The sequence below is a fragment of the Lytechinus variegatus genome, chromosome 5 (genome assembly GCF_018143015.1).
Source record: "Lytechinus variegatus isolate NC3 chromosome 5, Lvar_3.0, whole genome shotgun sequence".
NCBI classification, from domain to species: domain Eukaryota; kingdom Metazoa; phylum Echinodermata; class Echinoidea; order Temnopleuroida; family Toxopneustidae; genus Lytechinus; species Lytechinus variegatus.
In genome coordinates this window covers 429,350-560,147 of record NC_054744.1, presented here as the reverse complement: position 1 = coordinate 560,147, position 130,798 = coordinate 429,350, and the positions used below count along the sequence as shown (strand labels likewise).

The 130,798-nt window shown below is 37.5% G+C and overlaps 2 protein-coding genes across 3 annotated transcripts; both read right to left on the bottom strand.

The window, feature by feature from the left end:
• Positions 1–9,788: 9,788 nt before the first annotated feature.
• Positions 9,789–31,902, bottom strand: LOC121415016 (protein KRI1 homolog). Of its 2 annotated transcripts, none has more exons than XM_041608057.1 (4): positions 31,829–31,902; positions 22,414–22,609; positions 18,856–18,954; positions 9,789–10,430 (listed from the first exon to the last, which is right to left on the bottom strand). In XM_041608057.1, the coding sequence occupies exons 1-4, from the start codon at positions 31,878–31,880 to the stop codon at positions 9,899–9,901; spliced, it is 879 nt and encodes a 292-aa protein (XP_041463991.1). In that variant the 5' UTR covers positions 31,881–31,902; the 3' UTR covers positions 9,789–9,898. The 2 variants fall into 2 exon arrangements, with proteins under 2 accessions (XP_041463991.1, XP_041463992.1); XM_041608058.1 differs by having other exon boundaries at positions 22,414–22,606.
• LOC121414781 (protein KRI1 homolog) lies at positions 31,900–128,939 on the bottom strand. Its single transcript, XM_041607838.1, has 13 exons — positions 128,906–128,939; positions 118,289–118,362; positions 115,982–116,087; positions 108,193–108,412; positions 100,257–100,335; positions 85,455–85,538; positions 83,056–83,162; positions 80,017–80,167; positions 78,127–78,222; positions 70,338–70,508; positions 60,999–61,077; positions 32,507–32,631; positions 31,900–31,974 (listed from the first exon to the last, which is right to left on the bottom strand). The coding sequence occupies exons 1-13, from the start codon at positions 128,931–128,933 to the stop codon at positions 31,900–31,902; spliced, it is 1,395 nt and encodes a 464-aa protein (XP_041463772.1). The 5' UTR covers positions 128,934–128,939.
• Positions 128,940–130,798: the final 1,859 nt, after the last annotated feature.

Genomic DNA, 130,798 nt, shown 5'->3' with positions numbered 1-130,798 from the left:
TTTCAGTTGTGTTAAACAGTCCGTTTCCCAACTTTTACCCAAAATGCTTCTTAAAGTTTATATAGGCCTCTTTTTTCCAATGTTTCTAGTCTATTATTAAACGTGGAGCGTAGTGGCCCAGTGGGTTCGATTCCCAGCCATGGCGTATTTTTCCTCCAGCAAGAAACTGATCTACAGTGTGCTGCACTCAACCCAGGTGAGGCAAAATGGGTACCGATAGGAATTAATTCCTTCAAAAGCTGTGTGCGCTATGAACGCCTAACTTAGCGGGTAATATAGGAGCGCTTGAGCACCTAACAAGGTGGATTATGTGTGCTATATAATACCATAAATTATTATTATTATATCATCCTTGCTAAATATATAATGCATTCAAAATATGCATTTATTTGATAAAAACACTTTAGTAGATGAAGCACGCATCACGAAATGTAAAAAACAATGGATATGAAAACACTAAGTAAGTAGCTACAACATGAACAAAAATCTTTATTGAATGTTAGGATGGTGGAAGCAACGGGATTTTACCCTATTTGGGAAAATCCAGTTAATTAAATCCTTTGGAATATCAAAATTGGGTAATTTTGTTACAACAGGTCTAGATATAACCAACCACTTTATCAGTGGAACCATCAGTGGCGGCACCAAGGGGGCCAACGGGGAAGGGGCATTTGCCTCCTAGTCAAGACCCCCCCCAGAAATTTTAAAAACTGAAGAAAGAAAAATTAAGTAAGTGCTATCATAAACACCCTACTCAAGTTATAAAGAGCTCTAAAGCAACATGTTTCACTCTTCAAATTTTGAAACTTTGTTATCATGTCACTGTTATAGCTCCTAGCAATTTTACTTTCTAACAAACATCTTTCAGGTCATAAACAATTCAAAATTCTGTTCGCGCTTCAGTGGCTGTAATAATCATTATTATTATTACTATTATCAACAGAAGTAGAGAGGTATTGATATTGGAAGTAGGAGTGGTCATTATCATCATAATTATTATCATTGTTATTACTATCATTATTGTCATCATTTCATTGTTGTTAGTGTTATCACCATCTTCAATATATCAGTGATATCATCAAACATTTTTCTGTTATTCATCTTCTGCATATTTGTCGAAGAAGGTAGGAGACAGTTCACAAATCATTGAAGTGACATTTTTGACACTTTTTGTAAAATATACTCATGTTTGATTATGAAATGAAAATTTATCTGGAATCATAAATTTCAGAGATTTGATTACTCTCTTCGCTACGTTGCAGACAATACTGCGGTCACAGTAGGAACATGAAGTTTGCAGCTATGACATATAAATACAAAAAAGTTGCAGCTATGAGCCTTATGATGGGGACAATTTCACGTGCCAAGTCAGGTTGAAAATGAACAGGAAGAAGTACAGAAATGGTTGCAAGATTTTGATCAATATACTGTGACATGGAAGGTGCCTAGGACTTATTCAGATGCTGGTAAATTCAGCCAATAGGGTGAGGCCTGTATTACTTTATGAATATTGGCATGTATAGCAACATTATTTTTTTGTTAATCAATATAAATAAATTTCGAAGATTTTTTTTTTCTATTAGATTAGATTAATTATACGATTTACCTCACGATTGGATTCCTGCTCCTATTATCTTTTGAAATCAAAGATAAATAAAAAGGGGTTCAATCCTTGAAGATTACACGACTTAAACTGCATGTAAGTAGCGTATGATATTATCTAAATTGTTTAGGTTTAGATTAGGACAAGAATCTTTTTATTATGAAATAAATCGAACGACGTGATTGTGTAAATCAATATAGCGATGGAAAATAATATTCAGAGTGTAGCGGCAGGAATATAATTTGGTATTTGCCATTATTATGTACTGTTTACATGCATGTATATTGTATACAGAGTTAGTGGAAAGAGAAAGTAAAAATGTCAATGCAAGATTGTACACAGCGCATTGCATATTGTGCTCCTTGATTCCAAGAAGTCCAGGAGAAGATGAGTCATTGGGTGAAAAATCATCCAAAGAATAGAACAAAGAAAATAAGATTCAGAAGTTGCAAAGATTCAGAAGAAGATAGTCAAGAAATCATATTTATTCCTGTAAATTGTGAAAGTTCTCCAGGATTGCAAACAGTTGGTAATATTAAATTGCATTATTATCAAAGTTTATATATGTGCTGTCAATTATACCATAATACTGGGTTTCTTTCAAAAATTTTCGCGCGGCGAAAATATTGCGCGATTCGTTCAGGGGGGGGGGGGGGGCTCCGAGGCCCCCCCGGCCTAGATAGGTTTAAGAAGGACTCTTTTAAGGTATAATTTCTATTCTTATTGCTTGCCCTTTTTCTCTTCTTCTTTTTTCTATTTCTTAGACTTTATTGCGCCACCTTGGGAGGGGGACAAAATCTTTGCCCCCTGGATTATGTATGTTGACTGGAAAAACACTAACACTTATGTACGTGGGATCGATGCAAGAGGATCGCAATATTTGATATTAACCCAGGCCTTTTTTTATGACCCTTAACAGGATACCTATCTCATTAAACAGACTTAAACTCGAGAACACTGTTTTTGTCTATTATCGTAAAAATAGAATATTTTAATTTAGCCGCATTATTTTAAGCTTTTTGGGCAGGACATATTTCACTATAAACAGGCAATACGAGCAATGTTGAGCACCCGGTCGAAAATGAATTTGCATGAAGCCCTTAAGTTCAATTTGGCGCCCTCGGTTGAACATAATAACTTGGCGCCCCCATGTGAAATATAACTTTGCCCCCCCCCCCCTCTGAAATATGTATTTGTCGCATTACGGTCAAAATTCAAACTAGCGCTCCCCTAGTTCGAACATCAAGTTGGGTGCCCCGCTAGATCGACCATCAATTCGGCGCTCCCCTAGTTCAAACATCAATTCGGCGCTCACCTAGATCAAACATCAATTCGGCGCTCCCCTAGTTCGAACATCAATTTGGCCCCCATAGTTTCTCCTATCCTCATTCCTCTTCCTTTCTCTCTCCCCCCTCTCTTCTTCTCTACTTTTCCTTCCTCCTCTCTCTCTTTATTTTCCCCCTTTTCTTCCCTCTTTTCTTTCTTGTCTTCCTTTCCCCCTTTTCTTGTTTTTGTCTTTTCTTTCCCTCTCTCTTTTTCTTTCCTTTCCCCTTTTATCTCTTTATTCATTTTTCTTCTCTTCCTCTCTCTTGCTTATTCTCTTCTTTGGCCATCTTCTTCTGTCTCTTTTTTTCCTTCTCTTCCTCCCCTCCCTCTCTCTTTCTTCTCTTATTTTCCCCTCGTCCTCTCTCTCTCTTTTTCCTTCTTTCTTCCAATCTTCCTCTCTGTTTAAACATTCCTCTTTTTTTCTTCTTCTTTTCCCTTTTTTCCTTTCTTTTCTTCTCTACCTTTTCCCTCCTCTCTTTTTTTCTCTTCTTTTCCCTCCTCTCTTTATTCTCTTCTTTTCCCTCCTCTCTTTTTTCTCTTCTTTTCCCTTTTCTTCTCCATTTTTCTTTGTCTTTCCTTTCCCCTTTTTTTCTATTTTCTTTTTTCTTCTCTTCCTTTCTCCCTCTTCCTCTCTCTTTTATTCTCTTCTTTTCCCAATCTTCCTCTCCACGGACTATCGGACCCGCGGTCTAATGGACCTGCGGACAACCGGACCCGCGGTCTAATGGACCTGCGGACAACCGGACCCGCGGTCTAATGGGCCCGCAGACTATCAGGATGTCCCCAAATGAACACATAAAAGTTATTAAAATCTCAAACCTTTTAATCTGTATCGACATTCAATAAGTTAATGTTAAAATAACCCATAACATAAATGTCATTATTTTTTTTACTCAATATGCGCATTTCTAGGTCAAAGTCATCAGATAAAATACATACTCATAATAAGTACATGTATTTGCCATTGATAAATCATTACATAATTTGCAATCAAACCTCTCTCTGACATAGCACCTTTTTTTTTAATCAACATAATTATTCAAACAAGTGAATATCCAGGAATATCAAATAAAGCTACTTCTTTAGATGGAGTAAACAAGGTTTCTGAAACACCGATCACAGAAAACTTATGATTTATACAGGATAACAGGACTGCTACATCTTCAACATTTTAAAGAGACTTCTTGAATTAATATGCATTACAGAAAAGTTTTCACCATTACATTGGAAATCTTCGCAGTTTATGTATTTACACTCATTAATAACCGGTTCTGAAATATTAAATCCGTCATCCATGAGGAGAGATTTCAGCAAGTAAACAATATACCAAAACATCAGTTTTTAAACCAAATCCGTCAGACCAAACAAATATGAAATATCAATAAGGATAGATAAAACAAAGAAATCTGAGGACAACCATTACACATATTCACATACATTCTCACACACACCATCACCTATGTGATGAATAGTACATAGTATATAGAAGAAAAACAGTGCAAGGGCACATAATGACATTATAAATATACAAGACATAAAAAAGGAAAGAAAAGAAAGATAAATAAAAACTAAGAAAATAAGTGGCAATCAGAAAAAGGGTGAAGTGATTTTCAAGCTACAGTTAAAAGAGAGGTAACAGTGGAAATAAAGTTAAACACAAAGGCCCGTATTCTGAAGTCGGGTTTAACTTAAACTCAGGTTTAAAGTTGTGGTTTAAGTATGGATAGCCACTTCTTACATAAATCACTAACGGTAGAGATATTACATTTCAGCTCATTTGGCTCTCAAATCATTCATAATTGTCTAGGAAGTATAAATAGGTGATTGTCTTCACCATCGATGAATCAGGAAAGAGCACATTAAACATAGGAAACATACAACTTAATAAAAAATTTGACACTTTTGGCTTCCCATAATTTTAGCACAGAGTTAGACCTTGGTCTAAGTTAAACCTGACTTCAGAATACGGGCCAAAAGCTGGAAGTTATAAAGGAGCAACTTGTTGCAGAGATATCATGCCATGGTTAACTTCAAACTGGTTAATTCCATAAGTTAGATCAATGTATATTAGTCTTTAATAGGTCTAAACTCTATTCCCTATACAAAATTAGTCCAAATCTAAATAAATTTTAAAATCTAGTCTAGTCTGCAGACCTTGATAGACTACTATGATCAGCATGGAACATAATCAGGCACAGTGAGCAGAACATGCATGTAACACACACATACAATCGCAGAGTTACTCCTAATCTTGACCTCTGTCTTGATCAACAAAATATGATAGATCGATCTGCATTTTCTTCACCAATAATTAAGTCTTAAATTTCCCATTCTCCAAATCAGCAATTGTGTTACAGTCAGTCGGCAAGCCCCTGTGTTAATGAGCAAATGGGCAAGATTTAAACAAGTCCTCTCGTGGCTGAATTCATGTCCCTGCAAAATCTTGTGAATTGTGACTTTCTTTCTCAAAGAATTTAACCACTTTTCCTTGAGTAAAATTGATTATTTTGTTGTACATGGGAAGAGTAAATGCTACTCTTTTTATTGATTATTTCTTTTGAATAAAATATTTTGATAAATATGTGAATTTTTTTACCTGAAAAGATGTACAAACAGAATTTTCTTCCTCTGTTTTCACTTGCAAATTGTGCAATATTTTGTGTTTTAGGCACAAACATTATTTATATCATCAGAAAGCTCAAACTCTATTCTTTCTTACAATGCCACTCTTGATATGTGGCATCTTTTAGATGGGTCAGCAGCCAGCTTTTCCTTCAAGATGCAAGACAAGATTTCTAAAATTTCTGAGTAACATAAAATCAAGAGTTCTGATTGGCTGAATAATGTTTTCACAACAACAGGCGTGGGTAATCTTAAGAGATTACCACACATTGAGTGTGACCTTGCAGAGGCCCAGTGTGGCGAACATTGGAATTTGCGTGGGTGTGTGGTCTCTATGACCAATCAGAGCGCAGTATTCTTGTTTTCGAGCTGCTAAATGTACTTGGCCTATGAAAAGCTTACTGCTGACCCATCTAAAATACATCTTCTTATACAAATTATATCATATTAAAGCTTATATCTTCAGCTTTATCATGATCTAAAAGTTATTTGTGCTCAAACAGAAATTAATTGTAAAAACAAAAACTTTTGTTGCATGATTTTTTGTTTTGTTTCATGTTTTTTATCAAAAGTTTTCCCTATATTACAACATTCTTTTAAAAATCCAAACACATGACCTGAAAGAATGATTATTCTTCTTTACAAAACCTGGGTGTTGTGGCGAGCGCCTGTAATCCAAGCTATGGGGAAGTTACAAATTGATGCAGAGGTTCGAGGTTCGAGCCCTGGTCACGTCTTTCGGATGGTGACGTTAAAGGTCGGTCCCAGACGTAAATAATCATATCTGATTGATACACGTCTGACAAAACTCAAATACACACACACACACACACACTCTTCTTTACAAAGATTGGTCAATATTTAGAGCAGCAATGGCCGAATAAAAAGAGGTGTTTTGGTTCGCACCAAGCTCATTAACAATGTAAAAACCCTCCAGTCCAGTCATGAATATCACTTGGACAAAAGACGCTACTTTTTCAGGGGCTTGCCGACTGACTGGTTACTAGATCTAATGGACTAGACCTATTAAACCAAGGTGACCAAGCTCATTGGTCTATTGTAAGTAATAAACCAATTCTAAGTTAACCATGGCATTAGTCAGCCACAGGCATATATAGACAGGTCCAGATTTGAGATAAGTTATTGTGCTAGCCTAGCCATAGCTTAGCATAGCCCTTTTTCCTGTCATTAATGGCAATTTGAAAAGTATTTAATAATTGGATCTAGATAAAGATCTAAGCCTATGGCCAATACAAGGGTACTGGCAATTTGAAGGTGCTGATTCATTCATGGCCACGCGACAACAATTTTGTAAAAGATCAGGTTTATGCGCATGTGTACTCTTATTCTGAAGACCCAAGTCATGAATATTTCTATCGGCTTCCACATCTGTAGTGGGGAAAATAATTTCGCTACCCGGAAAGTTAGGAATACAGGAGAAATGGCAAGATTAATTACGTAAAATCCCCTTTTCATTTCATATCATCCACATGACTGTTTGGGGCATAAATATTCATATCATATACAAATAAATTAGAATTGTGACAAGAGGATTTTGAGGAATTTACCAAAACTATCCACCCTCTTTAAATGGGTATCAGGTAGGATGTGGAAGCCTATTCAGTACTCATAGCAAGCCAGTCTTGAAACTCTTCTTGGAATGCTCCCCATGGATTAGAGAAAAAGCAATGACCAGGGTGAAAATAATTACACTGTAAGTGCTTAGAAATATCAAGTACATGTACAAGCAAAGTTGAGATGTCCATGATTCTTAGCCATCAAGAACACAGCCATCAAGAGAAATATTCTTAGAGTTACAATAAAATCCGTATTCCAAAAACTGTCTTAACTTTTCTTGTAATTTTCACTGAGCGCGTTTTATGTCAGAGATACAATGATGCGTAAATACATAATCAGCGCACATTATATCTGTGCGCAAGATAAAATATTGAGTGACAAGGTATTCTGAAAATTCTCTTATCTTTGCGTTCTCTGAACTTCCTAGGAAAATACAACAAAATTTACAAGAGGCAGGGGGCTATTGTAACTTATTGTTGCATGCGATATTGGTCCGTCTACAATAATTATTTCTTGCTGCATCCCGCAAAAACACATTTTACAAAAGGAGACATTCCAAAGACATAACGACAGATTGGTAGACTTCAGCAATTAAAAATTGTTGTTCGAGACCATGAATCTTTTCAGAGAAAATATCTCTTTGAGAAGAGCCACGTGTATTTTTAGCACAGAAGAGCACAAGTATAAGCGTCGGGGGCGCAAGGAAATTACGCCTTATTATCAACAATGCGCTTCATCATTTTTCAGAAGAGACACTTCTATTGGTTGACCTAAGTATATAACAAGCTTAATGATTGGTTGATGACAGAATATTGGGCGTGTCAGAGATAAAATAGGGGACGTCCTTACAGAGATAAGACAATTTTTTTTTAATACAAATTTAAGAGAATTTTAGCGTGCTGTTATCTTGCTGACTTACAAGAATACCACCCCAGTGATGCATATCATGCAATTATTTGTCATTCAGAAGGCATACAATTATCTATTTTGTAAAACATAAAAGCATGCTGACTGATCTAATTCACATTTAAGGGTACATTTGGTGAAAGAACAATTTGAAAAAATTGCACCAAAATATAGAACCACCTCCCCCTAAAATATTGAAATAATAACAGACTTCAGCAGATTAAAAAAAACCCACCTTTGTAAGAGGTAGTACCTATTAATTAAAAAATAGTTTTAACAAACACATACACACTATTATCATTACTATTAAGTAAAGCCATTTCCCTTCAGATCATTATGTACATGTATCTAGACGATGAATGACATATATGCTGGCTATTATAATTCATGGTTGTGTTGGAATCGCATTCTATACAGTGCATATAAAAAAGGGACAGATTTGAAAAGTCTATAAAACTTTTGATTCAAATTATGATCTCTATATTTTGGTGTCAATATGCGCTCTGGAGTCTTATCCCTCAAATGCCATTAAATAATTAAGTTTCGTTCATCCTTGAGCGAACACGGAATGTTTTTGTCTGGGGTAAAAAGGAGGCTTGTGCCAAAATGGCATAAAATGATAAATACGATGGCCCGACTTCTTGCTAATCAGTAGACTTCCTCTTAACCTTTACGTTATCTTTGCCATAATTTTTGAATTATGCGGTCAAAATTCATTTCCAAATCTACTTATTTGCTTTAATACTTCTGTTGTTCCTTTTTAATATGTTCTCTTTTAGCTTTGAATATTCCTTCTTTGGGAAAGAACATTAAAAAAAAAACAGAGTATGGGAGAGTGTTTTTTTTCCAAATCCTTTCATTGTGTGCTACACAGGTTATGGTGCCTTTGAACAGTGGCATACTGAGGATGGGGGCTCAGGGTGCTCCCCCCCCCCAAAAAAATAAAAAATTATGTCCAAGGAAAAAAAGTGGACAGGAAAATAACATAGAAAGAAATAAAAAAACATAATATAGAAAGTGAAATATGATATCATTTTCTGAATATTATGTCAAAATCACAAATTGGATATTTTAATAAAAAAGTGGAAATTTTTGTTTGCTCACTTTACAACTTTTTAATACATTTTACCCATTCTGTCATATCTTGCTCCTCCAAAATTGACTCAAAACACCATTGCCATTGAAAGACAAGAATCCTTTCCTGATTGTCCTGTCAAGCACATAACTTAACTTGGTGAAGGATTCAATAACCCCTTGAAAATAGGATTCATGTCTTTTATAGGTACCATAACATAATTTGTTTCACATAATAATTACTAAAGGTACCATAACATTTTTTGTTTCACATATGAAAGGATTTGAATAATTACAAATTCTCCCAATTAATAATGCAAATCTTACTTGGGTTGACAAAAGTCTCTTCTTTTCTTACTTATGAAGGAAAATTCAAAGGTAAAAGAAGTTTAAATGAAAAACAATATAATTCAGGTAAACAAATAAATTTGTAAATGAAATTTGACAGCATAATTCGAAAATCATGCAAAGATAATGAAAGGATTAAGAGGAAGTCTGCTGATTAGCCACAAGTCTAATCATCAAATTTCTCTTTTCTGCCATTTTGGCGCAAGCCTCCCTCTTTTTGAACCTCCGACAAAAATGTCCCATGTTTGCTGAAGCATGAATAAAATATATTTTTTTAAATGGCATTTCAAAGATAAGCTCTTAGAGCATCTACATGTATCAACATCAAAATATAGATATAATAATTTGAAACAAATTTTTATAGACTTTTCAAAACTGTCCCGTTTTTTTTATACGCACTGTATAAGAGAGAAGGCTTAGATCATTCTGTAGCACACCATGTCATTTATTTGCAATCTCATTCTTCATCCGATACATATGCTTCTTTGGATTTATTCCATAGGCCTTAAGTCTGGCTTCAGACACTGTTCCTGCACCAACCTTCACCCTGCCCCTCATCCTATCCAGTTGTTTCACTTTCTTTCTAGTCTTTAGTGCTTTCAGTCTGGCCAGGATCTCTCTCTTTCTCTGTTTCTTCTTTTCTCGAGACGAGAGGGCCAATTTGCTAGATGATGTATCACCCATGGATTCTTCATTTTCTAGACTTTCTTTGTCTGCTGCCATCATGCGGTTTGGCTTCAGAATGTTCCTTCCATTCAAGGATACTGTTGTCTGAACTCCTACAGCATCTGATGGACTTATATCATTTTGGATGTGGGTCATTTCCTTTGTCTTCCTGCTATCTGCAGATGGTTTCATGGAGTAAGAACTGCAATCACTCTGTTTTCTCCCACCCTGTTTGAGACCTATATGCTTAGATTCAGACAGTGTTCTTGATTGAGCATTATCTGCATCTTCTGTATCCTCGCTGTCCCTGGAAGGAAATAATATAACACAAGGCATAAGCGATGTTGCGTCTCACCACTTGTGAAAATGATAAAAAAATATCGCATTTTGCAAGGGCACGCAAAACAATTGTATCTAAAGGTCATTGTGAAATAACTGGGATGGATAGCATTTGTCTTAAGAGTCTTGCATGTAAACTTTAATGTTTGACCTTACCATGTGACCTTCGGTATTTAGTATTTATCTGACCAATATAAGAAAGAACATACCTACACATAAAGTATACATACAAGCAAAGAAATGTGGGAGCGGTAAGTGGATAACAGGGCACAAAGTGATATTCAGCACTTGCCCAGAGGCATGTGCCCCAACACATGCCACTCCCGTGACATAAATCAAATATATAAATTCTCTTACAAAAAATATTGCAAATTGAAATGCAAAGGCAGGCCTCCCCCCAAAAAAATTACATCTGATTATTCATCCCTAATAAGACGGGGGGCGGGGGGGGGGGGTGATTCAGCCTCCTCAACATTTTTCATGATAAATCTGCAGCGCAAAATCTTTTGACCGCATCGCTCGCTGACTTTTTACTTTCAAGTCTCTCGCAACTTTTGAGACGAAAATTGTGACCCCTGATATGCGGTTCCGAAATTATGTAACATTTCATAAGTGCAAATTGCTCAAAAACGTGAATTTGTGTACAAATCCAATGCAAATATTGTTTTAAGACAAAAATTCAAAAGTTTTCTTTTTACTGATTAAAATCAATTAATTTCATCTTGTTAATGGTCAAAATAAAGTCCTCGACAATTAACATTGAAAAAGCAATTAAGAAAAAAGACGATAAACAGAGAAATACATAAGAAATTTCGAAAAATCTAAAATACATGAGAAAATAAATGTGATGTTGAAATTTTTTACAGAAAATTTTATCAGATACATGTACAGTACCTACTGTATAAAGACTCTGTGAACAAAAAATTAGTATTTTAGGGGCATTATAGATCATACTGCTGATGGAATGCCGTGTTTATTTTGCTAATTTATCAGCAATTACCCATTTTCTTTCAGAGCTACATTTGGCACAGATTTTTATTCATACATACACTGTACAAACACTTTGGTGGTAGGCTAATTTCAATTGGATTCTGTTCAAACTCATTTTGAGATCATTACCACAACTAAGAGTATTCATCTTTAACCCTATCTAGGCCTCCAAGGCCCCCCCTCAACGAATCATGTAATATTTTCGCCGCACAAATTTTTTTGACCGCGCTGCTCACTGACTTTTTACATTCAAGTCTGGTGCAACTTTTGAGACCAATTTTACTTCACCTGGGTACGCAGTTCTGAAATTATGCAACGTTATGTAAGTGCATGTCAGACCAAAAATTGCTCAAAAACGTGATTTTGTGTACAAAGTCAATGTAAATTGTGTTTTCAACCAAACATCATAAATGTATGATTATTTTTTGTTTTGCTTGTCTAAATGTATGTATTTTATGATATTTAGGATTTTAGAAGAGTCCCCAACAAATTTTCATTGAAAAAACAATGAAAAACAAAGGGTCCAAAAAAAAAAGAAATACATAAAAAATTGCAAAAAACAATATAATACATAAGAAATTGATTTGATATCACAATTTCTTTCATGTTAACTTGGTAAGAACACCACTAAGAGTTTCTATGCAAAAAATTAGAACATTGGAGCTATATTTATGGAGTTAGAGAAAAAAGTATGATTTTGCATACTAATTGTAAAACGCATAAATTAATATAATTACTTACTAACAATTTGCATAAACTAATTACCATACAATTTTGTAGATTATATCCCAGACAACCTGCATGCAAATTTTTGGCGCGATAGTGCGCTCGACGGCCAAGATCTCAAGGGGGGAGGATGCCTCCCGGCCATATGAACTCCCAAAATACCCCGGACTATATAGGGTTAAGAGTACCAGACTTACTGTTCTGTACGCAATCAGGCAAAATACATGTCATCTACTTCAATAAATTGGCCAAGTTTGATTTTTTACTTTCAGTTCAGTGATATTACAAAAAACAGTTTTCAACTTGGTGTCAAATTTCTAATGGTCATCTTGACCAAATGAAGGATCAAAATGTGGTCAAATTTCTTTTAAAATGTCCTGATTGTGTCTAGTGAAATTGTCTTGCTGTACTGAACAAAACAGTGTACAGCATAATATCCCATAATATACCCTTGACTGCCTGGAAAGGTTGAAAGGTCAACAAACTTTCATTAAATAGCAAATTACACAGTAATTTTTTTTTTAAAGCTCATTTAAAAAAAAAACTTTTTGCAGGTGTGTATTTTTCAGTTTAAAAAGTTCATCTTCAGAAGTCCTTATCCAGAAGATATGAGGGTCAAGACAAAGTCATTGGGGGCAAGGCAGGTAAAGTGAGCTCATTTGAGAACGAAATACATTACAAGTGGGAGTGCCTCTGGCAGTCTGACGTCCATTATGTGATTCAATACAGCAGTAATGCTAAGTTTGAAAACTACTATAAAATAATTATTCCCCCAAAACACCATTCACATAATAATATGGTACATTTATATACAGTGCCAAATAAGAAATATATCACTTTGGGGGAAAACACTTACATGTAATATCAAGCCAATAAAGTAAAATTTCAAATGACCCAAAAAAATTTGGAAAACTCGCTCATGCTTGAGCGAGCACTGCCCACTGAAACAATGGGTATGAAAATTAGGGTGGGCAGCAATGGGCCTTCCAAGTTCTTTCAGTTTTTGAGATGTGAATCCTTGGAATTTGCAAAGTTGGTTTTAGAGCAAATTTCAAGAATTATTAAATTGGAATTAAATGCAAGAGTGAACATATAATACAATTTTTCACTTTTTCAAGTGGATCTCAGCAATGTGTTCATGGAAGTCAGAACAGGGATAGGACTTAGGTTGCCGGGATATGGGTCAACAGAACACTTACCCCCCCCCCCTCCCCTCTTTCTACCACTTTCACCCCCCCCCCCCCTTGAGAGACTAGCCACTGCTAGGGTGAGCAGAAATTAGCCTTCCAGTTTTTTAGAGGCGAGTTCTTTAAACTTGCAAACTTAAGGGTGTTATGCTAAGTTACTGATGAATTGAGATCAGCTTTGGTTTCTTAAGCAAGTTTTATGAGTTACATGTACAACAAAATATAATGCATGAAGAAACAGGAATGTAATTTTAGTGTAGCATTTTTAGTTTATTATGAGGATCTTACAAGTGTGCTTGTGAGAGTCAGAGTAATGTGATGGTACCTGTTACATGCAAGGGTGTGAGATAGGGTAAGACTGGGTTATAGGGGCATTCTTCATTGTGTTCTCTTACAAATTACACATGTCATGTACTCAACCCCACCCTCCACCCCCTTTCTTTCTCCTGGATGGTATTTAAAACTTAAATGCCAGGTGACCAATGATTGATGGGTCTTTTTTTTTCCCTTGAATGTTTATTAAGAACTTGACTAATTATGATTTGGGAAATGATTTATTGAAAAAAGCTGAATGTTTGATTGAAAATTTATTGAAAAAGGTGAATATTTGATAGATCACATTGATTGAGTTGATATACTAACAGATTGTTGATTGAAAGGTAAAGTTGATGACCTAATTTTCAGAATTTATTATCAATAAATCAGTCCGCTCTGCATTAATGCATAAATGTAATAGCAATCAGTCTCAATCTCAACAGGAGGGGGAGGGACGGACCTGTAGGAGAGAGGCTAAACGTTCTGTTGACCCTTTTCCATCAGCTTACTTCACCCACTGAAGTACAATATTACCCCTATTCTCCTGACTCCAATGAACACACTGCTGAGACCCACATTGTAAACTTAAAATGCTGCACTAAAGATTGGAATTCACACTCACTCATACATGGAATTTCAATTTAATAATTCATGAAATTTGCTCTAACAATTTAAATTGATAATGAATGACCATTAATTCATCACAACCCCCTCAAGTTTGCAAGTTCCATGGGACTTGCCTCTCAAAAACTGAAAGAAACGAAAGGCTAATTCCTGCCCACCCTAATTTCAATACCCTTTAAGTGGGTAGTGCTCACTCAAGCATGAATAGTTTTCCAACATTTTGGTGTCATTTGAAGATGACTTTATTGGCTTTCCATATATATAAGTCTTTTCCCCCAAAGTGATATACTTTTTATTTTGCAGCCATTTCAAGTGTATATTTTTTGGGGACGCACTGTAGTGCAGATACAATAATTGCATAGATACTAAAGCTGAAAGCCTTAGCATCTATTGTATCCATTTGTATTGTGTCTTTCACAACTGAACTTATTCATTATACTACTGGTACATGTTCATGTAATGAATGCTGTTAAACCTGATCCAAATGGAAAGCACAAATATGTTGGTATATCCATTCAGCGGTATGCTAATTCTCTTTCTAGATTTCGCATTTTGCTACTGATCTCGGGAGACATCAACCCTACCCTGGGCCTTCTAGTGGATCCAACCTTTCAGCTGATTCTTTTACTTCACATTTTACATATGATAGTCAGACACTTCATGCCCTTAATATAAGGGATAGTTGTTCCACGAGAAGATGGCGAGAAGATAATCCCATTGTATGGAACCGGTTGGTGTCTCTCGGGATCAGTAGACTTTGTCGAAGGCGGAGGACTCATCGGGGCAAGAGAGGGGGACGATGTCTCTTTAGGGGCATCTTAAATTTGCCAGCATTAATTCCCGGTCACTACGTAATAAAGCTACTATTCTTCAAGATTTTGTTATAGATCACAAATTAGATTTTGTCTGTGTTAGTGAGACATGGCTGACTTCAGATGACGATGCGGTCATAGGTGACCTGTGTCCTGACTCCTACACTTTCAAGCATTGTCCAAGGGTCTCTGGGCGTGGCGGTGGAGTGGCTTTTCTTTACAAGAACAGTCTTCACGTTGTCACCAAGCCGCATGAAAATTTCAACAGTTTTGAATGTCTATCCGCAACCATCTCCAACGATGTTAATTGCATGGACATCTCTGTAATTTACAGGCCTCCTGGTGGACATAGCTTTTCCAGATTCCTAGATGAATTCTCTGATTTCCTGGATAGAAGTATATATCAAACTCCACCTTTTATCATCACTGGCGACCTGAACATTCACCTAGACAATAACTCTTCACCCAACACACAGAAGTTTAATGATCTAATTAGCGGTCACGCCATCTCTCAGCTAGTTAATACTCCAACACACGACAGAGGTCATATCCTTGATGTTGTCATGGTTAGGGACTTTGATGATCGAGCTCTCTTATCGAAGCCTCGAGTCATACCTGGCATCTCAGACCACTCTGCCATCTTATGGAAGGTCAACTTTCCCAAGCCGAGTCAGTCCCAGTCCACTATAATCAGTCGCAACATCAACAACATCGACAGGGTGACTTTTGTGAACGACATCACTAAATGTGACATCATTGCTCCTGGGACAGAGAGTGCAGATTTTTGTGTCGACACCGCTGTACATCGTTACAACTCTGAACTGGGAAGGATTCTCGATATTCATGCACCCCCAAAAGAAAGGAAAGTCCGGATTCATGTTGACTCTCCATGGTATAATGAAAACATCCGCACTCAGAAGAAAAAACGAAGAAGGCTGGAGAGGCAAAGGCGGCAGTCTTCACTTCATATCCACCGGGAACTCTTCTCTGCCCAGCGTGACCTTGTCAATTCCCTTGTGAAGAGGGCAAAGCGTTCCTATTATGTGGCTATCATTGAAGACTGTCACGACGACTCTAAAAAACTTTTTTCTGTGGCTAATCGGCTGCTGAATCGTCGATAATCATCACTTCTTCCTTCCCACTCTGACAGCTCGCAAATGGCATCTACTTTCCTTCACTTCTTCCAGACCAAAGTCAAGATGATCTGCGATAGCTTAGCACCAGATGAGTCTGCACACAGCCAACTCACTTCCTCCTCCTTTGAAACTATCCAACCTACCACTCCTGACGAGATCATATAACGTAAACTTCCTTCCAAGTCATGTCAGTCAGATCCCATTCCCACTAGATTACTTAAGGATTGTTCCCCTTCTGTTGCTCCAATTCTCTCACATCTAATTAATATGAGTACAGAACAGGCATACGTTCCTCCCTCTCTGAAAGTTGCTCTCATTACCCCACTGTTAAAAAAACCCTCCCTGGACCAAAACTTACCATTTTTGTTCAAGATTCTTGAAAGGATTGTGTTCTCTCTATTGTCTGAATACCTTTCAGATAATGTTTTGCTCGATCCTTTCCAGTCAGGTTATAGGTCTAATCATAGTGTAGAAACACTACTTCTTGACGCGTCTAATTATATCTTACAAGGTATGGATAAAGGGAACACCACAGCTCTTTTGCTGTTAGACTTGTCCTCTGCCTTCGACACGGTAAACCACACTATCCTTTTGAACACACTTAGTTCACTCGGTGTTAAGGGTGAGGCTTATAAGTGGTTTGAGTCTTATCTCTCATTCCACTCTCAGATTGTTTGTATTAACGGTTGTAAATCTGATGTTTTGCCTCTCTCTTGTGGAGTACCACTGGGTTCTGTGGGCGGGCCAACTCTCTTTTTGATTTATATATCTGGATTGCGACAAGTTCTGTTGAAACATAACATAAAATACCATATTTATGCAGACGACATCCAACTCATGATTTCTTTTAATTCGGATCAACTAGCTGCAGAAAGTTCCATCCATCGTCTTGAATGTTGCATGGTTGATGTTCACAATTGGCTGACTTCTCACTCTCTTAAGTTGAATCCAATCAAATGTGAATTTCTTCTTTTTGGCTCCAAAGTACAGCTTAGTAAAATCCACATCGACTCCATCTCATTTTCTGGTCTCACTGTAAATTTGTCAAGTTCTTGTCGCAATCTGGGTATAGTTTTTGATTCTCACATGACAATGTCGAATCACATTTCTTTTATTTGTAGATCAGTTCGCTACCAATTGCGAAATATTGGTTTTATTAGGAATTACTTGTCTCGACCGGCCACAGAAAAATTGGTTCATGCTTTAATTTCGTCCCGTCTTGATTTTGGAAATTCCCTATTGTTTAATCTACCCCAGAATCAGTTAGTGAAAGTTCAGAAACTTCAAAATGCTGCCGCTCGCATCGTTTCTCTATCCACCAGGCGCACTCACATTACTCCTATTTTAAGATCCTTACATTGGCTCCCTGTAAAACAGCGTATTATGTTCAAGATTTTGTTGTTAACTTTCCATTGTGTTCATGGCTCATCTCCCCAGTACCTTATTTCACTTATCAAAAGTTATACCCCTTCAAGATCCTTACGTTCCTCCCTTTCCAATCTCTTGTTGCCCCCAAAGTTTCCAAAACCTGGAGTGAAAGATAATTTGTTTACTCATCCTCGAAGCTATGGAACAGCCTCCCTCATAACATCAAACAGTGTTTGACTTCTGAAACTTTCAAAAATTACCTCAAAACATTTCTGTTCAATTCTTAATTTCTTTTATAATTCCTAAAAAGCGCCTTGAGCACTCTACAGAGTGGATTTGGCGCGATATAAGTCTTAATTATTATTACTATTATTACCTTAGTACTTGGTACATGTATCATATTTTTACATATTATTACCCCGGCTATAGCTGAGCCGCTATACATGTATATGCGCTAAAGCATTCAAGGAAAAAATCCTACCGGGTACCCATTCAACTCACCTGGGTAGAGTGCATGCGGCACAATGAGGGAAAATTTCTTGCTGAAGGAAAACATTCCATGGCATAACCACTAGACCACAACGCCCCACGTATAATGTGTTCATTGTATGATACAATACTATGTTCATTAATGATAAGGTCAGATGATATTTGACCTTGATCATCAGACTTACATGTACGTGTAAAACTTGTCAGTGATACTTGATTACTCTTATGTCTGAATTTTATGAACTAAAACAATATACTTTCAGAGTTATGATGGTAATTCAACAAATACCCCCGACATGGTCAAAGTTCATTGACTTTTGTCATGTGACCTGAAACTCGCACAGGATGTTTTGTGATACTTGATCACTGTCACGTCCAAGTTTTATGAATCGGATCCATAGACTTTTAGAGTTATGATGGATATACAAAAAATATCCCCAACTTGGCCAAAGTTCAGACCTTAAATGACCTTTGACCTTGGTCATGTGACCTGAAACTTGTACAAAGTTCAGTAATACTTAATTACTCTTATGTCCAAGTTTTATGAATCAGATCCATAAACTTTCAAAGTTATGATGGTAATTCAACAAATACCCCAACATGGTCAAGGTTCATTGACCCTTAATGACCTTTGACCTCGGTCATGTGACATGAAACTCATGCAGGATGTTCAGTAATACTTGATTAACCTTATGTCCAAAAGTATTATTATACGCCCAATGTAATGTAACCCAAGGTAAACTTACCTTTCTTCATGCATACTGAGAAATATCCTCTTCTTTTTTCCTTCATTCTGAGCCATTTTCTGGAACAATAAAATGTCTCTCTTCTCTTCTTCTTCAGACCTGGAGAAATAAAAATTATTCAAGTATTCGGTAGATATCCAACACAATAAACACTTTAATTACAAAAGACAAAAACAATACTGAACAAAAACCATGTACAGTATACAAATAATGAATGTTTATGAGTGCAATGGACAGAATACTTCATGAGATGAAAGATGAAATGATCATTTGATCATGAATGAATCATTATTTCATCTTTCACCGAATGAAGTATTCTGTCCATTGCACAAATGAAAAAAATTCTTTATTTGGTTTATAATATGACACCAAAAAATCATGTGAAATTCATGAATTTCGATGAAAAACATACTCGGTCTGTTGATTGTTACGTCATTACAACATGCGCACTACGGGTGCATGAGGCTGCAGTCTCGGTGCACCAGTGCAATGGACAAAATAGTATGGATCCAAAATTGCATGGTTGATGACGTCATTACAAAATGGGCTGAATGAAAGATATAAAACAACGAATCAAATCACAAGGATCTATGTAGGTGTCATATAACACCATACACTGAACTGAACTATTGCAGTAACACCACAATATCTAGATACACCTTGATGAGCTACCTGGCATTGGGCAAAGTTAACCAAATAACTGTAGTCCACAGATGGCAATACCCAGGGGGGGGGGGGGTCAAATATATTGCTGTACACACGCATGACCCCAAAAACGCGTTTAAATGGGTGTTTTTTCAGTTTTGGATGCGGTCTGCGCATGGACTTTTTAAGGGTATCAACAACACCAATTTTCAAGAAAAGGGGTGGTTTTGAAAGACTGGTCAATGGTCAATCTTGGGGTCAAACGTATTTAGGGTATTTTTTTCCTCAAAGCTTTTTGTTAAGACTAGCCAAACGTGTTAAGGGTATGTTTTTTCCCCCCTGAGGTCATATTTTGATAACAACTTGTTTAGGGGCCAAATGTGTAAATAAAACCTGCGAAAAACTCGTTTAGGTTATTTTGCACACAGAGAAAAACTCCTTGAGGGGGTGTTTGAAAATTCCTTGGTTATGCATGTGTACAGCAATATATTGGACTGCCCCCCCCCCCGGCCAAAAAACCATGCACCTTCCAGGTGAATCAAATGTTGCAGTATTATGTGACATAATCATTCCATGAATTTATATTTAAAAATACAAATAAGAAAGCAAATTATGCTGAAATTAGAAATTTGACGAAGGACACAGATGCCCCCACTTCATGCAATCAGAAATTCATTCAATATGACTGAACTTGATATCGTGCAGAATCCACTATGCATAATGAACAAATTTAGACCTTTGAACCAATACTAGAGTATTGGTCTTTGACCTGCAGACTCCAAATTTGAACTTAGCCTGTATTCTGGTGTCGTCTACCTATAAACCCAATTTTTTTAATCTGTTGAATATTTGAGAAGTTATCATGCGGAAACCAACTTGCATATTTAATGAGCTGTGACCTTGGACCTACGGACCAGGGTGACCAGACGTCCTGTATTTCCCGGGACAGTGCCGTATTTTGCTTAGTCCCGGCGTCCCGACAAACCTTTCCGGGACGCCTATTTGTCCTGTATTTAAGAATATTGAACAAAATATAACTAGAGATGCTCGGCAGGTCGCGCAGCCGAGCACATGTCTTCCCGAACCACCACATCATCCGTCATTGCCATATACACCTGTATAGAGCTCACACAGAAATTTGACAAACAAATACAATTGTCATGGCAACAATATCCCTGCCCACATTTTGCCTGTGGGTACCAAATTTGATAATAATACGACGTAGCAGCATGACTGCAGAACCTAAAATTACAATTACAGAGTAATCTGGATATATTTTGTAAACCTAACCCTAAGACCCCCCCCCCCATCAAAACATGATAGGCATCTTTGCTTCACCATCTAATATTGCTTCTGTGTGCCAGCAGTTATGACAAACTGGAAAAAAGGAGAAGTTACAGGTTTTACCAAATTTCCAACAATATGGTTACCATGCAGAGCTGCCAACATTGGGATGATAGAATCCAGAAGATTTCGCAGAGGTATGATTTTGTGAGGAAGCGCATGGTGAAACGTCCCATGGACGGGATTTTTGGGTAGCAAAACACATTAAGAAACAACATTTGATAAATTAGTATCTGACAGCTGTCTAAACCATCAAAACTTTTGGCACATGAATTAAATGCATGTTAGATTTCATGAATTGTCATTGACGAAAAATATACTTCAAGCTTCAATTATTCCTAAAATTCTGAGTGTAATTATAATAGTAATCCACTTGTTAACCCCATTGTTGATCCACAGTTTCAGCTCGAATAAAGCGCAAACAAGCTTCCCGAAAATTGCATCGCAGTGCTCGTGGACTTCCCTTCTCGCATAGCCTCTTGGCGCGGCGCGGCCAGCTGGAGACCAGGCAGGGCCGCGCCAAGACGCGTCAGGGGGAGGGATGTGCATGGAGTGCCGCTGAAATGTTTCCATCACACACATTGCAGAACCAGAAAAAATTACTTGTTGGACTAATTCACCAGTCGTTCGGTAAAATTATCTTCATTTACATTGGAAATCAATGTACGATTACACAAAAACTGGTAAAAGCTACTGGGTAAAATGAAAATGTGTTCCACGTGGGTGTAAAGGGAGTTGAACATGCTAGACTCATAGAACAGTCGTTTGTATGAATTTTACAATTTAACAGCTAAAAATTACCATTATCTGGGAGATTTTGGCATGGGGTCGGGAGAACGGGAGATTGGATCGAAATCCAGTATTCTCCCGCAGGATCCGGGAGACTTGGAAGCTCTGTACCATGTCAACTTTGTCTCCACCCACTCCAAAATCATTAGGCAGCTTTGCTTCACCATACTGGACCTTCATGACAAATTTGAATTGGATAAGAAATGCAGCCAGCAGAGCACTCTCAAGGAAATCCCCGCTATTTCACAAAAACTCTTGTTACCAATGCAACGATGTCTCCGCCCACACCAATATCATTAGGCTGACCCGCTCATGGCGATATCCCCGCGAAGTAACACATGATCCTGCAGAATCGGTGGCTTATTTTTTCTTTTGGTTCGAACCAGCAGGCTCACCATTCGTTTTCCTTTTTTGAGAGGAGCCTGCAGGCTCTATTTTATCTGAAATCATATGTCCTGGAGGAAAATCGCACAAAAGGTAATTTTCCAGAACTTCTGTACTCCATATCAAAATCTCTGGATGTGGCAAAACACAAGTAGCGAAAGTGGCAAGGCATATGCGCGAGGCGGGCTTCTCATATCAGGTCGAACGTAAATCGTTCAGAGTAAAATTCCTATCTCTTTGCTTCCTTTGCTCGAGTACAGGGTTAGATTGTTGGGCTGCATGCCAGAAAATAAGTTAATGAAATAAAAATGCTTTTTCATTGTGACACTGGTTGCTAGCCACAATATTGATGTACTCCCTCACTCTCATTTACAAACTAATAATGGGCACACTAACCTATATTGACAAGTTTTCTTCAATGAAACCCACTGATTCAACTCTTTCTCTCGGGAGCGAAGAATCTCATCGGTCGTCAGGCCAAAGTTATTAGGAGGGACAGTGCGGTACTTGAATCGGCAAGGCAAGTCACCGATCATGTCCTCGTAGTCAAGCCGATAGTACTCCTCAATGTAATCCTCAAATGATTTATCTTCTAAGAGTAAAAAAAGGTCAGAAAGAAAAAGAGGGTCAAAGAAAGAGAGAAAGAAAAGGGAGACAGAGGGAGAAAGAAAGAAAAAAAGAGAAAGAGAACAGGATAGGTAATTACATGTAAAAACATTTGATTCAATAAAACATTAATTTCATTGAAGTACAGGAAAAAACAATTATTTTTACATTAAATATTCAATATGAATAAATGAATACATGATCAGCGGGTAAATCCAATGAGATGGCATTTCCTGACTCTTAAAGGGGAATGACACCTTTAGAACAATATAGCTTGTGTGAAAAAAAGAAAAATCAAAGAAACAGATCAACAATAGTTTGAGAAAAATCAGACAAATAATGAGAAGGTTACATGTATATGAGCATATGAATATTGCGATCACTAATGATATAGAGATCCTCACATTGGCAATGCGACAAAGATGTGTGATGTCACCTGTGAACAACTCTCCCCATTACTTAATACATATATTTCACATAAATTGCCTCTTTTATCACACCTATTTGTAGATCATGTGTTCTTTCCAGAGGAGGGCATTTAATACAGATTATTAAAGAAATTAAGAATACATCATGGATAAAGAGTTTGTATCACCATAAGAAAAAGCAAAAAGAGACATTTTGGTGGTATATTATAGTCCATCAAAGGGAAAGTTGTTCACAGGTGACATCACACATCTTTGTCGCATTGCCAATAGGAGGATCTCCATAGCATTAGTGATTGCAATATTCAAATGCTCATAACTTTCTCATTGTTTGTCCGATTTTTCTCCAACTTTCTTTGATCTGTTCTTTGATTTTTTCTTTGAGTTTTAACAAAGGTTATCTTGATCCAAAGGTTTCATTCTCCTTGAAGTAACAATAAAGTACAAATAAGATAAAAAGAATGATAAAAAATTAAATGAATGAGAAGACAGAGAAAAGGATCAAGAACAAGAGAAAGAGAAATAAAATGACAAAGAAAGAGAAGAAACAGAGAAAATGATAGCAACAGCCTTAGAACATCCCCTTTCATGGCAGTATCATAGAGAAAATATTTGTAAAATAGTGTCAAGAAATATTAGTATTATAAATACATGTACAGTAAGCTTATATTTTTACTTTCCCTGATAAGAGTACATGTGTATATCGATTCTCTCACATTGGACTATGGTATACATGTAAAAAGCCAGTTCGTAGTTCCACTCTGCGCATGATCAGAGGAAGGTCATTGGTCCAAAAAAAATGTGGTGGTTTAACATTTAATGAGATACATGTAAGCACCAACTTTGATGTCTTGATTATTCATATATTCTTTTGAAATGTATTTTTCATTTCCATCCACAAAATAGAACAATACGTCCATGAACGATTTCAGTTTGCTAAGTAGGCCTACGTTGTACAACATGCTATTCAAAGTATAAATGCAACTAATTCCTTCATATGGTGTTACTTGGTCTATTCATCCTGCTATGTATAAGGCATGCTTACATGATAACTTGCTTTGAAATGTGCCTATCATAATGAAAAGAAATGTCATTTGACCAAAATTGTCCATGAAGTAACTATGAACTGGTCTATTGCATGGGGTTATTATACAAATATATCAGGCTTAGAGAAAGTATAGTGAGAATTATATCCTACATAAGTTATATCATGTACATGTATGCTGATTGGTTTAAATAGCATCATGTGACCAAACATATTCTCGTAAAAAAAATGAAACGCCCACTGAAGACAAGTGGAATGCCTCTGGCCATCTCACCTGCATCACGCAGTTCAACATAGCAGCAGTGCTGACTTTGAAAACTACTATAACTCGCACAAGATGTTCAGTGATACTTGGTTACTCTTACTTCCACGTTTTATGAACTAGACCAATACACTTACAGAGATAGGATGGTAATTCAACAAATACCCCAAATGTGGCCACAGTTCATTGACCTCACATAACCTTCGACCTTGATCATGTGACCTGAATCTTGCACAGGATATTCAGTGATACTTGATTACTCTTATGTCCAAGTTTCAAAAGTCAGATCAATAAACTTGCAAAGTTATGATGGTAATTCAACAGATACCCCCATCATGGCCAAAGTTCATTGACCTTTGACCTTGGTCATGTGACCTAAAAAACGCACAGGATGTTCAGTGATACTTGATTACTATTATGTCCAAGTTTCATGAATCAAATCCAAATTTTTTAAAGTTTTGATTGTAATTCAACAGATACACCCAAATCGGCCAAAGTTCATTGACCCTAAATGACATTTGACCTTGGTCATGTGACGTGAAACTCATGCAGGATGTTTGGTGATACTTGATTAAGCTTATGTCCAATTTAATGAACTAGTTCCATATATTTCCTAAGTTATGATGACATTTCAAAACCTTAACCTCAGGTTAAGATTTCGATGCTGACTCCCCCAACATGGTCTAAGTTCATTGACCCCAAATGACCTTTGACCTTGGTCATGTGACATGAAACTCTAATAGGATGTTCAGTAATACTCGATTAACCTAATGGCCAAGTTTCATGAACTAGGTCCATATACTTTCTAAGTTATGTCATTTCAAAAACTTAACCTCAGGTTAAGATTTGATGTTGACGCCGCCGCCGCCGTCGGAAAAGCGGCGCCTATAGTCTCACTCTGCTATGCAGGTGAGACAAAAAAATAACTACATGTATTCTATGACGTCAATGATGGAAAGTGTACTATTCAATCATTGACCTAATAGATTTCCATGTACATGTAGAATGAATACCTGTTTGAATTCTTGTGTGTAATAATCAGATTTGACTTTACACCGCTGGTAACAATCACAAAATTTCTATATTTTGTTTTTTGATTTATATCAAATAAAACAAAATATAGGGTTATCCCTAAAAGCCCCAGGAGGCACATTCCGCCTCCCCCTCTACACTTTTTAAGATAAATCCGCTGTGCGAAATTTTTCAACCTTGCCGCTCGCTGACTTTTTACTTTCAAATCTTGCACAACTTTTGAGACCAAATCTGCAGTGCCCGGGTAAGGGCTTACGAAATTACGCAACATTATGTACATGTATGTCAGACCCAAAACTGCTCAGAAACATGAATTCATGTACAAATCTAATGCAATTGTGTATTTAGCCAAAATTCATTAATGTACATGTATCATTATTCAATTTCAATTTTAATTCAATTTATTTATTAGGTAAAAAATCACATGAGTAGATATGTACATTGTAAAATGTGAGGATCAAACACCCTAGAAAAGCCAGAGGCTTGAAAAGCAGGGGGATCCATGACAAATAGATTACAGTGATACAAATACAGCAAATAAATTATAGTAGGAATAAAATACATAGGAAATAGCAATTGAAATAATACATGAAACAAGTTACAATATTTACAATACATGACAAAACAAGACAAAACAAAATATATCATATGACTGTTTGTTTAATTTTGGTTCAATTTAAAGGAATCACTTGTAAGTGGCAAGAAGATGCTGTTTAATTTTAGCCTTAAATGAGGTAACGGTGGTCATTCTTTTAAGTAGTGGGTTAAGACTGTTCCAAAATTGAGCCCCTTTGTGTTTAATAGAGTTCGTCTGTCGCAGTTTTAAGCGTGAATATGGCACAAATATATTGTTTCTCTGTCTTGTATTAACACTATCAACCGTAAGAAAATAATTATTGAAAATAGCCGGTAACAAGTTATTCATATATCGGAACATAAAAAGTGCTGCCTTTATTTTCATAGTATCAGTTAAATTGGCAGTGTTGAACGTTTTAAATAGAGGTGGAGTATGGGCAAGATAATGCGTGTTAGAACATAGATGAATTGCTTTCTTTTGAAGTACAATCAATCTGTTTAAATGACATGAGCTGGCCCCTCCCCAGACAAGACTACAATAATCCAAATGGGGCAAGATAATGGCATTATACAAAGTAAAGAGGGTTTTAAGTGGGAGCATATTACGTAATTTATATAACATACCAATGCACATACTAACTTTTCCTAGGATGTGATCTATATGGTTAACCCAAGAGAGCTTGTCATCTATGTGTACGCCTAAAAAGTTAATAGTATTTACCCTATCTATTGCATCATTGTCTAGTTTTATTGAAAAATTTAACTGAGATCGATAACTGCGATTAGTACAGAAAAACATGTATTTGGTCTTATCAGTGTTAAGAAAAAGTTTATTTGCTTTGAACCAGGTAGAAACCTTTTTTAATTCAGTGTTTGCATAATTTTGAAGTTGTGTTTTATCAGAATGTGAAATAAATATGTTAGTATCATCTGCATACAGAATGAAATGTAATATTTTTGAAGTATTTAATATATCATTCACATGTATAAGGAAAGCAAGGGACCAATAATACTACCTTGTGCAATTCCACAGGTCACTGGCATGGTTTCAGATTTAACTCCTTTATAGCTTGTAAATTGTTTTCTATTAGAAAAATAATTAACAAACCAGTCGTGCGGTATTCCACGCATGCCATAGTGATTTAATTTATGCAACATGATTTTATGATTTAAAGTGTCAAATGCCTTACTTAGATCGATATATATCCCTAACGTAAACTCTCTTTTATCTAAACATGATGTAATATGTTCTATTGCATGAAGTAAAGCAAATTCAGTAGAGTGGTTTGGTCTGAATCCAAACTGATACTTGGTAAGAATATTATTTTCGCTTAAGTGACTATAAAGCCTTTTAAATATGATGCGTTCTAAAATTTTCGAAAAAGTTGGTAAAAGAGATATTGGCCGGTAATTTTGGATTAAGTAAGAATCATTCTTTTTATATATTGGAATTATTTTAGCTATTTTAAGACTATCTGGAACGATGCCTGTACACATTGACAAGTTACAAATGTATTCAAGGGGTTTAGATATACAATATATAATTTTTTTCACAAAATTCGTACTTATATCATCATGACCACACGAAGAACTGATTTTCAATTTTTTAACAATCTGTATTATTTCGTATTCAGTGGTTGGCGCAAAAAACAAGGATTTAGAAACCCGTGGATCCAGATAGTCAGAAAAATGTTTTGTGGTTGATTGAACATCATTAGCAAGGGATACACCAATATTGGTGAAATGTGAATTAAATGCATTTGCTATTTCATATTCATCATATATTTTCTTATCATCTTTCAGAATATAGCTTGGTAACTTGGGTTTTCTTTTCCTTCCAAGTATATCATTGATAGTTTGCCAAGTTTTCGAAAGATTCGACTTGTTCTTTTCTAGAAGTTGTGCATAGTGTTTTCTTTTTGAAATCTTTATAATATAATTCAATTTATTTCGATATTTTTTATAATATATCTCATTTTTAGATGATGGGTTCTTTAAATACTTCCGGAATAGTCTCTGTTTTTTATTGATAGAACACAAAATTCCCTCGGTGATCCACGGTTTCCTAGGAATGTCCTTGTTTTTACGTTTGGGGCGTTCACGCGTGTCAGCATGTCTATTACAAACTTCAGATAAAGTGTACGCAAATGTGTTGTATGCTGAATTGGCGTCGCCACACCTTTTTACACACACCCAATTATTTGAACTTAGGTCCTTAGAAATATCTTCGAAGTTTACTCTTGAAAAGATTGATTGGTTAACAGAAGAATGTGAGATAGGGTTAGTGTGTAAAGTGACAAAATCGGTTAATTGAAATACGGGTAGATGGTCTGAGATATCACAATAGAGTATTCCTGGAAGAATTGACTTGTCTAAGACATTTGTAAATATATTATCGATACAGGTACAAGATGAATAAGAGATACGTGTAGGTTTGGTTATCACTGGCTGAAAACCATTTGAGTACATAGAACTTAAAAAATCACTCGTTGGTAAATGTGAGGAATGTTACAAAATATCAAAATTGAAATCACCAAGTATATAGCAATACTTATCTTCATTGGAAACAGTTGATAAACATTTTTCTAAAAGTTCATTAAAAGACTTTGAATCAGAATTTGGGGCCTTATACACCACACCCACAATCACATTTTTATGGGAATTAAACTGCAGTTCTATAAATAATGAGTCTATATTACTATTTCCGAAAGAAATATCTAACCGTTGTTTAAAATTCAAGTACATTTTATTGGGATCCTATAAAGAGTCCATGAATAAAAAAGTAGCAGTTTTGAGGCAGTATGATAGTAGATATTCTCGCAACCGAAGGCCGAGATTTCAGGGGGGGGGGGGGCAGAATCCCTCCCCGGATGTGAGATTGGGTTCTAATACATGTAACCTGGATTAAATCTGTTGGATATTTAATACATTTCTTGTAGTTTATTTGTTTCAAACATACTTTTTTAAGATACCTAGTCAGCCGTGGTTTCTTATTCCTTTTCTTGATAGAATAGGTTCTTATTGGAAAGCAGTCATTTTAAAGGCGTAAAAATATACCTAACAAGTGGAATGCCTCTGGCCGTCTCACCTGCATCACGCGGTTCAATATAGCAGCAGTGCTGACTTTGAATACTACTCTAACTCGCACAAGATGTTCAGTGATACATGGTTACTCTTATGTCCACTTTTTATGAACTAGACCAATAAACTTACAGAGATATGATGGTTATTCAACAAAAAACCCCAACATGTCCAAAGTTCATTGACCTTACATGACCTTTGACCTTGATCATGTGACCTGAAACTCGAACAGGATGTTCAGTGATACTTGATTACTCTTATGTACAAGTTTCATGAATCAGATCCATAAACTTTCAAAGTTATGATGGTAATTCAACAGATACACCCAATTGGCCCAAAGTTCATTGACCTTTGACATTGGTCATGTGACCTGAAACGCGCACAGGATGTTCAGTGATACTTGATTACTCTAATGTCCAAGTTTAATGAACTAGACCAATAAACTTTCAAAGTTATGATGGTAATTCAACAGATACCCCCGATTGGGCCAAAGTTCACTGACCCTAAATGACCTTTGACCTTAATCATGAGACCTGAAACTTGCACAAAATTTTCAGTGATGCTTGATTACTATTATGTCCAAGTTTCATGAATCAGATCCATAAACTTTCAAAGTTATGATGGGAATTCAACAGATATCCCCAATTCGGCCAAAGTTCATTGACCCTAAATGACCTTTGACCTTGGTCATGTGACATGAAACTCATGCAGGATGTTCAGTGATACTTGATTAACCTTATGTCCAAGTTTCATGAACTAGGTCCATATACTTTCTAAGTTATGACGTCATTTCAAAAACTTAGCCTCAGTTTAAGATTTGATGTTGACGCCGCCGCCGTCGGAAAAGCGGCGCCTATAGTCTCACTTTGCTTCGCAGGTGAGACAAAAAATGGTTGTACTTTTTTCAACGTTGTTACTTGAACATCAAATTGAGAGTTAGACAAAGAGGTTATGTACATGTAACAGTGAATCATAATCTACTCTTAGCGTATTGAATATCGGCAGATTTCATGGAAGTGGTTTACAGTACATCATGTGTGAAGTCCTGGAGGGACTGAAATAAGAAGAGGATACAAATGAAGATGAAATGGAAAGGCGAGAATGTGCAGGAGATGGACAGCCAATCTGCCAGAAACGTCAAGTCTACTCTCCTGCTTCTGCTAACACTCCATTCGCCGACTCCAGCTAGCCTTCTCTCACCTACATGTACTCAAGCCTGTCTACTTCTAAGCTTTCCACTCCTTCTGTTTTACAGTCCTTTTGAGGACCACACTCATTTCAAAAGAATACTCTACTTTCTAATCTCCACTTTCTTGCCTTTCCAATTCACCTCCAACTCTATCCACTTTTCAGTCCCTACAGGACTTTACACAATGATGTACTGTAAACCACTTCTGCAATTGTTAATACCACCAAACATTATCAGCAGATTCATAGGAAATTGAAGGTAGCAAAAAGAAATACCAGAAGATAATCACTTACATCTGCCACTAAAATTCCAGAATTTATGAAATCAATAGAATTTGTGAAAATAGTATCTAGCAGGGTAGCTGAGGAATTAGTGATTCTGGTGGGTTTGAAAAGAGTTGCATGTAAAGAAAAAGCATTAAATTCATAAATCTTCAATACTGTTGGAGTAATCATTAATAAAATTTGAATAAAAATTCCCATTATAAAGCAAGAGTTACATGTAGAACTAACACTCAATTGTTTAAAACATGAGATAATTTGACTTGAAACTCCTCTATAGATTATCATAGAGGATGGTATGTTACACCAATAATCTTGTGTTTATAATACAAATAGAGTTTTTACTGATTTTTTTATATTTATATGTCAGATGATTTCGCACCTTGAATCGTAAAGACTTATGAATATATCAGCCAATTCCACCTCCTCGTTAATAATTCCATGGATTATTTATGAATTCATAATCAGTAACATTGTAAAGTTTAGTTGGTGAAGAATTGGTAAGCCATGATTCAGTGAGGACAATGATTTTGAATTTATTATATTTTTTTGGGAAACTCCTGCAGTTGAAATGAATGATTGAGAAACAACTGGATAAAGAATCTGCATCAAATTGTTTATAAAACTTGTATTATGTGTGTTCACAAATCTATTCTCTCTATGAGAGACTGAAATAAATAATTGTTTTCCACATTATGAACTTAGGAATTGTCATTATTATTTAGAAGAGGTTTCTGATAACATGGTCAAAAATTTCATTGAAAGGAAATACATTACTGTGCAATTGATACAGTCAAAGCAAAAGTCATGTTTATAACACTCATCCATCTCTGTTTCTGTTTGTGGTAACTCCCGTAGGAACTCAACAGGACAGCATTTTTTGCTGGTAAACGCCAAGCTGGTATATAACCAATTACCTTGGAAACATTTTACGTCTAGGTTAATCAGCCATAGTGGCTGACATAATAGACGACAGATATCACTCCTGGGCCTTTTTATCAAAGTGGAGACAATGGCAGAGTTGGGATTCGAACTCACAACCTTACGATTATGAGTCCAATGCTCAAACCACTGGACCACACGACCCGTGTGACCATAAACCTTTGACCTCCATACCCCTAAAACTAATCAATTCATTGTTACTCCCATATGCATACATGAGTCAATCTGTCAAACTTTTTGAGTTATGGCAAGAACAAAAAGAAGATAGACGGATGGACAAAGAGATAGAAGGACCTCAGCAAGATCTACAATGTATGGTGGGTGGAGGCATAAAAATCTCATCCTTTCACATAGATGAGGATCAAATCTAACCTGGATTGAATATAGGTTTTTTCTTGACCAGTGACTTGGCAAACAAGGACATCTTCTTTCTTTTCTTCCGACTAGCCCCCCAGCATCTCACTGGCTAGATCGGACTGCTCTGGTTTCTGGCTAGGATCTATGTAATCTGCATCCATCTGTAAAATAACAAATACAAGTTACATAAAATGAAAGTTGTGAGGATAGATTTAATCATTGTGAACTATTAAATTTGTTTCCAGGTATTTAGGAAACAATATAATGAAAAAAAAATCCACTGCAAAGGAATGCTCTTCCTAACATGAAATAAAGCAGATATCAGCAGAAACTCTTTGCTGACAATTTGGATGTACATAGTTGCTATCCCAGACATGCTTTATCTGTGTGCAGTGCATGTGACCTTCAATTCAAATAATTTTAAATTTGCTATTTGGTGATTCTGTTTTGGTGAGCACATCAACTTTCTAGCCAGATACACTAGCTTTCTATAAATGAAGACCTATTAAATGGCATCTCCATTATTATACAAAAATAATGATAAAATGCAACCAATATACAATGCAATGGATCTAAAATGCATGGTTGCAATGCACATTTATTATGGGGAAACTCTTTCATATATGTACATGTATTCATAAGTTGCAATAGCAGCAGAATTCAAGTTAAAACATTCTCCTGTCAATCACTTACATTAAAATCTGGATCATCATAGTTTAGTTCAGTATCTTGCTCATATTGCTCATCATCATATTCCTGATACCCATTGTAGTCCTCATCTGTGTCTAGGTTAGCTCGTGTCCAGTCGTCCCAATTCTCTGTTGGATTTGAATTTATGAGAATATAAGTGGAACACCTCCAGCAGTGACACTTCCATTGCACAATTAAATATTGAAGAAGTGCTGACTTTGAAAACAACTAAATGTATTAAGAGGGAAAACATACCATCTATTTGATAATAAAATCTGAAGTTTCTTGACCTAAATGACCTTTGACGTTAGCCTTAAGACAATGCATTTCTTCATTTTCTGATACTTGACAACCATTATAGACAAGTTTTAAGCAATAATGAAATAATGATCAGACAATTATAACCTAATTTTCGTACATACCCTATGTGTATTTAAACCTCAGAATATGAAATAAATCCGCTGACCCCATCTTCTGGCTTTTTTCAAATCTGCCAGATTCTATCAGACAGTAGCTCTTACATGTAAGTCCTACAGAGCTTCTTCAATGTTAATGATTGGGCAATGATTTTTGGTATATAAAATCTCTATGTCCTATGTAATATTTTCTTATGATTAACAAAACAATTCATTTCCATTTTTTTCTAAGGGCCCCCTCACACCTAACCGAATTGCCTGAAATACATGCCTTGCGATGGCTGGTGAAAGGCATTTTTTTATCATTTTCAACGGTAACTGATAGTAAATCATATCGCGTTTGGGTTCGTACACCTTCTGAACTAACAGTAACAGCTGTGAATATTCTAATTCGCGCAGAAATTTTGAACATGTAGTGTGGTACGGTATGTCACCGACACAGCTCCCATAGGACTAGTGTGCCAAAATTGATTTTTTTTTTGGTTGTTTTGGCTTCAATAGGGTCCCCTAGGACCAAAAACGATGGGGTTCAATTTTTTAGACCCCTCCTTCCCTTTGTGGGGGGTCCTTTTTGGCGCCATATTGGCCTGTACAAAACCCAATAGGATAACCCATTGTTTTCAACCTCATTTCTCACTTTTCTTCACCAATTTTATTTTTAAATAGTCTGAGGTGTATGAGAATATTTGATGATGCTGTGATGTCAATGTTTTTTAACTTTTACCATATGAGGGCGGACTTTACGAAAACTGCCCCAAATTGTAAAGTATTACCCCCCCCAATTATCATTTTCAAGATTCAAGATATAAATTTTATTCAATTTAGCAGCTACGAAGGCTGAATTGACATTGAATTTACAATAAAAACATATAAATTGCACATAGACATGAATGAAATCTCAGTTACAAATAATAATCTTAATTCAATTTAACCACAATAATTCAAATATACAGTGATAATTCAAATTTGAGCATGATCGGTTCATCACGGACGGACATTTGATAGATTTTGAAAGTTTTGAAGGCTTGTAACAAATTAGGAATAAGATGAACAAGGTTCCTTTGTGTTTTATAGTGAAGGGTAGGACAAAGTATGCTGAATGATGAAAAAAGTTTGTTGCCATGGTTACCTACAAACATAGGTATCCACTAAATGTGCCATATCACGGACGGACATGATAGAAATGTGGTTTTTAGAATTTTTGTACATTTTTATTGTTTCTATCTAAACAGCTTTACATGGACCAATAATTGTTAATGCAACTAACACTCGGGTATGTTAGCTTCTATGTTCAGCATATTGAATTCTTAACCAATATCAAACTTCTGAGAGAATTGCAAATATTTTCCATCACGGACGGACATCTCGGACGGACACTATCAAAATACAATGGAAGAACTCTGTAAGAAGTTCTTAATACTTTTTTGGGTAAACAAATGCTATTGTATTGATGATTTGTACATATTTTAATAATATTAAACAGTATTAGTGGCACAATCAAGTTGCTACAACTTCAATCAAGTTGCTGCAACTTGATTTAAGATGTAGCAACTTGATTTCTATGCTAGACCCCGGGGAGGCCACTTCCATTCACGAGTGGATACCATGAGCGACCATGGGGTCTCGAAAAGCACCCTAATCACGTAATTTCCATATTCTGAAAATGCACCCCTTAACAAGTATTGGCGTGTGAAACCCTACCCTTAACAAGTATTGGAAACAAAACGATACTCTTGGCAAATATTCCCTGAAATTATTCCCTAAACAAGTACAGGAATGTTTTATTGTTCCGGGTCCTTCGGTCGTCGGCTTTACAGTAGTTTGGTTTAGTACGATCCCACCTTCTGCACCTCGCGCAAATCGGACTCTAAACACGAAGTGTTGGGGCAAAAAGGACATCCTTTATAAAACATTTTAATTTTGTTTCATCATCCCCGCAAATTCGACCCTAAACACGTAATTTCCTAGTGAAATAGATACCCTGTTTTCATTATTTTTGTGTTTTTGACACCCTTATCACGTTACGTACGTAACGTGCCCTATCGTGAAAAAGACATCCTTTTTACGTGTTTTTTGGTCGCGCATGGTATCCACTCGTCAATGTAAGTGGCCCCCCTGGGTGCTAGACGCACAGTATAATCTAGACATATGATTGCTCTAAACACAGTTCTTGTCAAAATCGAATGTAAAGAATATTGTCTTTTTAAATTGTAGAATACTAGTAGGTTCAAAATCCACAGCTACATGTAGTTGATTAATGATCATGTTGATTCAAGTATTTTTTTCCAAGAGCAAAGATGTTTTTTTTTAAGGTCCAAAAACTAAATTGAAAAGATCAACAGGTTGCTGATCCTTATGCTTGTTTGTTGGATCAACACTTGTCAGGGGCTCTCTTTAAATCCATCTTTTGCACATATCAAAGCGGAGACACCCCATAACATCAACAGCCCTCATGTATTTAGGCCCTGACCGAATCCAAAATTGAAATTGATATTCCAATCCAAAGCTTATTAAAACTTCTAAACACTGCAGTGCAAGCTTTATGCATTTTCACAGTTTACCAGATAAGCGATTTGCTTAAAATTAGCTCCAAAATGGACTTCGAAAAAAGGTATTCATGTAATTTTCACAAACCTCAAGACTGTGATGTCATGTTCTCTTAGAAGCATTGTGAAGCCATAGGTTTGTACATGGAAAAATTGATTTTTCTGCTTATCAGATTATGCATTGCATTCTACTTCTTCTCCATCACTTTCTGCAAGCTTGAATTGGTGAAATCTACAGCTTTGGACTTGTTCTTGCCATACTTTGTTTCCCGCTTTTTTGGCATATACATGTACATGTAGCTTTTCAACTCTATCTGCATTCCAATAATGTTTAAAAAAAAATTCTGACAACAATATAGCCCCAATAACGGCCAAACAAAGATATCACAAAAAATTGTGAAGAGTTGTAGGTTTATTCCATTTGAGTTCTGAATAATTCTCAGAGCCATTTTTCACTGCAATTAGAAGCTAAAATTAAATTCATAATCTACTCAGCAAAGTTTCTCATTTGCATATATGAATCTTTCCACAAGTATTTCACTCGTCCGTCCGTGATGAAATTAATGTCCATCCGTGATCATTTTTGATTGATTTATTATATGCATAAAATGTATGGATTTTAGCTATGTTCAAATAAAATGATGTACAGTGTCCAGTGAAATACTTCTACACACTTTTATTTCTGTTTTTATTCTGATAAAGAATAAAAAGCTGAATCCATAGACATTATCCTAATGAAAATGATCACGGACGGACATTAATTTCATCACGGACGGACGGAAATGTTAACATCTACAAGGAAAGTTTACTTCCCATATTTTTTTCCTGCTAATTTATGTTTGATGATAGATAAATGTTCAGAGTGCAAGACCATTAAAAAAAAATTGGAGTAACTTTGAAAACAATAAAACTAGAGTGAAATGAATTTGAGTGAATTAACTTTGTCCGTCCGTGATGAAATTAATGTCCGTCCGTGATCATTTTTGATTGAGTTTATGATATGGATAAAATGTATGGATTTCAGCTATGTTCAAATAAAATGATGTACAGTGTTTAGAGAGATACCTCTACACCTTTTTATTTTTTATTTCTATTCTGATAAAGAATAAAAAAACTTTTCATCTTTTTTTCCATCACGGACGGAAATTTCAAAATGGAAATGTTAACACCTACCAAAAAAAATTACTTCCCAATATTTTTTTTCTACTATATTATGTCTGATAATAGAGTAATGTTCAGAGTGCAAGAACATCCAAACCAAATTAGAGTAACTTTAAAAACAATAAAACTAGAGTGAATTTAATTTGAGTAGAAATGTCCGTCCGTGATGAGAGGTAGCAGCACCCCCATGAATAAAATGGACTATTCCGGTACTTTCGGAATCATCAATCTTCATGAAACTTAGTTTTTTGAAACCTGAGATATCAAAGATTATTTTAAAAGCAAATTTGATAAAAGTACCTTAAAAAAAAATTTTCACCTCAATGCGAACCCTTAACCGATCATGCTCATTTACAAAAATAATCATTCTTATTTGCAATACTAATTCCGATTAACCATAATAATTTCAATGAACAATAGTGATTCCAAAAGAGGAAAAATGATTTTTCCCAGTTTTTGGCACTAGAATTATGACAAAAGGATTACATAATGAAATGAATATGTCTTGTTTTACAATCCAATAACAGAGGAATATATCACATGTAATTTATATCAGTATTTTTGGTCAATTGATGTAAAAATCATCCCCATTTCAGGATTTTATACAGTGAAAACCTTTCTACAACACTAGAGGGCGCCATAACTTACGATAAACACTTCCCTTTAAAAAATCGAAATCTAGGCACTGTAATTTTATCAATAAGTTTGAAAGCTGACACATTTCAAGAGCAATTATTTCCAACGCCAAATCATACTATATGAGCATCTAATTTATTTTTATTCTAAAAATTACTGTCTTAGGCTAAAAAATATTTTATTCATTTTTTTCCTTACTTAAGTGGCCTTAATTTGGTTTCTATTCAAAGGTTTTTAAGGGTGAAGAAGTATATTCGGGAAAAAGTTAAAGGACAGCAAGTGGTCTCGTGCCCAGAAATCAAAGATGGCTTCCAAAAATGGTGTTTAAAATGGCTGTTGATACTTTAAATGGACATAGCACATTTCATATCAAACTGAGATAGATGGAATCGGTGTCTAGACTATGGGTCCAATGATAAAAATTGGGACAAGAATACTGCTTCCTTCTTTTATTTATTTAATTTTTCAGAAGCCATCTTGGATTTTTCAACATACCGGGACAGTCAGTAGACTGGTATGTTGAAAAATCCAAGATTGCTTCAAAAAATGGAGTTTGAAAGTTGCATTACGCTGTTGTGGATTGAAAAACCGATATACAGTGCGTATCAAAAAAAAGTTTACACTTTGAAAAAGCCCTGGGGCGGTATTCTGAGGTCATTTTATCTTTAAAATATTTTATCTCTTAAAATGAAATTGGTATTCTGAGTAAACATTTTATCTCTCTGATAAAATTTAAATTTTGATCTTGCGTATAAGTTTTATCTTGTGTATCTATGATGATACGCAACAGAGCAGTGGCTGCGTAGACATACCCATCGCGTATCTCGGTATTGCAACGCGGGTGATGTGCTTGCGCCAAAGTTACTTTGAAGAAAAAATAAAATAAACTTAAAAGAGGGTAGGGGCTATTTTATCTCCGCGACGTTGATCAATATTTCTAGGTGAATTAACTACAAATGTTGGCATGAAAACTATGAAAAATTATATATTCATTGAGAACAACACCTTAAAGTTATTCCTGTACAAACAAGCATTTCATAAGACTTTTCTTGACTAATATTGTCTTTGGAATGATGCTTGAAAAAATGCAATATAGACTTCGAAATAAAGATGAGAGTATTGCCATTTTGCTAAAAAGAAATCTTTGTAAAGACGTGCAAGCGTATAGTGCAAGCATATTGAAGTCAATAAATTGACGCAATCTCACTCCTTCGCCACACCTAGCAGAATGGATTTCCATTGGTTGATATGAGAGAGCTACATATATAAAAGCGCGTTTCTAATTGGATATTGATAAAAAAAATAGGTGTGTCTTACAGATATTAAATGAAGATAAAACTGTTCTCAGAATACCAATTCAGAGAGAATTGAAGGGTATTTTATCTCACTGATTTTAACGGAGATAAAACATTTTATTTCATCTGAGATTATCAGATAAAATGGATCTCAGAATACCACCCCTGGGAATTAAAAACATGTGGGCATTTTTTTCACTTATAAACTTGGTTTGGGTCTCATCTATCCACTGAAAGTAAAAGTTTTGACAGAATGTTACAATTGAAAGAGCACTGTCCATTTTTGTAAAGCTCGCAGAAATCTGTTTGCGCGCTGTGTCAAGGGGAAAGGGCGAAATCAAACTTACCCTGCGAAACATTTCTCATACATTTCCCTTGCACTTTTGGTCAATTTACATAAAACGGACATATTCAAGCATTCTGTAACCATTTTGCCACCCAAATTGAAATTTTAACGTTAGTAAGGACAATCTTTACCCTTTTTGTGTCAGCTGAATCTGAGGACACAACTGATTCTGAACAAAAGTTTATATCAGACATCTCCAGAATTTTTCCACTAAGTTTTTATTATTTTAAGTGGGTTTACATTTAATTTCTCATTTAATACTTGTTTCTCCACACTTTTCTCATGCTTGAAAATGATTAACTAAATGAAAATAAAGCCTAAGCCATTTCATATAAATCAGGTAAAAGGTATCTTCAAATAGACCTTACTAGCTAAATTCCACGTGTTCTTCATGATTAAGGTCTACTTTTATTTGCATAACTATTTCAAAGTTCTGCGCAAATCATTTTTTACTAACTTTTCAAAAGTAACTGGTGCTCACTCAAGCGGAAATATTTTTCGACAGTTATATTGTCGTTTGCTAAAAGGGATCTGTACCAATGTTAGAATGTGGAAAAAATCTTCAGGATATTACAAATGTGTAATTTTACAGGATTTTGTTCAAAAGGTAAAGTTTTTTTTATACGCACTGTAGTTTGTTCAATATCCAGGAATATGAATTTGTGTGTCTACCACGTTAAAATGGGTCAAATAAAACATTAGAATAAATTACAAGGAGAGTCATTGGCCGACGAGCATGTTAAACAATGGAGTATAAAATAGCCACATGTAATATCCGTCAAGGTTATGTTTTTGATGTCTAACCATGATTTTTAAAGTCAGAAAATTAGTTACAAGCGTTCAAGCATTGTGGCCCAGTGGATAAGTCTTTTTTTACTTCAAAAGGGTTGTGGATTCAAATCCAAGCCATGGCAAAAATATTCTACAAGAAATTTATCCACATTGTGCTGCACTCCACCCAGGTGAGGTAAATGGGTACCCGGTAGGATGAAAGTCCTTGAATGCTTGAGCGCCTAGGCAGCCCATCTAAAGCAGGGGTAATAACAATAGCAGGGCCCACTGGGAAAAACGATTTTTAGAACTGAAGTGGCTTCACTAGATATATATACCTATATTATTGATATTATCATATTATAACAAGACAACAAGTTTCGCTTCATTTCACAAAACAGTTATATGCACATCTCGGTCAGTATGCAAATGAGGAACTCATGACATCACTCACTCACTATTTCTATTTTATTATATGAAATATGAAATATTTTTATTTTCTCATCATTGTCATGTGAAATGAAGTTTCATTCCTCCCTGAACACTTAGAATTCCATTATTTTAACATTTTGTGCTTCAGGCAAGGAGGTCCTAATCGTCAAATTCGTAGAAATTGAAATAGTGTATAATTCAAACAATAAAAAACAAAAGAAAGAGTGAGATCATCGACTCTCTCATTTGGATGTAACTGGCTCGTTCATATAACTATTTTGTTAAAAATAAGCGAAACTTTGAAATGTCATAACTTTCTTATTTTACTTCTGATTTTGATGAAATTTTCAGCATTGTGCTTGTCTGATTTTTCTCTATAGATTCGAATCAACATTTTTCTGAGGTGGACTTGCCGTTTAACTGTGTTAATTTTGTATGTGCCAGTCTTCGGACTGTTTTACAATGTCTTTCATAATAAACCGAATTGAATTGAATAGTTCATTTAAAATTCACCAAGGACATATGATTGTGGTGTCCACTCAATGGTTTCATGATTAAAATGATACATTCAACTGGTTACAAAGATATGCGCTTGTCTATTTTGCTGAAAAATCCAAGAAAGTTTTCAAAATGGCATCTAATATGAAAATACTTACCATGATTTTCTTATTTACGAGAAAACTGGATATACCCATTTGATTTGCTAGTTCATTACGATTAACTTGCGTGCTGAACAAAGGGTACACAATTTTCCTGCGCGCGCGCTGCATCTCCCTATTAACGCACTATCCCAAGATCATCGCGCAATTTGGCATCCATTTCCTCTCATGAGCCTGCACGCAAGACATGTTGTCACACAAGGCGAGGGGTAGGAGGGAGGGTTCAAATGGGTATATCCAGTTATCTCGTAAATAAGAAAATCATGGTATTTTCATAATTTACTATCAATAACTGGGATATATTCATTTGATTTGCTAGACCAACACAGATTCAACGTGAAGGGAGGCATGTCTAGAATAAAAGTGCGCAAAATAAGGGAGATTAAGACACGGGGGCCGCTGCCTTGAGGGCAGAGGAGGCGAATAAGGCCTCTCCCGAAGGAATGTCCTTTAAATAAAAGGAAGTAAAGGAGTTAGAAGAGCGCCAAAAGGCAGCTCTTAGAATGTCGTCTAAGGCGACTCCATTAAAAAGAGCCCAAGAAGTAGCGATACTTCGAGTGTCATGGGCTCTCGGCCTAGTGTCAGAAAGGAGGGCATCATCACCGGCTGACTTGATCGCATCAACGATCCAGTGGGAGATGGTGTCTCGCGACGCTGCTGCATACGGCTCGCGTGACGTGACAAACAACTGATCAGAGTTGCGAAGCGTCTTTGTTCTATCCAGATACCACTTCAATGCCCTGACTGGGCACCAGACCTTGTCTTCAGAAACTGAGGAAAGATCTGGAGGGGTGCTAGGAAGAACTCAATCGAACCAGAGGTGGCAGTCTGGTTCTTGGCAATAAAGGACGGAGTTGGAATCAAGCGGACTCCATGCCGTTCCTACCGGATGTGACCGGGAGAAATGCACAAAGCGTGAATAGAGCTGCGTCTTTGACCGGATGCTACAGCGATTAGAAAGAGTCTTGACAGATAAATCATGCAAGGAGCTCTTGGCCAGAGGCTCAAAAGGAGGCTTAGCCAAGGCGTTAAGCACAGCCGGGAGGCTCCAAGAAGGAGCCAGACTTTTCTTCGGAGGTCGCTTTAGGAAAAACGCTCTCATCAGTCTAGAAAGAAAACTGGAATTAGAGACGTTGGAGCCATCTGGGAATCCGGGGTGAAAAGCGGCGATAGCCGACCGGAAACCTCTAATGGTGGAAAGCGAACGACCGATGTCGAAAAGGTGAACAAAGAAATCCGCGATGGCGGCAAGAGAAGCGCTGCAAGGGTCAACAGACCGCGCAGCGCACCAGTCTGAAAATCGGCCCAAGCGAGAATTGTAAAGATCAAGAGTCGCGTTTCTCCGACTTTGAATCACCAATTCAGAGGCACGATCAGAAAGGCCTAACGCTTTCGCGTCCAGACCGATAACGGCCATGCGGTCAAGTGGAGGACCGCCGGCCGAGGACGCAAGATCCCCGAAAGAGGCTGAGATACTATGTCTGATCTCAGAGGAAGTGTGAACAGGTCCCCCTCCAACAGTTCTAGGAGCTGTGGAAACCAGAACCTCCTTGGCCAATTGGGGGCCACTAGAAGAAGCCAGGCTTGGTCTTCCTTCACCTTCCTCAACACTTGAGGTATGAGATGAAACGGAGGGAACGCATAACACCTCCGATCCCCCCAATGAATGGAGAATGCATCCAGGGAAGTTGCTTCTGTTTTGTTGACACGAGAACAGAACATCGGTAACTTCTGGTTGAGAGCCGTGGCAAACAAGTCTTTTTCCAGGGGCCCGCAGAGGGCTTGGAGAGACTGGAATATCTCCGGGTGGAGCGACCATTCGGATGGGAGGCACCGGCCCCGGGACAAAAAATCGGCTATCAGGTTGTCGCTGCTTGGAATGTACGAGGCGATTGGAACGATCTTCGCACGGCGGCACCACTCCCAAAGCTCCGCAGCGAGGGCGTTGAGGGAGCTCGATCGGGTACCGCCCTGGCGATTGATATATACGCCGCCACCGACTTGTTGTCTGTGCGAATCAGGACCGTTCGATCGACTAACCTGTGTCGGAAATGTTGAAGGGAGTTGATGACAGCCTTCATCTCCAACACATTGATATGAGGCGAGGTGTGATGGAATGACCAGACACCCGAAGCCATCTCCCCTGCACAATGGCTGCCCCATCCCGTAAGCGACGCATCTGTGGTCAGAGCGGCTGATGGGAGAGGGGTACGGAAGGGCTTGCTCTTCGCTACAAAGGACGTGTGCGTCCAAGTGGCCAGGTTGAGACGGATCTCCCGAGACAGGGGGATCCGGAGAAGCAGAGTCTGCGTTCGGTTTGAAATAACGCAAGAGGTATCTCTGAAAGGGTCTCATAAGCAGGTGGCAATCCTGAAGAATGTCTACGAGGCTTGCCATATACCCGAGGAGTCTCAAACATGTGCGAGCTTTCACAGAGCTGCGCTCTCTGAGAGAACGAGCTAGAGAGACGATTGCCTGAACTCTGTCCGGGCTTGGTCTGGCGATCTGATTTGGCAGGTCTAGAACCGCGCCCAAATAAGTGGGTATGCGAGAAGGTAAGAGATCCGACTTCTCCCAGTTCACTATGAATCCCAGCTTCTGGGTGACCCGCAGAAGAAGGGATAAGTGGGACAGAAGTTTGGCCTCTGAGTCTGCGACCAGCAACCAGTCGTCGAGATAAACGAAAAGTCTTAGACCTCGTTTTCTCAGGTGGGCGGCCACTGCGGTGACCACCCGAGTGAAAACTCTGGGTGCCGGGCGTAAGCCGAAAGGCATTGCCCGGTATCTGTATGTTGCTTCTTTGAAGCGAAATCCCAACAGGTCCCGCGAGGCGGAATGAATGGGTATGTCGAAGTAGGCGTCCCTGAGGTCTAAGGAGGCGGCCCAATCCGACGCCTTCAGAGACGGTAGAATCGAAGCCAGTGTTTCCATTCTGAAATGGTCTGGCTGGATGAATTCGTTGATCATTTTCATGTTCAGAATCATCCTCAATTTCCCCGAGCGCTTGGGGACGACGAAGATAGAGAGACAGAGATGAGGACTGTCTGGAACCCTCTCGATCGCCTCCTTCTCCAGCAGTGCACCGATCTCTGATTCGATGTACTGCTGATGAAGAGGGGGGACGGTTGACAAGGCAGATCGAATCGCGCCGTGCGGGAAGGCCTCTATAACGATATAGTAGCCATCTCGCACGACGGATAAGATGAAAGCGTCGTCCGTTATTTCCTCCCATGCGGGGAGGAAATGACGGACACGGCCGCCGACCGGTCCCAGCGCTTGGGGAAACCCGTCAAAGAGACTGTTTGGGCTTAGCCGGAGCCTTGGAGGCTGGCCGGCTGCCTCTACCCACCACGTGAGGCACTCACTGGAGGTCTAGTGCGAGCTCTGTGACTTGGCGGAGTGTGTGCACGGGGTTGAGATGGGGGCACCACTGGACGAGAGGAAGGGCGAGCCTTGGAGGCCGACTTCTTCGTTGGTGGAGCCGTCGGACGCGAGGCTTTGAGATCTTTAAGAAGCTCAGAGGCCTGCTTGCGTCCATCGATCTCTTCTTGTAGAAGAGATGCAACCTCGCCCCCCGAACAAGTGTTTGTTCGATTGGGGGACGCCCAGGAGGAACTCGAGCAAGTCCTTGGACGCAATGCCCAGTCTGTTAAGGACGCGAGCTCTACGCGAGTTGGATGCAGTAGTAGCTGCAGAGGCTAGTTGCATCCATAACTCACCTACCAATGACAAGAGTGCCTCGTCAAGAAGGACACCATCGTTGGCAGTTACTTCCGGCTCGGAAGACTGTGCTCGGAGACCGAGCAAGGCTCAGAGGAAGGCTGTAAGTCTGAGGGCTAAACGAGTCAAGGCCTCATACCTAACATCCGGTTTCTCAACAGAAGCAAAATGGCTGGAGGAGAAACGAGTCCCCAAACGTGCCCGGATGCGGTCAAGCTGGGGGGAAAACGTCTTAGGGGTAAAGAACGCCTCGGTGTCATCCTTTGTGAAGGTAAAGCTCTTACCAAAGGATACCGGTTTTCTTCCCTGGGAGGCGGGCAAGCTGGCCTGAGCGGCCGCCCTCTCGTATGCGGCCTCGAAATCATTGGTGAGCAGAATACCATGGGCGGTTTTCCGTGGCTGCGAGAAGAAAAGAGAATCTGTATCTCCCTCTATTGGCTCGTTAGCTGGATATGCGGGAGATATTTATGGAGGATCTCCATGGCGTGTGCTAGCCGACGGCTGGGGAGCCAGGCTACCCGATGGATCGAGATTGGACTCTCCCCGAAACAGCCTGTTCCGCCTCCAGAGAGGGGGAACCAACCCACGTCTCCTCGCCGGGCGGGGCCCCGAGGGAAGCAGGCGCACGTGAGAAGCTCGAGTGGCGGTGCGTGCCATGGCCGGGCTCGCGGGGGCGGACCCCCGGAGAAGGCCAAGCCTGAGTGTTCACTGGCGTAGCCTGAGTGGGTTCAAGAGCCAGCGATTCGTGAGAGTCGCTAGAGGCATCTTGAGGTGTTGGATGGCCGGTGTCTGCTTGATCCGCTGGGTTGGCAGTACCGTCGGCTGAAGTAGACAAGCCTGGGGGTAATAACCCGCAGTGCTGAAAGGCACTCTGGAGTAGCTTGAGAAGCTGAGAGGCCTGGCCATCAAAAAATAAAAGGACGGAACGCCCGGCGGAGCGGGGCATACGTCCATGGATCTCCTCTTCTTCTTTTTCTTCTTCGGTTGCTCCGGCGCCGGAGTGGAAGAAGGGACAAGAGACTGGGCTGAGCCTGTCTTCCTCACCTTAGCTCTCCCGCGGGGAGCGCTAGCCGAGTGAGAGGAGACGTCAGCCGAATCTGACGGTGTCAGATGGTGTTGAGACTCAACTGTCTCTTCCGACTAGGGGCTGGCAGCCCTTTGCCGCTGCTCCCTTGCGGGGTCTTACACGGCATCGAGCCTAGTCTATGCCGGGTGGTGGAGAGACCGTGCTCTCCCCCCGGTCTTCAGATGACCCGATAGCCGGTGGGTCTAACAGCCCTAGAGGAGACGTCGTTTTCTTTGCTAGTACGACGCTCCCCGATAGAGGTTCATGCTCCAGAGCGGAAGCCTCGGCTATCTGCCTGCGGGCACGTGGTCGCAAATCCACGGTTCCACCCTTGTTAAGCGGGGCACGTGAACGCGCCTTCACGGTTCCACCCCTCTGAGAGCCCACGAGGGCTCTGTCTCTGTTCTCGCTACCAAGGTTACCAATGGTTGGGAATAAGACCCCGGTGTTAGACACCAAATCAGCGGCCAACTGGAGCTTTTCTGTGAACGAGTCCGAGAGGCTCATGCTGCCGAAGAGGGATCTAGTAGCAAGAAACAGAGAAGAAATAAAGGGGGGGGGGGTTAACAAAGCCCAACCCCAGAAGTCAAGAGACCTCAAAAAACGGACTTCAAGAACGAAATATTAATCTCACAAGGATAATACAAGGTAATATCCCAGAAAAAAGGGAAACAGTAATAATTCTAAGAATTACTATGAGACACTGCCCCTAAAAATGTCCGTTAGAAAAACACAACAAGGAACTGCTTCTGCTAAAATTCTGTAAAGAAATGGGAGAAGCACCTAATAAAAAAGAAACACGGAGTTTTCTTTTTTTTTTTCTTTTTGAGGTGAAGATCAGCTAAGAAAAGAAAACAAGATTCCCTTTTTTTTTTTTAAACAAGAAGTTTGAGAAAAAAAATATAAAATCCAGAGACCGGCAGCTGACCTGAAAAGAACAAAGGGAAAAGCGAAACTAGCTTTCCTGAGAAGGAAGACCGAACCATAGGCGACGAACGCTAACAAGAGACGGCTTCCTAAAAAAAAATTTAAGTATTCCTGTGAAAGAAAAAAAAATTTCAAGACAAGGTCTGAAAATCTTTTTTTTTTTTTAAAGTAATTAATCAAATAATTAATTAATTAATTAACTAATTAATTCAAATATAACGGAAGCTCCGCGCGACGGGATAAGCTTACAACAATCTTAAACTAAAAGAATAAGATTGAAATAAGGGAAGAAATGCATGATAAATAAATCCAAAATGAGAAACAAGATTGCAAATTTGGGAGTGTACTTAGCTTGCGCCTGAACTCGACAGCAGGTGAAAGTAAAAGAGGAAATGGACGCCAAATTGCGCGATGATCTTGGGATAGTGCGTTAATAGGGAGATGCAGCGCGCGCGCAGGAAAATTGTGTACTCTTTGTTCGGCACGCAAGTTAATCGTAATGAACTAGCAAATCAAATGGGTATATCCCAGTTCTTGATAGTAAATAATGATTCCTAAAACTCATTAACTAGAGATCAATGATGTGGAGCTCATTCGGCATCTCGCAACAAAATTTAACACAATTTCAATTTCAGCCCAGTTGACACTGAAGTGAACTATATTGGTGACATAAATTGAGGATATAGAATTGAAATTGATGAAGAAATGACATCGAAGCATTTTCTGTGATCTATGAATAAATTTCATATGAATTAAGTATTAATAATTATCTAGTCAAAGTTTCTTGATGCTGTGTAGAACCTTGGTGAACCTAATGTAGCTCTCAGATGGAACAAAAATAACCAAAATCAAGCAACAGATAATTAAGTAATTTTTGTGAGTTTTTAAAATGTATGAATAAATTAGCATATTTAATGAGTTTCAAAATTCTATGTTGAAATTTTGTATCACCACCTTGAGCTATCATATCAAGCAAACAAAATTGAAATTGATCAACAAATGAAGAAAAAACATTTTTTGTGATTTATGAATAAATTTGCATAGATTAGAATAAATAATTTTCTAGACAAAATTTCAAAACATAAGTTTCGTGAACCTCATGCAGCTCTACCAGATGGAAGAAAAAAAAATCAAAATCTGTCAACAAATAAAGAAGAGTCATTTTCTGTGATTTATCCATTTTGCATAAATTAGCATTAATAATTTTCTACTGAAAATTTCAAACTTCTGTGTAGAAGTTTGGTGGGCCTCATGAAGTTCTACCAGATGGAAGAAAAAATATCAAAATCTGTCAACAAATAAAGAAGAAGAGGCATTTTCTGTGATTTCTGAATAAATTTTGTATAAATTAGCATAAGTAATTTTCTACTGAAAATGTCAAAATTCTGTGTAGAAGTTTGGTGAACCTAATAAAGAGATGGAAGAAGAAAAAAAGTAAAAATCGGTCAACAATTAACAAAGAAAAAGCATTTTATGTGAATTTTTAAAAATATGCATAAATTAGCATAAAAATTGTTCTGGTCAAAATTTCAAAATTCTGTGTAGAAGCTTGGTGAACCTCATGAAGCTCTACCAGATGGAAGCAAAAAATTCAAAATCGGTCAACAAATAAAAGAAGAAGCATTTTTTTGTGAATTTTGAAAAAATGTGCATAAATTAGCATATTTAATGAATTTCAAAATTCTGTGTAGAAGTTTTGAATCCCCCACCTAGTGCTATCATATAAAGCAAACAGAATTGAAATCGAACATGAAATGGTGAAGTAGTAGCATTTTGAAATTGTGGACGGACGACAGACGATGGACGACAGATGCCACGCCACAGCATAAGCTCATCTTGCCCTTCAGGCCGGATGAGCTAATAATGGTCAGAGTTTATACAATATTAATCTGTGAAGAATAATTTTGGTGTCTACATGGTGGTACAAAGGGTCAGATAATACATTCGACAAATAACAAGGATACTTAGTTTTCCATTATGTCTAACACCCATGAAACATGTAGATTAAAAAGTTTCATCACAAACTCATGAATCAATATGATAACTTATCCCATACATTTAAGTGCAGGCACCAAAACGTTTCTTACAGGTTGATATTGTATGAATGATGTATCCACTTTAAGTAACATTGTACAACGCCTACTTAGCTTGTTGTACGCAAGCAAATGGGAGGCTGAATGTCAAACATTCATACCGTTGCACGCAAGACATACCATCCAAAATGTACCGTTGAAGGCTTTAGGAGGTGACGTCACAATACGATTTAATCCATTGCACTCAGTAAAAATGAAGGTGCAATACGCGTATAAGCCTGCTGGCTAAATGCGCAATGCTGCATAAGGTCATGTGCGCTTGTTGGATTTTGCTTTTCGCTTTACAATTTTTTTGCTCCCTTTTCATAGATAACTGCAGGAAAAAAACTCTCTTTTTTTTATATTTTTGCTCAATTCCGAGGCGTTGTACAATACAAATAGCGATTATTCTTATTTGTGCAATGGTGGAGATTTTGCAATGGTAAAAGAAAGAGACGCTCTATTCAACTCGGCTAACGCCTAGTTGATTATGTTGTTCAGTAGTGAACACCATATCTACGAAGTAGCCATACTTACCTATTCCCTTAAATGCCATTCGATCGCCACGCTCGAATACACCCGGCAAAAAATTTCTCCTATAAAAGGAGAAAAAGTCTGCAACGCAGACTAGAGCTCCGCACGACCAGGATGGAAACCCCGCCCTATACTATAAGTACCTTGCGTGCGTGGCTCACTTCCTCTTTCTTAGGCAAACGAACCTCAGATACAGAAAGAGGGGAGGTGGGAGGGTAGCATAGGTAAGTATGGCTACTTCGTAGATATGGTGTTCACTACTGAACAACATAATCTACTTCAGATACGCCATACTTACCTATTCCCTTAAATGCCAGATTACCACGGAAACAACTATGGGAGGTGGTCAGGCCAAAGCCAAGAGGCCCTACAGATCAATTCTATTATACAAGATACTAATGACAAGCTTGTAAAGTTAAACTCATACCTTGGATTAGCAATGGGGACCGGACAGGGTGGCCCTCGCAAACTTGGATTCATCACCGAGGACATCCGAGAGGTAGCAGGATGTGAATGTATTAGCGTTGGACCAATATGCCGCTATCATTATATCCTCCATGGGTACGCCCTTGAATAAAGCCCAGGAAGCAGCCAATCCTCTTGTGTCATGGGCTCTAACTTTCTGGTGAATGATGACTGGATCACCAGCAGATTTCACTGCCTCCACAATCCAACGAGAGATAGTATCCGGCGAGACAGCCCTGTGAGGGGGAATAAAACTAACAAAAAGTTGAACGGAAGCAAAAAATTGTTTAGTCTTATCAAGATACCATTTTAATGCTCTTACCGGGCACCAAAATCTATCCTCCCTAACTGAAGAAAAGGAACTTATGGATGGTAGAACAATTTCAAGAGGGAGAGAGGACTCCCGTTGGTTCTTAGCAAGAAAATGGCCATGAGGAATAAGTCTAACCTTGTTTTTCTCCCAACCAATATGCCCAGGAGCTGTGGTAAGAGCATGGATAGAGCTACGCCTCTGACCAGAAGCCGCTGCCAGAAGGAAAACAGTTTTTATGGTTAAATCCCGCAAAGATGCATTATGCATTGGCTCAAAAGGGGGCTGACTGAGGGAGACTAACACCTGGGGAAGGCTCTAAGCAGGAGCAAGCAGCCTTCTCCTGGGTCTGTTAAGAAAGAAGGACTTTAATAACCGTGACAGAAAAATAGACGAGGAAACAGATTCACCATTGTCAAAGCCTTCGTGTAGGACAGCTATGGCAGACCTGTAACCCCGAATAGTATTACATGCCAAATTCTTGTCATACAAGGATATAAAAAATTCAGCAATCTCACCTACAAATGCCTTGCATGGATTAGTCTTAGCCTGCCGACACCATCTAACATAGTGACTGAGTCTGGAGTCGTAGGTTGATCGTGTGGAAGACCGTAAACATTCTGCTGAGAAATTGGCAGCCCGTTCAGAATGTCCAGCCTTGATTGCTGCTGCCCTGTAATGGGCCACAGTGTGAGCCTCAGTTTGTTGGGCTCGGGGTAGTAGTGCTGGGCCCCTGGTAGTGTTGAGGCAAATAGATCTATCTGTGGGTTGCCGAATTGATTGAATATCTCACTGGCCACAGCCTCGTGGAGCATCCATTCCGAGGGGAGATAGCGTCCCCTCGATAATAAGTCTGCTATGTGATTCTCCTTTCCTGGGATGTGGGATGCCTTCACCATGATGTTGCGACTGTCGCACCATGTCAAAATCTCTAGAGTCAGTCTGCAAAGGGTCCTTGACCGAGTTCCCCCTTCTTTGTTGAGATATGTTACCACCGTCTGGTTGTCTGACTTTATCAGGACACACTTTTCCACTATCTCGGATGCAAAGTGTTGGAGGGCTAACTGCACCGCAATCATCTCCAACCTGTTTATGTGAAAATTCAGCTGATGACCAGTCCAGTCCCCCCACACTCTCTTCGAGTCCATGACTGCGCCCCAACCTTGGTTTGAGGCGTCGGTTAGGATGACCACTGACGGAAGGGGACTTCTGAAGGGCTTCCCTGAGGTCAGAGACAAGGGAAGAAGCCACCACTGAATGGCCCCTACTGTCTCCGGAGATAGAGGGATGTAGGTTTTCTCGGCGTCCATGGGTGGGCGAAAAAACTTGAGGAGATGTAGCTGGAGTAATCTCATCCTCAGTCTGCAAAGGGGGACTGTATCCACTAAGAGACGACTGGACAGGAGTTGTTCCACGACTGCTCTCGTTCTCTGAACCCGGTGGGGAAGGGGGGCTGCCACCTGACGCGGGATGTCTATAAATGCTCCAAGGAAATCCGGAGTCTGAGTTGGAGTCAATCTTGATTTTTCCCAGTTTATGAGAAGGCCTAAATTTGTCAACGCGATTGTGACCTTCAAGTGTCTGTGAAGGGTTTGTTACGAGGGGGCGAGGATCAACCAATCGTCCAGATAGCAAAAAAATTTTACCCCTCTTCTTCTTAGCTCTGCAGCAATTACCCTGACGAGCCTTGTAAAGATGCGAGGAGCAGAGCGAAGGCCGAAAGGGAGGGCCTGGTACTGGTAAGTGTCCCCTCCTATTGCGAAACCTAGGAGATGCTGAGAGGACCTTGCTATTGGAACGTGAAGATACTCGTCCGATAAGTCTATAGATGCCGCCCACTCGTGGGGGCGAAGCAGGGGCAGGATCTTGGAGAGGCATTCCATCTTGAATGGCTTGTTTTCGATGAACCTGTTTAGTTTCTTTAGATTCAGGATCATCCTGAATTTTCCGGACTGTTTCCGAATTAGGAAGACATTTGACAAAACAATCTTTCGGCTGGAGGGCACCTTGGAAATTGCACGCTTTCTCTCCAGTTCGTTGATTTCCCTTAAAAGAGCCTCTCTCTTTTCGAGAGAGCGGGGGAGGGCAGAGGTGGTTCTTAGTTGTGCGAACGCGTCCCGATAATCTGGGTCGATCTCGACCCGATATCCCTCCCGCACTATCCTGAGAATTAATTTGTCTCTTGTTATGAGTCTCGCTCCTACGGGGGCATGTAAGTCTGGGGAAAACGGTCCGGCCAAGGAGTCACAAGTGTTTAGGGGGGGTACTGAGAACCGCGGGACGATCTGCGTCGACCCCGAAAGGGCGTAGGGGTCCTTTGATCGGTCTGGGGCGTACTATCCCTGTCCTCGCGTTGTGGGGGGCCCTGCTGTTGCTGGTTACTCGGCCCAGAGGCCTGCTGATGTTAGGAGGAACGTTGGCCATAAGAATGCGAAGACAACCTGTACACTGTCTTATCAGCCGTGGAAGAAGCAGAGATGGAAGATTCTAAAACTTCCTGAAAACGACCACTGAAAAGGTCATCCCACAGGCTGGCAGTCTTTCGAGTAGGCGAGTAGCATTTTTTTCAATCTGAAGTAGGTCAATGACCTGTGAACGTCTTGCTCTCGTGCAAAGTATGGCTGTCCTCGACGCCTGTTCAAACTGGTATTCTGCAATCTTCATAACACACTCCCATATGTCTCTGCGATCCTCCGGGGAGATACCTAGTCTCTCAGATTCCCGAAAGGCTGTCAAAAGATATGTGTGATAGGTTGCTAGGCACATAGATGCCCTGGCTGCTTGGTCAATAGAGGTCAACTGACCCTCCATACGCTTAAATCTACGTGACCCGAGTGGTTTCTGATGAGAGTAGCGCGATCTCTTAGCCCTAGCATCACCAACACAAAAGGCTGCATCTGGGACTGTGGGAGTCTTGAAAACGTGCTTTAAGTCTCGTTCCCCAAAGCAAAAGTGCTTACTTACCACTCTGTTGGTAGGACGTAAGTCCCTTCCCCTGTCATTAAGGTAATTCAAGCAGGATGAGAAGGGTTTGTCAAGCTTCACCGCAGCTGAGTTGACAGATTGTCTCCCAAGCTCTGAATCAAGACAGAAAATAGGCTTAGAATCCTCTGAGTCGGTAGTCTCTGCCTCAAGCTGGGGGCAGTATTTCATAATCAAATCTGCCGCCGAAACAGGCTTGCTTTCTACGCTATCATGGCGAGAGCTGGGGCTGGAAGCAAAAATAGCTGAAGAAAAACCCTCACTAATCACTGAAGCCCCCTCCTTCTCATAACGACTGCTAGCAACGCTCTGTCTCTCTGATCCTGAAGTGGAGAGTTGAGACAGCAAAGAGTCTGTCTATTTTCACTTGCGGGATGCTATGGGCCGATGGTAGCCATATTCTGAGTCTGAATCATCCTCAATATGGATAGAGGGAGCATGACAGGTCCGCTCCAATCGCTGAGAGGTCAGGCTTCTCCACCGAGTACGGCTTTCAATGTCCCGTTGTCCTGGCCGTGGCCGCTTCGCCGGTACTCCGTCACGCCTCAGCGGCCCGTCCGGCGTCAGGGCGCCTGGGCTGTCGGGCCGGGTTTTGGTCTGCGCCGCTAAGATGGTAGGGGTGCTGGTGTCACCTGCAATCGGCTGATTCGACTAGTTCAAACATTTTTGCGCCGCCTAGAACATCTTCATGAACCATGCCGCCGAGGCAATGTCCGTGTCGTCAGGGGGATGAAAACCCGACTCTACGTCCTTCCCTGATTCTGCCCCCATCTTCGCTTTCTCGGTGACGGGAATCGTCTCGAATTTATCCGAGTCGGCCAAAGAAAACTCGGCCCCCTTCGGTATCTATCCCATTAAGGTGACGGACGTCACGAGGTTTAATTCGTCCGGAGTGGGGGTTTTAGCTGTCTTCCCCTTGGGTTTGGCCTTGGAGGGGGTCTTGACTTTTCCTTTGAGGTGGATTTTGAACCCTGTACCTCGTTTAGACCTGGCTATATTGGGGGTTTTCTTTCCTCCATCATCTTTCATAGCTCCATCCTCTTTCGTATTGTTCTGGGAAGTGTTATTATTGGCTTGATTGGGGCCCTGACGGGAGAGAGTCTTTCGATCCAGTTGTTTGGCTCATTATGGTGGACAAAAAAAATAAGGACGAGAATAATACAGACGTGGGACCTGAAACGTACCTCCGTCTGGTTGTGGCTGTGGGATCGGATGAGGCGTGGGTACCGAGACCTCTGCCTACTTCTGAGATGAGACGTGGGTTCTGAGACCTCTGTCTACTTTTGTGATGAGACGTGGGTTCTGAGACTTCTGTCTACTTTTTGTCATGAACCGTGGGTTCTGAGACCTCTGTCTACTTTTTGTCATGAGACGTGGGTTCTGAGACCTCTGTCTACTTTTGGGATAAGTCTTTTACTGTTTGGGTGTATAGAAACTCTGAGCGTAAGCGCCACACAACTGCTAGGTTCGGGCGCCGGCAAAAGAAAGAGGAAGTGAGCCACGCACGCAAGTTACTTATAGTATAGGGCGGGGTTTCCCTCCTTGTCGTGTGGGGCTCTAGTCTGCGTTGCAGACTTTTTCTCCTTTTATAGGAGAAATTTTTTGCCGGGTGTATTCGAGCGTGGCGATCGAATGGCATTAAAGGGAATAGGTAAGTATGTAGTATCTGAAGTAGATTAGAGCATCTTTCTTTCACCTCATGCGAAATCTCGCACCATCGAACTCATGCCTATTCGCTACTTGTATAATAGTCATTTTTGGAACCCATTTTCCAAAGCCAACTTGGATTTTAAGGCAAAATGGATAACTGCACAATCATTGTAACCAGTCCTTAATAACTATTTTTAACTCTTGATATACTAGTGTAGACACCAAAATAATAGCCCCAGGTGTATGTTTAATGTTCTATATCCACTTTTAAGTAAAAGCAGTCATTGAAGCTATCTTGGATTTTTTGACAAAGTTGACACCCGACTGTTCTTTCAACTTGAAACAATATACTTGATCCTTTAAACTCTCGTGTCGACATCAAAATCAAATCCACAATGTGAATTTCTAATGAATGTCTACTTTTAAGAACCACAGTCAATTTAGAACCTGCATTTTGGAGGCCATATCGCACTTTTTGACATACCAGACCACTAACTGTCCCTATTAACTTGTCCTAATGTCTTATTTGACCCTTGAAACCATTGGTTTAGACACCAAAATGACATCTCCTAGGCAGATATGAAATGAACTATGTCCGCTTTAAGTAAGGGTATTTTTGGTCGTACATTGGTCTATAGGCCCTACCTTTGAAATTGAGGCACAATGCAGGTTTGTAAGTTCGGAAGTTCTCTATTAAAAGGTCAATTAATAAAACATCACATAATATTTCAATAATGATTATGTGCATAATAAGAATAATAATCCGCATTTATATAGCGCTTAATACATCGAAACGACGTCTCTATTCGCTTTACTGACATATTATTACCCCGGTCATCGGAACCTTGCATGCCCGCAAACAATTTATGCACCTTCTCCACTCCCTGGGGAGCATTCCAACAAGAGTTCCAAGACTCAATTGCTAGGCATACTACATGTACATATAGGCTTTCACATCCTACCGGGTACCCATTTAACACCTGGGTGGAGAGTGGCAACGTGTGGATTAACGTCTTGCCAAAGGTGGGATTCGAACACACGACCCTCTGATTACTAGGTGAGAGTCAGAACCACTACACCACGACGCTTCAACAAAGCATCATGGTGTAGCGTGTGTGCGCGTGTGTGTGTATGGGGGGGGCTCTAAAAATATACTTTATGTATTTCTTTCTGTCTATCAGTAATTGGAAAGTAGTCGAGAAGTATACAATTGACAATATAAATAGAATTCCATTAATCGTAAATTGTACTCTAGAACGAGTGGCCGAATGGTGAAAGTTGTATGCCAGTCAGTGGGGGGGGGTAGGGGAGGGGTAGGGGAAAGGGTTGGTAGGATGCTCGTCCAACTGGAAGTCTTCAGATATAATCATTCTAGCTAAATAGGGATAATAAAATACCATAAAACAATTCATTTTTTAACCAGGTGCAAAATTGCTAATACTCCTGATTTTAGGGGGTATTTATGTAGGTGACCTCCCCCCCCTCAGGCAGTGGGGAAAATTGGAACCCTATCACTTCCTGATAGATTGGACCCAAGTGAATCCAAAATGACAAATAAAAACAATTTTAGCGCTAAAGTCCTACAGGAGCTGTGTCATGATATACCATACAGAGATGCCAACCTCTTGACACAAAAAATCAGACTGAATATCCTCAAAAATCATATTTTTTAGTGAAAAATCAGATTTTCACAAAAAAAATCAACATGACCAGTGCAAGCCTTGAATTAAGCAAGGCTTTAAAAAAAAATTGCCCCCGGCTCGCGGGCTTTTTACAGGAACCGGGGGCAATTTTCTGGAACCAGGGGCAATTAAAAAAAAAAGAATATAACTGTGAACCACACTCCAAATTTGTTTATAGTAAGCGCAGCTCCTGCAATTTTTTAATTAGTAGTAAGTAATAGGCTTATTCAAACAACTAAGAAATCAGATTTAAATGTTTAAGTGTGTTTTGACACCCTCACTCCACATCCCCTTTACATGGGCTTATTTACTTTTCATCTTTAATGAACCACAAACAATGAACCCCCCCAAAAAAAAATCTAAATAAATGAATAAAATAAACATATAAAAAAGGGGGAATTCAGATCAAATAATAATTCAGAAGAAAAATTTTTAAGGTTTTTTTTTTCACGGTTAGAATCACGGTTGTGGGTGAGTGTTTGTGTATGATTGTGACTGTGAGGTGCACTTGGATTGCATATAAATTATGTTAAAAAAAAGAAGAAATTAAATCAATATCTAACTCAGTCTATTCAAATTACAGCACATAGCCACAGGCTACATGTGATTTTTTAAATGTACATGTATTGTAGGTTCATGTACCTTAAGTTTTTCACAAGTTATTTGAAAACGCAGATCTTCACAGAAAATGCCTTTCATTCAGGGAGAGTCTAAATTCTGTGAAAATATATTCATTAATAACTTGAATATTCATCACAATGAAGGAATCATGAAGTTTTTTGACAGTTTTCAAAAATTAACATGAAATCTAAACTCTATCTGAAACAGAAAATCACAATCACTTAGGCCATTACTGATAGAATTCTCACCCAGAGCTCTGGCAGAAAACGTGAGCTCAAACTAGCTAGCTAACAGCATACAAGTACCACACTCAACAAGTGCACGGCGTCCTATTTATTTTTTTTAGATGGAGCCTTGTTTGTAATTTATTGTCTGATATTTACCCCTCACCAAGAAAGAAATTAAAAAGCTATAATTCACAACTATTGATTTTGGATTAATAAGGCTCCATTTTGACAAGCAAAGTCGGCGACTGTGAGGATAAAAGACTCGAACATCCTATGTGATGAGAACGAGGATTTATCTCCTGTGCAATTCAAATTACTATTTCACAGAATTGTGATATCCCGAATGGAAATGTGTGCATTAGAAATTGCACACGGTGAAGTAGGAAAAAACTTTTACCGCTACTGGAAGCATGCGCGTACATGTATTACAGGAAAAAAAAAGACGGACGTAGCTCACTTTTTATGGTACTGAAAAAAAGATGCACTTGGCAATTTGAAACTGTGCTTATACATAGCACACATATATGGGACAAAAACAGGACAATCACAGAAAGTCGGGAAATCGTATTTTTGATGACCAAAATCGTACTGTCGTATTTTACTTGTTTTGACGTACTAAATACGATAAAATCGTACTGGTTGGCATCTCTTACCATACCACACCTAATATCATCATAAATTATGGCGCCCTCTAGTGTTGTAGCAAGGTTTTCACTGCATAAAATCCTGAAATGGGGTTGACTTTTACATCAACTGACCAAAAATAATCCTATAAATTACATGTGATGTATTCCTCTGTTATTGGAATGTATAAAAATACATATGCATTTCATTTTGTAATCTTTTTGTCCCAATTCTAGTGCCCAAAAATGGGGAAAATTACTTTTTTGGAGTAATATTTTACAATTTTGGGGCATTTTCCGGAAAATCCACCCCCATATGGTAAAAGTGAAAAAACATAGACATCATAACATTATCAAACATTGATTCTTGTACACCTCAGACAAATTAAAAAATAAAATTGGTGAAGAAAAGTGAGAAAAAAGGTTGAAAACAATGGATTATCCTATTGGGCTCTGTCCAGGCCAATATGGCACCAAAAAGGACCCCCCACAAGGGGAAGGAGAAGGCTGAAAATTTGAACCCCATCGTTTTGGTCTAAAGGGACCCTGCTGAAGCCAAAACAACCAAAAAATCCTACGGGATAACACACCATACCGCACTAATGTTTAAAATTTCCAGACGAACTTAAAAATCGTTGGTTGCAAAGTATGTTACAACACAGTACACACACAAGATCTATATCCCGTGACAAGATCAACAATAACGCTACCATGTACCCGGCATAGGATTTATTCTTCATATTTATTTGTTGATATAGTGTGCTACATGTCTACTTGATGAATATGGTGGAAAGTTGGGGAACAGAAATTAAAAGTTGAAAAATGGGAGTAACTGGATCTCATGTGGTATCACAATAACAAGGGAGTGTATTATAGGCAGTGCCCCTGGAAATCTGATAGGTATGACAAAAAGCAGAAATGTAACCCGATATTCAAACTTTGTCCTGCTCAAATACTAGAAATTTGATGTGTCCAAAGGACACAGACGCGATCAGAAATTCATGACCTTGATCATGTGACCTGAAACTCGAAGAGGATGTTCAGTGATACTTGATTACTCTTATGTACAAGTTTCATGAATCAGATCCATAAACTTTCAAAGTTATGATGGTAATTCAACAGATACCCCCGATTCGGCCAAAGTTCATTGACCCTAAATGACCTTTGACCTTAATCATGAGACCTGAAACTTGCACAAAATTTTCAGTGACGCTTGATTACTCTAATGTCCAAGTTTCATGAATTAGATCCATAAACTTTCAAAGTTATGATGGTAATTCAACATATACCCCCGATTCGGCCAAAGTTCATTGACCCTAAATGACCTTTGACCTTAATCATGAGACCTGAAACTTGCACAAAATTTTCAGTGACGCTTGATTACTCTAATGTCCAAGTTTCATGAATTAGATCCATAAACTTTCAAAGTTATGATGGTAATTCAACAGATACACCCAATTCGGCCAAAGTTCATTGACCTTTGACCTTGGTCATGTGACCTGAAATGTGCACAGGATGTTCAGTGATACTTGATTACTCTAATGTCCAAGTTTAATGAACTAGACCAATAAACTTTCAAAGTTATGATGGTAATTCAACAGATACCCCCGATTCGGCCAAAGTTCATTGACCCTAAATGACCTTTGACCTTAATCATGAGACCTGAAACTTGCACAAAATTTTCAGTGACGCTTGATTACTCTAATGTCCAAGTTTCATGAATTAGATCCATAAACTTTCAAAGTTATGATGGTAATTCAACATATACCCCCGATTCGGCCAAAGTTCATTGACCCTAAATGACCTTTGACCTTAATCATGAGACCTGAAACTTGCACAAAATTTTCAGTGATGCTTGATTACTATTATGTCCAAGTTTCATGAATCAGATCCATAAACTTTCAAAGTTATGATGGGAATTCAACAGATATCCCCAAAGTCGGACAAAGTTCATTGACCCTAAGTGACCTTTGACCTTGGTCATGTGATGTGAAACTCATGCAGGATGTTCAGTGATACTTGATTAACCTTATGTCCAAGTTTCATGAACTAGGTCCATATATTTTCTAAGTTATGATGACATTTCAAAAACTTAACCTCAGGTTAAGATTTCGATGTTGATTCCTCCAACATGGTCTAAGTTCATTGACCCTAAATGACCTTTTACCTTGGTCATGTGACATGAAACTAATAGGATGTTCAGTAATACTTGATTAACCTTATGGCCAAGTTTTATTAACTAGGTCCATATACTTTCTAAGTTATGACGTCATTTCAAAAACTTAACCTCAGGTTAAGATTTGATGTTGACGCCGCCGCCTTCGCCGTCGCCGCCGCCGTCGGAAAAGCGGCGCCTATAGTCTCACTTTGCTTCGCAGGTGAGACAATAATGCAAAAACCAATATAATTTAGACCTTTGAACCAACTCGCATATTTAATGAGCTGTGACCTTTGACCTGAGGACTCGAATTCGAACTTAGCCTGTATTTTGGTGTCATTTACCTACGAACCAAATTTTTTTTAATCCATTAAATATTCTTCAAGTTATTGCACACAAACTAACTCGCGTATTTCATGAGCTGTGACCTTTGACCTGCAGATTCCAAATTTGAACTTAGCCTGTATTTTGGTGTCATCTACCTACACACCAATAAAATTTTAAATCCATTAAATATTTTTCGAGTTATTGTGCGGAAACCAAGTGGGGGGACGGACAGACAGACAAGGGCAACGCTTAATGCCCCCTCCAGACTTCGTCTGCGGGGGCATAAAAATTGGCATCATACAAAATACAGCATGTAATAAATAACTACAAAAATTGAGGCATTGAATAATACATAATACAAAATTACACAACAATATGTAATACTGCTGACCCAAAACAAACCTAAAGTACGCTCCAAGAGCAGCTGTGCTGAACTTACCTGGTGTCAGGGGAATAAGCACCACACCACATCATAATACACCACACACTGTAACAGACCAACCACTACCATACCAAACACACCCCCAAACCACACATCACAAACATATGACCACAAGAAACAAAAAATACCTAAATTCGGTAGTGAAACCTTTTTTTTTTTGCTTGTGAATTTTTCTGGATCAAAACGACTTTCATTTTGTAATGAACCCCCCTCCTTTATTTTTGCCCATCACCCCCCAAAGAAAAACCTGTTTCCAGGGCCCTGATCATTTTCTAATAAAACATAAATCATTTTGCACAGGTAACTGCTTCATGCACTTGTTGTCTTCCCTCAGCTATGCCTTGGGCTGGGCATCATGGAACAATACCAAAGGTACCCTGTGTGTGTTATTCTTTCTAATGCCTTTAATAATTTGTATTGTACTTACCTTCTTCAAAGTCCTCCTCATTAGCAAATTGAGGTTTGGCATGCTCTTCTTCAGCTTCATATTCACCACTAAACACTTTCTATAGAAAAAAAAAGAAATAATAAAAAAGCAAATTGATGATATAACAGCATGAAACATTTAAAGGAGAAATATATTGATTATGAACATATGGCCTTATTATATACACAACAAAAAAAGTAAGTCCCCCCTAAATCAAATTGCTGTAACTTTTGAATGGAGTTATTTTGAGATATGATATTTCGTAGGTCGTTTTCTACACTCATCAAGCAACTCCTGGGGAAAAATGAGATTGATCGGTTGAGTCATGAGTAATTAAAGATTGAATTAAAAATGACAATTTTTTAAAGTCACAAGAGTCGTTTTTCAGATTGTGCAAATACAAAGTTGGGCAAGTTGTTTTTAGGTGAATTTTACGGTGTTATGCTGTTTTGCTATCCATCATTTAGCCACTCCACACACAAATTTGATATCGTATGTTCATGGTTGAGTGAGCACAATATTGCAGGGGCCGCGGAAGCGGGGGTGGGGGCCCACTTTTTTCCAAAATCATGTACAAAAATGTAAAATGACCATACGATCGTGATTTTTTGCATGGTCAGCCCCCACCCCACTTTTAGCTCAGCCCCTCCCCACACTTTGAAAACCTTTCCGCAGCCCGTATTGTGACGTATCATCATAGGTTTTTTGGTAGTATCCTCGACAACTTGTTAGATCATATTAAAATTTTAAAATGTTGGTGGCTCCCCCGATTATAGGCCCCTCCCCCATTTTTAAATTCTGGATCCACCACTGATTTGTCCATAAATCAAACTGATCATGAGAAATTGTTAGGAAAAGAATACATTAATGCACTATAAAGAGTATTCATTCCTAAGTTTTTGAATGTGCTCGCTCAACCATGAAAATGTTAAGTTCGGTAAGTGTGTGGTGATAGAAATGATGGATGATAAAAACAACAGCAATTAAAGTCAAATTTGAAACCGAATTTGCCCCCAATATTCACCTTATTTCCCTTTAAAATGAGTCTGTGACATTGAAAATACCCATTTTCTCACTTTGATGCATGCTCACTCATCCGTAAATAAACAAATCGATTTCATTTTTGCACAGAATTCTGCCCATAGGTTGATAAACATTACTGCCAAATGACATTGCTAAAGACAACCTTGAAAAAAAAGTTCCACCATATTGAATAAGGGGTTACTTATTCTTAAACGTATGCACCCATAATGTACACAAGTCTATGAGAGAGGAAGTCAAAATTTTAACAAATATGAAATAAGGGGTTTGTTTTATGGACGTTTTTTGTTACTTCTTCCAACAGTTATTTCATGAAACTTCGCACATGGCTTCAGAGTAACACTATCCAAAAGGCGCGCACCCCAAAATAACAATTCGATACAGCACAGAGTGGGACCAAGGCCTTGAACTTTCTACTCATTTGCATAATTTTCTAATATTGTGTGCTTACTGATGCATTAAACATCAGGATTTTCATAAAAATCAAATCAAATGAACCATGCAAGGAGGTTTGTGACAGATATCCATAGTTACAAGTTGCATTTTTTCCAATAACGTAAAAAAGAGCTAATCACATTCCACATATTCATTCAAGCGTGAATGTTTAATAAAACGCCTTTGAATCATTGAAGCATGTTAATTGGTCATGAACATAACGAAAAAGTTGATGAAAGATCAGTTTCAGTTACCAAAATGAAACAATACTTGCCTATGATATTTCAAAATCGTATCTTTGGTTTTCAATAAATGTTCATTGAACCGTGAAACAATGAATATTATTGAAGATACTCTTCCAAAAAATAACTGTCATCATATTATATCATTTTTATTGATGAAAATGTGTAAAAAATCCAATTATAGCAAATTTGGACTTGTGTTTATTCAACCGTGAAATTTAGCCAAAAAATTGTATCGTCTTTTAGAAAGTACCTTTTACAAGCCTTCTGACTATTTTTCATGATGAGAATGTGGAATCAGTTCCTATGAAATGGAATCAAAGTCATGATATTTGGCTTGTGACTTTTGAAAAGTGATATTTTTGCCTTCTGACGGTGCTCACTGAAGCATGACGTAAAATATGTCCATAACATTTACTCAGAGGGTAGCTTATAAAATTACCTACACGCTCATGTAAATATACATCAAAAACTCGCATTGGTTCGGAAATTATTGATGTTTGTTTAGGGGGGACTTACTTTATTTGTTGTGTATATATCAATGGAAAGGTAAAGTAAAGGTAATAATGTGGGGATTATCATCAGGTCATTTGACAATAACAAAAATAATACATAAGGTGGAAATCGCCAATTAAAAAGCGCTAAAATGCCTCGCCGAAAATGTGCCTCGCCGAAAATGTGCCTCGCATCGGTCTCTGAATTGACTTGAATTTGATGGTGCCAGAGAAGCTCTCCCACATCAAGCTCTACTTGCGTGCTAAACCTATTGCTAATGCTAGTGAAAATGCGATTTCTCCACACTGTCACTGAGTAGTTTGATCATAAAATTTAAGAAAACCCCAAAGTTATATCTAGATTTGGATTTTGAAACAAATGTTGAAGATATTGATGAAGATTCTAGCTCTAGTGAACATCAAAGCTACATGGAAGAAGGAAAATTAGGGTAATTGTGCTGGTGATGGAGAATGGAACGAACGCAAACCCCTGTCGTACCTAGTCAACTCACATTCATTTGCGCCTGCACGGTGCAATCACTAATTTAAATCATTTCATTTCAAAGTTGTTGAGTGAGTGAAGAGACTCTGTCGCTGACTATTTTTTCATTGTTTGGTATTTGGGTAGTGCACATACCATGCAGGTGCAAATGAATGTGAGTTAACTAAATACAACAGGCATGACAGGGGTTCGTTCCACTCCATCACCAGCACAATTACCCTAATTTTTCTCCTTCCGTGTCGCTTTGTTGTTCACTAGAGCTAGAATCATCATCATCAATATCTTCTTCAAAAATATTTGTTTCGAGATCCAAGTCGTTTTGTACAGGGAAAATCTAGTCACTCAATCCGAAATTACAAGCATGCACATGTAGCTCTTTTGCCATATTTTCTCAGATCCTTACTTTTGAGTAAAAATAAAGGTACCCATGTAAACCAATTTTCTTGGTCTTTCCAACCATGTATTTTTCAAGCAATGAATATGTTGTAGGGCTGGGGAACTAAGTGAGGAATTTAACGTAAACATTGAAGTCGATATTCTCTGAAATGGGTTTTCACCGTCGTATGTGTGATACGACGGTCCGGATGACCGCCAAAGAATTGATAACCATTATATCCAGGTTTTATGAATTAGGCCCATATACTTATATATATGAAGACATTTCAAAAACCTAAACGTTGGTTAAGATTTGATGTAGACCCGACGCCACTGCCGTCGGAAAAGCGGTGCCAATAGTCTCACTCTGCCATGCAGGCGAGACAAAAATGGTAATGCATGTAGCTTTAACAAATATATACCCTAACCAGACAAAAGCAAAGTTTTTCTGAAAGAATTTTTTATGAGGATTAGAAAAATGGTATTAATGACCAACGATCTCACAAGGATGGACTTAGAGGTGAAAAGAAAGCACCGAAAAGTGGTGGAGGAGTTGTATCAGAAGGGGACAAAACTGCGTTTCTATGCTGGGCAGTGGAGAAACGAGAAAGGAGTCCCTTACTTTACTTCTTAAGTTACCAGATGTAGTGCAGCTTTAAACCTTTAGTTATGCCAGTTCTGAATTACTTTGCCTTGGACATGTTGGAGAGGATGATTTATTTACCCATGGGATTAAAACCACACAGCAGATATAAGCACATTATCATCTTCTAGGAAAACCAGCACAAGAAATGAACCATTGTTCTCATCAGAGAAACTCTCCAACTCCCTCTCTCCAACTCTCTCCCTCTCTCTCTCACACACACATATACAGCTATATTGATACTTGTCACAGGAGAGGTTGCCATAATCTTCCTCTTTTTCATTTATTTATTCCTGTTGTAACTGAACTTTGTTGCAGGAGTGGGCGTGGCCTCGTGTCTATCGTTTGCCATGTTCTTCACTTTAAACTTAGTTGTATATATGTTAATAAGTAGACAGTTTTTCTTGTTTTACATTTATGTCTTTTGTTACATCATGTCTGTAGGGGAAGGCGGGGTAAGTTGAGCATAGGGGCAAGTTGAGCCACCAGCCCCAGGCCAATAATGAATGAGTCAGACATTGTGGTGGTGTCATGTATTGATGACCCATAGCATAACCCCTAACCCCACCACATTGTTTTCAACTTTGAAACAAAAAGTAGTTTTTTAGAGGGAAAAATATGAATTTCAGCCAAAAAAGTAAAAAAAGAGTGTGAAATAGATAAGTGCTTTATAAACACACACGTCTTTAAATATAATAAAGACATGATAACAACATTATTAGTCCAGGTATGGATCTTCATTCTTGTCATAGTCTTTTATATGATGGATGCATAATAAATGTGTGGATACAAAATTATCGCACTAAGTTCGGACTGGGGTAAGTTGAGCCAAACAGCATGGGGCAAGTTGAGCCATGGTAATTCCTATGGTAGTGTATCTTAAAAAACAAACAAACCATAAAAATTGATTGAAATGCTGGCTGAAAGGAGCAAATTAACATGACTGCTCTTTTCCTTTTACAGGATGTTAGTATTTATAGAGAATTAGCAAGTGAAAAGACTTTAAACAAAAAATTGACATGCTGGTTCTCCCCCATACATTTTGTACATAGTTTTTGTGGCTCAACTTACCCCAGAAGGTGGCTCAAACTTACCCCATATATGGGGCAAGTTGAGCCATTTGACATCGTTTTTTTCAAAGGTCACAATGACTTTCAGTGTGGGGATAGAAAGTTATATATAGGTGGAAAATATTTCAGAAGAATTAAATTTCAAGGCAAGGTACTTATTTCGACAAGATTATTAATCATATCAATTCTAACATGCAAAAAGCAAAAACTGTCACAACTTACCCCGCCTTCCCCTACTTAAGTCCATTAGCATTGCTAAGCCTATACAGTGTGAGGTGTTGACTACTATTTCCATGTTTAAATGATGTTGGATGATTATCATTTACAACAAGATATTGATTGTAGGTACAATATTCCAAATGAGTTTAACCCACCTACTGGGAAGCAACAATCTCATTACTTAAGCTTCTTGCACTGCAATGCAAGAAGTCTGTCTAAAAGCTTTGAAAACCTAAATATGTTGCTATCATCTCTAAAATTTAATTGCTCTATAATAGGTGTTACAGAGACGTGGTTGAGTGCTCATTCACCACCATTATTTCTGATTGATGGTTACCAGATAGTAAGGAAAGATAGATCAATTGGCCTTGGTGGGGGTATTCTCTTTTGTGTCTCATAAGATCTCTTTCAAACTCAGGGAAGATCTTTCCCTCCAAAATCAAAGTGCTGAAATCTTGTGTATTGAAATAGACTTACCCTCTGATAAAAGAATGATTGTATGTATAGTGTATAGACCCCCTCAAACTGATATAATTTTCTCACAGGTATTGAGTTATTATTGACTGATATAAATGCATCTGGTAAATCAGTTTGCATGATGGGTGACTTCAATGTTGATCTATTGATAGAAAATGCAAACACTCTCCGTTTCCAAAATATTCTCGAGTCTAATGCTCTTTGTGCAATGATTAACAAGCCAACAAGAATAACTGACAGGTCATCAACACTTCTTGATAACATTTTCGTGAAAACTACCAAAGGTTATTCCCAATCAGGTTTATTCTTTAGTGAGATTTCTGATCATCTTCCAATCTTCTGCATGCTTTATGATATTCATTCCAACAAATGCAATAAGGCTAAAGTTATTCTAAAGCACAAATTTACTGAAAGCAATATTTCTGGCTTGAGGGATGCTTGTCAGGAAGATAATTGGTCGGATGTATTGGAATGTCATGTTGAACATGCTTATGAATCATTTGGTAAAATTTTTCATCACCATTTGGATGAGACTATTCCACTTGTTAGAATAAATAATAGAAGTACAGGAAAACGGCCATGGATTACAAAAGGTATACTACAATCAAAAGAAGAAATGTCTTATATAAAAAGAGTGTAAAGAAACCTTCACAAGAGCACGTTGAAAAATACAAAAAGTACCGAAATAAGCTTACTTCTATTATACGGTCATCACGGAGTTTGCACTATTCTAGACAGTTTGAGAATGCTCGAGGTAACATGCCCTTGACATGGAATGTTGTTAGAGATATATTATGTAAGCGAAATAAGTCAGAACCTGCCACAAAATTTGTCCATAAGGATAAAGAGCTTACTTCTGATAATGACATTGCAAATGAATTTAACAGCTACTTTGTGAACATTGGGCCTGACCAAGCAAAGATAGTAACTCCCGTAGAAGTTAATTACAAAGAATATTTACAAGACAGGTCCGAATCATCTATTTTCCTTAAACCAGCTGATCATCTTGAGATATTAAACATTGTTCAGTCTCTTAAAAATAGGTCATCTGGGCATGATGAAATAAGTTCAGAATTGTTAAAACAAATAATTGGCTGTCCTAACTCCTTTACTGCATATCTGTAATCTGTCCATTTTAACTGGTGTATTTCCTTCCTCTCTTAAACTAGCAAAGGTTATTCCTGTTCATAAAAGGGAAAGCATGACCGTTATAAGTAATTATAGACCAATCTCAATTTTGCCTAGTTGCTCAAAAATAATAGAAAGAATTGTTTATAACAGACTGATTGCCTTTCTTGACAAAAGCCACCTACTTAATCCCAACCAATTTGGATCTCGCAGGTCTCACTCAACGGACCTTGCGTTCTTGAAATTTTATGAATATGTATCTAGTTCTCTGGCTAATCGTGAGCACGTTATTGGTGTATTTATGGACCTGAGCAAGGCATTTGACACGCTTGACCACTCAATACTGCTTTATAAACTCCAACACATGAAAGTAAGGGGCGTAGCCCTAAATTGGTTTAATAGTTATCTTTCAAATAGAAGACAATACACATGCTATAACTATTCTAATTCTGGTATATCAGTTATGAGGTGCGGTGTGCCGCAAGGTTCTATATTGGGTCCATTATTATTTCTGATTTATATCAATGATATTTGTTTGGTATCAAACACATTAAATTATATATTATTTGCTGATGACACAAGTGTTTCCTATCACACCGTGATATTGATATCTTAGAAAACACCATCAATGTCGAACTTCCGAAATTATCTAATTGGTTTCGAAGTAATATGTTATCACTGTATGTTTAAAAGACTAATTATGTACACTTTAAAGGCAGGAAGTCATGTGCTGACCATGACTTAAGATTGAAACTTGACAATGCTTTGCTGGAAAGACAGACATCTACGAGGTTCCTTGGGGTCTATATCAATGATCAACTTTACTGGAATGATCACATGAAACACATCAGTAAACCAATTTCTCGAAATATAGGTATACTGTATAAAGTTAAGTACCTTGTACCTTATAAAATACTTTACATGTTGTACAATACTCTTATTCTACTTTATGTGTCATATTGTAATATTCTTTGGGCAACATCAACGAGTGTCACAAACCCAATTCTTCTGTTGCAAAAGAAAGCAATTCGCATTTGTGCTGGAGTTGGTTACCGTGATCATACACGCCCTCTCTTTATAAAGCTGCAATGTCTTACTGTTGATGATGTCCATTTTCTTCAAACTTCCTTTTTTATGTATCGGTTTAATGCCAAAATGTTACCTACCTGCTTTTCCAATATGTTTCAACAAAATAATACTATCCATACCTACCACACAAGACAAGCATCATTTGTATAACCCTCGCACACTGTTGGCTCACAAATCTGTCAGACATTATGGACCTGATGTTTGGAATTCGATACCTACTAGTATGAGGAATATATTATCAGTGCATTCCTTCAAAAATGCGGTAAAACGCATACTTGTCCCTAAGATGTAATTTTTTTTAGCAAGACACATTTTGTTGTACTGTACATTTTAAACTTAAGGATTGATATAATTTCAAGTATTATTACGCCTCACACACTCCTTGTAAATATTTGTAAATAGTTGTGGAACATAATAATTTGTTTATTTAGTTTTCTTTGTTTTGTTTTTCTTTTTCTTTCCCTTCTTTGAGTAATCATTAGTTTTGACTTTTCAGTATTGTTTTTATATTTATGTATGCATTTCATATATCCAAAGGTCTGACAACAGCTCAAGCATCTGCTTATTTTGTCATACCACTGCATGTCTGCAACCTTGTAATAATCAGTTATGTTAATCTATGTTAATCATCATAATTATACATTATTATTATGTAAAATTCAATGTAATCAATTTTGTGATGGTTACACTATGTACATTATCATGACATGCAGAAACAAATAAATAAATAAAAAGTGAGGTAGGGTGATCTGCCCACATTTAATGACCCCAATACACTTCAAACATCTCCATATAATAATTGTGTTGCTCATAAAATTCCCATTCAAATATTATATGAATCACAGGGATTTAGTTCAAGGTATATTTCATATGCAAACTTCATGTAAATGTCAAATATCCAAAAAAATTGGTTTTCATCATGTTTTACTTTCCATTTCTAATAAATCATAATTAATTAATGATTCTATGGAGTTCAAAAAGGTGTTACCTGTTATATTCATCTGTAAAATTAGACTGATATGAAAGGTCCAGCCCCTCAATTCTTGTTTAAACTGTAAAACCCCAATTTCAAGTACCCATTCTCACCACCCCCACCCCCCCTTTCAGCCATCCTTTGCAGGAATTGTAATCCTTCAAGGTAAAGTCCACCGCGACAAAAAGTTGATTTGAATAAAAAGAAAAAAAAATCCAACAAGCATAACACTGAAAATTTCATCAAAATCGGATGTATTATAAGAAAGTTATATAATAACATTTTAAAGTTTCACTTTAAATAAAAAAAAAGTTATATGCTTAATATGGTCAGTATTCAAATGAGGAGACTGATGACGTCATCCACTCTTTATTTCTTTTGTGTTTTATCATATGAAATATGAATATTCTAATTTTCTCCTCAATGTCATGTTTGACGATTAATATCAGTTTTGTGAAAAATATGTGAAACCTTAAAATGTCATAACTTTCTTACTTTACATCCAATTTCAATAAAATTTTCAGTGTTATGCTTGTTTGCTTTTTCTCTTTTTATTCGAATCAACATTATTTCTGGTGTGGAATTGACCTTTAAATAATTTTCTTATAATATATAAGAGAGTCATTCAGTAACAAGATATGATTTTCATACCTGCATCAGACGATCATGTTCAGTGGGGTCAAAGTCTCCTTCAAGGTCATCAGGATCAAATCCAATCTTTTCATTGCCGGTCACTTCTTTCAGTTTATCGATGCGCTCCATTATCTCCTGCTTCTTCAGATTTTTAAGGTGTTTGAGCTCTTCTTTTTTCTTCTGTTTTACCTGCCATTGAGATAAATCAATTCGAAAATAAGTATGAAGAGAATTAGGGAAGCAACACAAAGCAACCCCTTTACTTTCCATGGTGTACAACATATATGTATTTCCAAATGGAATAATTTTTCTATGAGATTTGAGAATAATAATAGCAAGGATGATAATATGACAATTTTGATGTGTATGTATCCATGACTAGATGCTCACAGTGCAGTCGAATCTGCTTCAGTACCGGGGGGGGGGGGGGGGGGGGGCACTTCCATTGACGAGTGGATGCCATGCGCAACCATGGGGTCTCGAAAAGCTCCCTTAACACATATTTTCCATATTCTGAAAATGCAACCCTTAACAAGTATTGGCGTGTGAAACCCTACCCTTAACAAGTATTGGGAAAAAACAATACTCTGGCAAGTACATGTTGTACCTGAAATGAACCCCTAAACAACTTTATTGTTATGTCAAGGGTCCGTCGGTTGTCTGTTTTACCTTTACGTATCATTTGGTTTGGTACGGCCCCACACCTCGCGCAAATCGGACTCAATACACACATAATGTTTGGGGCAAAAAGACATCCTTTATAAAATATTTTAATTTTGTTTTATCCTTCATGCAAATGTGACCCTAAACACATAGCTTTCCTAGCGAAATAGATACCCCTTTTTCAATATTTTTGTGTTTTTGACACCCGTATCACATTACGTACGTAACATGCCCTATCTTGAAAAAGACATCTTTTTAAAGTGTTTTTGGGGTCGCGCATGGTATCCACTCATCAATGTAAATGCCCCCCCTGGGCTTCAGTATCAGCTGTCTATTGAAACCACATATTTGGATTCCCTATTAAAACATGTATTACATGAACCAGGCAAAAACTTCATATTTTATTCACAATCATCTAAATTTACAATATTGCATTGCTAACCCTAATTTAATTTGCGACATCTGGGTACACGGTTTAAAAATCATGTAATTTTTTTATATAGCGCTTTTCCCATAATGGCCCAAAGTGTTTTATACAACATATTATTACCCCGGTCATCGGATCCTTGCATGCCCCTTCTTCACTCCCAGGGGAGTATTCCTACAAGAATTTCAAGACTCAATTGCTAGGTATACTACATAGGCTTTTGTATCCTACCGAGTGCCCATTTAGCACCTGGGTCAAGAGTGGCAAAGTGTGGATTAAAACCTTGCCAAAGGCCACTAGACTGTGGTGGGTTTCGAACACATGACCCTCTGTTTATAAGGCGAGAGTCAAAACCACTACACCACAGCTCTTCCACACAACATAGATGGTTATATATTTGTATTTCTGATCATAGTCAAGGGAAAGGTGGAGGAGTAGCTTTATTGATTTCTGATTCATTAAATTATGTTGTTTGGACAGATATACTAAGTTGTTCCCAAAGTTATGAATCACTTTTTATTGAAATAACACTTCAACACACTTAATTGTTATTGTTGGTACTCCATTATTTATAGAAAACTCTCGTCAAACCCAATTGAGTTTACTGAATATTTTGAAGATTGTTAAAAAAATAATAATTTCAGAATCATTTTAACATTGATCTTATGAAACATTTTAACTGTGGTCAATTTTTAAGTGTTGTTTATGCCAACAGTTTCTTGCCTCTTATTAATAAATCATCTAGAATTACACAACCTTCCTTTTCCCTAATTGACAATATATTTATCAATAATTTCAATTCCAAAATCTCATCTGGTCTATTAGAAATTGATATTTCTGGTCACTCCCCGGTTTTCAAAATTTCTAAAAGATACAATTTGATTAAACAAGATTTTCTACACATGTATTCATGTCAACATATAAATGAAAACACTGTCAATATTTTCAAAGAAAAACTTGTCGTTATTAATTGGAATGAAATATCATTCTGTGAAAAACACTGAAATAGTTTATAAAACATATTCAATGAAATATATATTTATGTCTTTCAAAAAGTTTCTAGATCCAAAGAAATGAGAAAAGCAAAGAAACCATGGATTGATTCAACACTGTTAAAACTACAGAAAAGGAATAGACTTTAAGAAATGTTGTGCAAATTCTAATGAGAATTCAATTACAAAATACGTGAAAATACAGGTGTAAGAAATTTTGTTAATAAAGCACTAAAGAATACATGTAAATGATTTTACAAACAGAGGTTTAAAGGTGTCTCATGATAATTTGAAAAAAGACATGGATCATCATTAAAGGAGTACTTTGAAATAAAAAGAAGAAGCTGCCCAACTATATAAATGTAAATGTTAATAATGTTCATGGGGATAAAAATATAGAAAACATTTATTTTTTGTGAAGATTGGAGTGAAGATAAATGAATCTGGGGATCATTTAGAAAACAATAACAAATTCTTGTCATAGAAATGTATTAAGTCTTTATCTTTTAAACCTGTCACTGAGAATGAAATACCTTTAAATGATAACCAATTTGTTTTTTGAAAGATGTACATGTATCAACTGAAATGGCAGTGATCTGATTATATAATTAATTCATTGAATAAGAAACGTCATACAATTTTAACATTTTTAGATCTTAGTAAAGACTTTTTCATATAGACATCATGCACCAGTGTGAAAGAATCTCCCTATCACAATGAAGTCTCTAAACTTAATGTATGTCTTCAAAAGAAAATTGAAATTTATATAATTAACAGTGATTAAATTTTGTCTTTACTGCATTGCTCTTTGATTTGTGCAGATTTTGTTTTGTTGTCATGAGGCAAAAACCCCTACATGGGAAACCAAAATCAATCAGAGCTAGTTATTTAAGTATCTAAACATGACTTTTGTTTCTTGACCTCGATGGGTCCAAAAAAGAACTTAATCGCAATTGCATATGCAGCATGCTGATTCTAGCTCGCCATCGCATGCAGTCATTATTATTCAGGCCTGTGAGTGGGGTTTCAAAAAACTAGCGGAAAAATCTGAAAATTTACCTTACTATTTACTATCGCCAAGCCGCTGCATTTGCCCATCACGATTCACGGTGTATTCTAGACCAAAAGCTTCAGTCTCTGTATTTTGGTTGTTCCGCTGAACTGCGTTGGCTCACTCACCAATACATAGACTGAAGAGCTTGGAGGCCCGTACGTACAGACAATGTATTTTAGCAGTAACGTTAGATCTAACAGTGGAAACCCAATTTTCTGATCGTTTTTTTGTACATAAAATGTCACATTATGAAAAAGAAATCACATCCATATTTACGAAAAAATGTTCAAAATTCAGAAATATCGTACCTTAGACCGCAGTTACCGCTAATTCCTTTGAAATAATGATCGAAACATCGTCGTCTTCGATCCTTTCGTTGGTCAACGTAAGTTGCCATCTTGGATGACGTCATCATCCTTACAGACGTATTTACCAGTCGCAAAATATCGCGATTTGAGCCGCTGCTTTGCGCTTGTATGCCAACAAAGGCAACGGTGCACGGTGTGATCCGCAGCAGTTTCATAGAGTTACTAAAATTTCGAATCTTCGCGAAGGCAAAATACAAGGCCCCGTAACGTGTATATTCACAACACACACATTCTGCTCGCATCCATTTATCTAGACTTGTTTTCCAGCCGTTTTGGATAAAATAGCGGAATTTTGACTGAGAAAAAACGGAAATGGAACACAGGAAAAAGCGGAAATTAAAATCGGTCTAAAAAATGAAAATAGCGGATTTCCGCTAAATAGCGGAGATTTCACAGGCCTGATTATTTCTCTTTAACAGTTTCCTTATTTCGGGGTCAATTTTCTTTGTTTGTAATTGTAAACAAATTAACATTGGATTTAAAAATACAATATGCCTTTGAAAACTTGATTAAATATTAAATACACTGTACTATAAATAAAGGGGAATCCAACCAAAACAAGTGGAATGCCTCTGGCCGTCTCACCTGCATCACGCGGTTCAATATAGCAGCATTGCTGACTCTGAATACTACTCTAACTCGCACAAGATGTTCAGTGATACATGGTTACTCTTATGTCCACTTTTTATGAACTAGACCAATAAACTTACAGAGATATGATGGTTATTCAACAAAAAACCCCAACATGGCCAAAGTTCATTGACCTTACATGACCTTTGACCTAGATCATGTGACCTGAAACTCGAACAGGATGTTCAGTGATACTTGATTACTGTTATGTACAAGTTTCATGAATCAGATCCATAAACTTTCAAAGTTATGATGGTAATTCAACAGATACACCCAATTCGGCCAAAGTTCATTGACCTTTGACCTTGGCCATGTGACCTGAAATGCGCACAGGATGTTCAGTGATACTTGATTACTCTAATGTCCAAGTTTAATGAACTAGACCAATAAACTTTCAAAGTTATGATGGTAATTCAACAGATATCCCCGATTCGGCCAAAGTTCATTGACCCTAAATGACCTTTGACCTTAATCATGAGACCTCAAACTTGCACAAAATTTTCAGTGATGCTTGATTACTATTATGTCCAAGTTTCATGAATCAGATCCATAAACTTTCAAAGTTATGAGGGGAAATCAACAGATATCCCCAATTTGGCCAAAGTTCATTGACCCTAAATGACCTTTGACCTTGGTCATGTGACATGAACCTCATGTAGGATGTTCAGTGATACTTGATTAACCTTATGTCCAAGTTTCATGAACTAGGTCCATATATTTTCTAAGTTATGATGACATTTCAAAAACTTAACCTCGGGTTAAGATTTCGATGTTGATTCCTCCAACATGGTCTAAGTTTATTGACCCTAAATGACCTTTGACCTTGGTCATGTGACATGAAACTCTAATAGGATGTTCAGTAATACTTGATTAACCTTATGGCCAAGTTTTATTAACCAGGTCCATATACTTTCTAAGTTATGACGTCATTTCAAAACTTTAACCTCAGGTTAAGATTTGATGTTGACGCCGCCGCCGCCGTCGGAAAAGCGGCGCCTATAGTCTCACTTTGCTTCGCAGGTGAGACAATAAAAACATGTTTTTATAGGAAAACAAAATATCAGACAAGTTGATAGGCTAAAGTCTGAACATCGGACAAACAATCAGTAGATATGAATTTTTAAATGTTGTAGATATTGGTAATCACTATACCCATCGAGACTTTCAAATGGCTGCATACATGTACATGTATGTGATGTCATAGTGATGTAAGGCAAGGACTACTCTTCCATGTACTCCAATACTTAAAATGGCTAAAATGTCATTTTTGCCAAAAGTTTTATTTCAAATCATGTTTTATTTCAAATCATATTTTTCTTTCATGAGGACATAAAACAATATACTACCTGGACTATATTTAGATTACTGCAGCAGGGGAACAGGCACTTAAGGGAAAACCATAAATCCCTGATTATTAAACACATGGCATATGAGAAAGTTGTCCTTGCCCCTTGTTATATTTTACTAAAGGTGGTGTCACACCTTGGCGTTTTAGACAGCGTATGCCCGACGTATCAAAATTTCTCTAAAACATCGGCATACGCTGAACTTTGATTTTTTTTTCAACTCTGGGCGTATACTTAGCGTATTCATAACGAGTTGGACGTATAAATAACGTATTAGTAACTTATATCGAATGCTTCGTTAACTTATAAGTAACATATTCCAACAAATGCTTAGCGTATTGCTGGCGTACACAACTTATGCCCTACGATAGCCTAACTTACGCATAGCACGCGGCAGCGTATTGCTGACGAACACGTGTCGTAGCCTATAAAAAGGCTGCTGCTCGACTATTCATAACCGCACGATACATCACCTATCAACACCACCGCCATGCCGAAGAAAACTCCTGTGAACCCCACCTTTATATACCAATTCCTATAAACGTTGTCAATACGCCATTATAGTAGCTGTAAGTTATAAACACGTTCAGTAAGTTTTGTGGTCGTCCGGAGCACGTCTTCATACGTCAATATACGTTGGAGTTAAGATACACATACGTTCAAAGCACGTTACTCATAGGTTAGAAGTTTTAGGGTACGCTGGACATTATATCGACGTACATCGACTTATGAGTAACTTAAGAGTAACGTGTGTCAACGATCGCGTAACTTGCCTACAACTTATGGCCCGCGTATGCGGGACGTATGAGTCATACGCTGGCATACGTCGAAAAATTTTGTGCTTGCACAAAATTTTTCGACGACCTCGCCGTATGACGACGTATACCAGCGTGTTTTAGCGTACTCTTAACGTATGCAAAACTTACCCGTAACGTATTCGACGTACGCCAGCGTATTCGCCAAATTCCTCATACGTCGGGCATACGCTGTCTAAAACGCCAAGGTGTGACAGCGCCTTTACCCAGTTGCCAATTTGAAATCTTCATAGTCTTAGTGATCTCAATTTTAAAGCAGCTGTAACTTTCCTATTGCTTGTTCGATTCTTTTCATACTTTCCCCATTCTGTCTAATATATTTTTCTCCTTTCCAGCACAACATTTTATGGCCAAGGCTGGACTCCCCTTTAAATTTCAAAAGGCCAACTGCTCTTACATAATATCACAGCTGTTGTATATGGTCAAACCCTTGGGCTTGCCTGTGGAGGTGAAATGTTACATAAGAAGGATTATTAGGTGATACAGGGTTGATAGCGCTTGGGAATGAAATATCTTGGATCCTCTAACAAGGTTTTCGTTAAGAGGGTATAAAACCGCAGTTCAGGGCCTAAGTTTAGGCCCTAAACTTTGGTCGTCTCCCCAACAAGGGTTCTGCTTTGTTTTCATTGTACAATTATATGCCCATTACCTATTCATAAACTATCTTTACCTAAATTTAATTTACGGATTAATGGATTACGTATTAATGGATTCAATCTAATTCTATATTGTATTCTTATCATGGGTGATTATTAAGATAATTCCATTTGGTTTTTAATGACCACTCTATTCCAATACTGATGTGCTTTTATTTTAATATTGTACATTACATTTTGATATCATTTTTAATCTTTTAACTTAAGTGTTAATACAATTGTATGATATATGTACGTTTTATTGAAAACAGGCAGATGAATTGAATGAATCATTGAGTGCTAAACTAATACTCAAAATACTTCAAACAATTTAAACGCTGCAAAAAGGAGAAAATGAAAATTGCTGTTTGAAAATAAAAAAATAGAATTCCGCGAAAAATCTGAGATTTTACACACCTGTATTAAAGTAACAATCCTAAATTACGGCAATTTTTTCGATGCAATCATGGAAAAGTAACTTCCTATTTTGTGTATGTGCGTGGATTTCTTTTCATGCTACAATTTTTCATACAATGCACACAGTCTACAGTATGAAAAATTGCTGCTCGTACGTACAAGGCATTCATCATACTGTAAGCGCAGCAATGTAATCAAAGAGACATGACCCATGCGTTCAATGGCACTATTTGCCGCCCTAGGATGAGTTTGCCACTGTGCAATATATTACACTGTATATGTGTATTAAAATTTTGTTCATAGATACCTGTAGCTGTTGATCAAAAGTGTAGTAATACAGACAAAAAGGTTAGGGGCGTAATTAGGTGTGAAAAGTGTAATAAATTTTTTCTTGATAGTTGGCAGCTATATAGTTATCATTTACATGTATGAGAGTGTGAATGGGATAACTCTTTTACACCTGTTCTTTTCTTGTTTTCTTCTCCTGTCTTTTTTCAGCTCTGCTTGAATCTTTCCTCCTCACTGACTCTGCAACTGTCCTCGGATAACGCTTGATCTGTTCCACAAAGATTAATAAGAAAAAAATTCAACATTGGTTATTTTGGTTATTTATTGCAATAAAACTTGTGAAAGTCCAATTGGCAAATATTAATAGCAATCAGAATTCCATTCTATTGCCTGTTTCTTTATTGGAAGTAAACCTAATTTTGATTTGATGAATAGAGCGCAGGGGAGTTGGTTCATGAAATATCTTGATTATAAATGAATGATGAATAGAGCACAGGGCAGTTGGTTCATGAAACATCTTGATTATAAATGAATGATGAATAGAGCACAGGGCAGTTGGTTCATGAAACATCTTGATTATAAATAAATGATGAATAGAGCGCAGGGGAGTTGGTTCATGAAACATCTTGATTATAAATAAATGATGAATAGAGCGCAGGGGAGTTGGTTCATGAAACATCTTGATTATAAATGAATGATGAATAGAGCACAGGGCAGTTGGTTCATGAAACATCTTGATTATAAATGAATGATGAATAGAGCACAGGGCAGTTGGTTCATGAAACATCTTGATTATAAATAAATGATGAATAGAGCGCAGGGGAGTTGGTTCATGAAACATCTTGATTATAAATAAATGATGAATAGAGCGCAGGGGAGTTGGTTCATGAAACATCTTGATTATAAATGAATGATGAATAGAGCACAGGGCAGTTGGTTCATGAAACATCTTGATTATAAATGAATGATGAATAGAGCACAGGGCAGTTGGTTCATGAAACATCTTGATTATAAATAAATGATGAATAGAGCGCAGGGGAGTTGGTTCATGAAACATCTTGATTATAAATAAATGATGAATAGAGCACAGGGGAGTTGGTTCATGAAACATCTTGATGGTAAATGAATGATGAATAGAGCGCAGGGGAGTCGGTTTATATCTTTCATATCTGAAATATCATTCGGTCAGATACATAAAAAGTAGCAATTGCTTCAACAATCGCTAGGCCAAGAAAAGATAATGCTTCAGCGATTGCTTCATTTCATATGCATAACCCTTTGCTAGTGCTTGAACCTTTTGTTTTTTGCCTTAAGAAAGCAACTGCTCGCGGTTTGGACAGTAGCGACGTCACGCTGGTGCAAGAAAAGCAGGACAAAGGCGGGGCAGTGCAAATTACCGCTTCTTTTATCTAACATCTTTTCCTTAGACATGGTGTCAAACTAACTTGTTTCTTTTCGATAATTTTATATATTTGGCATTTGGTTTGCACTTACTAGGAAGAAAACATGTACATCCACCTTGGGGTTCTCTCTCTCAGGTGCATAAATATGATTAACAAACGTGGATGCATCAATCAAGCAAACGCTCAAGCTGCTCTGATGGACCTTGAAAAACTCCAAGCAAGCCCTTAAACGCACAAGCGAAACGTTTTCTTTATACTTACACTTTTTAGCAATAGCTTAATCGTCAAGGAAATGCTAGCAGTCAGTTAGCGATTGCTTGAACTTACAAGCAAAGGCATTTGCTTGCTCATTTTTATGTATATTGAATCAAGCAAAAGAGAAGCAAAAGCCTAGCAAAAGTACTTGCTACTTTTTATGTACATGGCCCCGAGTGAGGCGAATCCATAAAAATACCTTCCTTAAATGATTCATCTTTGCTTTGTGTTTAATAGTGTAATGCTTTCAAATTATCATAGTCAAAGAAGTGAAGTAAAGCGAAAAAAAATTAGTAATTATACAGAATTATAATTGGGTCATGACTCTTTATTAATATTGAATGACAGTGTCAACATCAAAATGCTAGAAAGTGTGTTATCCGGCTAGTAATTTCCATACTTACAAAGTCAGAATCAGGCTCCTCATATCTGAAATTATATTTTCTTTCAAAATCTTCCTGTTCTTCTAATTGTCTTTCTTCTTCAGAGAAATCTTCCTCTTCCATCTCATCCTCTTCATCATCACCATCTTGATCATCCATATTGAAGCCATCCCTAAGGATAGAAACAAAGTGTGCAGTAAGTTTCATGGTACACCATGGGTCTTTCATGGGTAATTTTGGGTTTTAAAAAGGATCGCAAAAACTCGACGTTTTGAGGTGCATTCCTGTCGTCTTCAGAAAAAGAAACCTTCAGAAGTAATGACACAAAATTTTAACTAGATTTTAATTATCATTTAATCATTATTTCCAATAGAGTTGTGTCATATGAAATGAATAGTAACTGAATACTGCATACTGTATTAGCTGTTATTTTCGCAGATTTCGTGAATTGCCAATCGGCCACAAATTTATTAATCAACAACTCGCCGGAAAATCTTGACACAGTCAGAAATTAGTGCCAATGTCCCCAACAGCAAAGCTTTGCTATTGCAAATATCCTTCGTGGTGAAAAAATTGAGATATGCAGCTATAAACAGCTCGAAAAAAATGTGCCCCTGACATTTGGCTTAATAGTTTCTAAAATGTGGTAGTATATGTAAATGGATTATCAATGAAATGCACAGTAATAAAAAGCTGATTTCATGTTCTAACTTCTATAAAAATTTCATAGGTCTCACATCAGCGGTTTTTAATACATGTACATATTCTGTTATGTAACAGCGGTGCATTTCAGTCCATTCCAAGTTCGCAGCACTGCTATATTTCTGCATTGTCTTAAGCATGTTTTCCCATCCAGGATCTGAGCAGGGATATTTCCCTGATCTATACAGGCTCATCAAATTATAAACTTTCGCATGTTCAGAAGGGTGAGAAACATTATAAAATTATTTATTTTTATAATTGATAGGGAATCAGTGCACCAATTTGAAAGAAAATATAGATAAGTGATGAGTACATTAAGATAAACGATGAAAGGTAAACCACACGTGTGTTGCACTTTACGAAAGTGAACATTAGCAGTGGAAATTGACTTTTTTTTCATTAATAGAGGTACACAGACATGACCTGTTCTCTCTATCATTGTGCATATGCCATCAAACTTGAAATAAACAGTCAAGTATTGTTGTTGCCCTACTGAGTATGTTCAAGGTTGTTTATGAGCCTGGTTAGATGAAGTAAATTTCCCTGGTCAGATCAGGATAGTCCTTCATCAGATTCTGAATGATCAAATTGGGTTGATACATGTATGCTGTGAACGTACAGCATGGTAGCAGTGCTACATGAATGGACACTTGGAATGGGCTGAAAAGCACCACTGTGTATTCAAATTTGCTATTTAAAGCAAGACCAATGATATTTTTATAGAAATTAGATGAGCTTTATATGTGCAGTTCCACACGATAAATTGAGAATGATTTTTAATTTTGGAATTAATAAAGCCAAATCAGAGGGACAATTTGGGGGGGGGATGCACTGTATGTAGAAAAAATAAGGTTGAAAAAGTAGAGTAAGTAATTCAACAAGAGTGTCGCTAAGGCAAGCAGGTAATACACCGGCCTGTAACTGTAAATATTTTCCATGAAATAATTTGATTTTATTGTCATCTATTAAATTGAAATTATACACAGGTAAATTGGTAGCTATTGCATACTCATTAATAAGTCACATCACCACAGGTCTTAGAAGTGTAAAATTTTGTTCACAAAATTCAACATTTTTGCACTTAAACCAACTTTTATAAAACTGAATCTAACAAAACACAAATTCCAAAGAATGCTTTTACAGATCAAACTTGATGAATTTTCAAATCTACAAAGGTTAAACAAGTAGAGCGCCTCTGGCAGTAGTGTTCCATGCATGCTTGGTTGTTCAGCAAGTGGTTAGCAATGGCCCAATTACTACCACCCTCTGTCACAGTACATTTTCTGCATGCGCACGGAGATTGTGAACGAGTGCTAGTTTGACAATTCTGGATAGAGACAGGCACATACCAAGCATGGTATTTACCACACACCAAATGATCTCAGCTGTTCGAAAGAACATGCTTCTCACACTGCAGCAATGTTATTAATGAGTTTAAAGGCCACCGCACACCTTACGACCCAATTCACTGAGTGAGGGGAGATGAATCACAAGGTAGTCATAAGCCTCGACACCGCACACCTTGCGATCCGACTACCATGCTGTCTGCGACTCACGCAAGCGCTTTATGCATTTGCCATAGCAACTGAGAAATGGCGCTTACCACTGCGTATGTGCATTGTATACAGTACCATATACGCGTCGTGCAACTCCGCTGTCTGATTGGCTGGAAGTTGGATTGAGCTTGCGATCCAGTAATAAGGATTCGACATGTCGAATCCTTACTATTTTCTTTGCGACTTGTCTTTGACCGTTCTGCGACTCTCAAGCTGACAAGAGCTGTGACGTCAAATCTCCCCTCACTCAGTCGCAAGCCAGTCGGGTTGTAAGGTGTGCGGTGGCCTTAAGTTCCGTTGCGAAGCTCGCAATATAAGGCGTACAACCCAATGTTTAGCAGATCGCATTAGCAAAAATGTGCTCGCCTCTAGCCAAGCAGAGTTTTATTTACTTGCGCATGCTCGAGGCAGCATGTATCCAGCTAACAGACCAGATTCTGTGCCGCCGGGAGTTCATCAAAACCCTTGCGTTATTTTAGTTGCTTTGCTTCAATTTACAGCTGATGCCAAACATAAATTGTTCACCTTGACAGCCATCACAGCTCACCATTTAGCATCCATTGTCTCTTTTTGTTCTATCATACCACTCTAGCGTTCCAGTTATTCATATGATCTTATTCCGATGAGTGCTTGTGGAAAAGCTTCAGTATGTCCGATTTTAAGGCTTACAATTTTGCGGTACCAACACTTTTTTATTTTTCAATATATCAATTGCTGTTAAACAGATTTTACTGGAATTTTTTAAATACATTTTCACCATCTTAAACTTTTGTTTTTTATCAATGTAGGCATGTAGACTTACCTGCCAATTTGTTCTTTATCAATGTAGCCTTTATTGAGAATAAAATCTCTTAAGAATTTTTCTCCGTCATCAAGAGCAGGATTGGTCCAATATTTCCTCAGAGGATTCTTTAAACAAAATAGAACAGACAAACAAATGTTGATAGAAACTAATGCCTTCCATTTCCACTTAGCTTTTTTTCAAGATTGTACATCAGGTCCCAATCTTAGAAAGAGTTGCGATTGATCCGATCAATCACAACTATAAGCAGCCAGCAACATCAACATCTATTATGCATGTTTGTTCAAAATATTTTTAAACTATGATGCATATTCATGCATTCATTGTTTTCTTGAAAATTCACTGTGTTTCTCTTTGTTTACAAAGGACATTGTGCAAATATCCTACAGGTATAACAAATTATAACACTGATGGATTTCCATAGAAATATGATTGATCAATGGTAACTCTTTGTAAGACGAATTGGATGCACAATCAAAACATAATATCTGCATATATTTGCCTTATTCATATATAATCATTTATATTGCAATGAATCGATTGAATGATGATTGCTGATTGATCCATGGTACTATTTCCCTCAAATTAATTGTTGCCAGTTTCAGTTTATGTTTCTTTTTTTAAGTGATTTGTATTGTATTATAATTTATATATTTTTAATTGCCGAATAAAATAATAATAATAATAAACCTTTTCAAGAGGAAAATGGGCTGAAAATTTCAAGATATCATATTTGTCAGTAGATTTCTAATATCCAATAAAGAAATATATAATTTCAAGGACAAGTCCACCCCAACAAAAAGTTGATTTGAATAAAAAGAGAAAAATCCAACAAACATAACACTGAAAATTTCATCAAAATCGGATGTAAAATAAGAAAGTTATGACATTTTAAAATTTTGCTTATGGTAATTTCACAAAATAGTTATATGCACATCCTGGTTGGTATGCAAATAAGGAGACTGATGATGTCATCCACTCACTATTTCTTTTGTATTTTATTATATGAAATAGGGAATATTCTATTTTTCTCCTCATTGTCAAGTGAAACAACGATGAATTCCTCCCTGAACATGTGGAATGAACATTGTTTAATACTATAGGATTCAGTCAAGTTGGTCCTTTTTGTCAAATCTATAAAAAATGAAATATTGTATAATTCAAACAATAAAAAACAAAAGAAATAGTGAGTGAGGGACATCATTGACTGTCTCATTTGCATGTCACTGAGTTGTACATATCACTGTTTTGTGAAAAATAAGCGAAACTTTAAAATAGCACAACTTTCTTATTTTACATCCAATTTTGATGAAATTTTTAGCGTTGTGCTAGTTTGATTTTTCTCTATTTATTCAAATCGACATTTTTCTTGGGTGGACTTGACCCTTAAGTGCTAAAATGGCTATTTTAAATGAATATAATTAATTTATAAACACACTACCATGAAAGAGTATTTCATTTATTGATTTGTTGTTTATATGATTAAATACGTCTTAAAATTGAACACTTATATTCACTACACTTTGTTTCAATTTAAATTGATTACATTGTACTTGTTTTATTTACGTTATGTTTAAATTGTTATTAGCACTTAGAAACATTAATTTATTAAGCGCTATATAAAAGCTCCACATTATTATTAAGAGTACCTGAAATCCTAACAGCTGGAAATCACTAAGACGAGCATGTAATACGCCTGTCTGTAATGCGAAATATGGAGTTATTGGTCAAGCAAGAAAAGTGGAAGGTGGCAACTTCACCTTTGACCTTTTGACCTCAAAATCAATAGGCTTCCTGAGATCCATGCAAGTATCATACACACCAAATTATATGAGCCCACATGTAGGGTAAGTTAAACTGAAGTTATCGTGTTTACATGGACTTCAGAAGGGTAAAATGAAAGGATGTCACTGTGACCTTGACCTTTTTTACCTCAAAATCAATAGGCTTCCTGGGATCCATGCTAGTATCATACACACAAAATTATATGAGCCTAGGTCAAATTAAACTGAAGTTACATGTATTGTGTTTACAAGGACTGCAGAAGGGTAAGACGAAAATATTTCACTATGACCTTGACCTTTTGACCTTAAATTCAAGAGGCTTCCTGGGATACATGCTAGTATCATACACACCAAATTATATGAGCTTGGGTCAAATTAAACTGAAGTTATCGCATTTACAAGGAAAAGTTTATGGACAGAAGGACAGACAAACATTGTGAGTGATACCATAATACGTCCCGTCGTGACGGCGTATAAAAGTTCTGAGATGACTCGCTGTGAGCGTTTAGCATTGTGGAATTTTCAGGAAACAATTTGAAGGTGCATTTATGTCACCCCTCAGTCATTTTAGAGCTAAGAAATAATTTGTTGGTATGAATAAGTGTATCATCTTACCAACTCTGCAGTGTCAGCATCATCTTGTCCAAGAGTATCCTCTTCTTGTTTTAACCATTCAATGTACTTTCCTTCTTCCTCTTCCTTATGAAAAAAAAGAAAATAAACATTACCAATTGTGGAAGAGGTTCATGGTTCACCATGTAAAGTTCTGGAGGGATTGAGATAAGACTAGAAATTTGATGTGTCATAAGGACAAAGATGCCCCCGCTTGATGCGGTCAGAAATTCATTCAATATGATTGAACTTACTATCGTGCAGGAACCAATATGCATATACAGTCCGACCTCTCTTATCCGGCCTCCCCTTATCCGGATCTCTCTATTATCCGGACGCACACTTGCCGAGATTTTTTTTTTTTTTTTAAATCTAGTACAAGTACGTGAGGAAATGAGATTTCAATCTAAACTCAATCCTATACATAAACCCACTCTGATTACATATATTTCCCAACATAGTCACCCTACACCAAACATATTTTTCATGAAAATATCTCACCCAAATCACCAAAAGAACTTTAGGAATGATAATTTCCAGTAAATCAGGGTGCAGAGCAAACATTTCATCACGTTTCTCTTTTTGCTTCGCGGGAAAAACAACACATGTCTTGCTAGCTAACTTTAGGCCTCAATACGGACAGCGCCATCTATCATGTTTGAGCCTACAGTCAGTGGAACAATGGCTGACATTGCGAATTACGAAGCTGTGATACCCGCCGCGATGATCTAATTTTAAAACTTGGTTTCATCGAGTCATTCACTTTCTTTTGAAGTATGCTCGGTGTATACCTCAGTCATTTTAGCAGGTAAATTATCCAAGAGTTTTGGCCATCGATCGATTTCATTTCAATAAAAAACACCGCCTATAATTTGCACTGACTCTGCAGTTAATATTGTCTTTACCGTACGCCCACTACAATAGTGCAGTGTAGCTACCGCCGGTGGCCTGGGGAGGCAGCCGGCAGCGCAGCTGCGTGTATTTAATATTGGGTCTCCCAGATCCGGATAAATCCCTTATCCGGATTGGTGCTGGTCCCAACGTGGCCGGATAAGAGAGGTCGGACTGTATAATGAACAAATTTTGACCTTTGACCTAAAGACTCAACCTTTACATAATATTTTCTGACAGAAGATATGAAATTCAGGTCATTGATGTGACCTGACTGTATTTTGGTGTCATCTATTTGGTGAATATTTCCAACGTTATCATGCGGAAACCAACTCGCATATTTAATTACGACCTTTGCCATGCGGACTCCGAATTCGAATTTAGCATGTATTTTGTTGTAATCTACCTACACATCAAAATTTTTTGTAATCCATTAAATATTTTTAGGGTTATTGTGCAGAAACCAAGTGGGAGGACGGACGTACGGAAGGACAGACAGGGGCAATGCTTAATGCCCCCTCTGGATTTCGTCTGCGGGGGCATAATAAAAGTGGATAGAATTTGGGGTAAATTGGAAAGGCAAGAAAGTGGAGTATTCTTTTCGAAATGAGTGTAGTCCTCAAAAGGACTGTAAACCAGGAGTGGAAAGCTGAGTAGTAGGGAGGCTTGAGTAAAAAGCTTGAGTTGGTGAGAGAAGGCTGGCTTGAATCAGTGAATATCTTCAAAGTGTGGCCAACCGTAACCTTTCATTCGTGTAGTCTTCAAAATAAGACCCTGTGTCTTTTTTATTCGTAGTGTAACAAACAAAGTTGTTGCCAGTCAGGAGACAAAATATAAAATTAAAGATGATATATCAAAATATAGATAAAGAGGGATCGACAGATTCACTACTAACAAGTTTCGGATATAAAATCCCACAAAATGATATGGGCGTTCTTTGCAAAGTACAAACAAGTGGAATGCCTCTGGCCGTCTCACCTGCATCACGCGATTCAACATAGCAGCAGTGCTGACTTTGAAAACTACTATAACTCGCACAAGATGTTCAGTGATACTAGGTTACTCTTATTTCCACGTTTTATGAACTCATGAGACCAATACACTTACAGAGATAGGATGGTAATTCAACAAATACCCCTAATGTGGCCAAAGTTCATTGACCTCACATGACCTTTGACTTTGATCATGTGACCTGAAGCTAGCACAGGATATTCAGTGATACTTGATTACTCTTATGTCCAAGTTTCAAAAGTCAGATCAATAAACTTGCGAAGTTATGATGGTAAATCAACAGATACCCCCATTATGGCAAAAGTTCATTGACCTTTGACCTTGGTCATGTGACCTAAAATGCGCATAGGATGTTCAGTGATACTTGATTACTCTTATGTCCAAGTTTTATGAACTAGACCAACATACTTTCAAAGTTATGATGGTAATTCAACAAATACCCCCAATTCGGCCAAAGTTTATTGACCCTAAATGACCTTTGACCTTGATCATGTGACCTGAAACTTGCACAGGATGTTCAGTGATACTTGATTAATATTATTTCCAAGTTTCATGAATCAGATCCAAAAACTTTTAAAGTTTTGATTGTAATTCAACAGATACCCCCAATTCAGCCAAAGTTCATTGACCCTAAATGACCTTTGACCTTGGTCATGTGACGTGAAACTCATGCAGGATGTTTGGTGATACTTGATTAACCTTATGTCCAAGTTTAATGAACTAGGTCCATATATTTTCTAAGTTATGATGTCATTTCAAAAACTTAACCTCAGGTTAAGATTTGATGTTGACGCCGCTGTCGCCATCGCCGTCAGAATAGCGGTGCCTATAGTCTCACTCTGCTATGCAGGTAAGACAAAAAGCAAAGAAAAAAATGTTTATTCTTTGTGAATCAAAGAAGAGGAAATGCAGATTAGTTACAAACAAAATATCAATACAAATTTTCAAAAAAGGCCTATTTGTTCTGTATTACTGGTCTGACCAATGTAGCCACCTGTTAACATTGTCCGCGACTACATTCTTTTGTTCATGCCACCAAGTCATGAACAATAGATGCCCAGACTCTCTTTCATGAGGAATCTCTAATCCGTGCTCCCTCCTGACCTATTATCTAGGAGAGCAATTTAGCACAGGATGTTCTTAAAAATCGGGGCTCATGCACGTCTTTTGATTTGACTATTCAATACTTTCAAAAGTTCCATTATTTATTTCTTTTTACATTTTACTTTTTTGTGGGAAACAAAAAAAAAAAATTAGTCCCCCCCTTCATAAAAATCCAGCATCCACCCAGGGTCTCCCCAGTTCGTAGCACTATCCGTGGTAAAAAAGGAAAAATTTGTTCAGATAACATAATGTACAATATATAAGAAGTGTAATATTCAACCCGTTATCGTCATCATTTTCATTTCTACTCTCTAAAGTCGTTTTAAAATCTCCTTGATAGTGAAAGTCAATGCAGCAACTAACAGGTTGGTCTGATCGGTTTTGTTAATGTAAGCTGTCCCGCCCTATCCCTTTCTTTCTTTTCCTCAAAACACCTGATATTGCTTTACATACTCCGTTTACATTTTCTATTACCAATGGTTGGATTTAGTAAAGGAAAAACATCCACTCTGAAAAAAAGGTAAATCTTTAGAGGAATAAAGTGTTATTATCGGCAGTCTTAATTATCACATTTTTTGCTTCTTCCTATTTTATTTGAGGAGAATATTGAACGATTCATATCTTTGTGAGAAGTTTGGATATGATACAGATAAGCATAACAATGTCAATCTTTTCTTTAACTCTTACTATGCCAGGTCCAATACCCCTCTAGTGCCAGGGATATTCGAGGAATCCTAAATTGACCGAAACGTAAGCAAAGACTGATTTTAAAACGGTAATAACTCTTTACCCGTACGCTGTATAATGAAAACTTCTACACATGAAATGATGCATGGTTCATGGACTTTATGATCATGTTATGACCTTTCAAATTTGCATTTGGAAAAATTGAGAAAAGGTGAAATATTTTACATTGTTTTTTTCAATAAGTAAAACCTAGAAAATTATGATTTCATGAACATTTCAAAGAGTAAATAACCCAAGGAATTTTAGAGATACCAAGAAATTAAGAAGATGAAATGAAAGTTCAATGTTTACCCTTTCAAATGACGTATCTATTGATGTAACTGAACAAACAAAAATGTGAAAATAATGTTCTTTTGAATGAAATACTATTTTGCTATTTTGCTATTTCCTCTGAAATACGTGAGGGTTTATACACACACAATTGAAACCGTCCTTTTCCAAAAAAGGGCATTGTCGTCGATCAAGTGACCAATCACAGCACAGCTGCGATCCCCACGCAAACACACGCAATAATATATAAGAGCCATGTATCTTCACAGTGAAGCCAACCGCAACCTTACATTCGTGTAGTCTTCAAAACAAGACCCTGTAATTTTTTTAGAATGCGCGGTATTCCGCAACAAAATTATTAGTGCAGAATAAATTTTATGTCATTTCAATTCTTGTCAATATTGTCGTAATGCAAAACATGCTTTGGAAAAATCGTAACCTGGATACGATTTGTGGTGTGCGATGCACTCAACTATATACTGTTTTGGATAATGTAGGCGATTTCTATCCAGTGTCGGCAACAAACATTTGCGACCCAGACAACTATCGTTCTATCATGAATCAGTGTAAAGTTTGGTCATATTTTGTCAGGGTCTATTCGTCGTACATACGGTCTCGTACTGTAACAAAGTTATTGCCAGTCACAAGGAGACAAAATATAGAAATCTAAAGATGATATATTGAAATATAGATAAAGAGGGATCGGACAGATTCAATACTAATACCCCTTTCATAAACCTATGCGGATAATTCAATAAAAATTGCGTTCATAAACTCCGAAAATAATCCGCATTATTTTTACGAGCGCCCTTCCTGATAAAGGAGGATAATCGTCATGGAAACCGCACACACCCCTCCGATGCGGTTGCGTTTGAAAAGGGTGACCTTGTGACCGCTCCATGGCAATTACCCGCATTACTTTCGAAATGCGTTCATAAAGTCAAAATCTGGTCCCGATGCTGCTATTATGCCGATAATTGCAGCATCAAAATAATGCGGATAACTCTGGTCCTCTTCCGATTTTACGACCAAATAATGCTGCTATTAGCCGCATAATTGGTTTTATGAAAGGGGTGTAACAGGTTTGGGGTGTAAAATCCCACAAAATAATGTGAGCGTTCTTGGCAAAGTACACAGAACTAGAAAAAATGTATATTCTTTTTCTTGTGGAAAATATAATGCAATATAAATATGAAAATATAATGACAATCTGAGACAAGAAAAGGGCCTCATTGCATATTTTGCCTTTGAATAATTGATTGTTTTCAAACTTTAGGCTTCATTTCATTCAGCGAGCGAGCATACGTAGCAAGCGGTTTGGAAAAAAAGGCAACGGTCTTTGTCGACATGCCAGGAAACCCAATGGGATCACTATTTGATATAAAATCGTAGCTGAACAGTGAAAGAACGATAAATATAACAGGTAAAATTCACTCTTTGGACATTTCATGATGGGGGTGAAATATTCATTATATCTGTTTCGGCATTAAAAAGAATAATGTTCGACCAAAGTAGCCACCTGTCTGATAGCGACTACATTTATTGTTCATGCCACCAAGTCATAAACAATAGATGCCCCGACTCCCTTTCATGAGGAATGTCTAATCCGCGCTCCCTCCTGACCTATTATCGAGGAAAGCAATTTAGCACAGGATGTTTATAGAAATCGGGCCACGCGCGCGTCTTTTGATTTGACAATTGAATACTTTCAAAGATTCCGATACGAACAATAGCTTTTCTCTCCGTTGAGATCAAGATTGAAATTCCTCTGTCTCTTTCCCCAACACCTTCCATTGACTTATTGCCATTGAAATACACAATTTTTATTCAAATATTTGTTTCGAGTTTAAGACATTTAGCATCAACAATATTCGTCAAATTTCCTGTAATCTAAATGATGATGATGATGATACGGATGATGGTAAAGATGCCAAGGATAATGTCGAGAATGATAACAATAAATCAAGGGGGAAACAGCACACCTACACCACCACGACCACCAGCACAAACACTGGCATAGTTACTTCCACTTATCAGAAGCATAAAGAAAAACAAATAGTTTAAAATAAATAAATCAACTTGTAGCTGAAGCCTACTTTGCATATTTAGAAATAAAGGATAAAAATGAAATTTAAGATTGAAGAAACGTATAGGCTATATAATCCTTGACAAATCAAACATACAGAAAATTGAAAGATAAAAGAGGAAAAAGAAATAACGAAGCGATGGGGTGTGAAGGTAGAAATTACTAACAATTTGTAGAAATTTAGATCTTTATAATTTGTTGAACCTTTGTTTATTCAAATAATATGTTTGTAATGGATCATCTATCGGAAAAGTAAGATAATGCTTTCGACAATATCAGAAATTATGTTTACTACACCTCTTATTTGTGATATCGATAATTACCCCGTCATTGAAAATATTAATCTGGTAAGGATTAATTTTACTTCCCCTTTCCTGAAAAAAAAATGAAATGGACATCATTTGCTGTTCAAATTATATATAAGTGACACCACTAAACTTCTTTATAACGTGCATTGTCAATATTTTATTCATGCGGTAGGACTTATGCACAATCAACAAACTCGATATGTTAGTACATTTTCAATTATCAAATTTGCTTGATATATTATTTTTTTTCATTTAGTAGTAATCCAGTTTATGCTACCAGATTTGCCATATGAGCTCAGCGTGTAGGGATATATACCCATTATCTTTTTGCTGGCAAAAAAGGAGAAACAAAAGAAAGCGTATCGTTGGATTGATTGATATAAATTATTTCTTGCTAATAAAACAAATGAGGAAGAATAAAAAAACGCATTACAGAAAATACATGACATTCACAGAATTTTGTATATAAAAGGTCATGAAAAGTGCGTTTACTCGTTTGATTCGCTCAATCACATTTATCTTTTGTTTTTTTATCTTCCTTACACCCATCATATTTTTTATTTCGCCCTTGCCACATTGACATGTTTAATATTTTGTTGATGATCAAAATAATATTTAGGTTTCTTTCCGTAACCGATGCAAATTTGATGTTTATTTTTTCCACCAAACTTGGTTCGTAATTTGGTGTTGTTATCAAATTTGCTTGATTCATTTTTTTCATTTAGTAGTATATGATATCAGATTTGACATATGAGCTCAGCGTGTAGGGGTATTTACCCATCATCTTTTTGCTGGCAAAAAGGGAAAATCAAAAGAAAGCGCATCATCGGAAGAAATGATACATTGATTAATATGAATTATTTCTCGCTAATAAAACAAATAAGAATGAAAAAAACGCATTGCGGAAAATGCATGACATTCACAGAATTTTGTAAATAAAAGATCACACACATCATACTTTTTATTTCGCCCTTGCCGCATTGACTTTTAAAATTCAATAACTTTGTTATTTGTTATCCGGTTTTGATGAATTTTTCGGTATTTTGCCCAGTGAATCCTGCCCTATTTATAAAACTATAAATACTTTCAGCCCGGACCATCCCTTTAATGATAATAAGAATCTGGATCTGGATCTGGATGTAGTACAGTGCAGGACCGTTAGGTATAATGCACCGGGTTAGGAGAGGGCGCAAATGAGTTTAGTCGAAACGTAGGTGGCTTTCCTCGATCTTGGCTTTAAACACCTCTGGTGATGTACTGCTGACAACTTCGTTAGGGAGTTGATTCCAGGCCAACGTTGTATTCACAAAAAAAGAATTTCTTAACTGCTCTGTGTTACAATGTCTTATTGAGAAACACTTAGAATTATTTGTAACTTGTTTCTCTACCACATTAGTAGCATCAAAGTTTACAAATTTCTTAGCTTTGATATTACGTTTGGGTCTTGCTTTAATAAGAAATTTATCAACAGGAAGGGCAGGAACCAACCCCTCGACCACTTTGGAGTAGGATGTAAGTTTCAGAACTTGGCATCTTGAGGCAAGAGTAGGCAGGTTGAGATTCTCTCTCATCTTGGTAATCGAGCCTGGTTCTCGAGAGCTGTAGTCGCCACAGATGAACCGTACTGCTCTACGCTGTGTTTTCTCCAGACATTGAATGTCCTTCTGAAGATAGGGATCCCAGACACATGCACCATATTCCAGGATAGATCTGACTAGTGCAATGTATGCTGTGCGTTTGCAATTCTCTGGGCAGAAACTTAGATTCCTTCTGAGTAAAGCAAGGACAGAGTTTGCCTTCCTCACAGCTTTGTTGATCTGGGGTGACCATTTCAGATTGTCGGCTAGTGTTACTCCAAGATATGAATGTTGAGATACATGTTTGAGTATACTGTCATTTATGGTGTAGAAGTATGAGGTTTTGGCATTTATACTCATAACTTGGCACTTGTTAGCATTGAACCTCATTCCCCAGGTGGATGCCCAGCTTTCTAATGCAGTAAGGTCCTGCTGCAGCTTATGATGGTCTCGTTGAGACTTGATCTGTCTATACAGCACACAGTCATCTGCGAATAAGCGAACCTGTGACTGGACGACATCAGGGAGGTCGTTGATGTGGCATAGAAATAACAAGGGCCCGAGCACTGTCCCCTGCGGCACTCCTGATGTTACTTCTTCTGGGTCGGAATGCTCTCCATCAACTACAACCGTCATCTCCCTGTGTGTTAGGAAGGATGTGAGCCACTTGTGTATCGAGCCATCTATCCCATAGTTCGCTAGTTTGTGTAGGAGTAGAGAGTGAGGCACTGTATCAAACGCCTTTGCAAAGTCTAGTATGATGACGTCTGACTGTACTTTCTTGTCATGGGCAAGAAGGAGATCGTGTACTGTGGTCAGTAGTTGAGTTTCAGTTGAATGACCAGACCTGAACCCATGGTTGAGAGAAGACAAGATATTGTTTTCTTGTAGATGTTTGAAGAGGTGCTTACAGATGATATGCTCAAGTTGTTTGCAGATCACTGATGTGAGGGAGACTGGTCGATAATTTCCAGTTGAGTGTACATCACCTTTCTTAAAGACTGGTGTAACATGTGCCTTCTTCCAGTCGGATGGTACTCTGCCTAGATCAACTGATAACTGGAAAAAATCTCGCAAACCTGGAGCCAGTTCCCTTGCACATTCTTTAAGTACCGTATTTGGGATGAGATCAGGACCCGACGCTTTGGAAGCATTTATCCTTGATAGCAACTTCTCAACTCCATTTACGGTGATGTGCAGTGGAGAGATCTTTCTTCTGCATGGATTATTCAATTCAGGTGGAGCATAAGTTCCTCTTGAAAATACAGATTTGAATTCCTTAACCAACAACTGAGCCTTGGCTTTACTTTCATGGATAAGGTTTCCAGCATTCTTGAGTGGGGGTAGCCCTGTTCTGTCTTGGCGTTTTGATGCTATATAGCGCCAAAATGGTTTCGGGTTATTTTCTTCAAGGCCTTGAACAATTGATGATGTTACATGCTCCTCCTCTGCCTTCTTAAAGGCCTTCTTACAAGTACGCTGGAAACACTTGTACTTCTCCCAATCTTCAGCTTTGTTGGAAGTCCTTCTGGGGTCTTTAGCCTTCTTGTAGAGTCTAGCCTTCCTTTTTACCATGCGTTTCAACGAGTGGCAGAACCATGGAAGAGATTTCCTACCACTCCTCATCTTCGATGGTATGTTTTTATCTACCACTTTCATGAGGGATGTTTTGAAGAGAGTCCAGATATCATCAATATTGCCGTCTAACTCTACTTGACGAGAAATTTCATCAGATAACTTTGACATCTCATCTCTTATTTTATTCCAGTCTGCCTTATTGAACAAGAAACACTTTCTCTTGTGGTATTTGGTGATGCTTGGTAGGATGTCAAAATCAGTAACCACCATGGCATGATCACTGATACCAGGAATATTTGAAGATGACTTGACCACAGAAGGGTTATTTGTAAAGATCAAATCCAATATATTGTCTTGTCTAGTAGGTTGATTGTGGACTTGAGTAAGGCCATATTCCACAGAGATATCAATCAACGCCTGCTGTACATCTCTATCGGATGCTCCTGGTCGAACACAAAGATTGTCCCAATCTATATCGGGGCAATTAAAGTCTCCTGCAAGAATAATATGTTTCCCTGTTCTTGAGTTAAGTACCCGACCCAGGGAAGCATGTAGCTGATTTAGGTGTCGTAAATCACGATGAGGCATGTAGAATGAACCACAATATAAATCCCTGTTCGCACCTCCTTGGAGTTTAACTTTAGTCCAGATGACTTCACAATCAGTGATTAAGTCAGGCCTACAATCAGATGTCATAGTTCTGTTGATGCCGACAAAGACTCCTCCAGCAGTTTCACTATCATTCCTGTGGAAAAAGTGGGAGTCCGGGAAGACTTCACTGGACTTTATTGCATCATCCGTCGGATCTTTCCCTGGCTTAATGCCACTTAGCCATGATTCGGTGCCGCAGATGATGTCTGGTTTCACATAATCCATGGCTGCGGTGAATTCAGATCGATTACTCCTGATGCTGCAACAGTTTACAGTAAGCACCCTCAAGTTAGTCTTTTTTGGATGGATCGGAGAGCTACGACTAGATTCTTGCGATGTCGAGGACGATGTGCTACTCGTACACTTTTCAATGGAGTTCCTTTTCTCTCTTCTTTTGCCTTTAGGCGACTTTGGACTGCTCTCGTTGACTGGGTAAAGCTTATCCAGATCATAAGATGCAAATGAGTCCACTGTACTTGTTGCAGCTGGCGAGAGTAGGTAAAAAGTGTTAGATGTTTCAAGCTCGAAGTGGTTGAATGTAAAGTTGTCCACATTGATGCTATCACATTTGTAACAATGCCACACTACACTATCATGTCCTAAGTGTGACATATCCTGCGTATTTAATCCTTCACAGGACTTGTGGTACCATATACTACAATTACAACAGCAGACAGCAAGCTGGGACCACGTAACTGGGCGTTCACAGAATCCACAAGGGTACACTGGAGTTGACTTCGGTCCTGGGTTAGTTTGAATGTCCCCAGCCAGTAATAGTAATATTGTTGTCAAACAGAGATGTTTACGATGTCGTATTTGTGAAGAAGAGATATCTATCGACATTGACATCAACCTGCTCAGTTTCCCATGATTCACAATGACAGACACTGAAGTGAGAGTTGTAGGTTCATATGTCTTACAGTTCTTGGGATTAGGTAGGTAGGATGCATATAGAAAAGCAACAGCTACAATGAACTGCAGACAAATAGATGGATAGGGTGACCGTACAGTTCGCAACGCCATACCACTGGTTGTCCATACACATACATACGCAATACACAGTTCTACGTGGGTTTGCTATTGGTGTTTTAGTGGTCGAGGGGAGGCCCTTATTTCCTACTTTTTAGCAAGACATGACAAAAAATATATATATACAACAGAGCATAGAATTAATCATTAAATTTGAATATATGTCAACAAAATATACAAAGATAACAGGATTGACAAGATTTAAGTGAATATTTACAACTTTAGGCCGGAGCTCCCAGAAGTTACGTCCGACGGTGGCGGTGGCGCCCTCTCCTTCAATATAAGAATAAGGTGAAGGAGAAAAATATGGAAAATGATAATAATAATTAAAATAACAATAATGATAATAATGATAATAGTCATACTAATAATGATAATAATAACAATAATAAATGAATAAATAAACAATGAGTGTGATGATTGCAGTGCGACGAGAGTTGGAAATGACAGCCTTCTTTACTCATATATTCATAACGAGAACAATTTTGTGAGAATGCAAAAAACAAAGTATAAAACCTCCCCCCCCCCAAAAAAAAAAAATCATCTCCCCCAAACCGTGCACATTTGCAGGCACAAAAAAGCCTCGACACAAGAATACTACCATACCGGCCTGCAAAAGACCCGATCGATAGCTCATGAATATTCATGTAACAATAGCGAATGGGCGAGTAGTGCTGGGTGAGGAACATCGTACCGCTCTGTCATTGGTCAATTCCGAGCTGAATGCCTTCGCACACTCGCCTTTGCTCTGCCCATAGAAGTACGTGTATTGCTACACACAACCGTTATATCACACGTTTCTATAGGGGAAATCTTGATTCAGATCGCGGCAATATCCAAAATCAACTCTTCAAAATAATGATGCAAAAATACAATTTTACTCAAAAAATGTCTATGTAAACCACTATTTTTTATATGATAAAATGAATTGTGAATTCCTTGCCAGTATAACAACATAAAAAACACAGAATATGGTGTTGATTTTCTGGCTGTAAAATTGGTTAAACAAAAAAAAGTTACTTGGGCACAAATAGCTGCCACCGGCACGAATGGCCTATGGGCACAAATAGCTGCCAATGGCGCTTAAAGAGTTAAAAATGGTTTGGGTTATAAAAAGACAAACGAATATGACCGGTTATTTACCTGATCTTAAGTTTATGAAGAGAGTTTCATTGCAGAAGAAATGCAATTGATATGATCACAACAATTTTTTTTGAATAATAGTCATGATGATGACTCTGATGGCAATAACATTAAAGGGATTAAAGGAAAATATTCATATATTTGTACAGAGTAGAATTCACGGAGCAAAATGCCGAAAATTTCATCAAAATCGGATAACAAATTATAAAGGTATTGAAATTTAAAATTTAGTAATATTTTGTGAAAAAGAGTCATCATGAATATTCATTAGGTGGGCTGATGATGCCACATCCCCACTTTCCATTTTCTTATGATATATTACATAAAATCATAATTATTTCATACTTGTGTGAATAATATGTCCCCCTTATAATGAAATAAGTTGCAGCAATAAATATCTAATGCATTAAAACAGTCGTTCAATTCAATTTTTCTAGTGCTTGGAGGAAAAAAGATTTAATAAACGTAATTTTATACAATAAAATACAAAAGAACAAGTGGAGATGTGACATCATCAGCCCACCTTATGAATATTCATGACGATTGTTTTCAAAAAATATTGCTAAACTTTAAAATTCATTAATTTTGTTATCCGATTTTGATGATTTTTTCAGTATTTTGCTCAGTGAATTATGCTCTATTCATAAAACTATACTTTCAGCCCACAATCCCTTTAATACTAATAAGAAAGTGAAGGAGAAGAATAATGAAAATGATAACAATTACAATAAAAACAGCAATAATGATAATAATGATTATGATAATAACAATACTAATAATGATAATATTAATAACAATAATAAATGAATAAATAAATGAGTGTGATTATTGCAGTGCGCAGACGAGAGTTAGAATGACAGCCTTCTTTACTTATATATTTATAACGAGAGCAATTTTGTAAGAATGCTAAATACAAAGTATAAGACCTTCCCCCCGCCCCCCCAAAAAAAATCCCCCCAAACCGTGCAAATTTGCAGGCAGAAAAAACCTTGCGACAAGAATACTACCATATCGACCTGCAAAAGACCCAATCGATAGCTCATGAATATTCATGTAACAATAGCGAATGGGCGAGTAGTGTTGGGTGAGGAATATCTCACCGCTTTGTCATTGGTCAATTCCGAGCTTCGCCTTAGATCTGCCAGGGTAATAATATCCAAGTCCTTTGGAAGCGCATAGAGACGTTATTTATAATGTGTTATGCGCTATACAAGAACTATCATTATTATTATTATTATAGAAGTACGTGTATTGCTACACACAACCGTTATAACACACGTGTCTATAGGGGAAATCTTGATTCAGATCGTGGCAATATCCGAAATCAACTCTTCAAAATAATGATGCAAAAATACAATTTTACTCAAAAAATGTCTATGTAAACCACTATTTTTTATATGATAAACTGAATTGTGAATTAATTGCCAGTATATAATAAACACAGAATATGGTGTTGATTTTCTTGGTGTAAAATTGGTTAAACAAAAAAAGTTATTGGGCACGTATAAGGCCAATGGCACGAGAGGGCTAAGGGCACGCATAGCTGCCAATGGCATTTAAAGAGTTAATGACAATAAATGACATTTGACCTTGATCATGTGACCTACATGTAAGACTTGTCAGAGATACTTGATTACCCCTATATCCACATTTTATTAACTATATCTATGAACTTTGAAAGTTATGACAGCAATCTAAAAATTGCCAAATTTCATTAACCTTAAATGACCTTTGACTTTGATCATGTGACCTGAAAATTGCATGAGATGTTCAGCAATGCTTGATTACTCTTATAGCCAAGTTTTATGAAGAAGATCCATACCCTTTCAGGTTAATAACGGTAATTCAACAAATACCCCCAACACGGCCAAAGTCTATTGACCTTTGACGTTGGTCATGTGACCTGAAACTCGCACAGGATGTTCAGTGATACTTGATTACTCTTATGCCGTAGTTCTATGAACTAGACCTAATTTTTGAGAACATGATTCCTAAACAACCCTAGGTACATGTATATCCCATGCTTGGTTTCAACTTGAATAATTACACTGACAGATTTAATGGGGTTTTTTAGGGGGAACTTACTTTGATGTTGTTATGTTATGATATTTCAAAAACTTAACCTTGGTTAAGATTTCAATGTTGATACTCAAAACATGGTCACAGTTCATTGACCCTGAATGACATTTGACCTTGGTCATGTGACCTGAAACTCGTGCAAGATGATCGGTGATACTTGAGTATCCTAAAATAATAGTTTCATGAACTACGTCCATATATTTTCGAAGTTATAATGGTATTTCGAAACTTAAACCTAGGTAAAGATTACAATGTTGAAGACGCCTACATTGCTGCCACCATTGGAAACGGGAGCCTATATCGTAGTCTATAGTCAATAATGTCTCCTAACCTCTTCCAACTTTGACTTTTTCTTTACAGTTAGGATTCCATCATCTTCCTCCTCCTCCTCCTGGACAGCTGAGAAGAAGCTGAAACAAAAATGAACATTAATGATTACCAAATATATATGAAAACAAGTTATGTGATTGTCATATAATTTCAACTCTTTTATTATTCATAGTTCATATAATTTCACATTTTTTAATCTATGAAATTCACTTTTTATCAATGAGTAGCAAGAGGTGCTAGTGGTAAAAAAATTTTCCCTTTATATCAGCATGTCATGGAATCCCCCCTCCCCAACAGAAAAAGACAATCTTGACCTTCTGATGAATAGTTCATTTCCAACATGGACCAATCACTGCCATTTTCCAACTGAAGTAATCAAGTTCAAATAATAATTGTGCAAATATCAGATTCATATCAGCACACCTACCTGCTACCAACTTTAAAGAAACAAAAAAAAACAGGAATCTAAGAAACAAGCATATGAAGCATATGAAGGGGTGTTCCCCTCACATGGTAGGGAATTTCTGCACCAAAAAACAGGTCACCTTGCCACTATCAAAGTATCCTTACGCCACCCCTGTATATTGATACACATGTAGAGCAATATGAAACGTGTTGCTAGGGCCTGCACATAATTCGCCCGCCTGTTACACAGAAAAGGAGTTATTGGTCAAGCAAGAAAAGTGAAAAGTGGCGATTTGGCCTTTGACCTTTTGACCTCAAAATCAATAGGCTTCCTGGGATCTATGCTAGTATCATACAAACCAAATTACATGTATATGAGCCTAGGTTATTAAAGTTATCATGTTCACAAGGACTGCAGAAGGGAAAGAAGAAAACATGTCACTGTGACCTTGACCATTGACTTTTGACTTCAAAATCATTAGGCTTCATGGGATCAATGCTAGTATCATACACACCAATTTTATATGAGCACTAAGTTAAGTCAAACTGAAGTTATGGCATTTACAAGGAAAAGTTAACAGACAGACAGACGGACACAGCGTGATCAGAGGTGATCTGTCTCTGATTTTCATGATCATGAATACAATCCCATGTTAATGGAGATCAATATGATCATCATGATGAAAACTGAACTTTTCTTATGAAAAGAATGTGTTAAATACTCTTAAAAAGAGGGAAATTACGAGAAAGTTGTGTGAAAAAGTGTAGGTCATATGCAGGATACATGTTATATTAAAAGGGACTTTAATCTCTTTTATTGTGCAATATTTTATTAAACTTTACATGTACCTTGTAATGATCATAAGGACCATTTGTGAAATGTTGAAAAGAAACAAGAAAGAAAACAAAATTTCATGTTCACCCTGGTCTGCTGGGCAAACCCTTCACTAGAGTAAAGGGTCTGAATTCTAGCCTACTCATGCCTTGTTTACTGAAGGCCCTCTCACTCACGAAACAGCAAGTTTTATGTGCTAGTCTTTGCGTGGACACACACTTGTTGATCAAAGTTTCAATCAGGGTCTGTGCCTGCAGACTATGTTCACCCTTAAGCTTGAACCGTGGATGCTTGAGACGCAAGTCTGATGCCTTACCAATTGAGCTATACATTTCCCCATAGACTTTACACATATTAAGCAAATTAAGAGGATCTCAAATCCAATTTTGCAAGTGTGTCACAAGTCGAGTTCCTAAATTGTCATTTTTTTTAAATATATTTTTTCTTACTTTTATCTCCCAAAATTTAACTGAGGAAAATATTCCTTAATATTTACGTTTAAACAAAATACTGGTCAATGATCGGGCCTATTCAAATGTATAGCAAAATAGCTTCGTGGCAAATTGCCGCCGATTTTCTTTCTTAGCGCTCGTCGCTATGGTAATTATGCAAATTAGTTCACCGAGCGTACGTGGCTCGTAATTGAATCTGTACGAATGTATATACGTACACGTATGTGCCACACCCAAGTTGATATGTCGGGTAAGGGGTATTGGTTGGTGTACAAGCTAGTAGCAGGCATTACGTTTTTTGCTTTCGTTGAGTGAAGACATGCAGTCGTCTTAGTTTAATTCCTGCCAGTCGCCATTTTTATGTTTCCTGAGTTGTATCTTCGAGTTATTTAGTCACCAAATGAATCTTATTTTCCTCAGTAATTATTTACCAGGCTTTTAATCAACTTATGATCGAGACATGTAGAGAAGTCGTCCTTTTGGTGTATCTGAAAAACTCACTGCGGTGGTAAGCAATGATTGTATTTATTTATCTCTCGCCATCTTTAAGGCAAAATACGACTTTTGAAAGCATTTGAATGTTAAATATAGAACTGATTTCAAATTAATAGTTATTGAGTATTGGTATAGATTAAACTCAATTACTAAATGGAAAAACGGAAGAAATGAATAGCCAATGTGATAGAAATATCTTTTGTAGATCATTTCCATCATTGATTGTTAATTTATCATTCTTATGAAATGTTTTAAAGAGCATATGAAAGGATGATTTAATCTTTTGAAATGATTTATTTATAAAAGATTTGTTTACCTGGATCTTTAATGCGTTAGGTAAAATGAGGAAATGTAATCCAAACGGACATGATTGGCATGTATGCTTGAGGATGAATGCGAATGTTTGTTTGGGTAAATATATTTCTTAATCTCAAAGATCCTTTTCTCGAAAGACATTTTGGATTATTGTTTTAATATAGAGTTCCATCGTCGGGACTTGAGTCGGCTACCCTGTCGGGTACGATTATGCAGCCAATACTGATCGTCAAGGACGGCTAAAGGTTGTCGTTTTGGGATGTCGCAACACCGTTCAGATCACCGATTTGTCGCAGAAATATCGACAGCGCCATCACCGGCAAGAGTTGGAACCGTGTTTCAAAACCAAGGGGCCCCACCCTACTGCGAACTGATAATCAGGTTTCGTGTGAATGCGTATGTGTGATTGGGTGTGGGTGTTTCATTTAGTCCGTGAATATTTTTCCTCTTCAATTGATATATGAATCAAACTCTCAAATGTGTTTTGAACACACTAGTGTTCGATTAGGTTTTCCAAGCTTTTGTAATTAATAATAACTTCTTTCCACTGTTGTAAATTGACATGGAAACAATAACTTATTAATTAAATGATATCATAAAATTTATTCAAAGTGTCAGGGTTTGTTGTACTGAGTATCCGTTCACAAGTACCTCTCTTTCCTTTCCGCACCCCAATATAGGGCCGTGACAAAGTGAAATATAGGAATGATCCCTCCATCTGATCAAAAAATGCGATAGCGTAGAATCTCAGCTACAACATACTTAAAGCTTAGCGAAAACAGACAAGAAATACATGTAGTCGAGATACAAGTACATGTATGGCTCACCAAATAGAGGAATGTAGAATCCAGTTTTGAGAAAAAGTCAATTCCCATAGAGATTGCATGCAAAATGAGCAAAAATTTCATGCCTCTATACATTGCCATTTCACAGGATGATCCATTCCTTAAAATAAGAGAATAGCCAAAACATCAGAAAGAGTATGCTCTCGGCTAAATGTACATGTACATCAATATACAAAACTGAGCGAAAAACTGACCAATATTTATTGAGTAGAGTCAAATATGCATAACTATGTGACGTCATAAGAAGCAAAACGGAAATTTTGAGTTCTGATGCCATTTTGATGACGCCATGATGAAATTTAGGGTCAAATGTGACATGAAATTATATCTCCCATCCATACTCTAATCGAATATGAAAAAACGCCTCTGGCAGTCTCGCCTGCATTACACGATTTAATATAGCAGCAGTGCTAACTTTGAAAACTACTATAAAATAATCATTCACAAAAACACCACTCATATAATGACCTAATACCCTGTTCATTGACCATAGATGACATTTGAACGGTGACTAAAAACTTGTCAACTACACCCATGTCCACATTTCATTCACTCTATCCATAAACTGTCAAAGTTATAATGGCAATTCAACAATTACCCAACTTGGCCAAAGTTCATTGACCCTAAATGACCTTTGACCTTAGTCAAGGCTCGACATTAGCGGTGGCCCGGGGCCACCAGAAATTCACCTCGGGCAAGTTTTGGTGGCCCGAATCGGGCAACCAATAATTTTCAAAGTAGTGCAATTTTTCTCCCGATTTTGCACGCATTTATCAACTTTCTACAGTTGAAATTGCAAGCCAATTCGTCATGCGCCCTTTTTGTTAATCTACACACAAAGATCGCATAGTCATGACAGTATGGAGGCCTACCACTACAGCATACAGTATATATTCAGCTGGCCGCGCCGGCCGTCTGGCGTGCGTGAGCATGCATGCCTGAAACCACTGCAGCTAGCTGACTCAGGGAGCTGCGATACGAAATGTTACTGGGCTGTTCCATAGTAAACCTTTTGGTCAAAATTTCAAAATCCTACAAACAGAACAAATTAGGTATCACTTGAAAGCTAAGACACTGAAATGTATAAATCTGAAAGAAATAATTTCAAACAATGTAGCATTTCATTTTGGCAAGGCATTGAAGTCACCATAGCAACAAAATGGAATTTTTCTTATTTTAAAAGGTCAAGTTTGCAACAAATTTTAAACCTTTTATAAGCTTTGAAATCATCAAAGTTGGATGTTGTCCAAGTTGTTATGTCAGGTTTCTAATTAATAAGTTAGGGGTTTTTTTTATTTTTCTTATATTTTTTACACCAAATATATTAAAAGCAGGCACTTTCAAATGTACGTCCGACCCCTTTTCACATACACTTTTCTTACAAGCAAAACAAAAGCAGATAAATTTTCCCAAAGTCAGATGCAAAGCAAGCTTGGTTTGTTTGATATAGACACCAGAAGGTAGCTCACCACTAGTCCAGGATTTCAAGTTAAGTGGGGGTCGGACGTGTAACTTTTTTGTACATCCGACCCCCTGTACGTCCGACCCCTTTGAAACTTTTTTTATGAAGTTATCTTGCCCTGCTTAGATGTTTTTTGCAAAAGTTTAATATCATAACATCTTTTACTCATATCAATCTTTTAAAATTGAATACAAATTTCAATTTCAACCTAGTTTAAAATGACCTTTTTTATTTTCTTTACCCAACAAATACTGGGGGCAAAACTCACCTTCCATCTTTAACATTTCGCATGATAAGGTCCTTTGAAACACCTTGATATCGCTGTATAGTTTTATAGGTTTTTCTTTGAAGTCTTGCACAAGTTTTGAGACCAATTTCACAAAGAATACCACACATTTGTGACAATATATAGATTTTTATATGATGATATCATCTTCAAGAAATGGTGATTTGTGTGTGTTTTCAGTGCATATTCAATGGAAGCTACCTTCCTTCATCTAAAAAATATCACACAACTTAATGAATTTAGTGGTAATTATGACTGAAAAAAAAGCCTGCAGGAAATTAAAAAAAATCAAAATTAAAAACCTACAAATACATGAGAAATTTAATAAACAGAGAAGTTCCGTATAAAAGAAATCGTCCCTTCCCCTCAATCTCACGTACAGCAATTGTCCCTCTATTGGAAATAGATCTGCCCATTTGCTATAATGATACATGGATGTCCTATTCTACTCTTGCCTATAGGGGTGTAAGTTATGAAAATGTGAAGGGTTATTCATTTAGTTTCATGGTTGGCAATTTTTTTAATTTTTTTTTTAAAAATCAGATTTTTTTATTCATATCAGATTTTTTTTTTTTTTTTTTTAAAGTTCCTTCGAAAAAAAAAGGGTAATTATCCCCCCGTACTCTTACAATGACATCAATATTGATGTTATACATTTCACGTCTAATATTGTTCTTAAAGGTATTGTTTAACTTTGTGAGTAGCCGATTTAAAAAATTATCAAACCAAGATGAAACATGTGTACAAGTGCATGTATTAGAACTAATGTAGCGGCACAGCTTTGCAAGACGGCCGGTGGCCGCCCACCGTCTTGCGCTGCCCACGTACAAAAAAAAGACGGGAGTCAAAGAATGACAAGTTCGATGAAGTTAAGTTGTGTATCAGGTTTTATTCTAAATCAAAGTCAAATTACATGCTGGATAAGAATATATGTCGCATCTCTGGGCTGGACGACCGACGATAGACAAAAATTAAGCCGACATGGCCTACGGCGGCAAAACAAATCGGGAACGAAAAACTGCCCCTTGGCAACTAAACACTCCTTTTTATCCCCTTTTTGGTCAAACACCGCGTGGCGAAAAAAGCCTATCCCCAAGTCGACCCTATCACTTTTGGTGTAATGCGCAAAATTAATCCGCCTATAATGAAGTGTATAAAACGGAACTTAATTATTGTGTACTCCGATTCCAAATTCAAGTTCTTCGGCTTTCCATTATTCTTCCAACTTACGTAACTCTCTTGACCACTCCCCCAACTGCTCTCAGTCAATTAATCCTCTTTTGCGACTCTTGTCACTTCAGCCACTCACAGCTCACTTCCACCAAGGAATTACCAGCACTCCTTGCTTCAACACCTGTTCACATTCTCTCTCTCTCTTTCTCTCCCCCTCTAATCACTGAAGAATGCAAGCGAGCCGAAGAACATGAATAAGAAGCAAAGTAGTAAATAACTGAAGTTCCAATGGACTTCTATTAGTCCTGAATGCCTAGCAACCCAGTCAGTTTGCCCTCTTTCACTTCCACATTCCAATCGCTAGCCTAACCCAGAAAAACTAGCAAACGAAATCAACACCTTTAAGGAATGTAATTAATGGAAGAAGGCAAACAAACTTCTTTACCCAAACAAACAAATCTCTATTTTCCATCCAGCTATACTAATAAACCCTGAAAACAAACATTATTGAGAATGAAAAGCTAAAACTACAAGGCAAACCCTGATTTTGTAAATAGGCGTCTTATAGACGCCTAAAAAGTACACATAAGTGTATGGGATGAAATTAAGATGGTGTTTCCGGTCACTTTATATTTCAATTTTTGAAGCACTAAATAATTATTTTGGAACGCAATTTTTTCTGGGCTTCATTTTTGTAACATATCACAGGCACAGGTGACAAGTGTGACCTTCTAGCTCAGATATTTTAAAAGTCAAACAAATGTTCACCAATCACTTTAACCACATATTTTGTAATTAAAATCCAGTAAAAATGGACAATTAAAAATAAATTTGAGGAATCATGTATCTGAACTTAATTCTATCATACATAGGCCTATGAAAGAATATTCCATAGGGAATTCCCAGTGAGTAGAGAAAAGTAAAAATATTTAGCGTGGAGCGTTGTGGCCCAGTGGATTAGTCTTCGGACTTTGAAACAGAGGGTCGTAGGTTCGAATCCCAGACATGGCATAATTTCCTTCAGCAAGAAACTGATCCACAATGTGCTGCACTCAACCCAGGTGAGGTAAATGGGTACCGGTGGGAAGTAATTCCTTAAGAAGCTGTGTGCGCTATGAACGACTAGCTTAGCCGAGTAATATAGGAGCGCCTTGAGCACCTAACAAGGCGGATATGTGCGCAATATAAATATCCTATATTATTATTATTATTATTAAAAAAATCCAAGAGAAAAAATCCCTTATCAAAACTGCCAACAAACCCTTTGCCAATTACTAGTATTCATGTATATTGTAAGAGAAATAATTCAAATCAATGATTTTTTTTTCAATTAGTCACAGCTTTACAATAGTCAAAGAGAGACTAAAACTGCTTCGCAGGTGAGACAAAAATGGCAGATTTTCCCACCTTGACAAAACTTGATGCATCAAAGTTCGACTGATGTAAAGCTATCAAACACCCGTATACAAATTAATTGATATGACTTGAACTTATTTCAACACAATTCTGACTTACCTCCACTATCAGAATATTTTGTTCAAGAAATCAGAATTCGGAATAAAGATCAGAAAAATTCTGTACGAATAGTAGGCATGTATGCATACACTGGATACAAGAATGCCTACTAGAATAAACACATGTAGGTTAACAATCCCTACTTTAAACTCACCTTTCTTTCAAATGTTGTTGCTCCTCTGCATACGTTGGAGACATGGCCCTCTCAATTTCCTCTTCACTGCCCTGTATATCATCAGTGAACATTCCTTCCTTCTCTACAATAATCTTTCTTTCATAGTCCTTTAGGTACATAGGTTTATCTTTCCTTGAGGATTCTTTATTTTGTTTAGGTCTGCGCGATGATTCTTGTTGGTTATCATCTGAACCAGAATCTAATTAAGAGGAAGAATTATAAATAAACGTTTGCTCCTTAAAACCTCTCAAAATTTCTGGTAAAAGGACAATAATGTAATTCATACTTAAAGGTCAAGTCCACCCCAGAAAAATGTTGATTTGAATTAATAGAGAAAAATCAAACTAGCATATAGCGCTGAAAATTTCATGAAAATCGGAGGTAAAATAATGGAGGTATGACATTTTCAAGTTTCGCTTATTTTTCACAAAACAGTGAAATGCACAACTTCATGACATGCAAATGAGGCAGACGATGATGCCCTTCACATTTTCTCTTGTTTTTTTAATGTGTATAAATTATACAATATTTCATTTTTACTAATTTGATAATAAGAACCAACTTGACTGAACCATATAGTATTAAACAATGCTAATTCCACATGTTCAGGGAGGAATTAATGATTGTTTCACTTGATAATGAGAAAATTAAAATATTTCATATAATAAAAAAACAAAAGAAAGAGTGGATGACATCATCAGTCTCCTCATTTGCATACCAACCAAGATGTGCATATATAACTGTTTTGTGACATTAAGCAAAACTTTAAAATGTCATAACTTTCTTATTTTACATCCGATTTTGATAAAACTTTTAATGTTGTTTGTTGGATTTTTCTCTCTTTATGTAAATCAACTTTTTGCTGGGGTGGACTTGTCCTTAAAGAATCATCTAACATTCCAGTTTTTAATACAAATGTGTGTCAAATTTTTTTTTACATTATGAATGTTTGGGGCAGAATTAGAATACCATAAATAACAGTCTATTAACCGCACCTTTTTCTCAGCAGGATAGAAGCAAAAGTCGGGGGTGCGGTTTATCCACAGTGACAGGTCTGAGCCAGACTCGGCCTGAAAAATAAGTCCATTTCCCCCTGAATGAAGGTTATTCACAGGGAGATTGGTTTTGGTTTATTTTACATAGCTAACATGATATTTGATGTCTGTTATGATGACAAGGCTAGAGAAAGACTCAAGAAAACAATAATTAACAGCCCGTCGTAACCCCTTTCGAACATGTACCGTAAACGTCTGCCAGTTCACAACACATTGGGTGGCCAGGCGTAGCTGCCTAGGGCAATGTCGCTTGGGTTATTAAGATCTTAATCAAGAATTGTCCATAAAAGTTTAAGAAACACACCTTCCTTCATAAAAATAATTTCGACTTTATTCTTAAGTAATTGATTCAAAGCAGCGAAGTTCCCTGGCAAAGTTCAAACAGACGCCAAGCATACGGTACTTGGTAATATCTTGCCACAACCGAGCGAGTCGCGTGAGAGCTTGCGTTATGCTTATAGTGCGACTAAAGCTGGTCCTATTCATTTGATCCCCCACACAGAGATACGATCTTACGTATATATGTAAACTCCCAAAGGGGGTGTTATCCTCCCCTCCTCCGAAGTCCCGTTATGAAATTACAGCCCACACTCCAGCTTATTTTTTCTTTCCTATTTGCTTTTCATAAGACACCACCACACAAGAGAGAAGGCACGAAGTTGTAAAAAACAACTGAAAAAAATTGCTGATTTCTTTGGTTTTTTTAACCTACTAAGTATTCCTGTATCCAAAATGCATGCTAAGACTTTGAATGCTAGACAAATCCTGAAAGTGGTAATGAGGTTATGATGCGGGAAATGTGAATGTTTCTTCCTCTCCCATGCCGGGAAAGACTCGGTATCATAATTTGATGATATCGTGATGTGACGTACCGGTACCGTATCATACTTTGCAATGTACAAGAACGGCAGTGCTGTGTGTGGATGTAACACTGTGAGGTAAGTGTGTAAGTGGACAATAATGTCAGAATCTTTCTTTCTTGCTATCATTTGTAAATGAATTGATCAAGAACAGCAGATATCCGTATACCGTTAATCTCTTTTGATACTTTGGAATCTTTAATTTTCTTTTCTTGGTACCTCAAATATGCATGTAAAGTGAGAATGAAGGATTATCATTTAGAAAGAGATTGTGATGATTTTTTTTGTGTGATTAGTCCAAAGTTGAGGGTGCGGTTAATTTACGAGTGCAGTTTAGAGTCTGTTACTTAGGGTAATATACATGTATGTCATGGAAAAATATAATTCACAGCACACATTTGACATGTGTGGTGTGAATTATATTTTCCTCCTGACCGTTATGCTGTGTGTGTGTGTAACACTGTGAGGTGAGTGTGTAAGTGGCCATAATGTGAAATAAGTTAAATTTTCTGAAGGATATGTTTTTTTTTATATCATATGTACATCATATGTACAGTTATGCTCAGAAGTATTCATACCCCTAAAAAAATATGCGATTTTTGCATTTTTCATAAAATGAAAGTTGGACTAGGATAACTTGCATAGTAGTTAAATACTACTAGACATTATCTACAAAACCATTCTGATTTAATTTTCATCTCATTTGCATAACAATAGAGAAGATGACTTTTCTGAATTTTCTGATGTTCAAAAGTATTCATACCCCTGTCCTGCTCAAGTATAAGACACCTTATTTTCGATAATTCAACATTTTTACTACTACCCCATATGGTTTCAAGCTGGACCCTTATAATGCCAAACATGAATACAAAAGAATTTAAAGGAGAAATATATTGATTATGAACGTGGTCTTATTATATATCAATGGAAAGGTAATGATGTGGGGAACATCAGTGGGTCATTCAAAAATACCGAAAATAATACAAAAAGGTGAAAATCGCCGATTAAAAAACGCTAAAATGCCCCTCCGAAATATGCCTCGCATCGGTCTGTGAATTGACCGGAATTTGATGACGTCACTGTCTGTACGAGAGGCGTGATTGGCTCTCCAAAGTGAAGCTCCACTTGCATGCAAAACCTGTTGCGTGGGTACGTTTCCTCCACACTGTCAGTGAATACTTCTATCACGAATTGAAAGAAAACCCAGAATTTTATCTAGATTTGGATTTTCAAATTGATGATTTTAAAGATGAAGAGAATGATGATGAAGTGAACAACACAGTGACGTAGTTGGAGGTAAATTGGGGGAACTATGCCGATGATGATGACGAAAAAATAACGATCACAAGTCATGTACATGCCGATTCGCTACCAACTCATCAGTGCAGCTGCTGCTACAAGTGGTAGCTACACCGCACGGGCCAAATTATAAATCCATGAAAATGAATAACCACATCCAGACAGAGTCTATCATAAGAAGGAAAATAATGATATAACTGTACTTACAAACAAGTGAATAATCCGAACCTGAAAGCAAATCAACTCAACGAATAGCAGCAGACGATATGCACCGACGATAAACTTCATGTGGCTGGAATAGATTGTCACTCGTTCTGTTAGATGTAATTTGTAACTCATTAATTTGACAAAATTACGAAACTCGGGGAATTATTTATATATATAAAAATATAGTAACATCTCTTATTATTTTTGTATTACGATAAAACCTGTTTTGAAGGAAAACGTTGAGGTAAACTAAAATTACATCCCCAACATGCGTAGCTTGTATGTCATTGCAAACAAACCATCTCAAACATGCACGTATTCCTTCCTTGCCCGCCTTGCTGATTGAGAGCTGTGCAACACGTGCATAGATCTATTCTCTCAGTCTCAGCCAAGGCGAGCAAACAAAACGGCATCATGTGTTGTTTTGATGGTTTGTTTACGATCACATAATGCTACGCATGATGGGATGATCTTTTACATCTAATTTTAATTTACCTCAACGTTTTCCTTCAAAACAGGTTTTATTGTAATTCAACAAATGATAAGAGATGTTACTATATTTTTATATAGAGAAATAATTCCCCGAGTTTCGTAATTTTGTCAAATTAATGAGATAAAAGTTACATCTAACAGAACGAGTGACAATCTATCCCAGCCCCATGAAGTTTATCGTCAGTGCATATGCCATATCGTCTGCTACTATTCGTTGAGTTGATTTGCCTTCAGGTTCGGATTATTCACTTGTTTGTAAGTACAGTTATATCATTTTCCTTCTTATGATAGACTCTGTCTGGATGTGGTTATTCATGTTCAGCATGAATTCAATTTGGCCCGCGCGGTGTAGCTAGCACTTCCAGCAGCATGAATTGGTAGCGAATCGGCATGTACATGCATCACTTGTGATCGTGTTGCAAGTTAAATTTTCATCATCATCATCATGATCATCGGCGTAATTCCCCCAATTTACCTCCAACTACGTCACTGTGTTGTTCACTTCATCATCATTCTCTTCATCTCAAAATCATCAATTTGAAAATCCAAATCTAGATAAAATTCTGGGTTTTCTTTCATTTCGGGATCGAAGTATTCAGTGACAATGTGGAGAAAATGTACCCTTGCAACAGGTTTTGCATGCAAGTGGAGCTTCACGTGGGAGAGCCAATCACGCCTCTCGTACAGACAGTGACGTCATAAAAAATCCCCAATTTCGCGGACGTAATTCTGCGTGTTTGAAGCATTCAGAGAGAGAACTTTAAACTATCAATTAACTGACTTTTATCGGTCTCCATAATAAATGATGTACACCATCATGTTCTCCTTATTTTCTCCTTTATTGTGATGTATGATTCTCCATTTTTACGATTTTCAATATATTTCTACTTTAAGCCATTTTGCATGGTATCCAGGAAGAGGAAGTTCCTGAGATCTCAGAAATCTTTCCCTTTCTGGCATTAATCCAGATGTTAGTTGCCATGTTGATGAAATTAATTTCAAATTAATTCAATTCAAGATGGGGGGCATTTTGCATTTTTTAAATAAAATTTTGTCGAGTAAGTCAAAGTCTTTCAATTAAAAAAATATCAGTGGTTCTATAAATTGAGAATCAGTGGCAAGATCTTTGTCAGTTCATCGGAATCGGCTTAAACTCCATCATGGTCAAGTGAAAGGAACTTATTGACGATCTGAGATCACGAATAGTGAATGCTCACAAAGATGGTTTGGGCTACAAGGCAATATCCAAGCGTTTTGAGATTCATGTGGCTACTGTCCAAAGCATCATCAGAAAGTTCAAGACTTTCAACAAAGTGGAGAACCTTAAGGAATGGGCTAAAATCCCTGTAGAGACATGCAAGAACTTAGTATAACAAACTATATGAGATGTCTGGAGGCAGTCATTGCAAATAAAGGCTATTCAATTGATTATTAACTTATGGTTCATGACAGGGGTATGAATACTTTTAGACATCAGAAAATCCAGGAAAGTTATCTATTCTTTTGATATGCAAATAAGGTGAAAATAAAAATGGCATGCTTTTGTACCTAAATGTATTCAACTGATTTGTAACTGAGTCCAGTTCTACTCTTATTGTTATTAAAAATGCAAAAAAACTTTGATTTTCCAAGGGGTATGAATACTTCTGAGCACAACTGTACATGGATTTCTTTGTTATCAGTCATTTTCTTTTTTTTTCAAGTTTTAATTTTCATATTTATGGTATTTTGTTCCAAACATTACCACAAAAAATAAACTAAAACCTAAGTCATTTTGATCTGATACATGTATAGCACAAAATAAGCATACAAATGCAAATTTCGGTGAAAAATTCCTGATTAGTGTGATTAGAGCTACATGTATGTACCCAATAATTACAAAGTGGGTCTCAAAATATATTTAAGACCTGAGAAAATGTAAAAAAAAACAAGTGGAATGCCTCTGGCCGTCTCACCTGCATCATGCGGTTCAATATAGCAGCAGTGCTGACTTTGAATACTACTCTAACTCGCACAAGATGTTCAGTGATACATGGTTACTCTTATGTCCACTTTTTATGAACTAGACCAATAAACTTACAGAGATATGATGGTTATTCAACAAAAAACCCCAACATGGCCAAAGTTCATTGACCTTACATGACCTTGATCATGTGACCTGAAACTCGAACAGGATGTTCAGTGATACTTGATTACTCTTATGTACAAGTTTCATGAATCAGATCCATAAACTTTCAAAGTTATGATGGTAATTCAACAGATACACCCTATTCGGCCAAAGTTCATTGACCTTTGACCTTGGTCATGTGACCTGAAACGCGCACAGGATGTTCAGTGATACTTGATTACTCTAATGTCCAAGTTTAATGAACTAGACCAATAAACTTTCAAAGTTATGATGGTAATTCCACAGATACCCCCGATTCGGCCAAAGTTCATTGACCCTAAATGAACTTTGACCTTAATCATGAGACCTGAAACTTGCACAAAATTTTCAGTGATGCTTGATTACTATTGTGTCCAAGTTTCATGAATCAGATCCATAAACTTTCAAAGTTATGATGGGAATTCAACAGATATCCCCAATTCGGCCAAAGTTCATTGACCCTAAATGACCTTTGACCTTGGTCATGTGACGTGAAACTCATGTAGGATGTTCAGTGATACTTGATTAACCTAATGTCCAAGTTTCATGAACTAGGTCCATATATTTTCTAAGTTATGATGACATTTCAAAAACTTAACCTCAGGTTAAGATTTCGATGTTGATTCCTCCAACATGGTGTAAGTTCATTGACCCTAAATGACCTTTGACCTTGGTCATGTGACATGAAACTCTAATAGGATGTTCAGTAATACTTGATTAACCTTATGGCCAAGTTTTATTAACTAGGTCCATATACTTTCTAAGTTATGACGTCATTTCAAAAACTTAACCTCAGGTTAAGATTTGATGTTGACGCCGCCGCCGCCGTCGCCGGAAAAGCGGCGCCTATAGTCTCACTTTGCTTCGCAGGTGAGACAAAAAATTGAGGGAAGAGCTCATCACTTTACTCGTCTGGACGTCTCACCAGCATTATGAGAATCGATGTACACGTATCACTAGTGATGACTTTAAAAACAACTTCACACAAAACACGCCATTCATTTGAATTCTAGGTTCATAAACCCTGAATGGCCTTTGACTTGATCATGTGAACTTATACCTTGGTCACATTTGCTCTACGGCGGCCGTATGGCGAGTCGGAAACAGCCGTTTTATTAATTTTGATTCAAACCACCTATATGTAGTTGGACAAAAAATGTTAAAACGGCTGTTTTCAACTCGCCGTATGGCCGCCGTAGAACAAATGTGACCATGGTATAAGACTCATACAAGACGATAAGTCATACCTCAATACCTTTATGTCCATATTTGATGAGCTAGATCCATTAACGTTCAAAGTTATGATGGCATTCAACAAGTACCCCAACATGGTCAAGGATTGCAATGTTGACGACGCCATCACCACTGCTGGAGCCGTCAGAAAAGCAGCGACTATAGTCTCACTCTACTATGCAGACGAGACAAAAATGTTGGGGGGATCTCTTGTTACGGCCGCACAGAAACGTTGTAAGCACAACAGTAGGTCCATTAGCATCTTTCGGAATCTGATGTCAAACGTTGATCCAAGATGTAAATAATGTATTCTTGTGAAATAACGAACAGCCGAGACATATTGGAGGCATTACTGTTTGTAACAGGGCCTCTGTAAAGCGAATTGTCAGCGCTTACCACTGTTTCTGTGTGGCCGGTACAGGTCTTTTCATGATACATGTAACTAATCTAAATGAATATAGGCAAATCAAAATAACCTTCACTGTGATAAAACTTGATGTCCTTTGTGTACATCTTGGGGTCTCTACTCTTAATGATGGATAGAGTCTTGAAGAAATCTTTCTCAATCTGCGGGGTGAGACCCTGTAATAAAAACAAAACACATATGCAGGTAAAGAAAAAAGTATGCAGATATTGAAAACAAAGTTGAATCTTAGAACTATAACTGAAGTTGATCAATACCCCGCTGTATGCCATCCGTTACCATGGCAACAGTTTCCGACACATGGGGAAAATGTGTCTTGCCAATTTTTACCCCAAGACCAGTGTGCGAGCTACACGTACATTTAACTATTGGTTAAAAACTGATGAAGTACTTGAAACTGTAGTATTTTTGCCTAATTTTGAAATGTTACATTCTTCTGATGGCGACATGATTTCAAAGTTAGGTGTCATACGAGACTCTTGTATAAAAACTTAACGTTGACCTGAAAATGACCTTTGACCTAACCATGTGACCTCCATCTGCAGCATAACATGAAGGTCCACCAAGTCCATCTACCATCCAAGCTTGGTTGAAAAGCGAGTTATGGTTGTGGAGTTATGTGTCATTAGGTTTGTAACCGAAGGACCTCTGGTGGGCGAGACAAAAAAAAGCAGTTTTGAGGGGGCATGGCCTAAAAATATTATAGAATAGATGAGAAAATCCCTGCAATCTGATTGGTTGAGAGCTGTGCAAGAATTTTTATTGGGCTGAATGAACGATATCCCGATAATCAAAACGAAATCCACTGTAAACAAGCTATCGCCCGAAAAGGTCATTGTGATGTCATTGCGCATGTACTGTTACGCTTGTTTACGTCAAAATTTAGAATTTTCGATCAATGCAGAACGAATCAAATAAAGGATGCAAAGTGATCTGTAAGTACAAATACGGTACCGTAATTGTCATAGGGATTAAAACTGCCCACATACTCGTTATTGAGAAGTGACTACAGACATACGATCCAACGTTTAATCTACTGCCCTTGCTGTGCACAGCCAAATCTCCATTGCAGGCCCAGGCAGGCGCTGGCCCCGGCGCGTCCCGGGCATACACAAACAGCTATTGGAGGTCGGAGGCTGCCTCAAGATCTAGTCAATGCAAAGCTGTATCTGGCATTTTGGGGATAATAATGACTTTGTGGCAACATATTATCCAGTTAAACCCATATTTATGTTGTCCAGGGTTATCAAAGTGTCTGCATTACATTTTGGAATTTTCATGCATCCGGTAAATAAATCATGCATCTGGTAAAAAAAAATCATGCATCCGGTAAATCATTAATTTTTGTGATTTATTGTTTAAAAAATTCCATTCTATAAAACAGATGATGCATGGGTTTCTTTCGTGGGTCAGTGGAACTGTGTGCACACGGTAACTTTGGCATTACGGTAACTTTGGCATTATGGTCTAAACCCACTCGGCTGCGCCTCGTGGGTTTAACCATGCCAAAGTTACCTTGTGCACACAGTTCCTACTGACCCACTCTAACCCATGCATCATTTGCACACTAACTCATCATCTCTTGATAATGGACAAAGTCCTATTGAGCTGATTCTGGTGTCTATTTAACCAACCTCTATTAATATTTTGCAATGCAAGGTTTTAACCCTATCTTAAATCAACTGGGCTATTTTAGACCATCATATACTTGCTTATATACATGTAATTGCTCAAATGTTTTTATTATTATTTTTATTCTATTATTATTTAAAAAGCTAGGGAAATGCTAACTTTGAGTGAACATGTAAAATTTTACATTTCTAACAAAAACCTACAAAAAAAATTCTGAAAATAATAAATTTCCTACGTACATGTATCTTATTGTTTTTTTAATTATGTATTTATTTCTTTTTCAAACCTTTGTTTCTATTATTTTTTTTTTGGATGAACTTTGTCAGGGACCATTTTGCGATCATCAAAAACATAAATAAATCCATCTAAACCAACAAAAGTAAAAATAATCACATATTTCTGATTTTTGGTTGAAAAACACATTTTGCATTGACTTTGTACACGTAATCACGTTTATTAGCAATTCAGGGACCAATATGCTCTTTTTACAAAATATTGTGTACATGTAATTTCGAGAAACGCATACCCGAGCATCGCAAATTTGGACTAAAAAGAAGCACAAGACTTGATAATTAAAAAGTCGGCGAGCGGCGCAGTCAAATAAATTTGCGCGGCAGCGTAGCAGCAAAATTTGTTAAAGGGTGGGTCAAATTGACCCCCCTCTCTATTTAATAAGGGTTAACACCCCAGTGATCACCAATTAGACTTCATTTATCTTTAAACATACCTCTGCATCTTCATCTTCAGTCTCTGAAGAGCTGGATTCATCTCCTTCGTCATAATCACCATATTTGTCTTTGTCTGAAATAGAAGTCAAGCAACATTCATATTATTAACAATTATGATGGGGGGTGGGTCGGGTGTCACTTTAAAATTGTTAGATTACACTAACAAGTGGAATGCCTCTGGCTCTCTCCCCTGCATTACGCAAATATTGACTTTGAAAACAGCTATTGAATAATTATTTGCAAAAGAAAACACTCATATGATAATAAAATACTATTTACATTGACCCAACATGACCTTTGACTATGATTCTGTGACCTAAGACGTGTGCAAAACAATCTTTCATACTTGATTAACCTTATATTTATGTTTTATGATCTACATGTGTAGATCCATTAACTTTTTAAGTTCTGGTCACAATTCAACAAATACCCCCAACAAACCCAAAGGTTATGACCTGAAATGTCCTTTGATCTTGATCATGTCACCTGAAACACGCACAGGATATTAAGGGATACATGGTTGCTCATATGATCAAGTTTCATGAACGAGATCTATAAACTTTAAAAGCTATGACAATTCCACAAATACCCCCAACATTCTCAGTTTGTTGATGCTAAATTAACTTTGACCTTGATCATGTGACCTGAAACTTGCACAGGATGATTAGGGATACTTAATTGCACTTAAAGTAGACACCCGAAGAATCAAAAGTATTTTATAATGCCTTTTTGTGGTCATCATTGTAAAGGGGGAGTATTACTAATCAGACATATAGCTTCACTTTTCAAAATAATGATTAGAGTTTGCAGAAATCAGCTCTCAAAAAATGATTTATTTTCAAGCCATATTTCTGCCTTCCACCGGTCCTCTTGCAAGCTCCAGCTGAGTGACGTCACACAATGAGCAGTGAGCAGCTGAGCTGACAGCAGCCCATTGAAGACGACCTTTCCAATCAGAGTTTTTTGCTCTTAGAATTGTTTATTCCTCACAAGATTGGTCTTGTTATATAGATAAAAGTTTGAATTTACTGAACAGTGAAATAAAGTGCACATTTAACGTATTTTGGTAACCGATATTTAGCTTAGAATAAATAATTTTTTTTTCAAGAAATATATATGAATAAACAAAGCATATTTTCACTTAGAAATCACACTTGCGACAAATTAATATTATAATCAATATAAAGCATAGACATTCTTCTTCACGACTGAAAAAAAATTATGAAATTTCATTACGTAGCAAAGTCAGGAACCACAAAATAATACGGCAATATCCATCGCGAAATGATTGAAATTGCAGTTGAATTGCCGAAACATGATTAGCCCACAGTGGCGAGCGGACTTTGTTTCATATATCTTAAAAGCTACCCTCTCAAAAGGAAATGGTCTGTGGCCAAACGTGTTCAAAACTCGTATTCACTCAAGTATTTTTTTTTCCCGTCCCGACCCAGCTTTTTTTCTTTTTTTTTTTCTTGTGAAATCCTATTCAAACCTGTATTTATCAAATCTTACTTCTTAATTGCTGCTTTTGATTTTCAAGTTCTTGATTAGATTCTACTCTTATTTGGGATGGGAGGGGTAGAGGATGAGTTAAAAGTCAAGTCCACATCAACTAAAAATTATTTGAATAGAGTAATTTCCCTTGTTGTTTTTACTCAAAACAGTCATATACACAAAGCAATGATATGCAAATTAGTGTTGTCACTCACATCACATTCGTTTCTAATTTTTGTGGCATTTTGTTTTTTAATTCTTTGCAGATTTGAGGATAGGAAACTCTTCATCCGATCACAATAGGTTACATTTACGGAACTGTAACTCTATATGTTTTTTGGAGGAATTAAAATCCCTCCGAAAAATTTTAAGAAAATAATTAGAAAATTAAATATTTAATCTACATGTCATGTAAATATATCAAACAACAAAATACAAAAGAACTTAGTGCGTGTGACATAATCGGTTAGTGTAATTTGCACATCGACACAGATGAGCATATCATCGTTTTATAAATTAGGCAAAATTTCTCAATGTTAAAATAGTAATTATATAAATTTGAATCAAAGTTTTTATGAAATTTCCTGCAATATCTTATTTTTCTTTAAATTCAAATGAATTTTTGATTGTGTGGACTTCTCCTTTTTTTCTTAATGTAGGGAATGCATAGCAATATCTATCCAGAAACAAAATTGTCTTAGAATATGCAAATCTGTAATTGGGCACATGTTCACTTTTCTTTCATCCAGGCCACTTCCTCACACCCATCAGGCTTACAGTCTTGTAACAAAAATGATGAACCATCACACAACAGCACACAACATTCACAGTGCTTCACAATAAATATTTCACTTCTGTTCATACATGTACATGCAATAAATATTGTGGAAAACAAATAAAAGGTGTACCCATATTCAAATACTGTTTAAAAGGACAAATATATTATACCTTTCAAGAAAAATCAGCACATTAGATATCTGATAACAAAACATAATTATTGGGCACTGCAAGAAACTTATGTTCCATTGCAAATCAAGCATGAGTCTTAAATTCAAATTCAAGCCTAATAAGGTCGAGTTGCAATGGCAATTCAACTACCCGTTTGTCTTTAATCAAAGGACTTACCCTTGATTTGGGACGTGTGATTGATCAGAAAATTTCTCGCAAAATGCCCTAGTAACATTAAAATTGTTCTTTCGTTTTAAGTTGTGTGTTCTTATTTTCGACAAGCTGTATTAGTCGATTTGACAGTCTCATAGGCTCAATACACCAACCTAGAAATGTTCTTTCCGATGAAGTTTTTTTCTTGATTCGTGTTCCTAAGGGGTCCTAGAACAAATTCAGCTTGGTTGCCAAAAGTTGCCGTTTGGGCAATTTTGCTAATTTGCATAAATCCAAAATGGCCGCCAGATGCCATCTTGAAAACCTAACTTTTGAACCCCTGTCCACAAAATGATGAGTAATGACTCGTTTTAGGGGTTTAGAGATGTGTAGAACTGATTTCTGTAATCATTTTTGCAATATAAGGTCATCTTCAGGTCAAATCCAAGATGGCCGCCATATGCAATCTTGAAAAATTGACTTTTGTTCCCCTTGCCCAAGAATGACGAGTAATACCTCTACTTAGGGGTTTTGGGGTGTGCAGAATCCATTTCTGCTTTCTATTTTGCAATATAATGTCATCTTCAGGTCAAATCCAAGATGGCCGCCATATGACACCATCTTGAAATATCAATTTTTGAACCCTTTGCCCCAGAATCATGCATAATAACTCGATTCATGAGTCATTAGGTATGTTGATTCAATTCATGTAGTTATTTTGCACAAAGGATAATCTTCAGATAAAATCCAAGATGGCCGCCAACCGCCATCTTGAAAAATTACTGTCTGAGGCTTATACGTGTTAGAACTAATGTAAAGGGATTTCAGTAAGATACTCATTTCTTTTATTAATTCTCAAGTTTTTGTCCCAGAATCATGAATAATATCCCTCTTTTCGTGAGTTATATGGTATGTTTATTCAATTTCTGTTCATAATTTTGCAATGTAGGATCATCTCCAGGTCAAAATAATCCAACATGACCACTAAACGCCATATTAAGAAAAAAAAAACTACTTCCGAGACTATTGAACCTTGAAGAAGTGCTGTCCCTAATAAGGTTGTTGTTATGTATTGGAGCTCATGTAAGGGGATTTCAGTGAGAATGATTCATTTCTTTTAATCACTCCATTTTTAGTTTGAGGTCAAGTCATGTCTAAGATGGTCAGATGGTTGATAGATTTCGTCATTAACCGCTTACTTTAGAATTAAACCATTCAAGGTTTGGGCTATGATTTCGGGAGTTTTGATCCCTTTTTTTATTTCAGTGCAACCATACTTTTCCAGTGAAATGACTTTAAAGTATTATTTGAATTAAAAAGTGATTTCTCCGTATTTTTTTTTCAAAAAAATTGATTTAATTATTAACTTCCTTTATAATTATTATTGGACTTTTCCTCCTGACAAGAGCCATTGACTTGGTCAGCAGGAGTGCACTCTTTAGCCTCCTGAAGAAGATAGGCTCCCCAAGACTGTTCCACGGTCAGGATTGTTCTCATTCGTGAAATGTTTTACGGAAACGATGTCGCCCCTGCCTCTCAAGAAGTGGGAGTACAATTAGACCTAGTCATACATAACAGCTGCCTGTCTTACTGCATGTAAGGGGTTTGGACCATCCATCAGACTTTGAGACAGTCAGAAATCCTGATAGACTCAAGACACCGACTGTCCTCCAGATATGTATATCAACAGCACACACTCGTCTGGTTATGGTGGACTCCTCACCTACCTTGGACCGACTATATGTCTCTTGTCCCCTTTCACAGGACAAGCATATAAGCATCAGGATTGTAAAATCTGTCACAGTCATGGCCAAGCTCATGCACGGAAGTAAGTCCTGGAAACGTACGCCGACCAAGAAAAGTGTCTAAACACCTTCCACGTCAGCTGCCTCGGACGTATCATGCACGTTAAATGGCAGGACAAAGTGAAAAATACAGAGGCCCTTCAGCGTACGTGCTGGCATCAAAAGCTTATTCTCGCTCCTTAGTCAAAGGCACCTCAGGTGGTTGGGGCATGTTTGCCCCATGAAACCTTGGCGAATCCCTTCTTGGATTCGCCAAGGTAAGGTAAGCTGTGTGATTGGTCTCACCCCATCGATAGATCACACCTCCGTTTTAAAGACACATGCAAATATGACATAAAACTTGCCGGCATAGACACTAACACTTATGAAGGTGTAGATGATAGTCGCCATCCATTCTATGGAGAGCTACTAGGTACAGGGGTCAAGACGTCAGAAAATAATCGGAATGCTAAATTGGCAGACCAAAGGCCTAGGAGGAAGGCTAGGGCAGCATCTCTATATAAACGTGTCTCAGCGCCCTCCTCCTTCATCTGTAAAAATTTGCTCTAGAGACTGCCACTCTAGAGTGGTGCTCTATAGTCACTCTCAAAAATGTAAGGCCAAGCGATACACCATCGTCTTTTAAGGCGAACTGATGCCTACCAATCATTGGACACATTGATTTAGAAAAATAATATTGATAAAACACTTTCAAATTGAAATATACCCTAAAAGCCTCTTCAGTACAAAGGTATGAATAGACCTTAAAAAATACACTCGAAATGGATAGCCCAAACCTAAAGAGGATTCATTCTAAGTTGAGCAATTAATGTTGAAATGAACTTGAGAATTAATAAAAGAAATGAGTATTCTTACTGAAATCCCTTTACATTAGTTCTAACACGTATAAGCCTCAGACAGTAATTTTTCAAGATGGCGGTTGGCGGCCATCTTGGATTTGATCTGAAGATTATCTTTTGTGCAAAATAACTACATGAATTGAATCAACATACCTAATGACTCATGAATAGAGTTATTATTCATGATTCTGGGGCAAAGGGTTCAACAATTGATATTTCAAGATGGCGTCATATGGCGGCCATCTTGGATTTGACCTGAAGATGACATTATATTGCAAAATAGAAAGCAGAAATGGATTCTGCACACCCCAAAACCCCTAAATAGAAGTATTACTCGTCATTCTGGGGCAAGGGGAACACAAGTCAATTTTTCAAGATTGCATATGGCGGCCATCTTGGATTTGACCTAAAGATGACCTTATATTGCAAAAATGATTACAGAAATCAGTTCTACACATCTCTAAACCCCTAAAACGAGTCATTACTCATCATTTTGTGGACAGGGGTTCAAAATAGTTAGGTTTTCAAGATGGCATCTGGCGGCCATTTTGGATTTATGCAAATTAGCAAAATTGCCCAAACGGCAACTTTTGGCAACCAAGCTGAATTTGTTCTAGGACCCCATAGGAACACGAATCAAGAAAAAAACTTCATCGGAAAGAACATTTCTAGGTTCGGAAAATGTCAAATCGACTATATTCCTGACTTCCTGTCCAAGTCAAATTTTTTAGTTCTCTCCAAAACTGTGCTCAAAATTGTTTCCAAGATTGATAAAGATAAATTTTCTGTTGTATCATTATCAGTCCAAAACTTGTAAACCGTAGCTCATAGTAGTAATCATAGTAAGAGGACATGATGGAATCTCCCAGATTGAAGTAGCGAGCAGAGACCAGAAGTCACCAGAGTCAGCAAGTGTGCAGATCTGTGTGTAGAAGAGTGAGAGAAAAAAAAAGAAATAATTTAAATAATCAAATCAAAGTATGAATTTCATTATCTTGATGATTGATGACGTGCGGTGGCATGTAATTCCCGGTCAACAACAAATAATAGTAGGTTTAGACACCTGAAGTTCCACTCAGAACACTGGTGCTCTACCTCAAGTGATGTTTGTGTAGGCCCCACTCTGCTTCACTACCGCTACACTACCATACATGTACGCCACACCTACCCGGGTAGGTGTGTAGCATAGTGTACTAGCGGTAGTGAAGTGGAGACTACGCGAACATCACTTGAGGTACGGTGCTCTGTGTCATTACAAAGAGTGCATTTATCTTCATTGTTGAAGGCATTACGCATACATATGTAGCAGCACTCTCATCAGAAAGAAACACCAGACTCTAGTTTTGGCCAGGAATCAGCATGATCAGGGTAACCACTGTTGAAAATTTGTCTTGCTTCATGACATTGGCATTATGGTGATATAATTCTGTGTATCTGAATGTACATGTATACGATGCAGGGCCCTCCTGGGCATAAACACATTGGGTACTAGACCTGTGTATAATAAAAACTTAAACATTTGGCCTTATCGTGAAATTTGGTATTTGTGTGCTCGTTGTGTGCAAAGTCAATGGGAGTGGATCACCGCCGTTGACGAAATAAACGGCAGTGAATGGACTGGTGACAAAAACTACGATAATGCCAAACATTCCTCTGAAACAGCAGATTTTCAGCCATGGTCCATGCCAGTGCTCCTAAATAATTTAATCGCCTGAGTCCTGACCAGTTTATTTAGAAATCTGAAGAAAAATCTGCTGTGCTGGAATTGTGCAAAAAACATTATTTCTAAAATAGGCCTAAAAACTTTTTAATTTTAATAGTACCGGTAGTTATGCCAAAATGCATGATTCTAAAATTGTATCAGATCTGTATCTGTCATCTGACCTGAATGCATCGTCAGAACAAGTACAGACTATTTCCAAACATGCTTACCTTGGCTTGACTCTTGAGTTTGACTGGATCAAACAGCGTAACCTGCAACATGCATCGGCAGCAAGTGAATGGGACCTTACAGCTTGGAGTTTTTCAATATTCAGAGCAACACAACGAAGACTGTCGAGTGGACAAAATCGGCAAATTCCAGTTCATAATTCAATAAAAAACGGACAAAGTAACAGCTCTGGTTCCCTTATAGTCTGAAGTTGTCGAAAACAGAAATCGGATATCACAACACATGAAGAAAACGGTAAATTCGAAGAAAAATAGAGACCGGGAAGGTGTACATGTATCATCAGTGTATTGCACAGAGAGAGATGATGTGAGAGTCGATCATCATGTGACGTCATTATTCTCGACAGTTTTCGATCGTGTGATCCTCTGCTTGGGGGCGGCTGGGGGGCTGAGAAGGGTCTCTATTAATTTCATTTCTTGCATTTCCACGACATCTGTAAGACTTTTTAGTGACATATTTGTGTATAAAAAGACAAAGACCTTTCCATTCATATATAATTTGTCTATAATCATCACTTTCGTGAATTTTCTTTGTGTGTATACTTTAAGTCAAAGTTTCATGAACTAGATTTATAAAATGTCAAAGTTATGATGACTATCCCACAAATATCCCCAACATGATCAAAGTTTGTTGACCCTAAGTGACCTTTGACTTTGGTCATTTGACCAAGAACTCCTGAGGCAGGATCTTTGGTGATACACTTTCACCCTTATGTCCAAGTTTCATGAACTGGGTCCAAATACTTTCTAAGCAATGACAACATTTCAAAATCTTTTCAATGTTGATGACGCTGCCGTTGCCGTCGGAAAAGCGGCGCCTACATCTAAAAGTCTCGCTCTGCTATGCAGGCGAGACAAAAATGTCAATTCAATAGTGGAAATCACCTTCTATTTTGTTCTATGATATTGCTGAACATTTTGTACTAAAAATTGATGAAAATTTGCTTTAATTATTCCAAATGACTTTTTAAAATTGATCGTCTCGACACACAACAACTGGGTATATCACATGTCACTCTTCAATATCAAGTCCATCCCAACAACAAGTTGATTTGAATATTAAATCTTATACCCTTTTCATAAACCTATACTCCAATTAGCCGCCTAAGAGTAATGCGGATAATTCAATAAAAATTGCGTTCACAAACTCCGAAAATAAGCCGCATTATTTTTACGAGCGCCCGTCCTGAAAAAGGCGGATAATCGCCATGACAACTGGACACGCCCCCTCCGATGCGGTTGTGTTGGAAAAGGGTGACCTTGTGACCGCACCATGGCAATTATCCGCATTATTTGGAAATGCGTTCATAAACTCAAAATCTTATCCCGATGCCGCTATTTTGCGGATAATAGCAGCATCAGAGTAATGCGGATAACTCTTGTCCTCCTCCAATTTTACGACCAAATTATGCAGCTATTGGCCGCCTAATTCATAGTAATTGGGATTATGAAAGGGGTATTACAAGCATAACAATGAAAATGGCATGATGGTTGATTGTAAAATACGAAATGGAAGACAATTTTTAATATTGCTCAATTTCACATTCCCAGTTACATGTACATAGATGAAATTTTAACATCATCCATACAATTTATCTCACCGGACAAACTGACCAATGTAGAGAGGAGAAAGAGGTCTTTATTTTGTGAAATTGTGACTGGCATATAGAGCAAATGGGGGGGGTCTGAGAAAGAAATATGAATTAAAGCGAAGAGAAAACAAAACACATTATACTTAATTTCAAAAATAGGGGGTCTGAGGGGATGAGAGTTTAATAAAACAAGGCAAAAGCAATTTCGTGTCTCGCCCACTGAAAATAACCAGAAATATTGTGATTTGCGAGGGCATGCAAGAGAATTATATCGAAACTTCATTGTGAAATGACTGGGATGGAATGACACTTGTCATTAGAGCCTTGCACTTAAACTTTAATGTTGACATGAAAATGACCTTTGACCTTACCATGTGACCTCTGACTGCAGCATAAAGTGCAGGTCGCGTAAGTACATCTACCATCCAAGTTTTGTTGAAAAGTAATTTACGGTTGCGGAGTTAGGTGTCATAAGAGAGTATTGCATGTAAACTTTAACATTGACCTCAAAATGACCTTTGACCTAACCATGTGACCTCCAACTGCAGCATAACATGCAGGTCCCCAAGTCCATCTACTATCCAAGTTCAGAGATGCCAACTTTTTGAAATCAGAATTAGGGAGGATTTGCAAACCGACACCAAATTATGTGCGCGTAGCGCACATCTCGAGCGCAGAGCGCTCGACCCTTGCGGCCGGGGTCCAGGTCCGCCTTAGGGCCCTGGAAGCTCTGGGTTTCTAGATGCTCTCTGGTGCAATCTGACCCTTATTTTGGAGCATTTCACATGTTTTTAAAAAACATTGTTCCCACTTTTTTAACATAAAAAATATCAAATATGCATTTTTACATGTAAAAAAAAATGAGGGGACAATAGAAGAAAAGTACCTGTTCAACAATAGTAATAAGGAGGAACTATCAGCTATAGGCAGGTTATGTTCCACTATAATTGAGTATAAATCCAGTAAAGAAAAGCTCAGCGCGGTAAGGTCTACCTGTATAAAAAATCTTGTCTTCGTAATGTCCGTATGCTCCCAAAGACCTCCGTGCTTAACTGAAATGTCCACGCTGCAATTGTGCAAAATGCTTGGTAAATTCCTCTTTCCGGCTTCCAAATACACGGATACTAGAGACTGTATTCAGTCTTATACTTCTGAGACCATTTCTTGGACTTCTTTTGATGATTTTCCGCCATTTCGTGTCAATATCAACTCATCAACATGCAGAAATCACACACCGATATTCCACCGCACGACTCGACAAATCCAGCGGCCGCAAGCGTAAACGGCTCACGAAGCTAGCCGGGCCTACCGGCCTGGTGCACAGTGGATTCCCGTTGGGCATATCACATGCACCAGCTTTTCGCTGCTCCTTATTTGTCTGCCTTTCACACAGAATTTAGTAGCAGCGAACGTAATGGAGTTAATACATGCTAAAATTAGCAGACGATACATGTACTTCCAATCCAATTTGATCAATGCAAAAAATCGTAATTTCGGGAGGATAAGGATGGTAATCGTAAGGGCGGGAGTTGGGATGAATTTTCGGGAGCCTCCCGATGAAATCGGGAGGCATCTCTGCAAGTTTGGTTGAAAAGTGACTTACGGTTGCAGAGTTAGGTGTCATACGAGTCTTGCATGTAAACTTTAACGTTGACCTGAAAATGACCTTTGACCTTACCATGTGACCTCCGACTGCCGCATAACATGCAGGTCCCCCAAGTCCATCTACCATCCAAGTTTGGTTGAAAAGCGAATTACGGATTGGGAGTTAGGTGTCATAAGAGAGTCTTGCATGTAAACTTTAACATTGACCTGAAAATGACTTTTGACCTTACCATGTGACATCAGACTGCAGCATAACATGCAGGTTCCCCAAGTCCATCTACCATCCAAGTTTGGTTGAAAAGCGACTTACGGATTGGGAGTTATGTGTCATTACAGGTTTGTGACGGACGGACGTAGGACGGACGAAGGACGGACGATGGACACCAGACGACATTTTGATCCCTAAGTCTCGCCTTCACCTCTGGTGGGCGAGACAATAAATATGCAGAGGGTGACTTTGAAATAAGTATTCGGGGGAGGGTCTGGCACAAATATTGAAAGAGGGGGCAGGTTTGCCAGAAATGTGAGCAAAACAAAAAAGAAATTATAATAATTTCATTCAAAATAATGAAGTTAACAAAATCAAATTTTAGTTCAATTACAAGAAGTATTCATTTTTGTTATAATGAGCTCTTATTTGAGCCTATTGAAATACATGTAGGCAGGTAATTAGAGGCATTGTATATAAGAGAGGAAATGAATACAAAGTGAGAGAGTTAGAAACACAAACTTGGAAAATTAAACGAATGGGAGAGACGTCTGAGATACATATTGAGGAGGGGGGTTACTGTTATCAAGACATATAGTTCTACAGCTGGTAAAATAAATTTTAGCAAGTGGAATGCCTCTTGCAGTCTCACCTGCTTTGCGCAATTCGATATAGCAGCAGTGCTGCTAATGAATAAATATTCAGAAGAAAACACTAATATGATAAAATATTATTTTGATTTATTTAATAATTGTGTAATTATGTGACTTATTATCATGTTTATATCATTATTTGTAAAAGATTCTGCAATTCAGCCTTTGGCTGCTATTGAACTTTTTAAATAAACCAATACCATTACCATGATGTCAATTGACCCAAAATGTGAACTGATTCACAGTATTTTTGAGCACACACAAAACCATTATATTCCATAAACTAAAGACTCTTAACAGTATTTGACATAAATTCACTTCAAAGTTTACTGCTGATGTTCAACTGTATGCTTCCATCTTCATTCCACAATTTTCATACAATGAACACATTCATACCCTACACGGAACTCTTCAAATTTTCACTTTTAAAATCAACCCCAAATTGCTCAATGCTCATTGCACAGAGATCCATAAGACACCACATGGAACTCTCTACCATAGTCAAGGCTAGACATTAGCGGTAGCCCGGTGGCCCGGGGCCACCAAAAATTCATCTCGGGCAACCATTATTGAAAAAATGTTAAGTTTTGGTGGCCCGAATCGGGCAACCAATAATTTTCAAAGTAGCGCAATTTTTCTCCCGAATTTGCATGCATTTATCAACCTTCTACAGTTAAAATTGCAAGCCAATTTGTCATGCGCCTTTTTTGTTAATCTACACACAAATACACACACAAAGATTGCATAGTCATGACAGTATGTAGGCCTACCGCTAGCATACAGTAACTATTATTCAGCCGGCCGCGCCGGCTGTCTGGCTGAGCTTTGCATGCATGAAACCAATGCAGCTAGCTGTGCGCGAGCAGACTATTCAGACCCAGGGAGCTGGGATACGAAATGCTACTGCTAAGAAATCTTCCCCAGAACTTTGGAAATCTACGTCAAAGTCACATTTTACACCAATGAAATGCCCTTCTACAGTCCATATTACTGAAACCTGATTAATTGCAAGCATTAAAAGGAGGAATTATGACCTCTCTTTTGACTCAAAAAGACCGATTTCCAAATGCATTTAATACACATAAAACACATAGGTGAGTACATCACAGTCCCATATGTGCATTTGTATGTATGTTGATATTTGGTTTATTTCGAAGCTGTGTCTCTTTGAGCCAAAATAAATAGGCCGATCTTTCTTTCTTGTTTACAAATGACTTCTTAAACCACTCTTAAGGAAGTAAATACTTTGGGAAGGCATTTCA

Coding starts and splice junctions, on each gene's coding strand:
- LOC121415016 (XM_041608057.1), bottom strand. CDS start 31,880: ATGTCCTTGTTTGCCAAGTCACTGGTCAAGAAAAAACCTATATTCAAT. Junction 18,955..22,413: donor AAGAAAACTTGTCAATATAG/GTTAGTGTGCCC, acceptor TTATTTCTCCAG/GTCTGAAGAAGAAGAGAAGA. Junction 10,431..18,855: donor CTCAGTATGCATGAAGAAAG/GTAAGTTTACCT, acceptor ATTTCCTTCCAG/GGACAGCGAGGATACAGAAG.
- LOC121414781 (XM_041607838.1), bottom strand. CDS start 128,933: ATGTTATGCTGCAGTCTGATGTCACATG. Junction 100,336..108,192: donor CAACAACATTTGAAAGAAAG/GTGAGTTTAAAG, acceptor TTTTTGTTTCAG/CTTCTTCTCAGCTGTCCAGG. Junction 70,509..78,126: donor AGAAAACAAGAAAAGAACAG/GTGTAAAAGAGT, acceptor TCTCAATGGCAG/GTAAAACAGAAGAAAAAAGA.